The following is a 115,547-nucleotide window of genomic DNA, read 5'->3' as shown; positions in this document are numbered from 1 at the left end:
GTTCAGTCATCTGTCGGCAAAAGTGCGGATCTGATCACTGGTGAGAGTGCCTTCCCTTTGTTTTTTAGTTTTCTCATTAAAATCCCAATGAAATTTACAGAGCCACGTACACCGAGTCTGTCTTTCCTCTGTGTGTCTCCATGTTTCCTGCAGATACTGCCAACAGGCCTCCTGAACTGGCTGGACAGAATCTGCTACGGCACTGAGGATTTCATGGTGATTTAGATATCCTGAGGTTTAATAGACAACTATACTTTGACCTGAGTGATGTTTTTATTTGTTTGTTGTGCATACAATATGTAGGGTGTTTTCAAGAGCTTATTTTCTGGAATATTGAAATTTACGCCTATGAGTTTAGCATCAGTTGCACAAAAATGATGGTGTAAATACCTACAAGCTACATATGAAAAGTAGAAAATCAAACAAATACTGTTGTAGAAATACTACACCTACACTAACTCGTGTTTGAATACATGAGAAACTTTTTTTATCACCTAAGGAAAAATACTGCTAGATTTGAAGTGACAGCTGGTCAATTTCTCAGACAGAAATGAATTATTAATGATACTCATGAGTATGGCTGGAGACGGTGACGTGTCCATCATATAATGAATGCTCATGATCTTTTTCCACACCAGTATGGATGCAGTGTGCATTATGGGGACCATGGGGCCTTTTAGAATGCACTAATGGCTTCAAAATAGTATGAGGGATGAAGACAGAAAAGTAAGACATAATGTCCTATTTGGTTGAATGTGCAGTTTGCAAGATGCACATAGTTTTCAGACATCTGTGGAGACACTTCAAATTCAAGCTCCCACATAAGCCCTGTATGATCAAACACATACACATAATACTGTACCACTCAATTATACTGAAATCATTTAGTCAGCAAAACATCAAACATGAGCTCATATGTGGTTGACCTGTATAATTTATAAAGTACAGACATCATCAAAATGTCAGGCTTGTCTTTTTAAAGAATTAACCAACACTTTTCTGTTGCTACTGGAACATTAATCTAACAACATATTTAAGTTAATACGATGTATAGGCCACATGAATAAAGATGTATCTGAACATGAATCGAAATTAATAAATAAAACACAACCATGACGTTGCAATATTTTATACACACAGGCCAACAAGCAATTTGTTTAGCTCGTGGGACTTGTTGTTATAATCCCTAAGAATAATCAGCACCTACCTGCTGTTTGTATCTGATAATAATAATAATTTTTCAAAAAATTGCAAAGTTGCATTCTGCAAATCATCATGACAGAATGTACAAAGCACATAATGAGAAACAGACTTGACAGCTAATAGCACTGATGAACTGTTCTTCCCTTTAGCCTGCACACATTAATATTACAAATAATGTAAATTTCTTATTAATCCATACTGTACCTAACTTATTGATTTTTAAGTCACTCTTTAGCTTCATGCTACTAAACTTCCATAGCTTTCAGTTCACTGTTATTAATTAGAAAACTCTAATATAAACTGAATTATTATTAATATTATTATTAAGATGACCAATGATATCTGACTGTAGGAGAGTGGCATAGATTCCTCTACTTACCCTCATTGGACAAGTTGACCTCCTCTAATTGGCTGGTAGAACTCGCTTTCTGATTGGATCGTCAGTGAGCAGTGTGCTGATTGGTTAGTCAGCTCAGGTGTGAAAACAGGGTCAAAATCTTGTCAAAATTCCTGCTTGTATTTAGTAGCTTGTAACTTAAGTGTTGCACATAAAGGTAGGACATTTGTATGTCAGGCTCTGATGTAACTTTAGGGGAGAATGGGGTAACATGAGCCACTTTTAACATTTGGTGATTTTACTGCAAAGAAATGTGTATTTGCTTCAAACAGTAGTTAGAGTACACACCTCAGGTTGTTGTGTACCCATAGAAATTAAAAGAGACCATTTTGAGTGTAAATAATGCCATCAAGTTGACAACAGTGAAAGCTCACACTGTAAATTAGAACACATTGTCTGTTGAAGGGAGTGGAGTGGGGTGGTGGCCCTTTCTGAAGAGCTCAAACCAGTCGTGAAAGCTGTTCTTGCTTGCTCACTCAAATGCAAGGCCTCAGCATGTTAAGGCAGTTAATCCATGCAACTGGCCTGCAGGTTTCTCGATGTGGCTGTCAAGTTCAAACTCCATGTTATCATCAAAAATCTGATGAGCTTTTGCTAGGCTGGCTTAACCTGTTCTGGAAACTTCTCCTTTCTCTTCAGTGTCTATTCTGTCTGCCTTGTGGTCCTTTGTCACAGAGCGAGTGGGCCTTCCCTCTGACACCTCCCTTGCTTCTCTTTTTACATTATCCAAAGAAGCTGAGCCTCTATTTCTCTCTATTTATGGCTCAGATCCATAGTTATGCCAAGTTTATGACTTAAATTAACATGCAATAATGTCCAAAATTATATATTTGACTTCAAATACAAGACTGACAACTTTAGTGATACTTTTTTGGCTCTGCTTTCCTTCCCACTCTCTCCGTGTTTGAGTCCAAGATGGATGTAAACTATGCTTCCCTAATTTGTGGTCACCTAAATACGGGGGGGGGGGTTACGGTCTCACTGGCTCTCCTTACCCTGCTCTCCTCTACTGTCACACACAAAGATAGAAAATTTCTGTGTCCATCTCTTACACTTGAAAACATGTTGGAAACATTCCTGCACATTAATTACCCATGTACAAAATATTTCTGCAGCTACAAAGCTACACAACCCTTTCTTTTCTTTTCTTTTCTTTCTTTTTTTTTACACATGCAAATTGTATCTCTGTATACAAACTTTTTCAGATATGCACAATCTTTCTACAGCCATACAACTTTATTACACGTTCACAAATTGTATGAATTTTTTTCACATGCACACAAAAGGTGGTGAAACTGCAGTCTGTGGAGGCATTTGTGAATGTTATTTCACAAGCTTAAAAAAAAATATTCATGCCTTAATTTACATCTATATTTGTCTCCTTCTCTCCTGCCACGTGTGTGTTTCGTGCTGTAACCACAGCAGGTGCCAGCGCCGTGGAAGTGAGAGGCGGAGCAGGCGAGGCGGCGATTACTCATCCAAAATAAAAGCGCCACCTCCGCCAGGCGTGTTGACAAAAGCCTCCTTGAAAATTTACAAGAAACTTGTGTCGACTGTTTCCATGAAGCTGCTCTCGTCTCACCGGGGGCGACAGGCTGCTAATGCCCCACTGGGCGTTTCTGCTGATCGCTCCTCTGACAAAGGGAATAGTCGCGCAAGAACGGCTCGAACGAGGGCTCAAAGTCCAGGATTGTAATTTCTATTTTTCAGCTGCCATGCTGTATGGATGGTAAAGTGCTTGGATTTGGCAGCATGCTGGCGTTTGTTGTCTTCGCGATGTGGTCAGGGTGGCTTTCAGCTGCCGTGGAAAGCGCAAAGATAAGTTGTCAGGTGAGTTGGAGACTGTCATTATACTGATCGGACAGGTGTGAAAGTAAAGAGAATGAACAACAAAAGAGAAATCTTCTCATAGTGTCACAAAAACCTTATAATATTGCGACTCCTTACGTGGCATGTAATCTAATAAGGCCCATGCCTTTTGATATTCCTGGATGGGCTTACAGTTTTGTGTGATATTTGCATAACATCTGATAAATTGCCAGCTGTGATAGGATAGGATAGGTATTTTAAGTACTTTCTTGTAGTCCAAAAAAAAAAAAAGCCGAAATATGTAAAACATTGAATGGCAGCCTTTAACAAAAAAAAAAAAAAAAAAAATGTGGTCTGTGTCTAAGGAAGAAAATGAAGTTTGCAATTTCTTTTAATTATTGTCTTTTTCTTCCACTCAATGTAGATGAGACAACAAAGTGGTAAGTTTTAATTTGGTATTATATTGCCAGATTTATATGTTGCTCTTAAATAACAGCAGTTATTAAAGTTAACAGTGTGATCAGCCAGTAGGCTCTAAACTGTAAGGAGGCTATTAAGTATGGACAGTGTCACATTAGTCCATCATTATGTCAGTGAATAAAATAGATTGGTCTACTAATGGTGCTCTCTGTTTGGCCAGATTACATCGGGAGGCGTTGCCCTCTGAAACTGTCTGCTGAGCCCTTCTCTAAATGTGTCTCCGTGCATGTTTGGATGGGAAATGATGGTATGGAGTCAAGACAAAAATTGCTCTGCCTATGCTTTTATCTTGAATGCATGTAACCCTCCTCCCATTTCAAAGCCATCACTGTTGTCTGTCTGACAAACGCTGAGTTGCACGTGCCACGCTGCTCTCTTCTAGATCTAAAGAGCAGACCGAAGATTAAAGTCCTCTCAACAGAAGGCACAGTTTGGCTTACCGTCAAAAAGTCAGGAAAAGCATCAAAGGTTGGGCCCACGCTTTTTTTTTTTTTTTTTTTTTTTTTTTGCATTTTCCTATGCTCTGTGATGATGAACAATGTGAATTTAGAGCCTTAATGTTGATGAGGGGAATTCCTCTGTCATCATCTCTCCCCCCAACTCTCTGTCTTAGTCGATCGTGGTAACTCAAAGGAACATCACTGTCAACTGCCCTAGACACAACAGCTCTAAGATGGTGAGGTTCACTCTGTAGATTATGATTCTCGGATCTCACGATGCTGCTGCTGTTGATGGCCATTTATTTATTCATTTACTTCTCTATTTTCGCAGTGGGAGCTGATATACGATTGTGTTGGCGCTGAAGCCCAAAGCATTGTATCTGTGTCTTTCAGCACAAATTCAGCAAACTGCACTTCCAGTTACTCCGTGCCAGGTAGGAGATTTTGGGGTTTCTGTCATGAGTAGTTATGTCTCACCACATTGATCTCATGTCTCCACTCTGCCGCCCGATAATGTCTTTTATCTGCCAGCCTTGTAAATTGGTCATACCCACAGACCAAACAACGTGCAGGCAGCATTGTGTTTGTATGTGATTCACCCTATGTGTGTAATATGCAAAACAAGATTTAACCTCTGAGATTAGATACTGTCCTCATGGCCTGTTGCTGTGTTTGTGTGACTTAGATCCAGCGCCCAAATTTAGTCTGTCATTGGATCAGCAGTCAAAATCAATCAATGTGACCCTGCAACCCGCTGAAAGAGTCCCAGTGTACACCAGACTGTGTTACCGCAAGAATCCAAAAGACTGCCTCATGGGTCAGTTGCCTTCAACACGAATTACTGTAAGTATTTGGGTGGGGTGGAAGGTGAAGCAGGTCAGTGTGCACATTATGCACTGACAAAATTAAAGGATTTTAAAAATTTTTTTTTTTTTGTGTTCCTCCAGATTGATCCTTCTCAGTCTTGGTCAGCTGTTCTTGACGTCCCTTACCTGCTGCCCTGTCTCTGCGTGCAGGTAAATCTCTGCTCAGATGTTGCCACAGTTCAGCACAGTCAGTCATAACAGATCAGTGTGTCAGATTGTTTTTCGTGGGCTGCCTGCCTTGACATGTCTTGTCCGTGTGCAGGTGTATTACACTGGCGGAGATACCCTTCGTGCTACAGAGTGCCCATTGAAAAATAAATCCCTCGGGGGTGAGTCCGACGAATGATTCATGTCTTATCTCAGACAGTTCAACTGAAAAATTCTGTGGTGGTTGTCCATCATCGGCTGGGTTGAGTCTTGCTCTCAGTGTTGCAAAGCATCTTGCTCATGCTACTTCTTTGACGTTACACTTGAGCTTCAAACGTTTGCTAACACAGGTCAGATCAGGGTCATAATCAGTGATGCAGTGTTATAAACAACGGTTTACCGTGACCTCAAGTTTGCTTATCATAAGGCAGACATCCACCACTGTAAGCTATCAATAACACTATATTCAGGAAAGCATCCATTAAAAATCACTGATACTTTTCCCATTCAAAGAAAAAATAATGTCATCCTAAATGATCAGTTTCATACACTTTACTCTAATATAAACTCTGATTTATGTGAGTCAAGTGAATTTAGGTGGGTTCACCCTCCACCACATCCCTGGATAATACAAAGTAAAGCATGTTTGTTTGTTGTTTTTTAATATTGTAAACCTTACTGTCTGTATTGCTGTGATATTTCAGTAAATGTCAGAGACGTGTGGAACGCCAGCAGTGTCACGCTGTACGAGTCGAGCGTGACCTGGAGCTCTCCCTGCCATGCCAGCTATCTGAGGCCCTCTGCCTCCCTCTGCTGGAGACAAAACGAACACCTCTGCACACCCGTCTCCAACTCGACTCTACAGGAAGTGGACGACACACAGTACCTGGTGAGTTGTGGCAGGACTGGCAGTTGTGGTGGACGTGATGATGACAGCGATGAACTTTTTCAAAAACACGTTTTTCTCCTCAACAGAGATATAATATATCTGCCGTGGACAAACACCTGCAGATGTGTGTACAGGTAAGAACTTGTCAGGTGTGTGTGTGTGTGTGTGTGTGTGTGTGTGTGTGTGTGTGTGTGTGTGTGTGTGTTCATTCAGTTGCCTACTGACTGTTGCCATATGTCCATCTTGATGTCATCTTTGCAGTTCTCTCTAGAAGGCAGCCGTAATATCCACTGCCTCTTCAAGTCTGGTGAGTCTAATAAAGAACATCATTTAAAATCTGTCAAAATGCTGTTTTTTTTTTCTCTTTTTTTGTTTATAAAGTCTGACCCCCTCACTGTCCTTCCCTCTTCTAACACCTAACAGATATGTCTTCATGGGAGGCACACATTGGACCTGGTAGGCAGAGCCTGCTTGTGTATCTCACCTCTTCTGTCCCAGCCAAGTTCTCAGCTCAGCTTTGTATCCTGAGCGAAACAGGATGTACATCTAAAGGGCTTGCTCATTCAGTAAGAATGGTAAGCGTGTGTGTGTGTGTGTGTGTGTGTGTGTGTGTGTGTGTGTGTGTGTGTGTGTGTGTATGTGTGTGTGCAGGGTTTCCGCGGGTCATTAAAAAGCATTTAAAGTCATTGAATAGATTTTGCAAAAATGAAGGCCTTAAACAGCATTAAAAAACATTAAATTCGATGTCCAGAGGCATTAAAAAATTAAATTGGCTATTGTTTACAGCCGGTGCACGAAGTCACAACACTGGATGCTTGGAATGCAACGTGCTGTGAGCGTGCTCATGCTGTGGCGAAAGAGCGAGGGAATATTCGCAAATGTCGGAAAAATGGGAAAATGCAAGTTTCAGCAGAAGTGGTTGGAGGAGGAACTATTCAGAACCTGGTTAAAGCCCGTTGACAGTAAACCCAGAGAGGCATTTTGCCGCGTGTGCAAAAAGATCTTGAAACTTTGCACAGTGGGTGTCAATGCGGTGAAATCACACAAGCTGTCAGATAGTCTCAAGTCGGCGATTAAAGGCAGGCAGCAGTTAACTGTGCCGAATTTCTTTGCCGCAACGCAACTTCTGTCGCCACCACAACTGCAGCTGCTGTAGCTACCGCCACACCTGCTGCTACCGCCACACCTGCTGCTACCACCACAGTGACCGCCTCCAGCAGAGCCGCGACAGGGGGGAAGACCAGCGACCTGCGAGCAGTATTTGGCTTTTTAGTTCCGTTAGCGCTGAACTTCATGCAAACAAGTTACAGCCTTTTCAGGTTCGAGTTAGTTTTTCACATCATTCGTCAGGCTGGTTTTGTTATTTTTGAAATGTGCAAATAAATTCTGATACTGTAAACCGCCTCATGAGCCATTTCTAATTCACTATAGAGTGACTGCAGTTGGACATGGGCATTAAATTTGTTTAAAGTGGCATTAAAAAGGGCATTAAAAAGCATTAAATTAGATTTGCTGATACCTGTAGAAACCCTGGTGTGTGTGTGTGAGAGGGGAGGAATGGGCAGATGTGTTAATCTGCTTCAGTGCAACAGTATGTGACTGCTGTCATATTTTACAGGAAGGGGATGCTGTAGAGACACAGATAAATGTGCCTGGTCTTTTTCCTGCTGAGAAGCTGTGTGTGCAGGTAAAGTGCAGACCACACCTGTATGCAGATCTGACGCGTGTCTTTCTTGAGATGGTGCCTTTCTGTGTCTCTCCTCTCAGTTTTATACTGTGGTTTTCTGCAGGTGTGGCAGTCAGATCCTCCTCGGCTCGGAAAAAGAATTATGTGCCTTGACTGTGAGTTTAATCAAGATACACAAACTCCCACACATTCCCATATGTTCTCACTTGAACACTTAAGTACACATCATTTGTGTACTCATACACACACATACACCTACCATAAAAATGATGGTAAATACTCCTAAACCCTTTCTGGTTTTCTACAGGCACACACAGGAGATACGGTATGCTTGCTGTGGCAGTCTTGGTATTTGTGGTTATTGTGGCTTTGCTGGTAATCCTCATACACCGCCTGGCCAAGAACGGAGCAGCCGGTCAGTTCAGTTGTCTCTTCAACCTACTTGACATCTCGACATCTCATTTAAAATGGATGTTATCTGCACTTGTCTCTTGGTCTACCTCTGTTACTAATAATTATACTGTTATCTAATTTGATTTGACTGGCTTCTGTTGTGATCAGTTCAGTAAAGTAGTAGTAAATTATCCTTTTTCCTCTCTTTTCTTTCCTGGCCCATCCTCCCATATTTCCAGGTTGGCTGTCAATCCAGAGACCAGTGTTATTGGTGTGCTCTTCAGAGGCGTCTGCACATTTGTCTGCTGTGTTCTCGTTGGCCTCCATTCTGCAGGGGGAGCTGTGTGCACCAGTGCGCATGGCTCTTTGGGACCAGAGCTCACAAAAGCAGGCCAGGGCCGGCACTGGAGTGGCAGATCTTGGCCCTCTTCCTTGGTTGTACGGCCAATGGGAGGAAGTGCATAAGGCCCAAGGAAAGGTGCTAATCATTTGGAGTCCCGATGCCAATAAATCCTATGAGAAGTGGAGAGTGGAAAGGGCAAAAAGTGATGGGAATAAGAGAAGAAAAGAAGACGGCAGAACAGAGATGAGACATGAAAAAACAGGAGTAGATAGAGAACACGACTGGAAAGTAAAAGAAAGAAGACTAAAAAAATGTAGAAAAGACAAAGCTGCTGTGAAAGAAGAGTTTGTTAAGTTATTTAATAATAATGAGCAGGACTTCCAGAAGGATCCCTCTTCAGTGACGGGGCCAGTGTTCATTGCTGCCCTGGCTCGCCTACTGGGGGCACTGCAGGAGTGCAAAGATCATGGAGCGGCCTTTGTCTACTTCCAGGGCCTTGGCCACAGCAGAGACATCCCAAAGGACTTCAGAGGCGTCCCTCGATATGGTTTACCACAGGATTTCAGGGCTTTGATACTGGGACTGGGGGGAATGGGGACAAAAAGTGATCAGTTTAGGTGGCACTGCTCTGCCAGACTCCTGTCCAAATTGCTGTCACTATGGCTTGCACAGCGACTGGCCCACAGGTTAAGAGCGCTGCTGACACAGACAGAGACGCGAGAAAAGAAAACACAAGGGCTGAGGCTGAAGTCATCACAGGAAATGATGTCAGGACACAGCGGGCTCAAGTTGCCACCATCAGTGACAATGACAAGGCCAGGAACTCTGCACGAGCAAGAGCCTCTGCACAGGTCGCCATGGAAAGGAGAAGCGTTTGAAGCTCAGGTTTCACTTATCTGATGGGGACAGACTTTTGTCCTTGTAACACGATGCGTGGAACATGGGAGCTGCTGTTACACTGTGAGCACCTCACAACCGCTCACTCAATGAGGACTGTTCATCTCTCCGCACCACGTTGTGTAAATGCCACCACCTGCTTTGCCTGTTATGAAAAGGTAAATAGTCGGTTGTGTCTCCAGCACATGGCCTTTAACAGAGTCTCTTTATGTTGTGTTCTAATAACTAAGGCCATACTGAACCACCTGCCTTATCTCTGTAATATGCTAACTGCTATGAAAAGCTGGTTGCAAATTAAACACAGCACTTTACTTCATGTGTACCCACAATGTATAAATATGTTATCACCACCCAGGTGTACTGAGGTGCAGAGGGGTGACAGCCGTTATGCTGAAACTCACTTTTTAAAAAAAGGTGAGGGCCCTGTGCAAAAGGTTTTTTCAAAGGTGCTGGTTGTTGCCGAACAAGATCAGACTAATAGACAGATTTAAAAAAAGCATTGTTATTGTTATTTAATTCCATGCAGCCTTGTACTATATAAGAATAAAAATTGACTATAGTCTACTAAAAGACTTGCAGTTGATACAAGAGTATAGTTCTACCTATTAGTCCATTTACAATTTGAGTAGCATTTTTGTAAATACCTGCTTTAAACTAAAGCTTTTTGGGATTTACAGTATTAGTATGAAGAATGAGAACAAAGTGACTTGAATTCACAAATGTGATCTGCCATAAAGTGTTTGACTTTCTGGCAGCTGGGCAGCGTGCCAGTATGGAGTATTTGTAATTCCTTTTCATTCACCCTCAGCCTGTTAGGTTGGACTTTGAACAAGTACCGAAAATTCTCTTTAGTCAGTTTCATAGGTTTAAGCCATCAAATATGGAAGTATGGCAGCTCCATTATTCTGACACACACAACCTCATGTATGAAAAATAAATCCAGTGGAAACTACAACTGACTGACATGTTTTTCGTTAGAATCATCCATTGTAATGAACAGAAATCAGAAGATGGATTTTTCATCTGCCACGTAATGGTCGGTAACATCTAATGCCAATGTAATACACATACTGATAGAAGTTTTAGTTCTCTATGTTCCTACTCCATACCACAATTATTATTCAAATGCTTGAACAGCAGTTACCTCAAAAATCTCAGAGCATTAGAGATAGAAAGCCTCTGCTGTGGCACTTTCCCAATGAAATTTCAGTGCGGGAACATGACTGGGAAATAAGGAAGTACCCAGCAATAAGTTATCCTTTAACTTTATATGTTGTTTTGTTGGAAATAAGTTATCCTTTAACTTATTTGTGTTATCCTTGTTATCGTCAACATTTTCAATGAATATGCATTTGTTGCAGAGTATGACATTTTATGTACATATATGTATACATATTTTATATATATGCACATTATGGATTTTCATATGTCAAATAAATCAAAATACTTGTACTAACTATATGCAAAACAACCTCAAACTGTAAAGACAGACATCATTTACAACGGTCAGATGTGTAAGGTACTTGAACCAAGATTTGTTCGTCAGTCAAACAACAATAAATCCATTGCCCCAAAAATATTCATTTATGTGTCACGGAAGTGTTTACAGACTTTACTAACATCATGTCCTCACTTACTGTGTTTGTATCTGCATACAATTGATATTACAAACTCTTGTACATATGTAAATTGAAAATTATGAAAAAAAATGTCTTTAATTATTCAAAGGACTTCTGACAAAAAGAAAGGAAGCAACAACACTGCTGGTTTGTCAGCATTCATATCCTGTGGCTCATGATGTGCTTTGTGGCTTACAATTTGTCATAGCAGTTTCATAAAGTGAGTAACCATCATCCGTTAATGCTGAGTGGACTCGTGTTGATTGACAAGCCCCCTGAGCAGGAACTAAATACCAGGATTACATATCTTGCAGAACCAGTTGCTGTGCCAACAGTTCAGGTTCATCACTCAGTGTTTATAATAGAGGTTTTGATGTCTTTTAATTATCACCATTTGGAGGTTATTGTTTACCAAAGTGAGTAGGTGCACTGTGTAGCCTACTGTAAACAGTTTGGCTGTGTGAATACCTATTGGCAAGGCAAACTATCATCCACACATCCTGTTAGTGAGAGGGTTTAACCGTGAAACCAAAGGTAGGCCTAATCTGGATATGATTAACATTCATGTCATGATATTGCCTTTATACGTCGCAACAACTAAATCATGATGGACGCTCCCAAGTAGATTTTATCACAGACTGGATATCACTTTTATAAGCCGATTTGCAGTGGTTTGAATTATTCTCTACCAAAATATGACACCGCAGTACATTTGTGAGTACTGACCTGCCTTACCTGCCAGGTGAGGTGGAGGTAGTGCTCAGGTGAAGCCCGCCCCCTCTCCAACCTGTCAGTCACTGTTAAGGATGTGTGGAGCGAAACCGCATGCTGACAGCGTGTCATTACGGCAGGGCTTAACGTACGGAACAAACTCTGCGCTCATGGTGTTGTTTTTTCCCGGAGAAAACAAGAATGCCACGCTGTGGTGCTGGTTGGCACAAGGGTTAGCCTAACTGGATTGTCTGATTTGATTTCGGGTGAGGGGAGACGTTCCCATGGGATCCGCGCGCAGGAGAGCGGCTTCCTGTGTCAGGCGCAAAGGTCCTCTCCTGGGACCGGCCCTCACGGTCCCTCGGGCGCCACGGGTCCCTTGCTTCTTGCTGTCACTGCTGCACCTGTGGCTGTTCTCGTCGGCAAGGACACTTGAGATGATCGAGCAACCACCTCAACTCACCTGCAGCGAGGTAACCTGTCACCTTAGTTATCCTCGATAGGTTTGTCCTTGAAAAGTAGAGCCATGCCTGTAATACTTTAAAGGTGCTATATAAAGTAATTACCGGTTAATAATAATAATAATAATAATAATAATAATAATAATGATAATGATAAAGTCATTACCAGTTTAAACCAGTTCTCTCTCTCTCTCTCTCTCTCTCTCTCTCTCTCTCTCTCTCTCTCTCTCTCTCTCTCTCTCTCTCTCTCTCTCTCTCCATATATATATAGATATATAGATATAGATAGATAGATAGATAGATAGATAGATGGATAGATAGTGGTGGCTTATAGCATGTCCCTGGAGGTCAGAAGTGGCTATCATGGCTTAGTTGTTTGTTTCAGTCCTAAATCCTTAGGGATAATATTACAGTGATTTTGGATTAGGACTGTGTGTCTTATATGTCTCATTTTACCCTTCAAAATCATTGAGAGTCATTATAGGATCCCTTTCAGATAGTTAAGATATACAGACAAATGGCTGAAATAAATAAATAAACTTAGAAATAAAATGTTGAGTCTTAGTTTGTGGTAGGATTGTTGGTGCTCTGTCCACATCAGGGAGCGGGGCAGCTTTCTGGACTGTTTGAGCAGCAGTAAAGCGATAAACTGGCCAGTAAATGCAAATAAAATATTTTAGATTATTCGAGAGAGGGAGAGAGAGAGAGGGAGAGTGAGAGAGAGAGATCAGAGTTTAATGTTCATTACTAATTTACTATTGAGCCTAGTATAACTAACTAACTGCACTGCTCCATTTCACAGGCTGTTGTGCCTTGACCTTTCTAGATAGCTCCCTACAGATTTTGTCTTAACATTCAGCCTATAATTCCTAAATCCACTGTCAGCATCTGTTCAAGAGAAATGTTTTGATATGTGAGAGAGGATTTTGCTGACTCATATTGTTCATCCTCATTCTTTCTCAATTCAGGGTTTGACTGACTGCCATGTGAGCTCAGGTGAGGTGGAATGATACACGAAGACAGCACTTCAGGTCATTCGTAACTTCACCATTAACTGAATGTTGCATCAGTTGTGTCGTTTTGTCTAAAGCTTGAATATTCCTGTCTGCTCAGCCTATTTGGATGATGCTGTGCCGCTGGATCCGGAGGATACGGTGGATGTTGGACGTGTGGAGCTGAAAGTGTATCTGTGCTGCTCAGACAGACAAGATTGTGAACTATGCCTACAAATAAACATCACAGTGCGAGGTAGCAGACATTATTGCTGGACACAGGTTCAGTTTATTTATATAGTCATCCTACTGTCATGGCATTATCCTAACTGTAGTGTATCCCAACTGAAGCCAGCCATTATTGTTAAAAGGATGTCAGTGTTGTTTTGTCTTTGTAGAAGTCAAATGATTTTGCAAGTATACATTTCCTGCATTCTTATCACAGTTGCTTGGACTTGTTTAACTTGTTCTTGACTGATCGGTCAGTCATTGTTGGTGGTTGTTTGTTATTGCAGAAGTTGATAATGAGCCAGAAATGTCTGAGGAGTCTGGTAATCATGGCGATGAGGATGACCTCTCCAATAAGAAACAACTGGTAGACGGCAGCGGTCTGAATGTGCTACCCGAATCAGGTATAATCAGAGGTATAATGCTATTATCGGCTTCAAAGTGAAAAGCCATGTCAATGTACACACGAAACACAGAGTCATACACATTTTATTCTGCGGATTCCTGTCTCATACTTATCACTCTCTCTGTGCTATAGCCGTGGTCAAAGTGTGTCACAGCTCCCCAGGTGCCGTTGAATATTGCAGAACTCTGTGGTTTAGACCGAGATACTCTGTGCAGGAGCAACATCCCATTCCTGAGGTAGTTTTGCATTTCCTGCTTCGATTGAAAAGAGGGAATAGTGCATGTAAAATCAGTTTTTGTTGTTAAGTAATCAAGCGTCCCTCTGAGAGCAGCCCTCTTTTGGTCCTTGAACTGCTAGATGACACTGTGATATTCAGATTTAAGGTCTACAACTATGTATATGTTTTTTGCAGATGAGGCTGGTGTTGACAGAGAAAGCGCATTTCGGCAGTCCTGTTAAAGTCCACGTCTACGCACATACCCAGACAACCCATGACATTACAATCCCATCTTTACAAGAAGGTGAGATGTACTGTAATCACAGCAGAGAGTGAAATTTGCTCAACTAATTTTACAGAATGTTAACTTTTATCTCCTTCTTCCAGTTTGCTCCCTAAACCTAGACGATAGCATAAAGGAGTGTGATGGTAAGTTTTTAAATTTGGAACTTACATGGAATCTTTGACTTGATATACAGGACATTAGATTAAACATGTACTGTAATAGTTAAATGGGCTCTCCCAGACCACACGGCTACATATTATCCATCTAGTCCAGTATTTACAACATTTTTACAGTGCCTGTAAAAATGATGTTCCTTTCAAAGTGATGTAGTTTTTAAATGGTAACTGGTTGATGTGAACTCATCTCAGCTCCCAGACTTCGAGCTGTGACTGATCATGAGAAAGGCATAGTCCATGTTCAGCTGGACAGCACTAAAACCAGCCAAGAGGTGCTCATGTGCCAGCTGGTTTGGAATGAGATGCCTGGAAAAGTTCTCCAATGGGTCAGTCAATGCTAAACCAACCAAACAACCTTTATGTATTCAAACAGTCTATACTGTTAGTCCAAATCAATATTTTGTGTGTTTAATATTGTCTTTTTTTTTCCTTTTTTAGCGAAGGGGTCAGAGAGAGATGATATTTTCATTAAATTCTGTTGCACCATGCATGTGCTTCCAGGTAGCTGCCTCTTGTTTAGATGTTGACTGAAATTGATAAGAGATAGTCAACCTGCATGAACACTAGTGGAGATTTTAAAGAGCCTTTAATATGTGCAGGTATGGTGGGCAGGAAAGGCGCTTCGCAGAGAATCCTGTCCCTTTAAAAACCAACAAGGTAACGGCAGTTCAATTTCTTTCAGATGTACATCAGGATCAAGTTGTAGAGGAAATATTACAGCACTGCAGATAACAGATATATTTCTTCCTTCTCAGAAATTCTTGAAAGAATGCAGCACAATGTGTCTGTGTCTATGGAGGAGGTTCAGATGAGGGAGGGCGACATGGCGCTCAGCTGGACTGTGAATGCCCCCTGCAGGCTGGAGGCAGAAGTGTGGCTGTGCAAGAAAGACTCTGCAAGAGGCCACTGTGAGGAGGTGACGGGCTCCAGACAGAGGATGCACAACTATGCACATGCTGGCTGGAGAACCACAGGCAATGGCCACTGGGTAAAATAACATGGAAACACTTTTTTTGACCCTAGCTTTCATTTACAAATCAGATCACATCCAATCTGATACAAAATTATATTTATATTCCTCTACCTCTCGTCTTAGCTCTCTGAATAGCAGAATGGCTTGATGCACATCAGTAAATTACACAAGATGACCCTTGCAGAGATTTTTTTGTGCCTTCTCTCGTCTGTCAGCATGATATTGAAATAAACTAGCATTCACTGGGTCTCCAACGTCTGTGCAACATACTCTTTTATGTATTCTAAATTATACTGATTTAATAATACAAAATAGGCTGTGGCACCAAAGTTATCCCAGGATCTCAATTATATGTAGAATGTGAACAGTCCAAGACTATCAGAATCAGCATGTGAATCTTGTTTTAAAGGTGAGGTTTCACTTTCGTGCTGATCATTATTTATTTATTTATTTATTTATTTATTTGTTTTCTCATTCAGAAAAAGGGAGAGTTTGTCAATGTGTCATCACACCCTTCAATTTGTGTTCAGGTAACTTCTCTCTTTTGCCGCTAAAATACGATATATAACTTTTTAAATACAATTAGAAACATTTTTTCAGTGCTTCCCATAATACATATATGGACTCATTAACTCCTTGATTCAAATTGTAGATAAAGGTTCATGGAACAACTTCATACCTGGAGCCCCATTGTCCATTTGCAAGTAGGTCTGTTAATTATTATCCCGACTGATAAATTGCTTATCGTATTTCCTTCCTTTAAGCAGGTTAAATTGATAACTCTTAAGCTTGTGCCACTTAGGCTGCTGAATAAAGGTTCCCACAGTTGCGTAATGGCTGCATTGTCACCATTCAGTGTAGACTTGGCATTATTATAATAGTAGACACAGTGGAACATTTCTTGACATTTTATATATTTAAACACATTTGAAGCTTGTTTCCTGCAATAACCATATCATATTAGGTAGCTGAAGTTGCTTTATGAAATATGATACATTGTTCATATAACATCCTCTGTAATGTATATTTTGCCTCTTCTCCAGCACCTCGATGGAGATGGAGCCTGCCACTCCTTATCGGCTTACTATTATTCTGTCTGGCCATTCTAGCTGCCTATTTTGTACAGGGGGTCATGAAAGGTCAGCTATCTATTTATAGGCATTTAATATCTATATGTAAGCCATTAAATATGTATCTCCTCAGCCAAATATCTTAATGTGTACCCTGTTTTCTATGTAGGCTACATGTGGAGATGGCTGAAGGAAGATGATATAAAAGGTTTGAGAAAATATAAAATCAATTGAATTCTTTGTATTTGCTAGATTGCATAACTTCTTGAAGCTGTTACTCATACTTTTTCATACATTCATTGATACAATTAATCATTCATTCGTTCATACATAGATTTACATGATACCTACATGTTATGGTGCTGACATTGTCAGTTCGTATATGTTTATGCAGTATGACTATCCCCTTCTTGTCTCACTCTCTCTCAGGAGCCGTGGGCGGTGGACACGTGGTGTTGCTGTGCCCACCAGATGGAGACGAGGCTCTGCCCGGACTGCTGTGTCGCCTTGGCTCGTCCCTCCAGGCTCTGGGTTTCAGCGTGTCACTGGACCTGTGGAGCAAGGCTGAGCTCAGCATGCTGGGCCCCGTGCCCTGGCTCCACTCACGGCTGGACCGGCTGCAAAGGCACGGGGGCAAAGTGGTCTTAGTCCTAACCCAAGCCGCCTGGGCAAAGGCTGAGGAGTGGGGCACAAAAAGAGACATGTCCAGGGAGAGGAGCAGGAACGTGGAGGGGAAAGAGGAGCCGGATAAAAACCTCAGTGCCTCTGCTACCTCTGTAGATGTTTTTAGCGCTTCACTGAGCTGCATCCTGGCAGACTACTTACAGGGCCGTGCTGGGGAACGTTTTGTCTTGGTGCAATTTGAATCTCTGCCACCTGAGCCTCCAGGCTGCTGCCGCCCAATGCCAGAGCTTTTCCGCGGCCTTCATCTATTCAGTCTGCCTTCACAGAGTCTGGGTTTTCTGACTGAACTGGCTGCAAGACGGCAGACCACCACTGCTTCAGCGAGACGAAAGAGGGCAGGGGGGCTCAGGGTGGCGTCCCGAGCACTAGCACGAGGTCTGTCAGGATTTACAACAGGATCTACTGTGTTACACCTTGCAGGGATATCCCAGGACTGTGTTGGGGCAGGAGAAGAGGACTCATGGGAAACGGTGCCCTTGCAGCCATGTCTTACCACGCCACCCTCCAGCCCTGATGCCTGCCCCAAAGTCAGTGGAGTGGAGTGGGTCTAAGCAAGAGAGCATGAAAGGATGACCAAGTTGCACCTTTGGCATTCTGAGATGGGCAGCTAATACCTAATGACTTGAAAGAAATGAACACTCTCTTACAGTTTCACAGGTTTTACTACTGTCTATTATTCATTGATATACACAAAAGCGATTCACTCTGAATCCAGTTCGTGCAGGCTTTTACATTGTTTACATTGTTTTACACTGTTCTAGCACACAGTGTCAGGAAGGTCTTTACTGTGATATGAAGCAGAAGCACATGCACCTCGGTGAAAAACTCTATTCAGGCACATTGGAGAAATATTGACATACATTCTATGTTACATTTTTGTTATTTTGTGTCATAGAATAAGAAAAATAATCCCACACGCTGAATCTTGCAGGACATGCACTTTAAAAAAAATCCATGACACTTTGGCACAAACAACCTTCATCAGAGGTTGTTCAAATTCCATTGTGACACCCCAAAGTTACCGAAAATGCCCCTCCCTGATAAACCCCATTAATTGGTAAAGGGAGGGAGAGTCTCACAAAGGCATTGTCAAACATTATCTGTACAAACAATAAATAGAAAAACACTATTATTTGCACAAAACACGTGTAGGAATGCACATATGTTTTGTGCTGTTTACATCATATCTACAATATTGTGTTGGGAGACTAACTCTTTTTCTCAGCTTTTCCATAAACCTTTGTGTGTATGGTTGACATATTTGCTTTGGTGTTGACATTTTGCAGATATACATATGTTACTAATGGAAGCACTTAGAAGCAACAGAAAAAATCCTTTTTCTGCAGATGATTATATTAAATAAGTGTTGGGACATGGTGCTTCCTTTTATACAGTGTTTGTCTTTATCTGTTTACTTGTAATGTGTTCAAATAAAGAATGTGTCATGAATCAACAGTGGCAAAGTTTTCATTCAGTACATTAAATAAATAAATAAATAACTACACAAGTATCTGCAAAGCAAAATGTTAACATTTATCAAATAATGGTATATATATATATATATATATATATATAATGGGAATTTCCCAGTTTGGGATCAATAAAGTATACCTATCTATCTATCTATCTATCTATCTATCTATCTATCTATCTATCTATCTATCTATCTATCTAAACTGCAAAGACTTCTGTTGAGCTGAAATGTTGCATGAGAAAAATTCAATCAGCTGCATCTTTCAAAAAAAAAAAAAAAAAAAAAAATCACTGAACACTCATTATTTCTTCAGTACCACCACAACTCACTCAGAAATCAGCCCTGGCTGTGTCAAATGAACTTTTCTTCTCTTTAAGCCATTTCTCCTCTACATCTTCTGCTCCACATCATCCACACCTTTTTGTCTCATTTCTTCTCCCTTAGTTTCTGCTTTCAGTTCAGGTGTTTTATTTCTGATCTCTCTAAGTGCTCTGCTACTTTATATATTCAAATGATCAAGAACTTCAGAGTGTAGCAGTCAAGAGTAGGGGCTATCACTGCAATAATTTAAATTAGTCTGCATAAATATCAGGGCGAATGTCAGGAGAGGTGTCAGAAAAGAGAGAGAGAAGAAAGTAAGAAAGAAAAAAATCTTACTGAATGGTAATGGTAATCAGGGTCCTATAGTGAAAACAGTGGTTTGCCGCTGTATCACGTGGATCAATGAAGTATTGTACAGCAGCTTCAGCGTTTCTCCTCTGTCCCGGTGACGTCATTGGATGTGCTGAAGCCCAGCTGTGTGAAGCTCGGCGGTGATTGGCTGACAGGCTAAATCCCAGCGGGTTTGGGCGGTGCCTATCCTGCTGCGGCTCAGCTGCGAGGAAAAACAGGGAGAAGCCACTAGAAGCTGCCCATTCATTTTAGCCCGAGACGCTAGCTAACTTTCTCTGCTATTGAATGAGGAGACGCATTGGTTAGCTGGCGGGCCATCGCTGTGGTGTGGCTTGTCCTCTAAAAATGGCACGTTTGAAGCATTAGAGCCGGGTGTCCTCAAACGTGTAGTCTTGTTCACACTGTGTGGACCAACGAGGAGTCAGACAGTCATCAGCGGTGCCGCGGACTGAGGTAGGACCAGAGAGCCAGCTGCATCAGGACGGCTAACATCACATCAGTAAACTGCCAGAAATATCATTATACACTGTTTCTTAGTTAAATAGACTTTAGTCGAGCTCAAGACAGTTGAGCCGACTATGGTGGGCTACCTTAGCCCAGGCTAGTATCTACCTACTGACCTTAGCCTGCAGCTTGATGGCTAATTTAGCTTGATGCTGAGGCTAGCTAATGTTGAAACCAGAGCATCCTCACCAGCCGCAGCCATTGAGAGCAGAAAATTAGCAGCTCATCCAGTTGGTTAGTCATTAATTTTTCCTCAGGTAACGTTAGATGTGTTATCTGTGCAAATCATCCTGGTTATAAATTACTTTTGATTTTAGATAGGATGCAGCTTGACGTTTGCATTTTTGTTTATGCATGGATGTAAGTTAGTGAAATAACTTAGCGCACACACATGCCGGCATAAGTATTTTTTGACATAAATTCATGTAACTGCATCATAGTAATTATGAGTTTAAGATGGAGGGGATATCATAGGGGAGATGATAAATTCATGCTAAATTCATGCTTCTTAAAGTATACTTGATTTTGTTGCTACTGGTGCTGATGATGATCACTGACTGGTCATCACCGATTACATGCTGTTTCATTGTGTGTGTGTGTGTGTGTGTGTGTGTGTGTTGAATAGTGAGCCATGTGGTGGGCCTGGCCTTTCCTGCCTGCCTTGGTGCTCCTCTCAGAGCTCTCTGTGGTGAGAGTACAGACAGCGCCCTGCCAGACCTGCCAGAAACTCACCGACAGTTTCATCAAGGTAAAGCACTGAACTCAATATATCCTCTGTCCACCATTGTGTTTTTTGAGCCATTTTGTTTGATAACGAGCCTGAACTTAAGTACCTCTGGCTTTCCAGGGCTTGGAGAGAACAGCCAATAAGAATTTTGGGGGTGGTAACACTGCCTGGGAGGAGGAGAAGCTGGCTAAATATGCCCGCAGGTACGAGTGGCCTCTTTGTATACTAGAATTGCAGGATTTTACACTATGAGCCTTTACATTATGCTCATAGTTCACAAAGCCCATTACCTATTCAGTTAACTCATACTTTGATGTGAATGAATGAATTTGAATAGTACCATGCAGTATTCAAGAGCCAAGAACAGTGTAATGCTAAACAGCAGAAAATAAACAAAGCAAGAAGTATTTTTGTTGAGGTGGAGACAGAATGTGAAGTGTTTGCACAAATGTTGTTTTGATATGAAATCTGAGAGGGACTATGGATTGATCTGTCAATCTGTCACGCACGTTATCTCTGGCTTCACAGATCAGATTTTGATGATGCTTGGTGCAATGATGCATCTTAGCACCACATTTTCAAAATAGCAGTGATTGGCTAAACAGGGTTGGCTCTACAGGGGTACTAGTCGTAGCCTATCTGCCAGACTCCTACACCACAATTTTGGATGGAATGACAGTCAGTGCACATATGCTGCCATCCTTGCTATATACTGGATATATATATATATATATATATATATATATACTAGATATGTAGTAGATATGCCTTCCTATCATTAAAGTGTGCCATCTTGGATTCACATCTTTTGGAGTCCCTTGGCAAAAACAGATTTACCTGTAAGGTTTGTTTTATAAGGCTTAAAGGTTCACTGCATCATTTGAACATTTAGCCAATATGGGCTGCCATAAGTACCAAAAACATGGCTTCCAGATAATGCAAATGACCCTGCACAATGCATTTGTGTTGTCACGTAACAAACATTTCAAAGCTGTATGACCTCAGAACAGAATAATTGTATTGCAAAATCGATGTAAGTCAAAATTGTTCTGGATTTCTTTGGTCCTCCCTTCTCACTTATATAACGTGTTGTAATGTGTGAATGGTTTAATAAATAAGATAGTTTCAAAAGATACACTCCTTCCCAGTTTTCCAGTCCCATACAAATAGACTTATTCATAAGTTGTTGGCCCAGAAGGGGATTGGATCATTCAGGGGAGATTGTATTTCTGCTGTTGTTTCACGGTTGTCTCGAGATCTCTAACTGTTAGCCTTTCGTTTCAGTGAAACCCGGCTTCTAGAGATTGTGGAATCTGCATGTGAAAAAACAGATTTTGATTGTAACCGACTATTGGAGCAGATAGAAGACCAAGTGGAGACATGGTGGTTCCACAGGTAAATGCATGTCAAATCTTTAGTCACAGAGAAAGTCCGTGTCTATCGGTAACATGAACAATCTAATCTGATATAGTTGTAAATTTATGGCATGACAAAATTTAGGAATATCCACTCTCCATATCAAATTAAGTATTCATTTATGTATTAACTCTAAATCAAAGAAGATATATGTCATCAGTCATTCAGGCAGTAGTCATCAGGCAGTTTTGTTTAAATCCTTGCTTTATTTGTGATATTGTGACAGTATTGGCCGCGGCTGTCTGTGTAATTACATTGTGCTCTGTTTGATCATTATGGCTGTAATTTGTTATCTTCTCAGACATCACTGACATAATTAACCTGCTGTGTGTGTGTGTCCTGAAGGCAGCAGGAGGCTCCAGATCTGTTTGAATGGCTGTGTATAGAGGAGCTGAGACTCTGCTGTCCACCAGGACGCTTTGGACCTGACTGCAAAGGTTTGGAATACATTTAGCTGCATAACACACAGCGATGTGTAAATTACAGTGTACATAATATTTGTTAGAAGCATTTTATCATGTTTTTCTGATGTGAAGAATAATACTGTATTTACAAAGATGCACAAAATTGGTAATGGTAATTATGATTCTAACCAGTGCTGAGCCTTAGGTGGGTTCAAGTTCAAATTTGGTACACACATAAAGCGGCATGAATTATTGTTCCCCAGGGTCAGTGCAAAGGCAGAACATTATTTAATGTTAAAATATACAAATATATACTACTAATTGGGTGTCTGTGTATTGCAGAGTGTCCATCTGGCCCAGGTGGGGTGTGTGGAGGTCTGGGCCGCTGTGAGGGGGAAGGGACTCGACTAGGAGATGGAGAGTGTGTGTGTGACCCGGGATACTCAGGCCAGCTGTGCCAGAGCTGCGCTGATGGCTACTACAGAGAAAAGAGCTCCAATCACAGTGCAGGAGCATGTGCGGGTAGCTCAACCATTTACAGTTTCAGCTCTTTACCTGTAGAATTCTGTTTGTCTGTTCGCAGGCCCTGAGGCCATGTAAACTTGACTTCTCTCTTCTGCCTTTCTCTCTCGTCATTTGTAGCTTGTTACCACTCATGTAAAAAATGCTCAGGGCCACAGGACTACAAATGCTTGGACTGCAAACCAGGCTGGCTCCTCCATGACAACAAGTGTGTGGGTGAGTCTGGCTTTAGATATCATGTTTCAGTAGTTTTATTTCTGTGGTCTGGACAGTTGTTGAACTCCCCTTATATGTCTCTTTCAGACATTGATGAGTGTGGCACAGAGCTGGCCCGTTGCCCCTCAAACACCTACTGTCACAACATAGAAGGATCATACGAATGCAGAGGTAAGCTGTCTTGTAAGTTATTGGTGTATGATAGTGGACACTCTAATCTATCTATCTAATAAAAGCATGCTGGCACTCTCACCTCAGCTGTTGGGACCAAAAATGATTGATTAGTGGCAGGTTTTCTCATGGCAATGGCAACCCATTACGGCTGTAATTTTATTAAAATTATATTTTAAAAGTAAATGTCAAGGGTTCTCTGTAGAAAGGGTGCAACACCTGGTCGACCTAATAAACTCTTTGTTACAGTATGTGAAGAGAAAAACAATACTTTCCATGAAATGACTAATTCATAGAGTTGTCATTGTGATGCTTATTTGTACTCTAATCGTGCTGACCTTTTTCCTTTGTCTGTGTGCAGGCTGTGACCAGGCATGTGTGGGCTGCATGGGTAGCGGTCCTGCTCGCTGTAAGAAGTGTGCCCGTGGCTACAGACTGAGGGGAGCCAAGTGTCTTGGTAAGGAAATCTTAATTATACTCATTTATACTGTAATTCTATGCTTTATTATCTATATACCTAGCCCTACGTTTTCCCAAACCACGCTTCTTTTACACAGATATAGATGAATGTAATGAACGCGCCATAGCATGCCCAGGGCTGAATGAGGCCTGTATCAACGAGGAGGGCTCTTTTCACTGTGACTGTGCCGATGGCTTCATCCGAAGAGACAGCATCTGTGTGGAGAACAAGCCCCCCAGTAAGTAGTTAAGTGTACATGCAAATATCCAAATAACTGACAGCTTTTCAGACCTGTTGGCAGACCTTCTTCTCTCCACCTCCTCAGCTGGTCCAGAGAAGGGTCTGTTTGATGACATGACGGACGACGAGGTCCTCGTACTCCAGCAGATGTTCTTCGGTGTTGTGATCTGTGCTCTAGCAACACTCGCTGCCAAGGGGGACATGGTCTTCACTGCCATCTTCATTGGCGGTGTGGCCGCTATGGCTGGCTACTGGCTGACGGAGAAGGGAGACTACATGCTGGATGGATTCCTGAAGGGACGCTAGCCAATCAGGGACAAAGGATTTGGGAGAGGAACTTGGAATACAAACCACTAAGGGTTTGTTAGGCTCCCATGGGGAAGGAAACTATCCCTGCAGTGCTAGCCTTTCAGGGATCTGTTAGTTTGGAGTTGGGGAATTACATGAAGGAACTCGGGCTTCTTTTTGTTTATGAATGGGATAATGCAGGAAAATATGAAAACTTGAAACACAAAGTCAGAGTGAAACTGTAGAAGAGAACTGAGCTGTTTAGCCAGGAGTCTTGAAGAGGAACTGATGACACTCTACTGCACTGGAACTGAAATTAATCCAATACCTCAACTTTGTTGGGGACAAGGGTGAAATGAATAAGGCCACTACTGATTGTTACTATTTATTATGCATTTATATGTTTCATCTGGCCAAGATGTTGCTTAAGAAATGATGTCCTCTCTTCCACACAATCAAAACCTCTTGTCATTATGTCTTTTTTGTCATTTATCTCAATGCTGTAATGCGGAGGCTTTCTCATGGAATATATGGTGGATAAATGAGATGGATTGTGACTGGGTCAGGGAACTAAAACACTTAAGCTTGCTGCTATAGGTTTGGGATAGGATGAGGGAACGCAATGTCCTCCCTTCACCCTGGAGGAAAGCTCCTTGAAACTCTGGGATATATCCATTATGAACCACAGGTCACTTAAGTCCACAGTACATGTATGACTTTTTACCTGCTTACTTACTGAATGATTCTTTTTCATATGAATGCATGAGAAAAGAATCTGCAATGAAAGATACTGTACCATGTGTAATAATTTATTGTCTGATTGGCATGGAAGATTGAATTTTACTGCTGCCGTATCACCTCTTTTATTTTAAAACTTTAAGATTAGGAAACCACCAACATTACTGTCATCACCAGGTGTCTGAGAGTTAATGAGTTTGTGTGGGGATGCGTTTAGATCACTGAATGATGCAAGACATTTTATTTTGCCTTTAATTTTTAAAGCCATATTTTGGGGGAAAATATTGTGATATAACTTTTTGCTCTTGTTCTTTTTCTTTGTACATTCTGTCACGCATTTGCAAAGCTTTTTTAACTATTTAATGGTAGTTCTAGGAGTAATGGTAGCATCTTGATAAAAAGCCATTGAAGTATCATTTCATATCTGTCCATCTAGTTTTGTCTTGTTTTCATGGTTTGCAAACTGTGTTCACAGAATCATTATTTGGGTATCTATTTGCTTTCCTTTGCAATAAAAGCGACAGTCACCCATCATGTTTTCATTAGAATTTTTTTTTTTTTTTTTTGATTTTGTTGAGCTTCCTTAATCTGCACTTTAAATAGAACATATGACAAAACAAAGGTTCTAGTTTGTGAAATTATTACATGTTTGTAATAAACTGTACAGCATGCAGAGATTTTAACTAAAGGTTAATTTGAGGAATTTCAGTCCCAACTTTATTAGAAAATGACAGCAGAGAAGCAGTGTGCAAGGCTATCAAATGTCTAGACTAAGATAACAACAGTATACTGACTAAATGAGGAAATACATTTTTGTGGCATCCAGTGTACCTGAGCTCAATTGCTAAATTATGCAGCTCAGACAATGCTTATAAACTTTATTTTTGGTAGAAATTACGAGGTGAATCATCTGCTATTCTGATCCATTTTCAAGTGGAAACAGTCCGTGAGGCCTGAGCCTGTGGTTTGACTCTGAACACTGATATTCAGCCTATTTCAGTGTTCCACTCCAGTTAATGGGGTTGAGGCGGAGCAGCTCTCTCTCCTTTAGTGCCTCCTGGGAGCGAGTTAGTGCTCTGTCCCTCCAGCTCTGCTCCATTAGCTGCACACACAACACACACAGAGGAGAGACAACTGAAAACCTCAAATTCACCCAGCTCTTATTGTAACACAAGAAGAGCCAGCTTGTTTAAGAATCAGTTTCAGCACACTTAGTAGATAGTTTGCAAACAAAAGCAATGAGCAGTAGGTACCGTGTGTACCTTTTTATTCTCATCCCTGTACAGTGTCATTGCTCTGCTGTGCTGGATCCTTTGCTCTCTTTCACTTGATAGAGCAAGGCGGTCCACTTCCCGTAAATGCTCTGCCTCCCTCACTTGACTGGCCAGCTGCAGCCTCAGTGCAACACATTTCTCCTCTATCTGTCTCTTTAGCTGTTCACGCATCTCCTTCCTACAAGTATTTTTCATCAACAAAAGATGGTAAGTTGGTTTGTAGAGATTCAGTGCAAGGTGGAATTAGATTAACAGGATGCACATGCACAATTAGGACAGGTTTGCCAGATAAAAAGGAATATAATTTATCAGTGAAGTATAGGGCCGTCCTTTACCTATATTCCTCCCTTTCACTGCTGGTCCCATAGAGAGGTTTTCGCCACACTTGATGATACCTGACAGATAAACAGAACACAGGTCACTGGCTTTGGACACACATCTGCTAAGTAATGATATGCATCAGTGCTTCCCTTTGAAATGTTGCTTTCACTCAGGAAATCCTCTACAGCAGGTCTTACTAATCAGACACTCCCACCTGTAATGCTCTCTCCTCTGCATGATCAGTGTCCTCTGATGGTTGTGGTGGTGAACAGCGGGTGTTTCTAGACGGACGGTGCGTTTACACACCGGAGGTGGATGTAAAGGGTTCAGTCTGGGGATAATCTAAAGACCAGAGACAGTAATTTAAGTTGTTTTTTTTTTTTTTTTTTTGACATATCAAGGAAAAGGTGACCTAAATGTAAGATAGGAGCTCACTGAGAATCTCTGCTCACCTGAATGTCTGTAAGGGACTGGGTAGAGCTTGAGATGGTTGGCAATGCCAGGGGTGATGCCACCAGCATGCAGCCACTCTGGTGGACAGGGGGTGTGACATAAGGAACTGACACTGGTGTGGAAACCACAGAGATGACAGCTGTAGCAATGAAAGGATAAAAATAAATAAATAAATAAATGATCCCATGCACATTGTGACTGCTGAACAATTTACACAATAATATTAAAAAGTGGAAAAACAAAGCTGTTCCCTTACGTAGTTTCATTGTGTTGTCCAGGCTGTCTCCTCTGCACACCCACCAGTGGAGTTAAGAGATTCCTCTAAACCCTAATTCCTCATGCACAGTTGAATTTTCTTCTTAAAGCAGCAGTTCAATCCTCATAAATCTTAATACAGCTGTAAAACAGATCAGTCTATATATATGGAAATGGCAAAATACTTTTTTCTCACAGCTAGTTAGACATTAAACTGCCAGATGCCTGTTGACTCAACTGAGTGTTTTGCATTGGCAACGGTTGTCCTGGGAATCATGTTACCCCCCATTAAGAAAGCAGGTGCATGGAGTGTAAAGTCATGCACCAGTGCACTCAAAAAGACAGTTTATTAGCATGGAACAAAGGACTAATGGGACAGCGTCAGAAGATATCTTTGGATTTCACAAGACAAAAGGAAGACAAGAGACAGACAGGAAGACAAAGAGAGCCAGCCAGACAGTAAACTGACTAAATAATGGACTGGGGAATCATTTAACCAATTAAACATAAAAAACATTTTATTAACCATAGAAAAAAACATTTTACAAAGCAAGGCAAACACTGTACTTCTGAAGAGCATTGCATAATTTTAAGGAGATGCAGGTTAATGTAGTTCATTGATATGCAACTATTAGGTAACTGTGACAGCTGTGTGACAGAGCTGATTATCTTGTCAGCACAACAACTAATACTTCTCGCAGTTCCTCATACTGTGCGATGACTCAGATTCCCAGTCTGTCATGGTTCTCCCACAGCCATGCATGGTATTTGTTTAACTTGTGATCTTGAGGAGTCACCTGTGATGAATAAACACAAAGGAACACAATCATTTGCATTCATGAACACTCTATAACACACCTTGTTGCCTCACAGTTGCAATGATACTGACCTGTCTCCACTCTCCCAGGCAGAAGATCCTATAGGAGTCATTGCCATACTTCCCAATACCATGCAGCTCTATGGGGTAGCGCCACTGCTTAGTCAGGTATTCATCTGCACCAGATAAAAAGGGGCTTTGAGTTTTTTTTTTCTGACAACTGTTGCTTCATATGTACGGATATGCCTGCAAAAACCATGCGAATCTACAGTGACAATAATGACAAACACTGCAGTTACTGTACATAAATGGTCTGCATGCACACAGTAACCCATCATGCACAGCAGACACGCGAGCATATTTACCTGAGAAGCGGATGATTATTTTGGCTCTGATCTCAAACAGGCCTAGAGGCTTCAGTAGTTCAGACATGGGCTTCCAGTCGGCCTGCCGGGTCAGCTCTGCAGACGGGTAAGTCTCAAAAAACTGCCACAGCACAGGGATGGCCATTTTACCTTGAGTACGGAGTGAAAAAAGTGATTTATGGACAGATCACAAGCAGTGTGTGTGTGTGTGTGTGTGTGTGTGTGTTTATGTTGGATCTTACCACTAGTCTTGTTCAGGAAGATGGTAGCCACCAGGAGCTTCCAGGGGTCGTGGAAAAGAGTTTCCTGCACCAGGTTGAAGGGTGATCGGGGGGGTGTCCACTTCTTAAATACCTTTCTCCTGGGTGGGCTAAGATCTGTACATAGGTAGTGGATGAGTCTTAGTAAATCTCTCACACACACACACACACGCATACAAATCAGCAAAATAATATGTCTCATATCCAAACTTGTAAGCCTTATCTTTGTCTCTTGTATCAATTAATCATACCATCTCTCTGGGATTTCCCACTGAAATAAGGGCTCGTCTTCCTTTTATCTTCCAAAAATTTGGACTCTGTACAGGCAGGAAACATAAACATATGCATAAATAGCATATCCAGCCAAAAATATCAAGAGTCACTGTTTAGAGAAGCTGTCAGACTGTGTGGATCAACATACTATTCTGGGAATCTCTCGTGGGTGAACAGCGCCCACAAGTGATGTCAGGTGATAACAGCTCCTCTTCCACGTCCCGCTGACTCTCAGCACCTGCCCCCGATTCAGAATTAGGCTTTTTCTCACCTTCTCCCTCTGACATTTTCTCATCATGAGCTTGTTTGTCCTCATCATCATCCTTGCTGTCAGCGGCAGGTTCGACGGTGAGAGTTGGGAGTGGGGGCTGTGAGCCTGGCTGCACATCCTGCTGAGCAGTAAAGGGTTTGTCTGGCCCAGCGGACGAGGCCAGTCTTAGCAGCTTTTCCCTGAGCAGACCCCCGCTCTGAGAACAGTTCTGCAGCCTAGCATCATCCACAGTGGGTGAAGGCTGAGTCTGTAACAGGGAGCACTTCACAGTCTGATCAACTGTGTCACCGCACCCATCTAACACCTGAGTGATCTCTTCCTTTTTGATGTCAGTAATGAAATAGTTACTATTTTCTGTGCACTTTACACTTTCCTCCTTGGCATCACTTCTGATCAAAGGAGATGCATCACAAGGCTGTTTGGTTGAGACACCACTTTGATGTGTAGCTCTAGTTTTGCACTTGCTGACTGCAGAGGGAGAGGCTCTTTTAGTTTTATTTGGGGGTGGGTGTAAGATCTCTGCTCCATCTTCAATTACCTCCTTCTGCCTATCGACTTGTTCTTTCTTTCTTCTCGCCTGTTTCCCACTGGGAGGGAGTGGTAGTGGATCTGTGATGTTGCCACTCCTAGGTGTGGTAAAATCAAATAGGTCTATGTCCAAGTCGCCATCTCCATCTTTTAGAAGGAAAGCTTTCAGAGATGCTCTGGACCGGAACGTCTGCCCCTGAGGACTGAAACAGAAGTGTGATCTGTTATCATGTGTTATCGATCTAAATGCATCTGCACTTAGCCTTGTGAGTTATGACCGCATGCAGAAATGACCGGCAGAAAAAACAGAGTCACCTTGTAATGTAGATGTCTATTTTGCCTGCTGTCTTGCCAGATCTCCGCTGCCTTGCTACTCTCGTCCAGCCGGGAGGCATTCTGGAGGTGGGGCACGACTCACCCTTGTCCTTGTGACTTTGGTTATTTATACATTCTCTATCTCCATTCATCTCCAGCTGAGTATAACAGGTGGACAGATCTATACTGAGCTATGTGTTGTTGTTGTTGTTGTTGACCCTGGTGGTAACAGCAGTGGAGGCCGTGGTGAAGCTGACTGCCATGGGCTGACAGTCCAGGCCTTGACTTCCAGAGACCATTCACTTTACCTAGAATCTAATCCATAAAAAAGAAGAAAATAGAATCAATAGATTTACTATCGCTCTGTTGCTCAGTATTACATGTAGGCAAGTGTCACGTTATAACCATGTTCTATAGCAGATGTAGTCTAGCATTATAGAGTAAAGTGGAAAAATGTAAATACTGTGTAATGCTATAATCCTGATTCAAACACCAGTGTTCGCCAACCTCTAACTTACCGCCTTCCTTTCACAGAGGGTGTGACGTTAGTCTAAACGTCTTAATGTTGTGGAGTCTGCGGAGTATATACCCTCTTCTTATTCTCTGATCTCTCCATCCGGACCAGAGGAGGTCGAGGGCTGCACAGGCACACACGCAGCAAAATACAGGAAGTAGTAAACCGGAGTCTGCGCAGTAGCAACGAATCAGGAAAACGGTCCCTGGTATGAAAAAGATACTTACAACCTGTTGAAAACAAGCCATCAATCACATTTGCTGTTAAACGGCGAAAATGAGAGCCGTCCCGGCATGGATAGACAAAATTCGCGATCGGGACAAAGTCGAGCAATGGTAAGAGTCCAAATTTAGCGTTTTGCAACTTAAGCCTGGTGCTGGGACGTGGTTAGCAACGGCGGTTGCTATGTAAACTAGTGTTAGCCACCTAGCTAACATTAGCTATTCGTACGTTAAAAAAATACAGCTGACACTCACATATAGCAGAAATACTACAGTTTATTTATATTTCGTATAGGTAACATATAAAAATATGTCTTCTATCAATAGACTGGCGTGACAACTCAGTGTGTTTTATTTTTAAATACAATGTAGGTCGTAGCTAATGTTTGCTAGCTGCCTGTGTAGGATGTAATGGTAGATGATGCACGTCTTGCTCGCAGGGTTTAACTAAAACACTTGCATTTGGGATTTAGTTGGCTTCTTATCTGTCAATCCCAAGATTAAAGACTATTTATAAAACATTAAATAGTGGTAGTAAATTTACTAGTAAATCTAAGGCACATTTTCCTTGTCTTTACGAAGAACTGAACCGTACAGTGTCATGTTTGACTGTCATTACTTTCTCCTTCTCTCTTCCAGTATTTATGACCTCGCCTTCAAGCCAGACGGCAGCCAGCTCATTGTTGCTGCGGGATTTCGTGTATTGGTAAGACTGACTGGTGTGCTTTAGTTTGCCATGGCACAAATCTGAGAATCCGTGACATTATGTATCAATACATTTTTTTTTTTTTTTTCAGGTTTATGACACATCAGATGGAACTCTTATTCAGCCACTGAAGGGACACAAAGACACGGTGTACTGTGTGGCCTATGCCAAAGATGGTACTGAAGTGACTGTCCATTTGCACACTATGCATTCGCTTGCATGAAGCAGAACTTCTGTCTTACACTGTACTGTATCCTGATGCAGGTAAAAGATTTGCCTCAGGGTCGGCAGACAAAAGCATCATCATATGGACGTCTAAACTGGAGGGCATCTTAAAATACACGTACGTATCATTACACCTCACTAAGGCATTACAGTGTATATTGCTCTATGCGATTTATTGTAACATCACTCTTTTTTCTGTGTGTATCTGCAGTCATAGTGATTCTATCCAGTGCATTGCCTACAACCCTGTCACTCACCAACTTGCCTCCTGCTCCTCTGGGGATTTTGGTGAGTGCACTGTGGGCTTTGGGTGGGGCTGTGCTTAATTTTCTATGCAATAAATGCAGTCAGGTATTTTATAGAAGAAAAGAAGAAAAGATCTACCCATGGCTGCAAAACATCTGTATATTTTTTCTTATATTTTTAGGTCTTTGGTCCCCGGAGCAAAAATCTGTGTCCAAACATAAAGTGAGCAGCAAGATAACATGTTGTGGGTGAGTAAAGCATAGAGCTGTATTTATTTGCAGTGGAACCTTTTCATGGGACACATTTATGATGAAAGGTTTCATTTGATTGCAGGTGGACAAATGATGGCCAGTACCTGGCCCTTGGTATGATGAATGGAGTTGTGAGCATCCGGAACAAAAATGGGGAGGAGAAGGTCAAGATAGAACGTCCAGGAGGATCCGCCTCTCCTATCTGGTCCATTGCCTGGAACCCCTCTAAGTTAGTCTTTCTTAACTACAACACAGTAAGCCTGTAGAGACCAGTTACAGCGGTATCACATCAGTGCCCAATTTTTAAGTAAGCTTGTCACCCTCTGTATCAGTCACCTGAGATTTCAGCTATATGTGTGATAGGGAGAGTCCAGCTCATTGTGGGAGTATAGCTCAGACAGCGCCAACAGGTGGCAGTGTTTAACCAGGTAGATCCTTACAGGGACCAATGGAAGTGGATGGGTTCCTGTGAGGAGGAGGATGATGAGGCTGTGGGTGACAGTTTCGAGTTGGAGCTGTTGTGCCAGCTGTCTTACGCCCCCTACAGCAACAGTTGGACAGAACCACCAAGCGGGCAGAAGAAGATTGCATGGGGGATAGATAGAGGAGGAAATGAGTGTGAAGAGGATTCAGCAAATTCATCACTTGAGGAAATGTTTTCAGAGTCAGACTACTTAAACCAGTTCAGGTGAGGGCCGTTGGAGGGGTAAAGACGGTAGGGGCGAAAGCCACTTGGAAGATGCACCATATTTAACCTTAGGCAGCTCAGTGTACTATGACAGAAACTGTTTTGCTCAAGGACACTACAGCTGTACCTGTCAACATGGTGGCTTGAACACGGGCTGTCTGCTTTTAGCACAGCCTCCCTACTCGCTACACCACACTGCTTATCCCCAGCCAATGTTCGTTAAAGCCGATACTGTTACCCAAACAACCAATGGCTGTCAGAATGGTGACAGGAGCACTTCCACTGGAAAGTCAAATTTGCTGTATTGTCCTAGGGATGAGCACAATGACATTCTGGCTGTGGCAGACTGGGGTCAGAAGTTGTCCTTCTATCAGCTCAGTGGAAAGCAGGTGAGTATCACAAATCTATGCATTAACAACACTGAACTGCTTTGTGTTAGACAGCACTCTGAAGTGTGCACAATAAGATGACTTGCCAATGTACACATATCCTGAGTCCCAGTAATTTACCACATCTCCAGTATGTGCCCACAAAACAAACAACAAATCACAAGTGTGCCTCTGCCACCACAAACTGCTTAAAGGGGCATGTTGATGACACATGCTGATGACCACAACAAGGTAATCCTGATGCTTTCTATGGGGAATGGCAGTTAGCTAATAGTGTTCGGAAACCTTATCAGCCTATGTGCTATCATTTGCTCACTTAACTTTAGCAACAAGAAACAAGAACTCTAAACTCTCTGTGTAAAATACAAGGTATTTATAACACTTTACTGTCTTTGAAGCTCATATTTCCTGCTGTAATCAGGCTGTCAGGGTGTATTGAAACCATAACAGTGCATTGGAAGTGATCCTGCTCCGCTCCTAGTAATGGTCCCCCCACTGTCTGTGCTTCCCCCTAATTCCCTTTGGGCAGTTCCGTAATTATAGACAAATATGCACCGTTCATTACTCTGCCATAAAGCCTTAGGCTCTTGCATTGTCACAGGCCTATTTATCTATTTAAGTGAACATGTTGTTTTGATTACAACACCAGGAATAGTTCACAATAAAAAGAAAAGAACTTGTCCAATTGGGTATTTCAGTGTGGAGTTATGGATTGTCAGGCTGTTCTTTTCCAGGGTGAGGAGAAACAGATGCACAGAGTTGGGGAATTGATATGACGTTGTGCAAATGGACTTTGAGTGCTAGTACAATAGAGGCTATTTAGAAGAGACAAACTGTTTCTTTTTTTCCCCTTTTCTTTTGGTCAGACACTGAAAGGGACGGTTCAGCATGTTGACTTTGATGTGTGTCAGCCCAGACAGTGGAAAGTGTTGGCCCAGACCCCAGTCTATAAATATGAGAAGTACTTGTTTTGATGTCCACTTCTCCCTTTGTTTGTCTCAGATTGGAAAAGACAGGACTCTCACCTATGACCCTTGCTGTGTCAGCTACTTCTCCAAGGGCGAGTATATAGTCATGGGCGGCTCCGACAAACAAGCCTCCCTGTACACAAAAGACGGGGTGCGGCTTGGCACCATCGGAGACCAGAGCTCCTGGGTTTGGTCTTGCCGAGTGAAGCCTGACTCTAATTATGTGGTGGGTCTACATCTTGCGAAACCATATATCCAGTTGTGCTATCAGTGCCATAAGTAAGAGTGTGTGTCAGAGTGAACGAAAGAGGCAGAATGTCACGTAAAATGCCAGTGAAAAGCTCATGCTTGCCATTTAAAGGGATAAGTATGCATTTGATCCATTTTCTTGATCTGATAAAAGAGCACCTCCTTAGCTACACAGATACACAAGTCATTATATCTTACAATAACACCTCTGCATCTTTGTCTTTCACTATATTTAACTGAAAGTGATGAGGCATACAAGCGAGAATTGGCTGCTGGCAGATTCTCTGACTCTATTGTGTAGGTGCTCTAACAACGGGAACATTTTGCCACTCTCACAGTCTTTTCTTAGAGGTGTTAATAGGATGTACTGCTGCATTGTTATCTCTCCTCAAGGTGTTGGGCTGCCAGGATGGGACCATCGCCTGCTACCAACTTATCTTCAGTACGGTTCATGGCCTCTACAAAGATCGCTATGCTTACCGAGACAGTATGACCGATGTCATTGTCCAGCACCTCATCACTGAGCAAAAAGGTGCACCTTCTTTTTCATAACAGGGTAATGAGTCTTCAGTCAAAACAGGCAGTGAACAAATATAGGAGACATGATGGAAATCTTCTCTGATACTACCCAAAATATACATTATGTGTTCGTTTAAGCCACACACTCAAGTGAGGATTTTTGCAGGTATACATTTTCAGTATGAAGGGTTTCTTTTCTAGAATACTGAAAGCCTTTATCCATTTTGGAGTGAAATCAGTCAGTTAATCAAATAATCATCAATTCATATTCTAAATGTACAAATGATTCTTTCCTTGAAAATTTTAATAATTTTGTAAGAAAATCTCAAAATATTACTTTAACAGGGACCAATTCTATGTAGTACTTTCATATCAGCAGTCACTCCATCCTCTCCAAGTGTTCCATTTCTGAGACAGTGAAGCGCGACAGGACAATTATGAGAGAATTATGAGTGCATAGTTGAGATTTGAACTGTACAGCTGTGAGCTGGTTGGCGTAGCAGGACACACTGGCCAAAATACTTTGGTTTTACTGACCCTTTTCCCATGACAACTCCCTCCCTCCGCCCCCCTCTTTCCCTAGTGAGGATCAAGTGCCGGGAGCTGGTGAAGAAGATCGCCATCTACAGGAACCGTCTTGCAATCCAGCTGCCTGAGAAGATCCTGATCTACGAGCTGTACTCAGATGACTCCTCAGACATGCACTACCGCATCAAGGAGAAAATCTGTAGGAAGTTGGAATGCAACTTGCTGGTGGTCTGCTCTCAACATATCATCTTGTGTCAGGTCAGCCTGAGGAGCGATAGAGTGCCCTTGTCATTTTACAAAGTGGAGTGTTTAAGGAATCCAAAATATTTTTATAGCGCTTGATGATTGCTGCTTTCGGAGGCTTATTGCTTGTTGCGTCTTTCCTTAAATATTCTGTAATGAACAGCTTTTCTTAAGTCACTCTCCTCGGGCTAAATTCCACTGACCTAAAGCAACATTCATGTTGTATGTAAATTACACTAATGCACTGTTGACAGATTGGGCAAGAGCTCATAGAGACGTTTGGACACTATTAACATGATGGAGATGGAGTGAATCAGTGGTTAGTCATGCACTGCGAGTCCAAACACCCTGAAGAAAAAGATAGCAGTGTGGAATTGCTGGTTTCCCAGATGTTTCTGCCTAGTGTGTAAAAGGCTCCAGCTGTGCATGTGCTCTGCAGACTCTGCCTCTTCCCTTCTCAGCCCTCTTCAAACTGCATAAAGTGAGGCAGAGGAGTGAGAGGGAAGGACCGCAGTTTGTGGTACCATTGGGTGTCTCTGGGGGTTTCTCTGCTTCTTGTCTCTATGTGTTTGACAGAGGCTGGTGGGGAGGAGGAGCAGCCATAACACTGAGGTTATTTCCTTTTAAATCTGTCTGTGTGTGACAGAGGTGCTTCAGATCTCTCTCTAATAGGCATGCTCGTGTTTCATTCCTGAGACAGCTTTTAGACCATATAAATGGGCTGTGCTTGTATTAGCTGTGCGCGTCTGTGTCAAATCAAATCAGTGTTTATCCTTATAGCATTTCTTACTGATGTTGCACTACGCTCTGTGTATTTTAAAAGGAAAAGAGAACAATGTGGTAAGATTTGTGGGACATTTAAAAGTATGCAAGGGGACAGATTAACATTCTATCTCATGATAAACCTAGAATAATTTGGCCAAGGTCATACTGAATGAGTCTCTGCAAGGGCAAGTGAGTGTTTCATCTACCATATGTGATTGTGGTCACACCTTTTCTGCTCTGCTCCTGTGCAGGAGAAGAGGCTCCAGTGCCTGTCCTTCACTAGTGTCAGGGAAAAAGAATGGCTGATGGAGTCTCTGATTCGCTACATCAAAGTGATTGGCGGTCCACCAGGCAGAGAGGGCCTGCTGGTCGGGTTGAAGAATGGGGCTGTGAGTATTTTGAGAAGATTCATTCCTAAGTTAAATTACATTTCTAAACATACTCCCATTCCCATGCATTTGAATAGTCTAAGAATTTAAATAGAAATGATGATTATATTCGCACTCTGAAGGACAAGCAAACATCAATTTGCATGGGGGCAAGAGTGCATTTTGCATCTTTTCAGGTCACAGAATGCATTTGCAATAGCCTTTTGTATCTTTGTATCACTGCGTACTGCATATACTGTATTGTATTCTTTTCCAGTTGGACTATTTTCCAATTTAATCCTGCTTGTTTTTGTTTCCCTGCTGTAGATCCTGAAGATATTTGTCGACAACCCGTTTGCCATTACACTGCTGAAGCTGTCCACATCAGTGCGATGCCTGGACATGAGTGCCTCTCGCAATAAACTGGCTGTGGTGGATGAACACAACACTCTCCTGGTCTATGACATCACATCTAAGGAATTGCTTTTCCAGGTCAGCAGGCAATGGAGGGGAATAACAGTAGCACTGAAGGACCTCACATGACCTCACACTTGGTGGGCTTTAAATACTACATTCAAAACTACATTTCAGAGGTTCAGTGCAAACAAATGGAAACAATGCATGGAGAGTAATATGCGTCAAGTATAGGTGCATCATTTCTTTGCTCTTACTTGTGTTTTTCTTCCCTATCTGTCCTCCTTATTTACTCCTAGACTTTGTTTTCCCTCTAATGTTGTCTACCCTCTCTTCAGGAGCCTAATGCTAACAGCGTGGCCTGGAACACCCAGTGTGAGGACATGCTCTGTTTCTCTGGCAGTGGCTACCTCAACATCAAGGCTAGCGACTTCCCTGTGCACCAGCAAAAACTACAGGGCTTTGTGGTTGGCTACAACGGCTCTAAGATATTCTGTCTCCATGTCTACTCCATGTCTGCTGTGGAGGTGCCTCAGGTGGGTGTGATGTCAGCAGACTGGCCACCTAGAGGAAGTGATTATATTCCTGTTTTCAGAATGTAACATTGTTTTTGATGTTCAAGTTATTGCTCTGTCCAGTCTGCGCCCATGTACCAGTACCTGGAGAAGAGGATGTTTAAGGAGGCCTACCAGATCGCCTGTCTGGGTGTGACAGATAACGACTGGAGAGATCTGGCCTCAGAAGCCCTGGAGGGACTGGACTTTGACACAGCCAAGAAGGCCAGTTGGACATGCACGCATCCTTCTAGTTAGGATCACACACACATACACTCAGATATTTAGTGCCATTCTCTTGTCCATCACTAGATGGGGCAGCTTGATGCCAGTATTGTTTTCCTCTCTTTCAGTTCTCCAGAAAAACTGTAAAGTGTGACAAAACAATATAAAAGGAGAAGCCATTGTCTGAAGTTTTGCTTTTTTCCCCCACTTGTAGGCCTTTATTAGAGTGAGGGACCTGCGCTACCTGGAGCTCATCAACAGCATCGAGGTAAAACCTGCTCTGCAGAAAGGGGAAAACACTTTCCAAATGGAATAAAGCCAGGTTCAGCTTGTTATGTCTTGGAAAAAGAAGCACAGAGCCAAGAACTGTGACATGGATGAAACACATACTCACTGGCCAGAGCAGGCGCTGACATCATCAGAGGGAGATGGGGGGTGGGGGTATAAAGCCTGGTCCAATCACACGTATTACCCTCATTATGCATTTAATTGCTAGGCTTTCCTCTGGGCTGCACTTCAAACCCTAGTATAGGCAGGGAACCTGTATCTGAATGACCTTTTCTTATCCAAACCACACAAACTTAAACACGCACACACTCACAGGCTAAAGCATGCACTCATACAGTAAAGTTTCATAAGTGTTTTTTTTTTTTTTTTTTTTTTTTTTTTGTGAATGTGAATTTGGCTGATCCCTCGGGAATGTTTTTGCTCTGTTCCCTTTTGAAAAGGGGAAAAGTCCGTCTTTGATAAAGCATGCTATTTTAATGATATGAGTAGATACGGAAAGAAAGGATCATTGAATTCCATGAAAATAGCATTTGTTCTCTCATTGCTTAAAACTAATGGCATTACAGTTTAGAGGGGGGTGATTCAGCGGTGAGGCAGATTTCATCCAGCAAAGCAGTCATTTTTCTGTTCCTTGTGTGTTATGACTCCTTATGTGTGCATGCGCATATGACTGATTGTGTGCTTATGTGTGTGTGTGTGTGTGTGTGTGTGTTTGTGTTTATCTCCACCCTGCGTCTGTATTCGTGCTGAATGATTTGCAGGAGAGGAAGAAGCGGGGTGAGAACGACAATGAGCTGTTCCTGGCAGACGTCTATGCCTACCAGGGGAAATTCCACGAGGCAGCCAAGCTCTACAAACGCACCGGCCATGAATCCAGGGCCCTGAGCATGTACACCGACCTGCGCATGTTCGAATATGCCAAGGTGATTAAATCATCAATAGACACAACCTACCCAGACGACATACCTTTGCAACAATGCAGACACAAAGACCTGGAAAGCTTTGCATGTTTGAACAGTGCAGAGCATATGTTTTACTTCACCGTGTGCAGTTATGCCAAGTTGGGGCCCTGTGCTGTATGTTCAAACGGACCCCCTTCACAGTCTGTCTTTCATCTCCTCATATATCACTGGAATCTCTATATATATCATTTGATTAGGACACACATGCATATGCACACAGCCCATTTGCACACATACCTTTTTGGAGCATTCGGCTAACTTACACACACGGTTACAGTTGCAAATGGAGCAGTGAGAAAGAAAAAGATTGTCCACTATATGTTACTACTTTGATGAGGAGGTCAGTTGGAGTTGAGACAAACGGATGCTTAGCGTGTTTATGTGTGGGGTAGACTTTGATCATCAGCTATGCACAGCACTGGAGCAGATGACAACGCCATGAATCGTTTGTGTATATTTGGGTGTATATCAGATTGTATATGTGTTTGATGTGGCTGTTGTATATTTATGTGGCTGTGTGACCATCTGGCCGTACGGAACGTTTGTTTTAGGTAGATGGACACCGGAGGGGAAGGCTGCTGTTTGTGTGACTCTCTTTCCTCCCGTCTCAGCCTTGACCCAGATGGTTCTGTCTGTCTGGACCAGGGTTCCCTCCATTTCCACAGAACAGATGTTCTAATCTGGATGTATTAGCGTTATACCTGCAATATTAGTTGTGTCACCTAGCTTCCCCGCTTGTCATGAGTATTAGTGAGGATTTCTCAGTTATCCTTCAGCATGTTGCCGCTGAGTAAGCTGTTAACTTTGTGAGGCTGCCTCTGTCTCTCTCTGTGCAGGAGTTTGTAGGAGCTGCAGACCCTAAGAACTCTCGGATGCTGATGACCAAGCAGGCAGACTGGGCCAAGAGCAGCAAAGAGCCTCGTGCAGCGGCAGAGATGTACCTGTCTGCAGGAGAACACCTCAAAGCCATAGACATTATAGGAGAAAATGGCTGGGCAGACATGTAGGTTTCTGGATCCTAAGACACACTTAACTACCTCTTGTTTAATTTGCTATTTAATTGCCTTAGATTTGTGTGCATCAACATGTCATGGTTACACAGGCACAAACATCCTGAGTTCAAAAGGTCTCCATGTTACTGCTGGAGAAACTTTGGTTTTATATATTTGACAAGTACATGGTCACAAACACTGACTGAATTGTGAAGAATCTTTGGAATAACATAATTCTGTTGTTTTGCTTCAGACAATAACTAATCCTTATTGGAGATGCGACACAACAGTCGAGTGATCCTTCCAAACTTTCTTTAAAGATTATTTTCTGGCATTTCTGTTCTGTTGGAGAGTAGACAGGGACAGGGAAAATGTGCGGATATCATGCAACAGATTTCCTGGATGTAAAACCAGTACATCACAGATCCATGAGCTGTGCCTCCCCCAAATGAGGGTGAACGATCATCCCACGTCTGATTTGATTCACTTAAGTTAGAGTTGCCATCCCTGGTGCACACGTAGTAGCCGCAGACAACATAACTGTTCATATCAAGTGCACATATTTCTCACACAGAGCATGCCCCCGGAGTATTTAAAGGTGTCTTTGACATTACCTGCAAATATAGATCATCAGCTTTTGCTCGCACATGCACAGTGTGAGTCATATGAGTCATGGGAAAGTAGGGTGACCGTGTGCATTGTTGGAAAGCAGGCAGATGGATAAGCCTGTTTTCGATGGTCATATCAGAACTCCCTGCAGACTCCATCTGACCCAGCGCCTGCAAGCTGTCAATTGTAGCTTTGTGGCATGGGACACCAAAGCTGACAGCGGGCCAACACAAGTGATGGGAGTGATCATGGCCGGGGCCTGTTTGGCGTTATCAGACCCAGCTACTAACACTGACTGCGTGTCAGAGAGTGATGTCTTATTCTTTGTGACACAGTAGGGGAGGGGATTTTAATTGCCCCCCTTTGAGGGTTTATCTACACAGCCTCACAGAGACTCCCAAAACATCTCGCCTCTGTGTGAGCTCATTTCTCTCTCCTCTCATCCAGGCTGATCGACATAGCTCGGAAGTTGGACAAGGCAGAGCGTGAGCCCCTTGCAAAGTGTGCGCTCTACTTCAAGAAGCTGAAGCATCACGGTTATGCCTCAGAGACCTATTCCAAGATGGGAGACCTGCAGGCACTGGTGCAGCTGCACGTGGAAACCCGCCACTGGGACGAGGTCTGACACACTTACGCATGAGGGCACACCTGCAAAGCTCATCATGACAAATATAGAGTGCTCTTTGAAAAACACATAAATATAATGTGAACCGCATAGGACTGAGCTACTTAAACCACTGCGCTACTCAGAAAGCCGTATCATAAACCACATGATATTTTCATGGCTGTTATTCTAGCAGGAACCTCCAGGAAAGTATATTGTCGTGTTGAAAGTAGCCACAGCTGAGTGCAAACAATGAGACAATGAGTCTGCCTAATTTCCTTATACACTGACAAACCGAAACCATGCGTGCAACACCAGAACTAATCATCCGGCCTGAGATTTCTCTGAATCCATGCCCGCTCGATGATTAGAGTGTGAGAGGCACAAAACGCTCTAATGCACTGAAAGAGCATCAGCTTAAAGCTCTATTCTGTTTCCAATCAAATTCCTCCATCAGGGTGCCTCGTGCCGCACAGAGAAGAAGAAAATATTACATTTCCTTAATCCATCTGCAGTCTTTAATCGAGTTAAAGGCGTTACTGAGATGCACACTGGCAATTTGCACGCTGAAACCGAGAGAAAGCCAAAAACAGAACATCAAATCATGATCACATGCCTCTGCTGTGGTGTCTGAGGAGGTCTTCCTGGATATTTATTCGATCCATAGAGAGAAAAAGAAACGAGGGAACGGGGGGAGGGCGGCTGAGGTCTGCTGGAGTATTGTTATGCTTTATGTCCTTCACTGGGGGAGGTGGACACCAAGAGAGGGCAGAGTTACAGTGTGGACCATATGGATGCTATTCCCTGCACCCACTCTTTCTCAAACTGAAGCAGCCTTTCTACTGAGCTTGGCCTGGCTTGACTCAGAGGCTTTGGACAGGACACACACGCATACACACACATACACACTTACTTTTACATTATGGTATGATTGGTGTGTGTTTCTTGGCTGAAGTTTTGCCAGAGGACATTTAGGTTAATCAGTCACCATGACAAGCAAATACGTATCCATAGCGCACTGTAACAGCACTCTACACCCTGCCATTCATACAGCTCCAGTTGTCATGTAATTGAGTGTGAAATCAACTTAGCTCATACACTTTTCTTTGTTCCCCACTCATTAATAACACTGTAGTGATGTTTGGACTAGAAATAATGTGTGTCCCACTCAATAATGTGTGGTAAAACCTGAGGTCCTAATCAACTGCAGTTCAGCCGCAATTACCCAGGGCGGCATGTCTGTAGGACACATGATACAGCTCTCCATATATTACAGTCTGTAGCGCTCATGAATTCTTATGTCAAGTGGTCACATCTATTTAATCTTGTTATGTGTTGGATATTTTCCCCAACCCTCTATATATATATTTTTTTTTCTCTGTCTTGTTCATCTGTCTATTTCGCAGGCCTTCTCCCTGGTGGAAAAGCACCCCCAGTTCAAAAATGATGTTTATGTACCCTATGCCCAATGGCTGGCAGAAAATGACCGCTTTGAGGAGGCACAAAAAGGTGAGTTTGCTTTGCCAAGAGCACTTTGCTCTGTAACCTTGGGCCAGCCTACAAAGAATGCTCACATGCCGACCCTGATATGTTCTCTTTTTCTCTTTTAAAATGTTTGTTTTCAGGACTATTTCTTTGAAAACCAAAGTCTGGAGTGACAGACAGTGCTTACATATGGAAACGATAAAGTCTGGCCAGCTCTGGACCCAGACATTTTTCACTGCTTCCTCTTGATTCTCTTTATCCACTGTAAAACATGATCCTCTTTGCTCGAGCAGGGCTGAGCAGCGTAACTGAATGACATGCATGCATGCCTCTAATCACCACTACTACAAGCGGCTCTGATGATGATTACAAACTGTAACCATAGTTATAATCAGCTCATAGATTTATAATTATGATCTCAGCAGGCATATTTCCTCTTCTGCATAATCTCTCTCTGCCTGTCTCACTGTAGAGGCTAAACGGGGCTGATTGTATTGGAGCTTGTCTATGGTCATGCATTGTGCTGATTGTGTGTATTCCAGTCAAGCAATATGCAATATTGTGTTACTAGTGATTGTAATTGAGTATGAGCTCCTGGTATGTCTCCTGACCACAGCACTGGTGCGCCTCAGTAATGCTGTGGGCTTTAGCAACAGTCACCTTGATGCCAGGATAAATGGCTAAATACCATAGTTGTGGGGGCCCAAACTGCAGCTCAGAGTTGGTCCCAAAATAGATTTCCTGACCTCTGGAAGGGCTTAGTAAGGGTTTCCAATGCTTCCACCACAAAATATTCTGTATTTGTTTTTTATTTTATCTCTTATTTTAGTGAAAACATGTTGTAAGAATGTCTATTTTTTTTTTAGTGTTTCACACTCCCTCTCCCTATCTACAGTATTAGCACTTTTCTGGCTGTGTATGAAATCATAAACAACAGCAAAAGTCTAGATGGGTGTTCCTCTTTCAAAATATTATCAAACGGGGGATTGTGGCCTAAAATGTACATCTGTTTCAAGAGCCTTAACACAAAAATGTTGGGGAACCCCTGCCATAGCCTATATTCTTCATCGTTAGGTTGCATATTGCTTGCTCCTTCCTTACACTAACCAGTAACAGCTGAATGTGGTTTTTATCCAGCCAAGTGGACTGATAAATATTTGCCACTAATATGCTCTGACCCCCCCGTGGCGGTTAGGGCAGGGTTAGAGCCTGGGGTCGCCTCCCTGAAGCTGCTTCTAATTACCCATTGATAGCAACATGAAGAATAGCGTGCATGTTTATTAGCGGATTGCTTTCGAAGTGCTTTGGTGTTTGATATTCAGGAGCAGTCTGCCTGTTCGGCTCACTGGGAGAGACTTATGTGTGTATTTATATGTGAAAAATGAGGGAAACTTTGCCCTGTATACTTTAAGTACAAATTGCTCCTGGCGTTTGGATAAGTTTGTGTGTGTGTGTGTGTGTGTGTGTTTGTGTGTTTGTGTATGTATTTGTCTATTTTTCTGAGTGCTTATGTGTGTATGTACAGTATGTATGCATATATTATAGGCTTGTCTATGCTTCTGTATACAACAACAAACAGCTCGGCTCCTATAGGGCTAAACCTAAGTGATCCTCTTCAGATTAATATCAATACAGACCCATGCAGTATGTGTGGCATCAACATTTTCATATAAAACAGTCTTTTTTCCTCTTGCCCTTGCCGGTAGACATAACAAATTAGTGACTCAGCCTATAATCTGTTGGTGTACGCTTTACATTTGCTGTTGTAATCACCTGGTCTCAGGAAGGTATATTATGTGAAAATCTTCTGGCACATAGAAGGTGATGCGTTTTATGTTTCTGGCAGCAGCGACGGTGCTTTGTTTTGACTTAAGAGAGGAATAACCAGTGATAGTCAACATGGCTTTAGAGACAAGTAAAGACTGGTGCTTACTGAAACAATGTGCCGCTCACTTATCATCAAAGATGGTGCCAAAAAAACAGGATCTCACAAATTACCTCTTTAAAAAAGGAATCAGAAACACAAAACATGTTTTTTTTTTGACAAGTAATCTGTTCCAGGACAAAAAATGAAGTAGGGGAATAGAAGTAGGTGAATGTCATTGGATGTTTTTTAGTGTCAGTCTTGTTCTGCTCAAACAGATTGATTGGATAAACACTCCTCCTCACCCCTCCTCCTCCCTCTCCACAGCTGCTCTCTCAGTCCAGTGCAATGCATTTTTCAACTTAGCAGCGTAGGCGGAGAGGGACAGAAACTCGCAACAGTACAATCATGCTTCCAATGCTGCATCGCCACATTACTAGCCAGTTTTCAAGTAAACATAATAAAAATCTATTGCTTTCTTCCAAAACCATAACTCCTCTTCTCTGCCAGCATTCCACAAGGCGGGACAAGAGACCAAAGCTGTGAAAGTACTGGAGCAGCTTACCCACAACGCAGTGGTGGAGAGCAGGTTCAACGACGCAGGGTACTATTACTGGATGCTGTCTATGCAGTGTCTGGATATCGCGAGGGGTGAGGCCTGCCATCACTACACTAAGACACAATCCACACCCAATGAATGCACAATATGTTTTTTTTATCTTTTACTGTTCAAAGCTAATGCGTTTTACCTCTGTTTGTGTGCTTGTTTAAGCTAGAGAGTGACGAACAGAAGCATGAGATGCTGAAAAAGTTTGAGCGTTTTCAGCGTCTGGCTGAGCTCTACCACGTCTACCACTCCATTCAGCGCTACACGGTGAGAACACGGCACTGTGCCAACCTAAATGGAGGCTCAGCGCAAAGGAGAAGTTAAAATATGCATAGAGGTTGTTACGTGAGGTGAGGGACAGAGAGGATTGAGACAACTGAGGGGTAGCAGGTTCAGACAGAGACTACTTAAGAAGTCCAAGTTATTAAGGAACTCCTATTAAAAATATTTAGCAAATTCCCCGCTGGAAAGTTGATGGAAAATCTCACATTCAAATGCCACAAGTCCTACAGCCTCCCATTAGTTAAACCCCAGGTCCGCAGTATCTCACCATGCAACCTCTATCACCTTGAGAGGCCCCTTGTTACCCTCTCACAAAGCTCACTTCCTGAAACCACACTGACCCCCGTCGTGGAGGTTGATTGATCATGATTACAACCTCGCCATGCTCTTCCCAAAGCCCCAGCACAAACCTGCTTTAAAACAAGCAAAGCCTGGTTATGAACACTATGTGGGTGACCTGGCCTGTGTCAGTGTCCTTAGTTTGTTGTTACAGTTTTCTTGCACTGCTGCAGTCACACCCCTGCAATAGAGAAGCATCAATGTGATCCTGACCAGAGCAGGAAGCCTCGATATCTCACTTTAACTCTCCCAGGCAAGCACTTTGGAGTTGAACCATCAACTTCTGGCATAAAGTGCTGTGTTCGTGATTGCGCTAGCAAAATTTATGCTCCTTTCCTTTTCACCCCACCAGTTTGAGTGGGTCTTGCATTGTGAGGTAGGATGAGGCACTGCAGAAGGCTGAGGCTGGTTTTAGACCTGCTGTTTTGAAGTCAGTGGAGGGAAAAGAGGGGGAGGGAGAGGAGGAGGAAAGATGGAGCAGCATAGAGATGTAAGGGGCTTTTAACAAATAATCTAAAATCAAAAAGTGTCCTATTAGAGATGCCTCTCCATTTGTTTTACCTCCTCTTGACCCTAACCTTTTCCATCATTACATTTTTGCTGCTTTCCTCTCCAGGATGAGCCCTTCAGTTCCCATGTGCCAGAGACGCTCTTCAACATCTGCAGGTTCCTCCTGAATAACCTCACCAAGGACATACCACTGGGCATTTCCAAAGTGTATCCTTCCACTTCAGAAAGCAGGCCATGCACTGAATAAGATATCTAGCCTGTATTTTTAGTAGCAAGCATTGTGCATCTTGTTACTCTCCGGTTAATGTCTAAAACAGACTTGCCAATCGTAAATCAAGCCTGCCAGAGTTGGTGGTGATAAAGTGGTGGAAAAGAGAAAGCAGTAAAGAGAAAAGGGAAGAGATGGCGCCAGGGCGGAAATGATGCTGCCACTGTGAGAAAGAAAAGGGGTGATGATGGGGAAGAGGAGAGATGCAGGAGATGATGCCAGGAAGAGGCACATTCTCAGTAACTTAAACAAATGCTCTGATTACAGAACTTTGTGTGCAACTATACATACACACATGCACACACACTTAAAATACACATTAATTAAAACAAACACATCAACCACCCACACAGAGAGAAATCCATATACTCATATGGAGCCAAGGCAGAGCTTGAGGAAGGAAATCCCAGCCTTTCAGGAGGAAATCAGGCTGAGCTGCTGGAATCCTCCTCGGCCAAACAGACTTGTTCCAAAAACTTTGAACTTGGATTTATGGACTCAGCCTGGCTGCCTTGGATTTGGTTGGAACAATACAGCACAATGTCACAAAAAAGCTAAACAACAAACACAATGGGAGGGCATGCATTTATCAACGGTCCCAACAGTGCAACACAACAGGGTGTGTGGGAGGAGTTGGAGAGTGGTAGAGTAGAGTAGAGTAGAGAGGAAAGGAGAGGAGTAGAGTTAAGTTTTAGGTGATGGAGCAGTGCCAGCTTACAGCTCTTGCAGCTGCAACTCATTGACCTGTCATTGCCACTCTCAGCGCTCCACTCTCCAACAATCTGCCTCCACATAAATACAAACAAGCAACAATTTCCTCATCTCAAACAGGAAAACAATCACACGTTTGTATAAGTATACACACAAGCCCACCATCAACCTAAACAGCGGCCAATGTATAACTACCAAGCTGTTTAAACTGAGTGCTGCTGGCTCAGCGTGACTGTGCAGGTCTGACGCAATGTCTTTTTCATCTCAACATCTTGAATTCTAAGGCCTGGTTCGCATCAAGGGAAATGACGGACTTGAGGCACTTAAATGTTACATTTACTATTATTTGTTTAATAATCTACAGACGTGACAAATTAAAGGAAAAACAACATGGAGTGGCTTAGTAAGATGTTGTGCCACCACACGCCGCCAGAACAGCTTCAGTATGCCTTGGCATAAATTCTACAAGTCTCTGGAACTATACTAAAGAGATGGAGCACCATGCTTCCAAAAAAAAAAAAAAAAAAAGCCCTCCCTTTGGTGTTTTGATGGTGGTGGTGGAGAGTGCTGTGTAACACTCTCAGTTCAAAATCCCCATTAGGTGTTCAACTGGATTGAGATCTGATGACTGCGAAGGCAATAGCTTGTGATTTACATCATTTTCATGCTTGTCAAATCATTCAGTGAGCTGCTGTGCCCTGTGGATTTCCACAGCATAACTGAGCCAGCAGACCCCCATCACTGTCGGGGTCAAGCATTCAGATCTGTAGTATTCTCTTGGTAGATGCCACACATGCAGTCGCCCATTTATCCAAAATATGGAGAAGGATGACTCATCTGACTACATCACTATTTTTCATGTTTTTGTACACCAGTGCCAATGGTATTGCATCACTGAACTTAAGTGCATTTGACTTTGTAAAATAAGGGTGTTTATGCACTCTATTCGTACTATAATACTCCTATGTCGTTGTCAACAGGCTATTCTACTGTCGGCCTGATCACGTCCTCCACTGACATTCTCAGTTACTGGAGGAAGATTTGTTTCTCTATCTTTCTTTACATGACGCACAAACGCACGAGCATCATGGTCATGTGCTTTCAACAGCAGTTTGTGACCATATTTACTGATCTAAAAGCAGATGTCCCTTTAGTCACTGTTCCTATTGAAAGATGAGCCAGTTGAGGAGTCTTTGCAACTGCGACAGCTCTGTTCTCCTTGACCTGATGAATAGTAACACCTTGTATGCCTTGGCCAAGCAGAGTCGAAAACTGGGTGCATTTAAGCTTGCCAGGTATTCCTATGAGAAGCTCCAGGACCTCCACATTCCGTCTCGCTTCCAAGAGTCCATTGAATTGGGCAGCCTCACCATCCGCTCCAAACCCTTCCATGACAGTGAGGTGTGTTTAAGACTCTGCCACCATATTATGTATGATGTGCATGCTGGTATGCTTAACCCATTGTAAGCCAGTGTTCATAAATTATCTTTGAATAGTAGCGATGTAGTCCCTGCTCCACTTTCTAGAATGCTCTGTATGTATTTACTGCAGGACCTTATTGAGGGCATGATGTGCTACCGATGCTCCACCCACAACCCCCTGCTGAACAACCAGGGGAGTGTGTGCATCAACTGCAAACAGCCTTTCATCTACTCCGCTTCATCATATGGTTTGTAACACACACACACACACACACACACACACATACATTGCGCAGTATTTGTCATTAAGCACTCTACTTATGTGTTATTAATGCAGCATATCTCCCTGTTTGTAGAGGTGCTTCCTCTGGTGCAGTTCTACCTCGATGGGGGCATCAGTGATGAGGAAGCTGTGTCACTTATTGACCTGGAGGTTCCTCACATGGGCAGCAAGGCCGCGTCCTGGCAGGATATGGGCGCTGGCGGTATCCTTTGGTGATCACTGATGTACAAACATGCTCACACTATCGAACAAGGTGCTCTGTGTGAATGTTTAATGTGTAGCTCCCTGCTCTTGGGAGTATGTATCCATGTCCTTATACACCGCACATCTCTTATAAATTAAGTGCATGACTTTCCCCCTGCCTTGAGACAGTTCTGAGAAGTTGTTTAGTCTGCGTTGGCCTTGATTCTGTGCTGGTGGGTAAGCTGTCAGAGCTAAGTCATCTTAGCTCTTGGAGCTAATAGGGTTAGAGAGGCTCTCCTGTCTCATCTTAATGACACTAACCCTCTGAGAGCCGTAGCCACAGCCCCAGTACAGGGATTAACCTGCATTAGCCGGCAGGCCCTCAAGGGCACTGAGGTCTGCTGTGTGCACACAGAGCAACACCATGACTGACAGGCACGACTGACTGGCATTTTTAACGCTCTCACTCTTAAAATAGCCTCTGAGGGATAAATGTATAACCTAGTAGGGTTTTTATTAAATGTATTATTACATGACACAAGTGAATGAAATAGCGAGCACAAGTGTGAAATGTATCCTTTGGCTGGCCTAGTTGTTCTTAATTAACCCTAATCAGAAGCACAGGCTTTGAAGATGGATGACGGTGTGGATGATCCAGAGGAGGACCCTTTCGTTGCCAAAATGAGCTTTGACGTAAGGATGGAAGGAGTACAAGGGCAGAGGAGATGAGCCAAACAATATTGCAGTTAAACCAGCCGGAGAAGCATAGGCTCCCTGTTTAAAACTGATGTGCTGATGTGTCCCTCTGTATGGTATGTGTGTCCCACAGCAGGGGGGCTCTGACTTTGTCCCAGTTAAGGTGAGTCGCTCGGCGCTGCGGTCCATGAGCAGGAGGGACGTCCTGATCAAGCGCTGGCCCAGGCCGCTCAAGTGGGAGTATTTCCGCTCCCTACTGCCTGATGTGAGCATCACCATGTGCCCCACCTGCTTCAAGGTACAACACACTTAGGAGACTCACAACCAGTAGAATCTGACATGAACCATATATGGATGATATATTTTTTCTCTCTTTCACTTTGTCTTTCTTGCTAACACGCCCACACAGTTTCTGCTTATTTGTTTTCTGACATCAAGTTTCTCATCGACTTATCATGGTTACAGATATCGTCTCTCCTCAGGTCTCGTTTTTAACTCTGAGCCGTACTTGTATTTCCTTATAGATGTTTCACAGTGAGGATTACGAACTTCTGCTGCTTCAGCATAATTGCTGTCCGTACTGTCGAAGACCCATCGATGAACCAAACTAATCCACTCTCAGCAAAAGCAGCTCTGAAAAACACTTCTGTTTTTGTTTCGTTCAGCCAATCCTCCCCGTCAGCGCTTTTTATTTATCCTGAAACTGAACTTCGGTCCTTTCATTTCTGTATGTTTATGTTATGTTTGCATTAGTATGTGATTGTGATATGGTCATCATCGTAACATAGCCACCTATTTATTGTCAAATTGATGTTCAGCTGGTGCAAGCTACATCTCCTCCACGGAGGGACTATTATCTTCCCAGAATGCCTAGAATGATTGAAGTGAACGTGTTAGTGTGTTGGTCATTACAGGCTGTAAGAAAAGCGCGTTGTCAGCCAATCAACCCGATCGGATTATTAAGATCAGATTACTGAGGGCTGTCACTGATTACATCATCACCTTAAAGGAAACATGGGTGCACTGTGTATGAAATACTTCTAGAAAAACAAATTTATAATAAAGAAAACACTATTTTAACCTAATAGAGTATACCAGGCATGTCCAAGCGAGTGCATTCCAGATGCTCATATACTGTAGTTTTATATTTTCTGATGACATGGTACATGTGTTGTATTATAAAATGTTAGTCATGAAAATGTATTTTTTAACTGTTAACAAGGAAAAACAAACTTTTTCAATAAAAGGTTTTGATATTTTTTATAGTGGGTTTTGCCTCTGTTTATGTTGAAATATGATGAGTATTTGTATTGCAGCTCTGATTACCGGTGTGTGTTGATCTCATTTTTAATGATGTTACGCTGGTAATTTCAGTAATATTAACTTCCTACTCTCTCACACTGCATCATTGGATTTGTATGAGAGTGAGAGAGTTTGTTATGTACAGTGTGCCCTCGTAAGTCTGATTACACTCAAGGGTATGGTTTTCCTCTATGATTTGAGTTCCACATTATGCAGTGGTTAGGGATTAGGTTTTCACAGATGCAAATAAGTTGGAACGCTTGGGAAATTTCATTTGCAGTTTGTCTGCTATAAACTGTTTAAATCCCCACCCTTTACTAAGCTTGACGTGTCAAACTGAGCAAGGCTGGCTTCCTCTTTGATACAGCAACATTCCTCCTCTTCAATGGACAGTTTTCATGATGCATTGATGTGCATTGCAGTCATGATGGTATTGGGATAGCCAAGGCTGAAACCCCTGCCCTTGAAAATTCTTTACTATTCATACATTGAGTTTTCCTCTCTAAGGCTGTGTGTGAGTAAGTGAGGGGCAGCGAGTGACCTAAATCCATCCACACGCCTCCCTAATCCTGCAGACCTGATAAAAGGTGCTGCAGCCACCTCAGGGGGCTGCGGAGCGCACCCTCCCACCACGAGATCTATCCATCCATCCATTCTCCCCTGTTTCCATTCCTACTGCACAGCGAGACTCCCCTTTTCCTTATTTGTATTTTTTTTTTCTTTCTTTTTGAGGAGAGGCAGCAATTTTTGTCCATTCTTGAGCTGAAAGCAGGAACAAAACCAAACAGGCAGACCGCCCAGCATCACTGCCAACAGCCATGAATGGCACAGAAGGCCCCAACTTCTACGTGCCCATGTCCAACAAGACTGGGGTGGTCCGCAGCCCTTTTGAGTACCCTCAGTACTACCTGGCTGAGCCATGGAAGTACTCTCTCCTAGCTGCTTACATGCTATTCCTCATCATTACTGCCTTCCCCATCAACTTCCTCACCCTTTATGTCACTGTCAAACACAAAAAACTGAGGACCCCTCTAAACTATATCCTGCTCAACCTGGCAGTGGCTGACCTCTTCATGGTCATGGGGGGTTTCACTGTCACCCTCTACACAGCCCTGCATGGATACTTCGTCTTGGGTGTCAGCGGCTGCAACACTGAGGGATTCTTTGCCACCTTAGGAGGTAAGAGGGGGAACGTCCAGGTATTGATATTCCACTAACTGGCTACTACATGTTTATGCTTTGTGATCATAGCAAATTGCTCTAAATATTTGTCCATTTTCTAGTCTTGGAAAAGTTTGGGAAAAATAGAGGAAGAGCTTCTTAGAGTCTTGAAATTCATGTCTCAAAATAAATGCATGTTTAGCATTCAGTTGACATACAAATGCTGTTTTTAAAATACACTGGCTTTGTTCTGTGTCTTAGGAGAGATTGCCCTCTGGTCTCTGGTGGTATTGGCTATTGAGCGCTACATTGTGATCTGTAAACCAATGAGCAATTTCCGCTTTGGGGAGAGACATGCTATCGCTGGAGTGGCATTCACATGGATCATGGCCCTGACCTGTGCTGTGCCCCCCTTGTTCGGATGGTCCCGGTACTGTGTTTCATTGTGTAGACTGTAAATCATAATAGCATACTTTAGGCTGCAGTGGCTGAAAAACGGTAACATATACATAGTACCGCACCTTAGAGAGTATGCTTTTTACTTGTAGTGCATTTATTCACAGTCAAATATGTATCAAATAATAGATGTGACTGTGTTTATAGAAACTCTGAAATTACAGTATTATCTATGTGGATGCAGGTACATCCCAGAGGGCATGCAGTGTTCCTGTGGGATTGACTACTACACTCCCAAGCCTGAGATCAACAACACCTCGTTCGTCATCTATATGTTTATCCTCCATTTCTGTATTCCCCTGTTCATCATCTTCTTCTGCTACAGCCGCCTGCTATGCACCGTGCGAGCGGTAAGAACAGATTCAATATTTATACTAATGATGTGATACCTACTGTATCCCCATAGAGAAACACTTTTTCCTCCACTTGCTTCCACAGGGAAGTCAGGGTCAGCTACAGAGCAGTGCCTCTGAAGCTGGTCGGGATTAAATGTCTTACTCAAGGACACTTGAAGGCAGACGCTTGCCCACACAGCAGCTTATGCCTAGGTCCTACAGTTGAAGGACAGTCTGACTTATCCCTATGTCATTATACTGCCCCCATTATTTGCCTACAGGGATTATATATGAACAATTACTGCAATAATCTCAAATCTTAGTGTGAAATGTGAAAGTGCAAATGTGTAGACCCCAGGCATGACAGTTTTTGATCAATCAAGCTATATCTGTCTGCTCTCAGGCCGCAGCCCAGCAGCAGGAGTCTGAGACCACCCAGCGAGCAGAGAGGGAAGTGACATGCATGGTAATTGTCATGGTGATCTCCTTCTTGGTGTGCTGGGTGCCCTATGCCAGTGTGGCTTGGTACATCTTTGCCAATCAGGGAACTGAGTTCGGACCAGTATTCATGACTGCGCCGGCCTTCTTTGCCAAGAGTTCCTCTCTGTACAACCCAGTCATCTATATTCTGCTAAACAGACAGGTACTTCAAGGAAATATGCTGGCAGTACAGTATCACTGTGTGAGGAAGAGAGAGAGAGATTAAATGTTTAAGTTGACTGTGATTCAAGTCCTGTCTTCTCTGTTATCTTCAGTTCAGGAACTGCATGCTAACCACGGTGTGCTGTGGAAAGAACCCGTTTGGAGAGGAGGAGACCACCAGTGCTGTTGCTGCCTCCAAAACTCAGACCTCCTCCGTCTCCTCCAGCCAGGTCGCCCCTGCTTGACCTACAACCCCTACTGCTCCTAACCCACCATCTGTCCCTGCGCACTTGGGGAACGACCACCACCAGGCAGCACCGCACTCAACTGGCCAATCCTCTTCACTTACAGTGCCTTCAGAAAGTATTCAGACCCCTTCACTCTTACCACACTTTATTGTTGTAGAGTTAATGTAAAATAGATGTTTTGCTTTTGCCATCAATTTACATGCAATACTACCTTGTAATGAAACAATTTTTTTTGCAATTTTTACAAATCTATTACAAGAAAAAAGACTCAGACCTCTTATTCAGAACCTTGTAGAAGCGCTTTTGGCAGTAATTACAATTTAATGTTTTTTGGCATGCTTCTATCAGTTTTGCTTATCTGAATTTGTCATTTTCTCCCCTTCTTTTTTGCAAATGCTATCAAACTCTGTAAGATTGAATGGAAAATATCAGTGAACTGCAATCTTCAGGTATTGCCACAGACTTTAAATAGGGCTCATATTAGGGCTTTGGCTGGGTCACTCAAGGACATTCAGAGAATTGTCCAAGCCTTTCCAGTGTTGCCTTGGCTGTGCGCCTCTGGTTGCTTTTGTGCTGGAAGGTGAAGTTTTGCCGCTGTCTGAGGTTATGCATATTTTGGAGCAGGTTGCTCTGCAAGGACCACTCTGTTTTTTTGTCTCAGTTCATTGTTGCCACAGTGTCTGATTAGTCTCCCTGTCCCTGCAGCTGAGACGCGTCACAGTAGCAGGATGGTCTCACCACAATGTCTCACCTAAGGGGTGGTATTAGCCAGGTGGTGAAAAGCACCTGATTTTTTTTTTTTTTTTTTTTTTTTTTTTTGCCATACATGACACAGCACTTGGCATTCGGGTCCAAGAGTTCAATTTTTGTCTCATCAGACAAGAGAATCTTTTTCCTCATACTTTCAGAGTCAGTCAAGTGCCATTTGGAAAACTCCAGGCAGGCTTTCATATGCCTTTTACTCAGGAGAGGCTTCCATCTAGCCACTCTGCCATAAAGACATGACTGATGGAGCACTGCAGAGATGGTTGTCCTTGCAGGTTCCCCCATCTGGGCACAGGAACTCTGCAGCTCTATTAGAGTGGCCACTGGGTTCTTGGTCACCTCTCTGACCAAAGCCCCTCTTGCCTGGTTTCTGGGTTTGGCCAGACAGCCAGCTGTACAAAGAGTCTCCGTGATGGAGCCCAATGTGCTCCTTTCAATGCTTTAGCAGTTTGTAATACCCTTCCTCAGATCTACACCACAACACAATCTTGGAGGTCTTTTAGAGTTCTTTGGACCTCTTGGCTTGGTTTTTGCTCTGACACACACTGTAAATAAGGAACCTTTTTGTTTTTCTAAATCATGTCCACTGGATCGAATTTGACACAGGTGGACTACAGTCTGGTTCTAGAAACATCTCAAGGATAGTCAAACAGGATGTGTCTGAGCTCATTTTGAGCGTCATAACAACGGGTCACAATACTAACATAAATGAGATAATTCAGTTTTCATTTTTGTAAGGAAAAATCTAAGACCACTGAAAATACAAAAACCCCGTTTTTATTATTCCTCACCTTTATTTATCCAGTCTACGTTTGCTGAGCGATTATGTGCTTTTCCACTTTCCAGTTGCTCAGTATAATCATTCACCATTCACCCCCCTCACCAGTCTTCACTTTCACTTTATCATTGTATCTACTGTGTTTAGAGTGATGGCAAAAAAACAAATTCAATCCATTATAAAGTAAGTCTGTCACACAACAAAGCATGGAAAAAATTGAAGGAGTCTGAATACTTTCTGAAGCCACTGTACCTCTGCATTGTCTGCACTACAGCAACATAACCACACCTGGCCGCTTCAGTGGGACTGACTTCATACAGACATACCCAAGAGCCAGAATCTGTGTATTTCTAATCCAGGTAACCATGGAAAGTGTTCAGCTGGGTGGTGTCTTGGTGGCTTTCCAGCTGAACACACTCCAACCTCCTGCCAACCGGAAACACTTAAAATCACACAGGTGAAAACTGCAATTCAACAAGCCACACCAAATGATATCATTCACATAAACTGTTGTTCGTGTAACTATACCTACACTCTCTCCCTCCAAAATACTGCATCTATTTTTTTGATTGAGTACTAGTTGAGATTAGTTTTGAATTTGTTTAGATGTTTCCCGTGTTAAGTCAATGGGCAGAACTGACTTCTGCTCTCTGTTTTGCCTCTTGTTTTTGTGATGATGACGCTGAGGTGGTTAGTTGACTTTCAGCAATGACTGAGACATGAGTGTAAACAGATGGACCTGCAACAAGCCTCTGCGGTGAGAAGCAACCTCCTGTGAGGGACTGTTTGGTCCTGTGTGTGTGTCTGGTTGATGTGTATGTTTTTTTTTTTTGAATGGATGTCTGAATGTTGGTGTGCATGCGTTAAAGAGATATGGAGATATTAATTGTGTTGACTGTATAAAGGCTAGGATTTTGTGGAAGTAAAGTTGTTCTGTGTCTTGCAATAAAAACAAAGCTAAATGTCTACAAGACTTTTCCCTTGCTTGCTTTTTTTCGTGAGAGCGTTTACAAGGGCCTCTGAGAAGTTCCAGATGCTAGTTTGTAAGCCTTTGGGTGGCAGGCCAGATCTTAATGGTTTTCAAATGTTTTTTAAAATGCGCTACATTAAAGCATTTTGGAAAAAAGTATTTTGAGAATTAGTGCAATAATCATGGTCATGATGGGACATACTAAAATTCTAAATACTGTAATTTATTTCACAAACTCTGACAAGTCATTTGGCATCACAAATACAGTCATGTCAGACAGTTCTCCTCAGATTATATTGAGCTCACATTTTTTTTTCATAAATTTAAATTTCCCTCTTGTAGATTGGTCATGATATTCATTCATTTACAAGCACACTGATCCACATTTCTATACTGATGCAGCTCTTCCCAGTGAACTACAATACATTTGATTCAATACATTTCAGCGGTTTTGCAGACATTACCTATAGAAAATTATTTCTATTCCTTTCTCCACTCCTCCTTAACCCATCATCAACCTGCAAAGCACATTGGGACATATAGTTCAAAGCACCAATGGGAGTGAGTCCCTCATCTTCGCCAAGCGCACCTGAGAACAATGCAGGCTTTAGGCTTTAGGGAGGAGTTTGTCATGGTCATTCTTACTCATCCTGATGGACAGGCCACTTGAAAGCATTATAACACATCTATAAATATTGCTATGGACATTATAATACAGTACAGTGCATCATTGGCTCGTTCCCTTAAGAAGGGGGTCAGTGCGTAGATTGCCACCAGGGCTTTAGGTCCCAGTAACTGTGAAGACATCCAGAGAAAGTCTCATCTCTGAGTTCCTACACCTACATAAGCTTCTGGCTAAAGCAAAGTTCAACCAGACAGGAATTCTGTATGTGTCACAAGAAATAGTGTGGGAAAATGTACTGGCATTCCCAGATGAGAGGAGGAAGTGCAGAACACCTCAGAAATATATTAAGTCTGACAGGCAGGCTCGAGTCCCTTGTCCTGCCACTTTCACACTTGTTCCAGTCTGTGGCTTTTCAGAACGGGAATAATAATGAGAGTTATGACGGGTAATTCCTTGAGGACGAACATTCCCAGGTAGCAAAGTAGGTGGGAGACAGGCAGCCGGCAGCAGGAGCAGAGATGACCAGTAGAAGAGATGTCGGCCAGCTCAGGCCTCACTGCAGCACTCGTAGATGTTGTCCTCCACAAGGGCAATGACCTGCTCGAACTTGTGGTGCAGCTGAGTGCGACGTGCAGTGGGGTTAGACTCCAGAGCATTCACCACCTGACAAAGAGAGATAGACAGAAGGGGGGAGAGAGAGAGAGAGAGAGAGAGAGAGAGAGAGGGAAAGAGAGAGCATAACACATATGACTTTCAGTGTCTGTTGAGCATTCATGCATCTAGGAGGGGGCGGAAATCAGCCACCTGCCTGGACATAGAAAGTGAACGACAGAGTGAAAGCGCAGAACAACAAGTGGAGTGCTTCAGCCTTCATGCATGCCTCCACAACCACAAAAGCCTTTCCTCTTCACATATTTACAAAACCCACATCTGCTCTGTTTTTCATGCCCAATAGTTGTCACCATGTCAGTGGGCTTTACAGGCTCTTAGCAGCAGTGTGTTACCAGGCAGAGCAAGCTAAGCTGGGGAGAGAGAATAGGCAATCAGAGCCCATTCACAGAGCTCTGTGAATCAGAGTCTAAGCCCCTGGCCTGTGCCAGTACAGTAGCATGACAGAGAAAAGCTAAATGGTATTATGATGAGGGCCCTCCATTAAAGCACAGTCACCGCTGACTAAACCTCTCCAGAGAACAGTCAGTGGCAAAGAAACACGGGGGAGGAGGGCGGGTGCTCCATGGGGGCTGAAGAGTGCTACTTCAGAATGAAATGGGAGATATGGAGCAGTAACTTTGTAGTGTCATTAAACAGATAGGGGTGGTGGATGGGATTCTGCATGGCAAAGTTGATGTGAGGGCAAACGGCATGTAGGTTGTTGTGTTGTGCAAGGTGCATAGGGGCTGGATGGAGGGGTCGTGAAACATACAGGAATCATCGCTATTGGGCAGATAGCTAACATCCAAATGGTCATGTTTAACTGAGCGAAAACACTTAGTGTAGAAGAAGAGGAAGCATCGTGACATGCAGACGTTTGTGGGGTGTTTTGCTACCAGTTGGCTGAGTGACAGCTTTTAGGGCTATGTAAAGTGCAATAAATTTCTCAACATGCATGTGATCTCATATGCTGATAAGGCCTGCGCCACACTCCGATTCCCATCTCTAACTGTGAAACTTTATACAGCATGTGGGGTTGAGCCAGGTGATAAGGCTGACGATAGGGCCAGTTCAAACATGAGAAACTTGACTTACTAATCCAAATGTGAGATCACAAAGAGAGAAAAATAAAGAGCAATTGTTACCTGGTTTCTGTATCTCTTGGCGTATTTGTAGATTTCTGTCAAGGCTAGGTTGGTGTTGAATTCATTCCTGTATTTCTGCAGGACAGAAAACAGAGCATTATGTTACAATAATTTCTAATAAAAAACAATAACGATAACCAGGAGGACTGGAAGACTAAAACTTTATACTTTATAAAACCCAGAAAACTAAACGAGAGCTATCTAAACCAATGATGATCACCCAGCCATGCTTCACACTCACCCGTGACTCCTCAGCCAGGTGAGCGTTCATCTCCTGCTCACTGAGAGGCGCCATCTCCTGTATCTGCTGGTAGTAGCACTGCACCCTCTTCTTATATTCAGGGATCTCCTTTGCATACAGCAATTTGTTTGTGGGGGAGTCCTGAAACAACACATAATTGCTTTAACCCCGATTAATGGGTGGAACTCAGTGAAATTAATCATTTTGTGCTGGAGTCCAAACGAATGCTGTGCATCTTCAGTCTTCGATGGAGAGCTTTGTGTGTTAGTGATTAGTGCAGTCTGCAAACCGGGGCTCAGGTCTTAATAAAGACCCGAGCGTGTGGTCAGTCCAGGTTCGGTCAAACTGTGGCTGGATGTTATTTCTTGATTTCTTGATGAGCCACCCTGAACTGAAACAATGGAGGGAGGGAACAGTTTCCTCTCCACACAATAGGACTCAAATAGGCCCGATCCCCACAGCCAGAGAGAACATTCCAGTCAAAACAATACTCCTACATACCTCCGCCACTCTCCAGAGTCACTTCAAGCTCTCCTACTGGTGCTTATTCAAGCAGAAAGGAAAGTAGTGAGGCTAAGAGGTTGTGGGCACATTCTGGGTTTAGTTGTGACTACTGTTGTGAGTGTGTGTATGCCTTTGTGTGCTCTGTATGTGTGTAAGCAGAGAGAGGGACACAGAAAGTAGGACAGGGAAAAAGAGGGGGTAAAAGAGATGGGCAGCCTCAGCTTTCAGCGTCAGCAAATGTGCTTACAGCGCACCTTAATATTTCTATGTGTCATGAGTTATTTGTGTCACTAAAAAGTGTGTGTGTGTGTGTGTATCTGTTTGTGTGTATGCGTGGGGGTGTATGCATCGAGGCACTAGGGGGATAAAACATTGCAGCCACTGTCACCCCTTCTGATAGGGAACCTCACTTCCTGTCCACAAGGTCACTTCCTGCTGTTCATCCATCTGCCTGGTAACCCCCTGTGACCCTGTGGCACTACATGCCTGTAGCTCGCCAGATAAGAGGGTTTCCGTGGAAACAGCAAGCGTTGCCTAGTTTCCTACCTCTCTCTCACCCCTACCGTGCTCTTGCTAATCCAGACCCCATACCCTTCACTGCCCTGACTCTGTCCTGAGACCATCACAGATGCACGTACACACAAACACACACACGCGCACACACACAAACAAACAAACAAACGCATATGCTCAAACATCAAGGCAAATACAGGGGTGCTTCGTGCCAATCTCCTTCACCTGCAGGTGAAATCACAGCTACTTCCTCGACCCTGGTGACTCTGCAGTCTGTGCTGGAGTACACACTCTAAGAGAGGCAAACGCAACCTGTTCCCGAGGAGGCTGCAGCCCTGTTCCAAGCAAAATGCAGGAAAAGGCCGAGTATGTCTGTGCATACGTGGGTGTGCGGTGTTTGTCTGCGTCTGGATCTGTCCTCATGTGTGTATGTGTGTGGGCCTGCGTGAATATTGCCGTGGTGAGTGCACTGGCTCTCCGGCAGTGACCGAGTATATAAATCAGAATGTTTTTCTGTGAAAGAAGAGCATTATTTGATGAGAGCTCGGCTCTCTCCAGGGAGGAAGCCAGTCGGAGAGACAGGAAGCAGAGCGTGCTCAGGGTCAGAGTGTCTGAGGGATGAGACGGTTTTGAGAGGAGCGAGGACATTGACATGCAAGCACACACACAGAGGCACAGATAGACAGACTGACACACACACACTCACACACACACACCCTCGCGCATACCACAAGAAAGATCCCTGGTGCTCATGACCTTGGATCAGCCGACTGGGCTGAAATAACATGAGGAGAGGTAGACAGAGCTGACAGACTGAAGGCTTATAGGGATGAGGGTTCACATGGGGGCTCAGGAGGTATGCAGGGTGGTGGTGAGGGAGTTGGGGGATCGGACAGGATTCAAATATCTGCCCCCTGACTATATCTACATCTACTTCTATATGTCTATATATACGTCTGTTTATCTAGCTACAAATGTTCTAAACATATGTGAGGCTACAGACGCAGAGACCTTTTGAAATAGGAGACAGAGCACTCCATCAGTTTACAATAGGAAAACTTGGGAAACGCTAATGATGGTAGCGTCCATGTAAAACATGCTATCAGCCAATCACACTGTCTGTTTTGCCTAGCTGCACACAACTTCATATTTACGACAGACTGTTTAAGTTGGTGGCTACAGTTCAACAATAATAACCCTGCAAGCCCAGACAAGCCGAGGAAAGACAAAACGGTTGGCCTGCCTGACACTGTCAAATCGATACAGGTAAAAATTTAATGCATGTGTTTTTAGAAGAATCTCTACGGCAAAACCATGGCAATGACAAAGCCAAATGTTTTGATCTGTATCTTTCTGTTTCTTGGGGCTGTGAATACTGCATGCCTATAAGCCTTGGTGGGTGAACACATTGTTTTTCTGTGGTACAAATGTTCTGTAGAGCAAATTTGACCACTCTGTGCTGTACATAATTTGATTGTGTCCCTAAATGTGAAATGCAAATGATAACAGAATGCCAGATATAGACAACTCCCCATTCAAAGAGGGGTCTGGGCTTGCTGGTTATGATGCTACTGCCCATGGGTGTTTCAAAGATGGTGCCCAAGAGCTCCATCTCCACCTTAAAGTCTCTGATAGATCAGCAGAGGATCAAAAGTCATTTACTGTATTGAATCTAATCTCTAGATAGACAGAGATTGATGGCCCTGCCTCACCTTGCCCAGCTGCAGATCAGAGATAGAGCAGGCGTCGATGAAGGCCTGGGCGATGACGGACAGACAGGCATCCATGTGGTCCGTCTTATCGATGTCAAACACGAACTGCGGGTTCTTCAGAATGTTGACCCAGAAACGCAGAGGTAAACTGCACGGCAGGGAAGATGAGTAGTTAGAGCTGCACGTTTAGCACGCTGAGGCGGGACAAAAAAAAAGAGTTTGACTTGGCATCTGTCGTCTACCTGTTGGTCTTCCAGATGTGCAGGGTGTCGGGGTCTGTGATGCCTCGTTTGTCAGCCTGCTCCTCCAGGAAGTCAAAGAAGTATTTAACAGCCAGAGGGGGGCGCTCCGGGGGGATGCTGAGGATGGCCTGAAACAGGTCATCCAAGAATTTCTGCAAGGTTCCCTGTAGAGAACCAAAAAAGAGAGCTTATATTGTGCAGAGACACAATCACATTAGATGTGGACTTGCTACATGATGCCTGAATTTAATACAGACCACAAAAAAGGGAATGACAGAAAGATGACTCTGTGGTTGAGTTTGCAAAAATTGGGATATAAAGATCTAACTGAGGTATGTTTGTAGTGCCGACAACATAAAGCGTCTCATCTTTCTTGTGTTAAAGGGGTTTAATGTGTGCTCACCTTGGTGGACAGCAGGCGTGTCAGGTAGATTTCAGGCAGGACCTTCTTGCGGTGACTGTGCCTGTGTGACTTCCTGGTCTCCATTAACTCATCATGAGGTAGGACCTGGGATACCAGAGGCCCAAGGTCAGCATACTGCACAAAGTGTCAAGCTATAAACCATCTCATGGGTAGCTAGGCGAACGCCCCTGGGTCTGTGGTGTCTGCATCTCAGTTTTCAGAGTGTAATCTTCTGCTGCATGCGTTAGACACATGATCCAGAAACCACATCAGGGTATTTTGGAGCGCTGAATAATATATGGAATTTAGGAAGTGCTCCGAGTTGGGAAATTCTCAGGATTTTCTCTGGTTGGTACAGAGGATCATGTATCTGACACGCTCATACAGGTCTAAATAGGGGTACGCGAAAGAAAAGAAACTCAAATTCCACCAACTCCTGTCAAGAAAGAACTACAAAGCTGTCCTGTAAAACTAACCATTCATCCAGCAAAATGTGTTCCAAGGAACTCATTATTCTAAAGTCAAAGGGCCCATATCTTGGGCTGACTTTTATAAAAGAGCTTAAGCGGCATTAGTGCTGTCATGTCCTCTCAGCAGCTTTCCTATTCACCTCCATTCACCCCCATTCTCTCTGTCGTCAAGCCTGCTCCAAGCTGACTAACACTGGCACACACAGGAAAAACTACAGTAATAACTCACAGACCAAGCGTGCACATACGAGTGTTTTGATCATCTCAATGAGGAGGTGTGTAACCTAAGAAACTCACCAAGTGAACATACTTCTCCGTGTCCAGGTCTTTGACTAAGGAGAAACAGAGACAAGAAAAAAAAAAAGCACATACAGCATGAAACAATGAGCAATCAGCAAGGTGGAGACCTGAGAGAATGAGAGGAGACAAGAGGAGGGAGGACAGAGGAGTGTGACAGATAGGAGAGAAGGGGGAAAAAAAGAGGCAGATTGACAGGAGAGCGAGAGAGATAGAGTATACGTGAGAGAGAAAGTGATTAAGGTGGACGGTGGGCCGGGAGGGGAGGGGAGCTGTCTGAGAGAATGAAAGAGAAAGATTACGAGTGAAAGGAGAGAGAAAAGAGGGAGATTAGGAGAGACAGACACAGAGTCTATGATTGGCTCTGGAGCCGATGTAATGAGATGGTAATGCCTGGCCAACGCTGGGAAAGAGCATGAAAAACCTTGCTAGTTTATATATAGATCTAAACACAAACACACACAGACGCCCTCTCTCAATCATACACATGCATGAACACATATGATGCATACATTCGTTTGCACAAACAAACACAAACGCACACCAATGGACATAAAGGCTTAGACAGAGGCAGACAAAATCATATACAAACACAGACAAGAATAAATAATAAACATAGGCAGGCACACACAGATATTGACAGAAAGATAGACAATGACACACACACACACACACACGCGCGCACACACAGAAAGAAAGGGCTCCAGCACAGTACAGCTGCATGGTGGCTGTGTTCTCATTACAGCAGCCTCTCTGCCAGTGATGCTTTTGCCCAGCGGGCCCCAGTCCAGACCCTCTCCAGTGATCACACACAGGCAGGACGGCGCTTTATATTAGCCAGGGAGTACCTCAGGCTCATTATACCCACTTGATGCTTTGAACTCGTAGCCAGGTTTGGCCCGTATTACCCTATTCTGGGTCCAGTATGAATGAGAGGGAGCGGCTTTGATGGACAGAGCCTGTCCAGAAGTGAGCTTTGGTCTGGTGCTGATTATATAAGGCAGACCGCAGACACAAATGGACAAACCCATTAAAGGCTGTATGTAAACTCATCTGTCAACAGGGAGAGCCCCCATTATATTCATAGCTGAGGCTCTACATGCGGTTAACTAAGGGGGTCTCAAACTTTTATGTGCTCTGGACCACCAAGTTGACTTTCATTCAAGCTGTGGCTGCCCTTATGAAGTGATTTCGCCCCGGGGACCATGATTTGAGATGGTGAAATATAAGATATTTTGGCTTTAATTTGTGGTAAGTATTCAGTTGTTTAGCTGTCGCAGCCTACTTGAACACTGACAAATAGATTCAAAGTGGTGAGATTAAAACATAATACAGAAGGAATACTCCAAAATTTTAGGCAAAATACCCTTTTTCTGACTTGACTGTTTTTTTTTTTTTTTTTGTGAGTTTTTGTAATTCCAAGACATGTTTTTCAAATACAAATGATGCATTGTGTACATAAGACCCCTATAAATTTCAAGTTTTATTGCAAACACAACATGCTACCCACTGGAACTGAACTACTGGACGTGCAGAGGTGAAAACGGTATTGAACATCTTGTCTCAGACTTGGAAAAAGGGTATTTTGCCCAAAACCTTGGAGTATTCCTTTAAAATAATCACTCACACATTTTTGCATTATAGCAATTTCTACTGTAATGAGACAGTAGTGTGCTTCTGTGCGACACAGGGTTGGCTATGTGTCATGATTGATTGGGTGTGAGTGCGCCCCTGTGTCCGCTGTGTGTTTTTTAGGGAGGGGACGGCGTGTACGTGCATGTGTGTGTGTGTGTGTTTATCTGAGTGTATCATGTTCTCATGATGGAGCGAGCATGTGCGGTTTCCTGCTATCGAGCAGGCCCCTGTATTTATCTAACCGCGGGCAAGTGTGTGTGACAAGGTGACAGGGTGTGTGTGTGAAGGTGACGAACCTCTCCCCAGGGTGTTCTCTCTCTTGTCTTTCATGCTCATGGCCAGCGAGGCACCCTCTGGGACCTGTGGGGAGAGGGAGGCGAGGGGAGGGGAGGGGAGGGAGAAAAGGGAGGGAGAGAAGAAGAGAGGACAGAGGGCACAGGGTCAAGGGTGAGCTGGAGAGCACCAGAACAGCATCATTAAGCATGCCCTCTTGGGGAGTGGGGTGTCGAGTGGTGTATGTGTGTGTAGTGCATGTGTGTGTGTGTGCGCGCCTCTAGAGTGGCAGCAAGTCTGCGGGAGACTGGCTGGGCTCATTAAAGTCAACCTGCAGTGAAATGGATTGAACAGCCTTGCCAGTGAACCCAGACTGTTTGTACACGCTGCAGCTTGCTGCTTTCACAGCTCCGTCCCCATGGCTCAGCACAAACTAAACAGAGCACTTAACAAGTACAGGTAACAGGTCAAAGGTCAAGGGTCACTGAATGTCTGTTTACTCATGCACAAATGAGCACCGACATAGACAAACACACATGCATATTAAGAGGCGCATTCCTACTGCCTTGGCATTTTGAGTTTTCCTCGTGTTATTTTGGTTATTTTCCCTCATGAGACACACACCACGCTGTTGTGCAAGAGAACTTCTACATTTTGTCCTCTGCTGTGCCTGAAACTGTTGGCAACGTCAGCATTGCTATTTAGGAACAAGGGGCGCAGCTGGGACACAGTTAGCTCCAAGCAATTATTCATGGTTCCTCTTCAGAATGATCCCTAATAATCTCTAATAAATGGGAATTAATCATTATTTTCATTAATCACCATTTCATGGTTAACAAAGACCTAATTGACAGAGCTGATTGACATTAGTTGAGGATTAAATTCCTTCACCGGTCATCGATTATTAATAAACCTTATAGCGTTTGTAATGATAAACGTATGTAAGTGTAAATAATGATTGACCAAGTATTACAAAAATCAGTTGCAACTTAAATTAATGTTCATTTATATATATAAAAAAAACACATATTAAGAATATAAAACCTTGCTAATAGTGACCCACATGTCTCTCCTATATTTAACATTTTTTGTTAATCATTTATAAACACTTAAGATTTAACAAAATAAATAGCTAAATTTATTAATACATAAATCAGTTTTAACAAGTGTGTAACTTTCAATAATGATTTACTGTCTTACCAATTAATCAAACAAGAAGCAAATTAGGTGTAACAATCCAAAACAATTAATAAAAATTGAATCATCATTAATCGACCAATTAGTTTAGGTTTTTTTTTTTATTATTTTATTTTAATTATTTTATTTTGTTAGAACTTAACAAATGAATGTTAAAACAACATTGAGATATGCAGCAGAGACTCTCATCTTGCATCAAGAGATATGCAGAGAGTAACCTCCCACCCCTGGACAGCCAGTGACACCATTTACAGGGAGTTCTCACCTTCCCCACTCATGCTGTACCTGTTACAATATCAGGGACACATGGGGACACCATGACAACACTCACCACAGAGGTCTCTCACACACACACGCACGCACACACACCTGGTAATGGAAGACTGTGTTCAGTTTTTTCCGGCCATCCTCCATCACTGATGAGTTATCCAGGTCCTGCAGAATCCTGCTGTTACTACCAGAGTCAAACCACTCTGGAGCAAAGAAGAAGAAGATGAGGAGGAGAGGAGAGGAGAGGAGAGGGATGTATCAGACAATTTCATCCTAAAATTTGAGAAGTATGTGTGAGACAGAGGGCAGCCTTGCTCTAACTCCCTGTGTCACAACCTGTGGATATATTCTTGGGCCATTAATCAAATCAGCACTGCAGGCTCCACAGCTCTTGAAAGCAATAACTCTTTGTGATTATTACTGTACACTCTCCTCAATGCATTCCGTCATTTATTATATTGCAGCCTCAGGTTAGTTTAGCCTCATAAGAGGAATTGACCTTTTGCAAAGGAGATTACTATATCTCTGCAGGTTGGAAATGGAAGGGATGAAAATGATCAGAGAAAATGTCCTCTTACCGAGGTCTACATCCTCTGCCCGCGGCCACTGGGAGAATGGCAGGTTTTTATAAAAGGCCTCTATGATCTTTTCCTTCACCTGGCAGATAGTGTCTGTATTCATGACCCTGACAGACAGCGAGTCCATGCCACAGCCTTGAAAGGACACGTTGATGTTCTGCAAAAATAAACAGTGAGCAATAAATGTCACACTCTGCACAAATGTGAATTTTAAATGTCAGTAAGACTTCGATGTTAACGAACTTTCTGTCAATCGGTGTAACTGAATGTGCGGCAAACGTTTCAGTGGAGTTTGACTTTGAGCTCTAAAAAGAAAGAGCTCAGTGGCCCCTCTCAGCCAACTGAGGATGAGACATATGAGTGTGTGTGTGTGTGAGGTATCGGACCTGTGGCTTGGCCTCGATGTTCTCCCGCAACAGCCACTCCTCATTGAGGGTGTAGCGGGCCTTCCCTGTGATGGCATCTATGGAGCCCTTGTTGATCTGCTGCTTGATGGCGCACAGCAGCAGGAAAAAAGGCTCACCCACTGTTTCCTGCAGAACATGGCACAGCAGCTGGTTCAACATTACACCACAACAATTCTGGAAACAAGCTGATTATCACCAGAAACAAGTGGGATTATCTCATCCTACTGGCAAACATATCACTTGTTTTAACAAAAAAAGATTTTAACACCTTTTTTTCAGCATGGTGTGCCAAGGTGCTATTTTACAGGAAGCCTATTTACTGAGGGAATCTGTTCATCATCACATCCTGTAAACACCCACCATCACTGGCCTACAAACCCACACAAACACACACCTACAAGCTTTTCCTTCTCATCCTCACCTTGAGGTAGCTGTACATGCAGATGGACATCCAGTTGGTCAGCATCTTCTCCACCACCGACTCGGTGCGGCGCAGCATCAGTTTGGGGTTTTTGGAGGCCGAAGCGTCGATCAGGTCCACCAGAAGGTCCTTCATGATGCTGGTGTAGTACTCTAGCTTACCATGGAGGGCGATAGTGAGCAGGGACGCCAGGCTACATCTGAGGGCCAAGGAAACAGATGAAGGGAGAAAAAAAAGACAGATGAACCCACAGACTTCTCCCAAAAACAAAAACAAGGAAATATGGTGGTGTGTGGTCAATAAAGATTTGAAAACAACTGCATTTACAGTAACAACAAGGCTTAGTTAGCCCGCCCCCTACCCCAACCACCTGTGACTGCAGAGCCAAATAAAGTCCTGATCTAATGCAGGGAGTGTCTGCCTGAGTAAGTCCAGAGGTGCAGGGGATTTCCACAACAAAGCCGCTTAATCCAGTAGAAAGATGCAACATCAGTCTGAGTGCTGACGCTGAGCTGGGACTGGGCTGTGGTCTTGCCTCTGGAATTTCTCTCTGGCATCAAAAAATCCTCCACAATGACTGGCTGGTTTTAAGATGCTCAGCTACTCTGATATACGACCAGGTGTCTGCAGTTTCACTCTGCTTTGAAGATGTACATTGGCACAACTGCTTTCCTGGACACAAACACTGAAGATGTGGTCATACTGTATCCATCAACTGCAGAGGCATCTGCCAATTTCGCATGGGAAAACTACAGGTTACTATGGTGTATAGTGTATAGGCTGGGTGATATACTGATATTATATCGATGACATGAGAATAAATATTAGCTGAGATTTTGGATCTTGTAATATCATGATATGACAAGCGATGCCTTTACAGTAAAGGGATCCAATTTTCTTAACTTGTTAGACTGATGAATATTGCCATATACTGTCATATTAGTTTGGAGACTATTCATAAAATATACTTAATATAAGTGGCTTTTGACAAAAGCTGCTGAAATCTGAAGAATATCTGTAATTGCAATGATTTTATGGCCTTTACATTGATCTCATTGTAAACTTTCTTGTTAACTGTCAAACATGTATGTGTATCTATGGTTGTAACAGTGTCAGCTAATGCAGTTACCTGTCCCGTACGGCAAAGTCCTTCTGCTGCTCCAAGGCATGGACGAATGTGACTAGGAAGTGCTTGTTGTTGAGAAGAGTGGAGAACAGCGTGATGCCCTCCTCCATATTGGGCCGTATTGTGTTGGAGGCCTGAAGAGACAGGGAGCAGAGGCAGACCGAGCTTAATACTTATTCTCTGTGTGAGTTCACCTAAAGTGCATTCCACCTGCTGAGGTCTCCCTAAGCTATTTCGCCCCTTCTTGTCTTGAGTGACCCATCTAGTGAGCGCTTTATCTTTCTATCACAGTTCTTCCCTCTTCCTCCCTCTTTGCCCGTCTCCCCGCTTCTCTCTATCTCCCGCTCCGGTCCCTGACTTTGTGTGATTGTCTCTAAATGTGCCGAGTCGACTTAATGAGTATGGCCTATCTATGGGTGCGACTAAGCAGCGGTGTGATGAAGTCTTCCCTCTGGACTGCAGCCATATGGTGTGGTTTGCAGCCTGACAGAAGGAGAACAGGGGTGTCCATTAAGATAAATGCCCGCCTGTGAGATTTATTTGCTGTGACCTGGAAAACACTTCCTGGGAAGACGATGAGGATCCAAGGCACTTCATCACCGCCAGACAGGCTCCCGCGGCTGCCGACCCAAAACTAGCACCACAATCGTTACTTTCTCTCCCTCTCTCTTTTCTTTTTCTGTCTCTAACACATACACACATGTACACACGCACATGCACGGCATACAGAAACAGAGGTGCGTGAAAGCGCCTGTCTCCCTCTCTGTGTGCTCTCACACACACATGCTCACACACACATCAAGCAGAGATGGATGTCCACATGGTTACGATGAAGAACATATTGTTCTGTTGTCCAGGAGACAGTGGGAAGTGTGTCAACAACCTGCCATCAGCATGGTGAGCTGGGTGGTGTTTGACAAGCTGAAAATTCTCTGTGTCACACTCGCTGGCAACCACTGAATCACATGCATTAGTATTCATGTGAACACACACGTATACACACACATAAAGGCACGGATGCATATGCAAACATGCACGTAAAGCGCGCACACACACACACACACACACATTTAACAAACACACGCAGCCAAAAAATGCGCAATATGCTTTTCTTTACTCTTCATCAACAACTGTGCAGTGAAACCTTAACAAGCCTCAGTGTGACCCAGTTGGGAGAACAAGGGAGTGAAAAAGGACCCATGTCAAGGCACTCCGGCTGGAGAAAGCCGAATGTCTTCTCAAACAACCTAATGGCTTAACCCTTTACCTGCCAGTCCTGTAGGAGCGGGTGGGTCTCTGGCAGTGCTCGAGGGCCAAGGGTGTCATTCTCATAAACAGGCTGGACCAGACTCTTCTCATAGTCTGAACACATCTGAAACACACACCGGGACTCAGGGTTAAACACACAGAGACTTATTATACAAAAGTCAAATCTTAGTCATAAAAATAGCGGGATAGATAGTAGGATAGGGGCCCAGACATAGCCGGCCTTGAGACTTTGGCAGTCGATTTTGCAAACTGGAACCAAAGCACTGGACTTCTTCAACAGGCTCTGAAAAGGCCCTGACTGACCATGAAAAGGAAACATGACACCGGGACATGGAACGTCATGAGAGTTAACGGTTTTAGAGGCGAATCGACGGGGAGCCAAGAGGGCAGCCTTTCAAGTCTCAGCCTTTCATTTCAAGACAGCTACATTTGGCTGGAGTTCGAACTGTGTCTTCCCAGTGTCTGTGTGCGCACTCCAAATGGAAAACACATACAAGTGAGGAAGAAACGTGTGTGTTTTGGTCAAGACTGAAGCTTTGGCCCGCGTGCGTGGGGCCGGGAGCCAGCAGGATAGTGTGTTTGGTGTCTCAGTGGGAAACTGTGGAGAGACGGCACTGAGGTAACGACAGTTGTATTTATGCTCCCTCCGCGCAGCTTTTCAACGCTCTCTCCCCTCACTTCCCTCACGACCAAAAACAGTGTCCACTACAAGAAAGCGGCACAACTATCATTGTGCAAGAGCATGTGTACTTGCAAAATAGCGTGGGTGTGCAAGCGGGTGAAGGAGCGTGTTTTGAGAAAGAAGGGAAAGTTTCCTTGTCTCAGTGCCCGCCATTGTTCTGTCTCCTTGAAAGCTCATGCCTGTGGTTGGAAGACAAAGCTCGCTGACTTGTGTCTGTATCAGTGGAAAAACACCTACCCACAGATAGACCCGCAGTCTACCTTGAGGGTGGATCACACATCAGAAAAATGCTTACCTATAGAGAATACATTAACTCTCCTCCGGAGTGCCAAAGCAAGCAACACTTCCCTAGACATCTTTGTTTAAAAGTTCCAAGGTGAATTTTCATACTGCACATTACTTACAGCAATAGAGCAAGTCACTTTAGGCTTGGCGAACCAGGACATACAGCGGGGGGAAAAAAAGGTTAAAACTCCATTGAGAAAAATAGCGCTGTCAATGTGCTGTTTTACGATCTGATAACTAAGATTAAGAGGCTTTCTCACCTTAGGGAAGAAAGTGCGCGTGACAAACTGTTTGTACTCCAGGAACGGGATGCCCTGGCTGCGGTTCAGCTCTTTGGTCAGGTCTGTCATGTCTGTCTGCAGCTCTGCAAAACCTGGAAGGACAAAACACACAGTGACTCCAAAAGCAGGGACATTTGGGACTTTTCGAAACCCCTGCTATGCTATTTCCACCTCCTCCAGCTACATCTGTTAAGCAATGTGGAGCAAAGGTCTGAAACTGTATTTACTGGCTTGCAAAATTAGCGACGCCTCTTATTCTATCCCGATCACATTCTTTCAAGAGGCTCTGGTATCTGTAAGTGCTCTGCAAGAGATGTTGGTTTCGACAGCAGACACAACTTTAGACGGGACACTTAAGAGGAGCAAAGTGTTCATTATATCATTAATCTCCGAGATCTAGTTTCATCTTCTGGGTGAATACACTAAACACTCAGCCCGATCCTCTGATCTCGTTCTTTCTCTGTCTCTCTCTCTCTCTTTGCCAGGCTCTTCAGTCCAGCACGGCATGCATGCAAATATTTACCAAACAAAAATCAGAGGAGCCAAATCCAATCTGAGAAACTCATCCAAACCATGTGTGCCGGCTGAGGTTTACATGGTGTGAGAGCCACAGAGGCCGTATCAGCATGTCCAAACACAGACTTGGATCTGCATGCTAACACTGGACTTCTTGTAGCCGCTTTATTGGATATGCTATGTTCTCAGAGTGGATAATGTTCTCCTCTAATGGGACACTGGAGATCTCTTTATGGAAAAGCTCTTCCTTTCACAGGATGAGGGACGTATTTGTGTTGAAAATGCCAATTACTGCGGACTGTGTTTGTGTGTGTGAGTTGGGAATATGGGCCATGAGGGATTTAGGACCAAATCATGCTTAATCACTCCTCCAAGTTATTCATCGTGCTTGTGCTCTTTTGAATGACTAGTCATTTCACACCATGAACTATTGAGAAGATGCAGCCGGGCCGAATACCAAAACCCCTCTCCGCCGCACCTTTGGACTCGGACAAATACCAAAAATCCTCCCATCCGCGTAACCTGGAATATGTCAATTTCCTGTCGTCTTTTACTCCCCTTCCACAGCTTTTACAATCTCTCTTCTACGCCTCGCTCCGTACACACTCACCCTGAACTCGGACCACAAATCTATCTGCGTCCTCTGACTAAATAACTTCTCCTCCTCTCCTCCTCTCCTCCCTCCCACGCTTTTTGCTCTCCTTAGACTCGTGGCCCTGACTCCTGCTCCTATCACTTCCTCCCTCCATTTCTCTTTCTCTATCCACCCCACCACCGGCTCCTCTTCCATCTCTGCCCCATAAATCTGGGTGCTCAGGCACGCAGTGGCCTTCACAGGGATTCGCTGTAATGTCCTCGACACATACACGTACACACACACACACACACACAGGGGCATAGACTTAAACACAAACACACAAGCCTCGCTCCTATACGGCAGACACAACAGAGACGATGTGACCAATGAGTGTGCCTGTGTGTGACTGATCACTTGTCAGACTCTGTGTTTTATGAGTCACGCTTACTAGGCACAAATCTGTCAACTGTTGTATCTCCCCCTCCCACCGTATTCTAGACACAAACACAATCACACACACACACAGAAACGCACACACATCCAGAAGAACACACATAAACACAAATAATTGCAGTCGATATTTCCGTCTTCCACCATGTTCTTTTTTTCCACAATCGGACAGTAAACATTAATCGAGATCTAAAGACAGCTCTGACAGTGGTGCTTGTAAGTGTGTGTGTGTGTGTGTGTGTGTGTATGGGTGTGTGCGTGAACACACCTTTACGGATCTCCTCTCTGATCTGCGACTCCATCTCCTCCATTTGTAGCAGAGTTTTTTGCCAGTAGCGCTCCGCCCTCCGGCTCTTTGTGCAGTACACTACAAGAGCTGAGAGAGATGAGAGGAAGTGAGGAAGAGAGAGAGAGAGAGAGAGAGTGAGAGAGGGGAAGACAAAGGCAGTTTATGTACCTTTGAATGCTTCCACTGTTATCACTGCCTGACAACATCTCATAAATCAAAATGCAACTCCGTTTAAAATGTAACACTGACCCAACTTCTAGGCGCAGGGAAAACATTCACTTGGTTAAAACCGACACACTGTCACCTAAAAATACTGGCACAGATGCACAGACAGCGCCCGCCATGCACCCATGCAGACACACACTCTCACACAAAGAGTTCAAAGTAACATATACACACAGAGAGAGTGAGGAACAGTGGGGCCTTTGTGCACCGAACACTGAGGAGGGTTCGAGTGGACAAGGGAAACTCTGACCCCCAGATTCCTTTTTATCTGTTTCACATCTGGAGCATCCGTCACTGGCAGCAGCCGGACATCCATCATCTACTGGCAGCCAGTGTGCGTGCGACTTACCCACAGTGCATAGCAGCAGCAGCACGCAGCACACAACAATGGATACGACGATGGCCAGCTCGCTGCCGCCCAGCTGCACCTTGGCAATGGTGTGACGGAAGTTCCCAACTTGTACCTAAACAGAGAGAGAGAGAGAGAGAGAGAGAGAGAGAGAGAGGGAGAGAGAAACATTCCCTGAGTATTCTTTGCACCAAAGTGCAGAAATGCATACGGTGCAACAAATACACACACTGAATCAGACAGTGACATACTGCAAATGTCACATGTTCCTTATGGGCACAGATGTACATACAGTGCACACACTCAGGCACAGACACACACACATGCTCACACGCATGCATGCACACATATTTTTAACATACACAGCGGATTTGAAAAATGGTCTCTCGCTGCAAAGGGGGAGTCACCCAGTTCAGAGTAACCCAGATGTGACAAGAAAAGGACTTTCACTTCTGCCTTCTGATTAGTCAGCACGGTCTCTATGGTCCTTCCCAACATCCTTTCCCTTTCCTTTCCCAATCCTAGCAAACTTCATAAAAAGAGCCCCAGATAAAGAGCCTCCAATCCTCAAATCCTTCTAACACTGGTTTTACTACGAGAGGAAAACTGGCTCACTGGTGTCTCCCTCTCTCTCTCTCTCTCTCTCTCTCTAGTTCAGGCATTTATTTATCCAGACCAATGAAAGAAGGCCTACTTCCAGAGACTGCAAGCAGCCAGGCCTGGTGTAATGGAGGGGAAAATGCCATTGTTCCATGTTCCTATTTCGCTTGGGGTACAAAAACACTGCTTTCCTCCTCCACTTCTGCAGTTCAAGCTCCACTTCAGAGCCAAGGAAAACATGGGCATGGCAAAAAATAGATCTGCCACCGAAAATATGTGAAGAAACACAAATGGCTGTTTTGATGCCCATAAGCTATTTATCTGCATAACATGTACGCACACTTATTCAAATACACCAACACCAAGGAAAATACACATGCTTGCCGTATTTATGAGCCCCTCTCTCATACGCACACAAATCATACGCGCCACTTATGTCGATGGGCGAGATAGACGAAAGCCACCCATTTGTGCTATGACATCTCTGGCCGCTGCCCTGCCTGTATGTCTTTTGCTAATTGCCTGTGTTTATTTTCAGACATCCTGAGAGGCAGACAGGGATGGGGGGAGTAGGAGGGTCTAGAGCAAGCCACAGATACACGAGGAAAGAAGGAGTTGAGAAATGAAAAGATGCTTTCCCTCTCACTCTGTTACAAAGTAGGAGAACGGTCCTTACGGCTCACTGACAGAACAAGCCAGACAGAGAGCCTTACATATGTTTCTCCTAAGCTATTTCAACCGACCACTCACAGTCCGGCTCAGATTTAAATATAGATGAGAGCTTTCCCTTTAATACAGCCCTATCAAAACAGGCCAGAGTGGGCAACAACAGATGGGAAACGTGGGTAGAGGAAAGAGAGAGTGGCTGGTTTTATCAAGACTGCACTGGGCTTGGCCGTGTCTTGATTAAGCGCTTTAGTTTTGATGGAGAGATCTTGGAGACAAAACAAAATCACAGCTGATGAAGGCAAGCGTCACTTCCTCAGCAGAGGCCTTTGGGTTTCTGCGCGCCGCCAGCCTGTGTGGGTTGATGTACAAGTGATAGGTGATTGTGTTGGTGATAGACAGTCTGATAAAGGATCAAAGAGATAAAGAGGAAGAGGTAAAACACTCAGAGCGCCTCACTGCTCCACTGTGGTTGTGGCACAGAGTGGCAACCCGCCCACCCCTGTACCCACGAACTGCTGATTCATGGTGGCATGCTCAGGGAGAGTACAAAGCATTCATAATGCATTGAGACGCGCGCACACACAAGTGACTGCACTGCAAAAAAAAAAAATCTCAAATCTTAACAACCATTTAGTGTCACAGTCAGTGTTAAAATCTGTCAGTGGGAGAAAAATCCAGTGCTTTCCAATGCTAATCAATTTGTCTCTAATTTCTAATTTGCTCATGAATTTTCTTGAACTAAGTGCCATTTTCATGACACTAGTGGGATTATATGCTTCATTCTGCCTTGTTTCAACATATTTATACTTGTTCCCAGAAAAATAATCCTGAAAAAAATGAAACTGCATTGGAAAGAAATAGGATTATCTCATCCAAGTAGCAGATTTCTTTCCACTTGTTTTAAGAAAAACAAGGTTTTAACACTCAATATAACACTAAATGACGTGTTATTATTTTTTTTTCGTAGTGTGTGTATGGACCTGTGCAGATCCAATCAGTTTGAACTAACATCACAGACTGGACTAAATGTCTGGCTTGTCACACAATGACTGAGCTCTGTATGACAGATGGATGATATCCTAATTATCAGGGTCCTTCCAGTAAAATTATCAACACCAGCAGGTAGTGAGTATGTGTCTAATGTGTGCCTGTGTGTGTGTGTGTGTGTCTAGATACTTACCGTGACAGGCAGCTCTCCCTCATTGGAGCTCAGCGGTTCGTTGATGGTACAGTGGAACAGCTGGTCGTTATGGAAGCTGATGTGACAGGGATAGGAGCCAATCATCACCGAGTATTCCTCCGGCACTAGCTCCAGATCGCTTGGCCCTTTCTGCGCCAGAACCAAACAAAAACAACTGTCTAACCGGGCAGTGTTAAGGGAATGGTGTGGCCTGGTTTGAACAGGCACAGATAACATTCATAAAGAAAGGCACAGCGGCCTTAGAAACACAAACACACATATACACACACACACACCGTCACATCCATCTACATTTAGATACACATACGCTGTGCACACACACAGACTCAGTGGGGAGCGGTGAGGCAGGCCTGTCATGCAGATGTCACAGTGAGGAGCCCGGGACAAAACTCATCCAGTTTGGGCTAGAGTTCAGCTTAAAGCAGCAAACATTCCCCCTGCTTCTCTCACACGGCCAGGGAAGTTTCTCCAAACAAACCCACTGACAGTCGTCCCTGCCTCTGCCCAAAATAACATTCTCAGGGCCTTTACAGGAGTTGGTTGGAATAAAAGCTGCGGGGCTCGCTCTATCACTCAAACTTTGTCCCGTGGCCATCGAAGCACCACCAAGCTCTGTTTTAGCAGCAAGTCAGCAGACACAGGCCTGTTAAGCCGCTATGAATCTATACTTAGCAACAATAACTATAATAAACTCATAATAAAAGACACATGTGAGGCTGTCGGACCAATCGGATAGGTCAGGTGGCATTAGTGTGACAGCGGACACGTCCAGCTATGAACTGTATGTTAACCAAATGTGTGTTTCAAAGGTCAGCGATATCAGTCTTCATGTGAGGATGACAAGTGAGGAAGTGTTTGTGCGTGTGTGCTGTGCGCGTGTGTTTATCCCCAGTGTGCTTCCTTTCTATGATTACACCCCGAGGGCTGTGTCCAGTCCCCGCTGCAGGATGCCACCCCCTGGGTCTCTGTCAACAAATGCTTCCTAATGCACACACTTGCACACACACACGCCCCCCCCACATACACACACGCACACACGTACACACAGACAGAGAAACAGACTCATATATAGTCACATACCTCATAAGGATATTGTGTAAGATAACCAGAATATACATTCAGTATGCCACTCACTTATAGGAAGAAAACAATCTTAAGGCCAAAACAGGATGAAAGCAAACAAAACCCACCCACATTCCAGCTCGGGACCTTAATATAGGATCTGGCTGAACAACAAGCTCCCATTAAACAAACACACATTCTCTCTCCGTCCCCACCCAGCCTTCACTCCCACCCCCCCTCAGGTCCACCACAAGTGGAATCCACCTTCCAAAAGAAAACAGGAAACAACAGTTGAGTCGCCCATGCAGACGGGCTGAGGCAGCGATTCCTGTAGGCGCCTCATCCTGACACACACACACACACACACACACACACACACACGAAGAGGAAGTTGTACCACGCTCAAAGCCCTATTTGAGCTACTTCCCTGTCTGTGTGTGTCTACCATGTGCATTTCATACAATATTACCAGCCAGTACCCGTTTAGTGTGACGAATCCATGCGGACAGGTGCTTAGATCAGCCAGAACACAGAAACATGGGACCTCCCACTGCGCTGGCTGACTGCACTGGCATTGCCCCCCCCCCAGCCCTCCCAGAACCCAACAGGTTCCAGAGGACAAAACCTTTGATGTGTTTTATGCGCCTCTGCTTTATGTGAATATGAATAGAGAAGCATTCAGTCATGTCCGCTATTCACAGAGGGGGTAGTGAGGTTTACAGCGGGGCCGCTTTTAGAGCTGACGAACAGACAACCTTTAGACAAGATCACCATTTGATCTAGGGGTTTCGGCTGATACGGGTTTATGATGGTCGATGCACTTTTTTGGGGGGGGTTTTGAAGCTGTTGGTAAGGAAATTTTTGTGTGGATATACACTATTTTTCAGTCTATCTATTTCCATGCCAAAGCCAAAGCCAAAGCCAAAAAAAAAAAAAAAAAAAAAACACATCTCCATATTCTAAAACTCATAAATAAGAATGCAAATGAGAATGAGAGTAAAAATTTGATCTACAGTTCTGTGAAATCCAATCAATGCTGGATTAGAACCAGTACAGTTTAAGTGTTCCCTATGGACAGCCAATGTGCTATTGATCAGTTATACAATAAATATATTATTAAAACAGGATCATATTCCCCATGTAGGAGAGGTAAGATACTGACTGGCATGTATCCAATCTTTAATAGAAGGTCAATATCTACTCAGCATATCAGCAAAGCAATACATCAGTGTATCCCTAATCTGATTGGAACTTCCTGCCTCTGGACACACGCATTAAAACAAACACATGGCCCCCCTCTCGTTGGACCAGCAGCCTCACTCACATTGATAATGAGCGTGAGAGGCTCTCCGGGGTGGTGTTTGATCAACTTCTCCTTGTTGGCGGTGAAGAACTGAGGGTCTTCCACGTAATCCAGCATGAAGTGGCCCGCCTGAGGCTCCCCATCCTCCTCCTCAGCCTCGGTGTCGTAGGAAGCGGGGTTCTCTCCCGTGTAGAGGACTCCGTTCAGGAAGAACTGCACCGAGGCCTGCTGGGATTGGCTGGAGGCCGGAGAGGGGCAGGTGATTGTGGCCGGGGAGAGCACTGTACAATCCTGGAGAGGCCACACAGAACAATATGTATCTCAGTTCATTTAGTAGATTTAGTAGACTTAACCCTTTGATGCATGAATTATGAAAGCCTGAGTCAAGATTTTTTTCTTATGTCTTTTTACTCTTCTTAGGGCATGAACATTTTTGTTAGTCTCCATACTTCTTTAAGGATGCAGGACTGGTATTACCAGTCCTGCATCATGTTCTACTAGTATTAATATGTTTTCAGCTACAAGAATTGACAGTCTCTGCATAAACCTCGATGTAGGGGAGCAACAGAGAGCATTCTAACTGCTGATATGCAATTCCGCCATAGAAACCACTGCATTTAGGAGAAAATGACTTTTAAACAGCTGTCCACTGTAGTGACCGCTATGCGGCAAAGGGTTAATACCCTGAATTGTTTTGCCTTTAGGGGCTACCCTGAATTACCATCAATGCATATTTTCACATTATAGAAGTAGCAATATACAATATTTTGTTTTGACCTGAACCATAATTCACTTTTTGATCTATATGCCTATATCTATCTATGTTTATCTGTCTATATACATTTACCACAATAAATTTATTCACCAGATCATTACCAGATTGAGTCTCTGTACAATAAGAAGTGTTCTGTGTTTACAGCTGCACCAAACCATGAACAAAAAAACACATATATCATCTATTTTTTACCCTGTTCCATTTTATTATCATTACAATGGAGCATTATTCCCACTGGTCTGATTATATGGTTGAAAGAGTCTTTTGAAGTGAAAAGGGAAAATTCAACCAGTTACTCACTATTTGTCCAACACCCAGCACATCCATGGTGATGCTCTGCACCAGATCAAAACCTTGGCCTGTCACTGTGATGGTCCTGCCACCACTGGGACACACACAGGGACACACACACATGCACACACACAGATAAAGCATGACATACTAGTCATTACAAAAACGTGGCCACACATAATATTGCACAAATGCTGTCATAAAACTAAACTATGCCAAAAAAACAGACTAGGAGAACAAGATACTTATGACACACTGTATAGGTCAAGATGGTGCAGTTTTGACATGCACAGCCAAGACATTTGACTGCACACCCTATTTAATAACATTCACAGCACCACCACAGCGAAAAGCAGCACACATGTCTGCCAAAGACATCCCGCTACCCTGTCACACACATGTCACACACATGCCGAGCTATTTAGAACACTACAGGCTTGGAGAAGACTCTGCACATCAGGAAGACATTACAGTAATGACTTATGTCACTGACTCTGGGGGGAGAGGCATCCAGCAAGAGTTGTCAAAAAAAATTTGGATTCAGCGTCTATGGTATGTGTGTGCGCGTGTGTGTCAGTCAACCTGAGGTAGCTCTTTTTAGGACTGATGAAGCTGATAGTGGGGTTCTTCTCGTAGGTATACGTGGTGCTCAGCTCCTCACTCTGACAGGGAATGTTTTCAAACTCCACGCACACCGCCACGGACTCAGTGTGAGCCTGCACGGCTGCAGGCATGGTACATTCAATGGTGTCAGCTACTTGCCTAAAAAAAAAAAAAAGAGGTAAATATTATCACAAAAGTGTACATCTCATGTGTTTTAGCAGCAAACACAGTCCGTAATAATTTCCGCTTAGAATCTAATAGATGTAGGTAGAATACTTCATATGAGAACTATCAAAACAACTTGGAATACACAAATAAAAATGCAAACTAGAACCATACAGGGTACTTTGGCTTGTCCCCATAGATGAACCCTTTTTTGGTTACCTTTCAGAAGGCAGCTTTTTTTTTTTTTTTTATAGAACTCAGCATAAAGGGTTATAGCTAGAACACTGTGTAAACCCAGAACAACCTGTGAGTGGTTATATGGAGAACCCTTTCATGATGCATGGTCTAACCCAGAACCCCCCTGGAGGGTATATCTGGAACCTATCTAAAACTGTCCCTGGTGGCTTTACTGAGAACTCTGTTATACCCCAAGGGTTTCACCTATGACCCACTCAAAAGGCTCTTGTGGAACTTTTCTTCACAAAAGTTTTTTTTTTTTTTTTAAATGCAAATATTTCTGAAGAATATATCTCTGCTTTTGGAACCCTTATTTCTTTCTTAGTGTATATTCCACTCTATTCAGGTATACAGCCGCAACAACCAACTCAAAATAAGCAGTACTCACGTTATGATGGTGCATTCCTGTGTGCCATTGACCTTGACTCTGACCTGGGAGCCAGTGTCCAGGTGCTCCCCCCTTATGATCACTCTGGTCCCTCCAGCACGAGAGCCCTTCCTGGGCTCCATGGACAGCAGCTTGGGGACCTGGAGGGAGTGCCACGAGTAAGACTTCAAATGTATCATGGGACGACTCAAACTGTGTTTTAGTCAGAAACATTCACGTCATGATTATTTATTAAAGATTTTTTTTTTTTTTTTTTTTTTTTTTTTGGCATTTTCTGCTTTATTTGACAGTCACAGTGGAAATAGACAGGAAAGGCAGGGGGGAGAGAGGGGATGACATGCAGCAAAGAACCTGAGGTCGGATTCAAACCCCGGTCACTGCGATCAGGACTGAGCCCTGGTACATGGTACGCGCTCTGGTGAGCCACTAGTGCGGCCCCATGGTTATTTATTAAGCCACATGTTTGATACAGTCTGCATACATTAATCTTAAAGATCTTAAAAAATAAAGTACATAATAAACATAATACCTATGAATTTGGAGTAATGGCTCTGTCAAAGAATTTGCCGCAACCAGTCAGACAGAGATCTCATATTAGAAAGGGCTTTGCTACTGCGTCAAACCAAATAATTCAAAATTGGTAATATGGATCCATGATGAATAGCTGGAGGCGTAGCTAAAGTCTGAAGTCAAATGTGGAGAAAATTCTGTTCTGGAGATGTGAATTTGCAGCTGTTGCAATGGTCAGAGGGTAACAACAGGGTGCTTGGAGCCAGGAATTTAAATGGGCCGCTCTGTCAAATGTTATTGGCATGCAGACAGATCAGCTGATGATCAGCTGATCCATCTGCCCTCTGAGGCACAGATGACTTCATGCTCCTGCCTGAATCTATGTTATCAGCTGCATTTTGTGCTTTCGGGTGCTCTCCTTGACACTGAATTGACAAATCAAAGCCATCCACACTCATCCACTGTGGTTCAAATACCTTTTCTTCTGAGATCGGCTGAGACAGCTGCTGACTATAAGAGTAAATTAGTAAAGAAAACTGTGAAGGCAGCCCACTCGGCAGTACATCATCGTTTTGCTGAAGCCAACTGGCCTTTGGGCCCCCGCGCGCAGGACAGCTACCCCAGGTTAGAAACAAAAATGTTCACACACACGTGAAAAACTGTGTGCATGTGTAGATCCATGTGCACACATACACACATACACAGGCTCCTGAGGCGAAGATGAATATCCCTGTCCAGCTCTGCAGCTACCACAGCATCAGCATTCCCGAGCCCTCCAAAGCCTCTATCCCCTCCATGAACCTCGCCTCCAGGGAAACCTCTTATCCTCACTGACAGGATTCACTTCCTTAGTTTGCGCGGCTGGAAAAGGCCTATTGTCTGTGTTTGTGTGAGCGTGTGTGTGTGCATGTGTACGTGTGTGTGTGTCGGAGTGGGTGTAAGGCGGCAGATGTTTCCGGCCCAAGGTTCGAGGAAGGAGGTGCAGTGGAGGCACATATCCTGTCTCCACTTGGATCTGAAGTGTTTTCCCTTTTCCCCTACCCTGTCTTTCTCCCTCATCTTCCCTTCAACACCCCGCGGTAAAACCTCTCTCACACTGAGCATCCCAGAGTTGAATGCGGCCGTGAGGGGTTCCCACAACAGCCCAGTGTGATGTTTGTTGTTTTGGATTTCGTTCATCCTCACACATCAAGACGGGCTCCAAGACAGTGGTGATTTCTCTGTGGGATGACTCACAGGCAGAGCTAGTCTCAGAAGCTGCTGAAACGATCAACTGTTCCAGCATTGAAATATGAAAAAAACTCTTTGTCCTTAAAAAACAAAAAAGAAACAAAGAGCTTACATGGGTATTTCCACCAGCTGAACACTCTTAATCCAATGGGAGATTGTGTGGGTCGAGGTCAATTAACACAATGCTGGCGAGCTTGCCTTCTTCCAGTAATGAATTCAGAGAAGGGGACATTCCAACAAGCGCCATATTTGTTTTTGCTGGCAGAAAGTTCAGAATGACAATGGTGCTTAGTTGCAGTTCTGATGAGCGTTTGAAGATTCCCACACAGTCAAATTCTTGAATATCATAAAACGCATCTGTTAACACTCAACTGACACACAGGGGGAAGGCTTTCCCACTAGGGGATGAGGAACAAGGATTGGAGAGAGCAAAGGAGAATGTGGAGGGGAGGGAGAGGCAGAGGAGAGGAAAGGAGGGGCAGAGGGGTAAGACGAATGGAGAGTACTCACTAAATATGAGAAGCGCTCCTTTGACGTCCCCATTCCATTCTGATCTACAACCACTTGGACGATTTCTGTCATGTCATATGCAGACCTCCCAGTCATGCACACCAGCCTGGGGAATAGGGAACACCACAGATGAACTTTCCTTATTAAGCTGGCTTGTCAAATCACAAATAACACTGATCAGTCTGTATTAACCAAATGGAAAACGCCCAGGAATACACTCGCATGTATTTGCAGTCCATAAATTTTGTGTTATGAACTAATTTCAAAACAAAACAAAAAAAAGGGGCTGGAAAAATAAAAGAAATATCAGGTGCTATGGGTGAAACAATAATATAAATATGAAGGAATAGCGAGCATCGTCCAAAAATAATAATGTGTCTTTATTGAGCAGTTATGATCAAAATCTTAGATATAGACAATATAAAGAGAGATCATTAATTTCGTAGGGTGTTGGTTATGAGCCTCTTTATCACAGCCACATACCATTTGCATATGGAATCCGATCATAAAGCCTTCACATATTAGAAGATGCAAAGTTCAAAGCTGCCCGGAGCAGATGTGCCTCACCACAGTGGAGATTAAGGAGCTGTGGAGGTTTGCTCTCTTACCTCCTGCTTGGGATTAATCCTTGTGTCATCAACAGTGCAGGCTCTACTGGGACGTCTCATATTAATGATACTGTGCCGTACTAAGGCATAGGGATCTATTGCTCTGAGACCTCGCAGGGATAATGGTACGTGGGTGCACAACCTTTATCACCTTACATGATCCCCTCCCAGCTTGCCATCCCTTTGATTTATTTAGTCAGGTGCCTCGTGCTATGACGGTTATAAATACTCGGCTGCAGAGGAGAGCTGACAATTGACAGAGGAATTGAGGGGAATTTACATATGCGGAGGAGACGTGTTTTACCCCAGAGACGGAGCAGAACATGTAAGATGAGAGTGGGTTGAGCTGGGTTGGGCTTGGCTAGATAGGGATAAGTTCGGGGAGCAGCTCTGTTTCACGTCTGGGTCTGTTCTTTCTAAAATATGTTTCTGGCTTAACTCTACTCCCAATTATTGGATTTTTGAACTGAAACCTAGAGATTATCATGTAACAAAATGAGCTACAAAGACCAAAGTACAATGAACATATCTCGAGGAGCAAGGACACAAGAGTATCAACACAGAGAAGCACTGATGATGAAGTGAGCCCTTAGCATGTTAACAATAGACAGCTCTGTATCTGTGTGGGAGGTGAGAGTGATGTTAATGCACTGTGATTCCAGTCAAAGGACAGGCTGCCCCAGACTCCCAGTAGGAGCAGACACACGGGCAGCCGAAGCCCGGACTGACCTCTGCTCCACATTCCAGCACTGCCCCTCTGCCGAGATATTATGGGTTTGATATTTTGGCTAGTATGGGACACGTCTCTGGTTATTTCCCTAAAGTGGATGATGAGGATAATCAACAATCAGACCGGTGTGAGTGCATCTGTGCGGATGTCAGAGTGTTTTACAAATGGACAGCCACTCAAGTCTCATGCGAAAATGATGGAGAGGCCAACTTAGAGGACTTGAGCCCAGGTATCCAGAGAAGTGCTCCAGTAAATGAGGTGGGCCTAGACCGACCGCGCCATTAATTAAAATGTTGACATAGTGGGACTGCAGCGCCATCTCTCCAGCGCTGCACGCTCTGTTATGGCACACAGCTGTGAACTTTAACCTCTCTGCACACGAGCGGACACCTGTCTCAACAGCCGTAGTTATGAGGTCACACGTGCAGGTGTGCGTCTGTGTGTGTATGTGTGTGCGCATGTCATTTCTTTAACTAGATTACTTCTTCAAAGGGCTTTACATGAAAAGTTTTTTTTTTGGATTAAGGTGACAATTACGCTAAGATTAAGGTTAAGGTAAGTTTTAAGTTAGGAAATGAATGTAGTCCCCACCAGGATAGACGTAGACCAGTGTGTGTTTGAGTATGTGTGCATGTCTGTTGCCAGACTCTCTGACATATTATGATTTGTCAGTGCCACTTGGAGCAATGAGGATATGCTTTGCTGTCATAACAACCAGGCTCAGGAGCCAATGAGGAATGACAACGCAAGATGAGATCACCCCAGGAGTGAAATGTGATTCGCTGTTTTTGACATGTGTTTTGGGGGAATGTGTCAGGGAGCTGCACTGACAGGTAAGACCTGCAGGTCACCCTTAAACTGGTCTGAATCTTAATACAGTGACTGGCTTCATTGGAGCAAGACCAGATAAACAGTTCAATTCAAGAAACATTACAGATATTGAATGGAAGTTGGGATGTAATTGTCGAGTTACTGACTTCCACCAAGCTCTGTGTGCGGGTGTCAAACCGGGGTCCTGCTGTCTCCATGGTGACAGTGTTATGGTCCCTGAGCTACAGAGGGATGGGGGATGAACTCATTTAAAAGGAGGAGTGTGCTGCATGATAATATTTGTGAAAATTAGCTTCATGAATACATGAAAACTGTACCTAGTTTCCAAACCGTGATGGTGAACGAATTCTATTCTCAAGACTGAGAGCAGTAAGAGGTGACTTCTACCACTGAGCTTTGATTACATGGAAAGTTCATGAGTTTCTTTAAACGTAGCTCATGTGGGATTTTTCTTATTGTTAAATAAATTCAGATCCATTGGTGGTGTAATGGCATATTTCCTTTCCCTGCCATTTTTGATACTTAACCTATCAGTCTATTTTCTGGAAGTTTGTTTGTAACCACGCTTGAGATCACAAGGTTTATAATGACATCACTTTTTTTTGCCAGGACTGCAATATGCCATTGGCAGAAGTAACATTTTCACATCCTCATTACACCTATTAATGGTGTAATATAAACCCAGAGGTAAAATCTTCAATTATCACTCAGACTCATGGGTTGCTGCACTCACTGTACAGAAACGGTGTAGTGCTCAGGCAGGATCGTGCATGGTACATCCCCGATGGAGACATCCACCGCCCCGGCCCTGCGGCCCAGGTTCCTGCCCTGTATCGTCAGCAGGGTGCCTCCTTCCACTGGACCACTCAGGGGGAAGATCTGAAAAAGACAAAGGAAAGTGAGAGCTAGTAAAATCTCTGAGCAAGTATAGTAAATTAGCATTCAGAACTACATTATATGTCTACCACTAATACCAGGGGAAGGTAAACATCACAGGGCCTGAATGGAGACGTGTCTGACGGTGACATGGAGGGTGGCTTAGAGAGAGAGATGAGGACAAGTGTCCTGTGTGAGTGTTCTTCAGCTGGAGACTCAGATCTTATTGAATAGAGACACGGTTTAAGCATATACACAAAAAGTAGCTAGACTCTCAACTGTGTCAGTCTGAGACTCTTCAGCCTCTAGTCCCCCACAGTAGATGCAAATAAAGAGCAGGCTGAGAGCCCCCTTCACATCCCACATGAGACTGAGAGGGAGAGAGGGGTGGAGAGGCGAGGTGGAGAGCAGAGCCGAGAGGTGGATGAGTGGGGAAGCAATTTAGGGAACTGAGTGTCGAGAGGAGAGCAAGTGCGGATGGGGGTAGTGAAAGAGAAAAGCTTCAACAGGGGAATTAATGCACAGTGCTATTCCCTTTCATCTGTTTCTCTGTGCGCGCTATGGCAAATTCCTCAGTATCATTTCTCCTGTTGTTCAGGAGCGCGCTCTCACGCATCATTTCTCAGCCCTTGCCTTTGTTCTCTTAACTTTTTCTTCAGGAGCCATGGAGAGCAAAGAGAGGGCCATCACCTCTCCGATGGCTGCAGAAACGCAGCTTTAAAGATAGCATCTCTGCTGCCCAGACAGAAGCAATCTACCATCAACTTCCCACTGTAGCGTGGCTAGCTTAGCAGCATGCATGCCTTTCTGATTGACCCCTGGCTGAGACGAGGTCACTGTGACCCCTCTGCGTTATTACCTTGGCTCCAGCTCGTGCTGGCTGCATCATGAACTGAGATTTTGAATGAAAACAGCACCTCTGTTTGGTCTAGGTGAGAGGACAAGGGGCGGGTCTGCATTTAGATAGCTAATTTAATGCCTGTAAGATTGACAGCGAAGATAAATAAACCATGTACTGTATTTCCAAGCTCAAGTGAGATGCGGTTAAGAAAAGTGAGAATATATATCTTTTAATATCATGTGAAAATAAACTGTTAGAGGCCAACCGGGGCTTACAGTATATCTGTGGGATCTAGACCACAGGAAATGATGCAAGCGCTTTCACTGGGTATATCAAGGTTTCGGATATTAAGCGTGACCGCCCTTCAACCACATACCCCATCCGTAAACACTACCTGTGACTAAAACACATTCCCGCATGCTCTCTCATAGACATACCAATTTGTTCTCACATACACACACAGACACACACAAACATACACACACAAGCACCCACCCAGGTACTCTGCAGAGCTCAGCAGTAAGCAGAGTTATTATCACTATGTGTCCTGTAGCACCTTGTGTGTCTCTGCAGTGTCATTGAGCAGTGACATTAACATTAGCTGGCATGCTGTTCATTTACACCTCTTACAAGTCTGTGAGGCTTGATTTACAGCACCGGTTCCCCAGAGGTTCCCTCAAGAGAGAGATCTGAAGGTGTGAATCTGTCTCTGAGAAACAACTTTAAAAAGCTCCACAAGGAATGCTGGAGCAATTAAATGCTGGAGCAATTAGCTGTCTTTGAGGCCCAAATCATTCTATATCCCGGTATTCAAACACAACAAATAAAATCAGATAAAACGTATGCGTAAATGTACAGTCTGGAGTAGATACATCGCCTATCTAACGCATCTATATGCTTGCTTTCTTCGGAAAATGAAGAAAGCAAGCATATAGATTTCTTTTCTTTGTTCGTTTTTTTTGGATCGGATCAGTTTGAGGTCACCGCTTTGATCTGCCCCTCCTCAGCCGGGTTCCTCTGCCTCACACTAATCATGAAGGACAAGAAGACAAAAACAGGAAAAAAAGGGCCCTCGCCACACTGTACCGTTCTCCACCCTTTCTCTAGCCAAACAGCTCCCAATCCTTTCGCTCAGACCTCCTCGTCTTCCTCTTGATCCTTCTGTTCTCTGTCATGAATAAACAATGTTTGGCAGTTCCTGTTTTGGATACTGAACTAACTCCAATCAATGTTTTTTTTTTTCCTTAAACAATGGACCAGACCACACGTAACATGAGAATAAAGGGCTTGCAGGGATAATAAATGCCCCCAATAAATGTAATCAATTAACGGTATCGAGCACATTTTTCACAATTAAGAAGTGTGTGACAAAGCTTGGGGAGCAATGGAAACCTCTCCCTCCCTGCTTGCTAAAAACCTCGCATTATCGACATTTCACCTTGTGATAAAGATTGTGAGCGACAAAGTAGAGCAAGAAAAAGCACGTTTCATCTGTCCAGCGAAGCTTCACTATGACGACATAACAATGAGCTGCTGTGGTTTGTGTATGTGTGTGTGTGTGTGTGTGTGTGTCTGTGTGTGTGTGTGAATGTTTGGTTGAGAACAGTTCCCTTCCGCTGTACGACTGAGCACTTGGACTGGGCCGAACTATAACTCTAACCCCTGTGGATGCTCTGGGAAAATATGGCTGCCAAAGCATTGCATCACACACCCTACAGAACCACAGCCCCAGTTTCCTTTCTGCAAAACCCTCTCCTGAGGCAGCCAGTGGAAGTGTGTGTGTGTGTATGTGAGTGAGTAAGAGAGAGAGAGGAAAAGAGAGAGAGAGCGAGAGAGAGAGAGAGAGAGACAGTTGCAACAGTCTGCCCACGCACAAGGCATTTCAACACAGCTAACTTCAGTCACGTAAGAAGTACACACAAGTTATACTCTCGCAGAGCATCCTGTTAGTCACAGTATGCTGACAGCTACAGAGAATAAGGGATAATCGTGAATACTTCAATATGGTCTATTTGTGTGACAGATTGTGGGTATACTGAAATGCGGTGTGTGTGTGTGTCTCTGTGCGAGTGTGTGTGTGTGTGTGTGCGTCAGCCTGCTTTGTTCTGCTTGCTTATTCTCCCGGGCCAGCCAGGTTTTATCTACAGGAAGTTCAGGCCCGACTGGGCCTCATGTGAGCCGTGCTTCCCATGACCGTTTACCGTTGCGGCGCAGTTACAACCGCTCAGTAGCGGTGGAGCGGGTTTGGAGGGCAAATCGCAACCTGGGTGCATTACAGTTCACCAAACACAGGAGTATGATCACCAGATGATCTCAATAAAGGGTTTCCCGACTGTAATCTTGACTACACTGACCATGTTGAGGAGACCGCAGTCAGGCATCCTGTGAAAATAAACACTCCTTAAATCCCTTGACCAAATGTGGTTTTGCTCTTACTGTGGTTGCAAATTCAATCCCCACCCCATCGATTCTCCTTGTTTTCTGCTCTTTTGTTTATCCAGCTACACAAAGAGTCCTATACATATATAATATATCCCTTATCCGCACAGTAACACACACACACACACACACACACACACACACACACACACACACACAGATATACTGAACAAAGGAGTTCCCATGGCCTCCTGAGTCACTGCATATCAGTGCAGTGGTGTCCCCAGAGGGCTGTGGTAAAGTGAGCGTCAATGTTATTCCAGATTGAACTGCTTTAATCGGAGCCCACTGAAACACGGCTCTGTCCCCAAACTAATTCGTCGGCAGCTGACACTGGACAGCCAGGGCACTGGCACAACGCACCATGTGAGTGACCTCATGATTCACCGTTTTATAGCTCATAAACAGAGGCTTGAGGCTGTAGGAGGGAGTGAAAACTGAAGGAGAATGAATGCAAGCGTTTGTGGATCTGTGATCTGTCGTCTTACTTTGTGGATCTCAGGATCAGGACATTGATCTCTGACTGGCTGGCAGTCATCCCTGGGCTTACAGCTGTTGTCGCACCAGGCGCAAAGGTGGCCCTGGTCCTCACGGCCCCAGCACTGCGAGCAGTCCCAGCTACCCACTCCACAGTGGTACACCTCCACTAGATGGCAAGGAGGAAGAGAGAGAGGCAATGGCAGTTGTTGTTATTGTAATCCAGCCACTGTTGAACAAAATTTGGCTAAATGTGGCTAAACTTGTGGTGCTATAAACTTGTAAGGTTCTTTTACAGATGATTTGAACCATATGGCCTGCATGCTCTACATAAAATCATAAGCATTTTCAGGATGATATATACACGGCTATAAAAATAAACCAGGAAAGAGAGTAAGAGAGCTAGTGGTGGAGGGGAGAACAAAGACAGCGAGAAGCAGATGATTACATTCATGTTCCAGTGCACCTCCCTGCGAGACGCCCCATCTGTATCTCTGCCTGAACGTGTGTCTATGTGTGTGCATCTGTGCTTGCATCTGTGTGTGTATTAAGCATACAGTATGTGCCCGTGTGTGTGTGTGTGTGTGTGCGTGTGTGATCATAAATTTTGATGACTCCGCATGCTATGAAGCATCAGTCATGTATGTTAACAACGCGGCGCGTCTGGCGGGGGGCCAGGGCTGTTGTTCACATGGCAGACACATGGTCTTTGAAATGTGCATCTGGGACCGGGACAGGCAAGGATGGGCTTGTAGCTTCACTGCAGAGGAGAGGCCGAATTCCAAAAACACTCTCACCACTTATCATAGCACTGTTGTCATGGAGCTAAAATTTTATTTGCGATGATACGTAAGGACGCAGTTTGTAACAATGGGTAGCGCTTTAAATGACAGCTCCCTATGCTCTATAATTATGGTGTAATTAGACAGTAGCATAATATGATATTATGGTAAATTATCACTTGTTGGCAAATTATATGTTGCTGCACAGAAACTACTAATATTGGAAGTAAGAGGCAGACTGGACACTGTGTTTCTCCCTTTAAGTGAGTCTTTATTATTCTTGTGGTGTAACCAAATCCAACAATTGCACCATGAAACATTCGTTCAGGCTCAGGTGTGGCATACTCGGAGCACCGGAGGCAACTGGGTCAAATTTGTCACGTTGTGCTACTGTCTAATTACATGGCAATTATAAGAGAGTTGTGCTAAACTCTAAAGCTTTGCAAATTACTATTCTATTTTTGTCTGTTTTTACATGTCTATATATTCACAGCTCACATCTCTTACCTGTCATGGGTTCAGGGCTGTCGATGTATTTTTCAGGGTATCCTCTCCTCCGTAGGCTGAGGTGGTAAACCTGACTCCTCTGTGTCGTATGCAGCTAAAGGGAAAAAAAAGGTCAGAGGCAACAGGATAACTTTGTGGTGGGAAACTCCAAGGTGTAGGTGCAAATGTGTGTATAGCTGCACTATACATAATCCTCTCTCCCTGAGCACTGACTCACCCATGTTGCCGCTCTAGATAATAATGGGTTCTTAGTTAAGTTAAAAACATGGATCTAAAATGACGGTGACAAAAACAACTTGAAGACAGGGTTAAAAGTGGTGATAATGAATGCACTGAACCAGTAAATGTGCAGTAATTGAGCTAGATCTTAACTTATCTTCATTCAGACTTGGCAAATTGACTGAGCAATTATTTATGCTAGGTTATTGTGTGTACTTACTGTCACTCCACTGCACTTCACTGTCGAGCTGTTCAACCATGTAGCTTCATATCGCTGCTCTTTTCCAAAGTCACACTCCAGCTCCTCTCCCTGTTAAGCAAAGCCACACATATTAAGCAATATACGTGAATTTAAACTATTATTAACAGGCCAGTAGTTATATTATGCGTGTTCCAGAATGGCATCATCTCCGGCATAAAATGCAAAATGATACTGGGAAAGCTAGAGAAAGACAGAAAGGCAGCAGAAAAGGTCTGGTAACCATTGACAACTCTGAAAGAGTAAGAATACCAGGGAAAATAAAATAACCCAAGATAATTGTCCCTGCCAGGAAAAGATGCAATGCATTCATAATTCATATTCATAAACATCTGGACTCTGTAGTCCCACACCTCAGCAAGTCATCTGGGAGTCAGAGTAATGAATATGAATTCAATCTTCATGAAATGAGTGCCCTGAGTCTGACTGTGCCAAATTATGAGGTGGGAAGACCACATAGACACTAAGATAGGTAAGAGCAATGGAGGATAAGTACTTTAAGTGGATAAAATCATGTGCCTGTGACTCTAGACAGCCAAAATGGGTCCACTTTGATCAGCCTTTCCAGGATTTCACTGTTTTTTCTGTGATCTTTGCAACCAGGGAAGCTTGATTTTTATGGCATATGGCATTTCTCCCCCACAACGTGCCTCCCTTTGCACACAATTTGCAACATTCCTAATTTTCGTTTGTAGTCTGAGAACTGATAAATATTGGACGACACATGTTTTGGTTTCAGTGTTTGTCACAGTTACATTGCAATAATTTATTCTAGAGAATATCCTGTGGTAATCATGTGGGAAAATGTCAAATTTCATCCCAAATTCCAGAACGCTCGGTGTCATGGTGAAGCTTTTTACCATGCAAGAGAGAGGCATATGACTGACAGCACATTTCCTGCTCTATTGAGTCATGGACAAGATGAAGACATTGTTCAAACCACTTGAGTTTGCATAAACTTTCAAAATGAAACCTCAGAGTGGTATGAATGGTTGATCACATCCAGGCTGACCTAAGCATGCGTATGTGTGAGTGTGTGTGTGAGCGTGTATGTCTGTGTGTGACTCAAAATGTCTGTCTCCATAGCAACACACCAGGAGAGTGTTTTAAAGGCCAGCCAGGGTTAGGCGTTCAACTGGCCACGCCTGGCAACCAGTCAGCACTGGAATTTTTAGGGGTTCCCAGCCGGCCCCTTATCACTGATTCAGGACCAGCTGACTCACACTGAGCGGATTAAGGACACAATTTGGGGCTAACAAACTGATCTGGAAGGAGCCGCTGATCATTAAAACGAGGAAAGCTGTTGACACGTGTGCTGCCTCTGACGGACTGCACGCTGCACGCCGTGCTGACCAAGACACAAGTCCGTCAGTCACAGTTAGACTCAAGAAGCCCAGACGGCTGACAGGTGAGCAACATAAGCACAAACATGCAGGCTCGTCCATCACCCTCGCACTTTCATCTCTTTTTGTCGAGAGATTACCAACTGCACCTCGGGTTTTATTAATCCACTGACCCAAATCAGCGCACACCAATATCCATCTGTATTTGACGCAGTTTGAAGCAAATAGACCATATGCTTCAGTTTAATTCCAATCAATTTCACATTGTGCAAATTGGACACTTTCCAAGTCCCGCTCCGCCGTGAAATCAAAGAGCTAAAGTGGCTTTAGTTTTACCTCGTTGATGTTGCTTATTGATAAGGTGAAGTCCTGGGTCATCCCTGATGGTGATGGAGGGACCTCCGTGGCGACCAGGCTGGGACAGGAAGCTGCATTCTGTGGTGGGGGTCGGGGAAGGAAGTGACACAGAGGAGTTAAAGAAAACAATGGTTCCCCCACACACATCCACATCCCAAAATACCTGTCCTGTTTATCTGGGGGAGGAGGAAATGAGCGGCTGAAGTCTGGCTCTGAGGGAAATAACAATAGCTTCAAATAGAGAGACGATGAGAGATTAGAAAAACAGACCCACCGGACACTATGATAGGCTCAATGGAGCAGGAAAACCAACCTCCTCATCTCTTTATGACCTACATAGCAAACAGCTAATAGAGTTTCCAATGCTCAAAAAACAACCTCAATTGATTTTAATCATTATGACTGACTTAAAAACACTATAATAATGGTCAGTTTTATTTATATATCACTTATCTTGAAGCAAATTCTACAAAGTGCTTTGAAAAGTGCACAAAAATAAGGAAGAGTAAAGATAACGTCTTTACTCTTCCTTATTCTTTAAGGAAAGAAAAGCTAGATGATAAAATGGTTTAAAAGAAGTCCTTTGTGCTCTATTATGTCTTTGTTTTGCGTATCTGGGGGATCTCAAACAGCACGCCTGACTTGAATTTATTGCATTTGTCTAGAGAATTGCTATGATGTCACTGCTAGTTTGCTTAAGCCGAGTGACAAAAAGAGCTCTATTTCTTTCTCAAGGAGTCTTGTGACCAGCGTAAAACACTTTGAAGAATGAAACACTTAAACACTACAAGGCCATCAGACCAGCAGTTGACCACAAGACTGTGAGTCATGTCCTCTTCCCCCAGCTGAGACCAGTGGTGTCAGAGGGGCCAGTGAGAAGCCCAGACCCTGAGGCAAAAAGTTCGCTGGGGGAGCAGCTCCTCACACAGGCCATGGGCCCTGGCCGGACATTAACAGCTCACTCTTGGCTCCCACTCCAAGGGGAACAGGAATAACAGGGTGTCTGACTTAATTACATGTTTGATGTTGTCGGGACTACGCACCAAGGAGGTGACTGATGGTGTCTGGGGGGCTATGATAGGTTTAATGAGGTTGTACTAGTTTGGGATTAATTTTGGTTGAACAGCATTGTCATGAGCTCATTTTCCTCTAGATGGTTTGTTTGTCTTTCAGAGTGGTTTACACTCGTTAACCTCATACAAGACCATCATCAAAACTTTAGGTGGACGGTGTTGTTATCTTTTTACTGCGGGCAACAAGTGGTCTAAGAATCCAGACATATTTTCCTACAAAAACAAGCACACAGTGCATCTATTCTTCTGCACGCTGGTTCCTATGGGTATATCAAACCCAACTGCCAGGAGGAGACACTTTAGAGGTCAGAGGGCCTTTAAAACGCTACATTACCCTGTTAGGAGTCTGTTAAATCACAACCCCCTGAGATTTTATAGACGGTTTCAAAATGTCTAAGTAGTTGAGACACTTGGAATCCCGTTCTGCATTACCACACAACTGCTCTTGCCTAACCCACATGTCTGGGCTGAGCTCATCATTATGAAGCAGTGACTGATGAAACCTTTTAATATGATGAGATTCCCTATAGGTGTGTGGCTGGTTGATGGATTAGAGGAATTACTCACCTCCAGCAGGTTGTGTTTTGACTCATCTTTGCTGGAAATACAAGTGTGGCTCTGCTGGTCCCAATAACACCTCCACCTGGTATTCAGGCAGCTCATGCATCTGACACAGATAGGAACACACACACACACACACACACATATAAACAACAGGAGTTGGACTACTAATTAAAATGATAAATATCCCCTGAGACAGTCAAGAGGTAAAGAACCACACACGCAGCCTTAGACTAAATCCCGCCAGAGTTTTCTCTCCTGGATTTCCCTCTCAGCTGAATGTATAAATATATAACAGCGAGCTCATGGTCCACTCTGCTTTATTTGGAGCTAAACAAAATAAAAAACTGAGAGCCTGAGTCACATTACAGACATCAAAGTTCAGCTTTAATAAAGGGAAGTAATGAATAGTCACAGTAGCAGACACTCTCATCCTGCATAGCTACAGCATAACCAGGTCAAACTGGGTCAGCTTTACAGAGACAGAACAAAGCGTTTGTCTGTAAACAGACAAACTAAGTGTGTATATGTGAGTGTGTGCACATGCATGTGATACTGTAGCATGTGTTTGTGTGTCTTTCCAGATTCACCACCCAAAGTGGAACACCTCCACTGAGTGTGTGTCACCGTCTTGCCTCCGGGAAGAGACAGATGTCCCACACTAGGAACCGTAACGCCTGCAGTGATACGCCACACTGAAGGGGTCTTTAGATTGGAGAGACAGGGTGGGGTTTGAGGGTGGGGGGTATAAGAAGGTGTGGAAACATAAAGGGGAGGATGAGTATGTGTGGGTGTGTGTGTGTGTGTGTGTGTGTGTGTGAGAGAGAGTGTGTGTGGGACGCTTAGAGGAGTGGGGGGTGGGGATCTGCGAGGTTTGATTAGAAGCAGACGCCCCCCTCAAGGCTCTTATCAGCTACAATTTCTCTGTTTTTCCGCTAAATCCCATTCTGTCCCACAACTACATGCGCTCATGAGCACATGCACGCTCACACACACACACACACACACACACATGGACACAGATAACAAACACATCTACAGCAACATGTTCACATGCTCACTCTCACTGGTTGACCTGACACCAACAGTCAATAGCCTGTAACCCTGCCTACCCCCAATGACCATGCACACACACACACTTACACACACACACACACACACACACACACACACACACACACACACTAAATACACAGACAAGCTTGCACTCTCAGGGCCTCTCAGTAGACACAGTGGTTAAACACACATTCTCAATCACGTCTCTGTCAAGGAGAAAGATGTTAGTAAGAAAAGACCAGTGTCAGAGTACAAGGGGGAGGGACAGAGAGGGACAAAGACAGACGAGGACAGACAGGAAAAAAAGAAAAGAGGAGTGCCAAAAAATAGGGTGAAAGGGAGACGGAGAGAAGACACAAGAGAGCAAGGGAAAAAAGCAAATAAGAGAGAGAAAGTGTGTGTGTGTGAGAGAGAGAAAGAGAGAGAGAGAGAGAGAGCAACAGAAAGAGACAGAGAGAAACAGAGGGCAGGTTAGGTGGCTGTCCTACTGGGCTGCTTGGTGAGAGTGGAATGCTATCGTCTGGTTGTCATTAACACTTTGCCTAGTGACCACTTAAAATGGGCCGTGGGAGAACTGTCTAAACACACACACACACACAAACACACACACACACACACACACACACACACACACACACACACACACACACACGCAATCTGAATCACACATAATCGCTGACACACACAAAAACCAGTGCAACACCCACACAAAACTGTCATAACATGCGCAAAGACCTCTTTCGTTTCAGCGTATGTGCGCAACAATGGAGGGACGGCTCTTTCACAAAGCACAAGACAAAAGAAGCTGCTATCGAGTTACATTCAAGAGAAGTAGCTCATGAGACTGGGTGTTCAGGGGTTATTAAAAAAACAGCTTGAAGTGATTAAAATCAGATAGAGTATAGCAGCTCCTCAGTTTGCAGCCTGACACTCTTCCTGTGAGAATGGCACTTAGCTCATTATCACCTTCAACAAAGCACCGTCTAATTTCACACTCCTGGACCTCACCGAGGACGAGACCGTGCGCACACACACACACTGAGCGTAGTCATGCGCGCATGTGTGCATGCAACTACAGTGTTCACACCTGCAGACCATTTTGAGACATGAACAAAAGGGACACACCCAGACGGTTTCAATCTCAGGGGATCAGTCAAACACACTCAGACGTATATACACACTGATGCCCGGCTAAGCCTAAGATCTGCCCATCAAATAAAGTGGATCCCCAGACATGGTCCAACATGCAGGAGGAAGCCAGCTGGATTGCCTCCAGAAGCAAGAAGGCCCTCTTTGTGACCGGGCTGCCTTCGGCCATACGAGCTGCAGTCATCCACAGGAACAAACATCAACATGACCAGTCAGATTTCATACAGATCCAATTTCTTTGGGCTTAACGTTTACAGAATATTAATCCCACATTTGATCCTGTGCTGAAAAACCTAGAGCAAGCAAAATATAATATAAGCCATCCTAGAGGACTTGTCGCCAGTGTTTACCCACTAAGGCCTAAATAGACAGCGGGAAAAAAAAAAAGAAAAAAGGAGAGAACGAGGTTAGGGACAGAGTGGAAAGCCCTCAGAGACTCACACAGAGAGCAGAGGCTTTGCTGTCCTTTCTGCTTCCAGCTACATGTGCATATCCAAATGCCACAGAGACTCTTGCTGACATTTGGCCAACATTTGAGTGATGCTATAGCTTGGCGTAGCTCTTTATCCAGAGAGAGCTCAGCAAATCATGTGAAGTCAACGCAGGAGAGAGTGGGGGTAAACGCACGCTGGGACGAAAGGGATCCAAAGGCTGCTGTTCCGCCAACTCCAAATGAATCAAGAGCTAGACATATGCAATTTACAGTAGTGATGATAGTTGTGTGACTCACGATGTTTTAGGGTGTATTGCTCCAGTCCTCTCGCAGTCATAGATGATGAAGCTCCCTGATACCACAGATGTGCCGTTTACTTTTATCGCCACAGGAACAGTAAGATGATCTGGGAAAACAAATGCATGTGTACACGGCTGCCTATTTCAAGCACTGGAGATGATATCACTGTCATAACACAAACTAGTCAGCGCAACAGCAAGATAACCCCAAGCTTGTGCTTTTACGGCATTATGAAATGCGAGAGGTGGAATTACATTTGCAGTAACACAGTGCAACATCTAATAAATCACATAACTGTACATGTATTATGTGGAGAGTTATGATGGCTGACAGTGGCACAGAGCCAAATGGATGCCTGTTTGCAGTCTTACCTCTGCCTGGGGGGATGGACGGGTAGTTTTCTCGAGGGAGTAGAGGACACGTCTGGATCTGTGCGGGACCATAGTCCAGGTGCACAGTAGCTGCTGTGGAAACACCCAATCCGTAGTCACACTCCACACGGGAGCCAGCCAGATCAGGAACACTGCCGTTTATCAGGATGCCCACATCCTACGAGAGAAATGGATGCGAGAAAGAATTAATGCAATGAACTACTTTTGAACTACAAATTCAGTTCCCTGCACGTATGTGTGCTTGAGGTAGAGGGCAAAATGCTGGCATTACTTCAAGTTTTTTCTCAGGAGTTCAGGCAGAGGAAAAGAGAAACTAATCTGCAACTAAGAAACAGATGGCACCGTGATACACACACGTCTAAATTTGGCTTAGTGATGAAGTATGACAGACATGTAATGAGAAACATCGCACCTCACTGACATGAATGAATTTCAGCAAATGAATTTCAGCAAAAAATATTTCAATGTGTGAGGAAAACGGGGGCAAGTGGGGAAAGCGTGTTAAAGTCGAGAGAGAGATGAGATATCGCAAGTTGACATATAACTCACAGACACTTGCTGAAGTGGCCGGCAACATGTGGTGACATGTCTTACAGAAATCTGTTCTATTGTCTGCTGGAATTGATCACTTCCTGGCTAAGGCCCTGACTTCCTGCTTCCTGCCTGCTGCTTCCTGTTTGGGGAGACAACCTTGAGTCCAGCTTCCTGTGGCTGTGATGATGCCTGTGGATTGACCAGCTGCTGAATCTATTACAGCCAAGCCAACCTGACCTACATACTGAGCAAATACCCCCAATTAATGACCTATCTATTACACTTCAGCCACTGATAATTATGAGCACTCATTCCAAGTCAAATATATTCTAAGTGTCAGAATTCTGCGCGCCTGAATATCACATTGCTATTGCTATTTTTAGCACGTGAAGACATGCATGTGTGAAGTGATGTGCAGTGGGAGAGCTTATTAAAAACAACAGCACAACACATCATTCTCCAAATGATGGGCCAGTGACAAGATGCATCATCCTCCCAGGTTTGATCAAAATTGGACTGGTCATGTCATAATTATGGCCTTTCAAAGTCTGAAATTTTCACCTTTAAGTAGAGTGCACCCATCAGGACAATTACCATGCGATGTAATTTCTTTAAATGCCAGAACACACAGCACCAACATGCATAATCATTTTTGTAAAAAAAAAATAAAAATAAATAATAATAATAATAATAGGACTAGCAGTGTCTTAAGATATCCCATTAGAGTTGAAAAATTTGACCTTTATCTGTAGTGACCTCAGTGTCATCTGTTTGGAAAACCGCATGTGTAGTGAGTTTCATGTCAGCTGGACCTGGGTCAGGGACAACAATAAGGTGAAGTGCACTAATGATACCTTAATGTCTGCTGAGAGGCTGATCTCTGGGGGGGTTAGGGTCATAGACGGACACTGTTGAGGCCCTTCAGCCATGCTGATCCAAGAGCGTGCCAGCGGCTCCGGAGCACACTCCCTCTGGATTGTGCATCTGTACAAAGGAAAGAGAGTAACAGCTTAGACCTCCAGTGAGTCATTATTACTTGGGTGCGGGCAAAATTACAGCACAAAGAGACTTGATTTCATATTAGGCTTTTTTTTTTCAGCACTGGACATGTCATGGCAAAAGAATATTGACGCTGGAAGCAACTCAAGAAACAAGTGTCCATTTATTTTCTATTACCAGAGAAACATCAGCTTGTTTCCTTGTTAGCCTGCACTGAAATGTTGGCTGCAGCTGAACTGTTAGGTGGGATTATCCATCAGCAGCCAATTATGCACCATATATGTTGGAATATATCCCACCTGAGAATGCATGAGCCTCTTATATAATTGCGAGTGCCAGCGCTACAGCTAGTAATCATCTCGCCAAAATCAGCCATTGGACAGTCGCACTGGGATGTGGCTGCTAGTGCTGTGAATACACAATAAAGCTTCCAGCATGATGAAAGACCAGTGCCATGCATAGCAGACAGTGCGACATAATGATTCTCTGAGGTCCTTTGTGAGAAGAGGAGAGGACATTCTTGGTGTTTCGTTTTTATCCCAGGACTTGACGAGTCCTCACCGTTGAGTTTCATGGTCTGCTTCCCACAGATTTATGAGGTGCTCTGGTCTCCTAATGTCACATTCAGAGTCAGGCTGTCAGTTTGTCTGGCTCAACACAAGAGGCTGCTTGACTCTAGGTCACACACATCGCCATGGCAACCCATCTCTTAAGCACTAAGATCAGGGGCCAGTTACCAATAATTGAATAAAGGAACTACCAGCCTGACGCTTAATCTGTGTGAATCAACAGTCCATGCGTGTGTGTGTGTGTGCGTGTGTGTGTGTACATGGACATGCATACGAGTGTATAGATTATATGTGTGCCTATCGGAGTATAACATATGTCAAGGACCGAACAAGCATGAGAGGGCATTCATCAAGGAGGGTGGCCTCATATTCTGACTTCTGTTTCACTAATAAACTTCAGTGGCCCCCTGGCACAGAGCTGCAGTTCACTTGCAGTGCAGAATGCAAGGGCAAAATGACCTCAGACTATGGAGAAACCAAAGAGGCCCCATTTAGCAACATCCTAACACACCACATAACGAGTTTGGCACATACACTTCCCTGTCACACGTTCACGGTTGCTTTAAAATAAAGTGTGTATTTGTGTGTGCCCGCCAGCATGTGTGTGCGAATGCATAACCCTAAGTGTGAGCGTGTGTGTCTGAAGAGAATGAATGTCCAGATTTTCAGTCCCATTGGCACTGAAGGACTGAGAGGGGCCATGAGGTCAGCGGCTGAACTAAGAATAGAACTGAGCGGCTCTGCAAGTCACACAAAAATCCCCCAGACACAAACAAACTCATAAACTCTGAGCAGTGTCTCAGAAAACTCGACCGTCACACTAGAATGGATTCAGAGAAAAGCAGTCTACTACTCTAAAAAATTTTTAAATGCGTGGGCACTTTTTAGAAAGTTTGGGACCCATCTTATAATATATTGGACCTGCGCTGTCATCATTAATACTACAAGGGTTTCTGAAATTGGCATAGCATTCCACTAGCCCACTTGTCATTCACCGGATAAGAGACGGTTTTTCACTATTTTATGAGCTTTTAATACAAGCATTCGCGTGTGACACCTAAAATCATATTTCCATGTGTGCTGTGAGGTTCATTTACATTTCATGTTGAAAGATGGAGTACAGCAGACGAGCTCTGTGATTTATGATGGAAGAACACATTTAGCTGGTCAAAACTCCAGATTTTATCTTTAAGCACTGAAGCCCACACAGATGCCACTTAAAAGAAAACTAAAGCAGCATCCAGGAAACACCATCTCATAATCTTGTAAAAAAAAAAAAAAAAAAAAAAAAAAAAAAAAAAAGACATGCGGTCTCAGATGAACATCAACAAGCAGCGTGTGATTCGCAAAAAAATTGTCAGTGGTTCGCAAATGATCACAAATCCACTTTTCTCCCTCGCACAACCCAGTGAGTCATGATGAGATATTTCTTACTTCCACTTTCATTTTTTAAATAGTTTCTTAAAATGCATTTATGTCTTATCTGTCAGTTCTTTCAAAGACCAATTTGCTCAAAAGGAGTGATGAAGAAAAACAAATCCAAGACACTTTTAGGAGGAAAAAAAAAGTAAATGCAGATGAATGCACATATGGCATACACACACACACCTATGCACACACTTCACACACTTGTTGGAATACGTCCAGCATGCTGACTTTTAAAGCCTTCCAAACAACTCCTTAAAATAAACAGAGTCAACATATGCAGCTAAAATATGACCTGAGAAAACTCACCACTCTCTAAGTGTCTGTGCATCAGAGGAGTGATAAGAGGGTAAGCCAGTAAGAGTGTTAAACATCATCCAGCATGAGAACATATGAGCCTCGAAACACGAACACACATACACACTAATACACACAAACATCACACTACCGCTGACAGTTGAGCGCGGGCAGATAAACCATGATTATTTTCCAAAAGCAAAGTCTACACATGATGCACGATTTGAGTCGAATGAAGATATTAAAATGCATTCTTGTGACGTGTGCCAGATTAAACCAACTCCAGCATGAAAAGAGCCTTCTTTTGATCAAGCACTAAGCTTTATCTCTGGTGGGGAAACTAGCCCTGTATTCAGACAACAATGCCGGCTCCAACACCAGAACAGACATGCTTTCATGCCCGCCGTACATGCAGACATGCCGAGAGACGTCAGACCCATGCATAAAATCAAATAGACACCCACAGAGTCAGTGGCAGCTTCTCAGATTGCGAGATACTAGTGGTCGCTTTATTTTTATTCTTTAAGTATTTGAGTGTGTGTGGCTGTATTATACAGGGAGGTGACAGAGAGGACCATCCACCCCCACACATCAACCCTGATCCCCGAGGCTTTAAGGCCACAGCGCCAGCCCTGCGGCCAGCATGACTGGCCAAAGACTGCACCAGACACACACACACAGACACACTCATGACATCAGCTCCCTGGACTCCAACAGCCCAACACACACACACACACATACATACACACATGCTCACACTTACACACTTTGACATTTCCTTGTCAAAAGAGCCAGTGTGCGCTCTCCCTCCCACCACCATCATCACAATCAACGCGCCTTTGTAGAAGGAAAGAGAAGAGGACAAGGGCATGGGGGGGAGGACTAGGGAGACAAAGAGAGAGAGACAGAGCGAGAGAGGTTGAGAGAAGGATAACTAAATTCTCAAAGCTACTGGAAAATACGTGGGGAGGGGAAGAGAGGAAGAAAGGAAAACGAAGACAGAGCGAGAATCACGAGGGTAAAAAAAAGGCAGCGAAGCGAGAAAGGGACTGGGATAAAGAGACGACAGATAGATAAATAAGGAGAGGAGACAGTGAAATGACAGACAGAGAGACAGTCTGACCACACACACACACACACACATACATACATACACAGAGCTCTCATCAGTTCCACTCACACAGCTCTCAATGGCCCTTGGCTATGCCAGAGCCACCAGAGCTGCAGCAGAGCTCGACACAAAATCTCTATCTTTTTCTGATCTGCTTTAATCACCAAGCAGCCAACCAGCTCACACGCACGCACCCAAACAATACAGAAAGAAACAACACCAGCAGCTCGACAACACACATATTTCACCGAATAAGAAAACAATCCTGGGAGCCAGTGAGCGCAGAGCCAGAGAGCCCAGTCCTGACAGAGCCACATTAATCACAGCGTACTCTCACTCGCTCACAGTGACACTTCAGCCAAGTCACTCCTCACTGGGCGCTCCCAGGCTGTCACTGCCTACCCAAACTGCCCGGGCACCCGGGGAACGCTCCAAACAATGATGCTACTCTCCAGTCTGAAGGGTAATAAAAAGTAAATCTGTTCTGCTCTGGACGCAACTTACAACCCAACAACGCAGCCGCTTCCCGCTCAAATATATTCAGCCGGGTGACATTTTGAAAATCGAGCCGTGAAAAGCAGGAAGCAAGCCTGAGCTCTTTATTGATTCAAATATTCAAATGATACCAGCAACAAGCAGAGGTCATTCTCTCACAGCGACAATCCGATGCTTTATTGCTTCAAAATCAATAAGCAGGCCGCTTATTCGCCCGCATAAACTTCTTCTTTTGAAAACCTTTTGATCATGCCCAGTTTTTGAATACAAACATCAGAGACAGTAGGCATTTCTGCCTCTTCTCAGCCCATAACGTTAGCCAGCATGTGGCATGTGTGTGACACTGAAGCATATGAGGGCTTGATTGAATTATGCATTTTGCTGTGAATAGGAGAGAGAGTGAGAGAGAGAGAGAGAGAGAGAGAGAGAGAGAGAGAGAGAGAGAGAGAGAGAGAGAGAGAGAGAGAGACAGATGGGGCAGAGGGGGAGGGAGAAAAAGAAACGGGGAGAGAGAGAGAGAAAGAGAGGAAGAGAGAGAGAGAGAGAGAGAGAGAGAGAGAGAGAGAGAGAGAGAGAGAGAGAGAGAGAGAGTGTTCTTTACCTGTTTTCCAGAGTACACCAGCCACAGTGGGCGTCACCTACTCCCAGGCAGTCACTGCAGCTCCTGTACTGGCCACACTCTGCCACTTTCACCCTCAACAGCTACACACCACAGGACAAAGATAACACACACACACACACACACACACACACACACACACACACACACACATAGACAAAGTTAAACACCCCTAAACAGACACAGTGCATTAAAACGATTACAGTTTCAAGGTCCATGCAGGACATTAATGGAGAAATACGTCCTGTATCGAACATATCAAAAATGCAATGCATCACAGGTGTCTGGCTAGCATTAGCTCTTGTCATTTTCATCATGCATGCAATAGTTGTCTGCGGCTGTGTCTCCAAAGGCCTTTATCTTATCACAGAACGTGTCAAACTGACAGTTGTGTGCTTCTGAGACAGGAAGCACAGTGATATATCCTTCCCCAGCCGACCAACAATCAGGCGCATTTGCTCGCACATTGTACAGTGTGAATGTTGGAGGTGCAACCACATCCTCTCAAACAGAACTGTTACAAAGCGTATTGGTCTGGAAATTCAGTATGAAAATGCATTGCATGGAGTTATCTTCACCACAAATATGTCATTGTTCAGCATGAATTGAGGTGAGGAAATTCATCGGATGTGAAATGAGATCTGTTGCAATGATATTTCTGGTCTGATTGCAGCTATTATCATTTCCCCCCATGCCTACATGAATAAAGCAGTGACAGTGGTAAGGAAAAACCAATGGTGGTCTTGAGACTGTTGCTGCGGTATAGCAAGATGCTTACATGATGGGAGGTCATGAGATAAAGGAAGTTCCTGTCGTTGGGGTCAAAGGTCATGATGTGGTGAACTGATTCGCTGGCCGGCAGCTTGATCGTCCACTGGCTGGCCAAGGTCATGTTCGCCAGGAGGGTCAGCTGAGGGGAGGAAAACAAAAGTATGAGGCAAAGCAGACGATGCAGGTAGCCTCACAACTTTTGTGCAGGTGCGGCACAATGCAGCAGAGGAGAAGTTATTTTTTTCAACATTTATTTATTTACATTTATATTTTTTATTGAAGCAGACTGAATGTGCATAGTGCTCCTTTTTGGCAGATCCATATAGTTCAACTCTACCAACATTGGGAGCAGCCCTCAAGGTGACAACCGCCCATTTATTGACTGATGAACACTGATATGCATCAGCAAGTTAAATAGATTAATTTTTGGAAACCTCAACTCCTCCTAACCTGACTGAGGTCACATAAGGTACCAAAGGAAAAAAAAAAGTTTTTTTTTGTTGTTTTTTACTGCACAAATATTAGCTGCCACACTTTTGGTAAAGTTAAGTTTTTATCATGAATGTCTCTCGCCTTCATATTCATATCTTTCTTATATATTAAACATTTTCAAACATATTTTAGCAGCCCATGTATTCAAGTAGTGTGCCTAATCTTGTTCCACTGAGCAGTGATTTATCCACACAGCCTTTCCTACAGCTCAAGATAATGAAGCGGGTGACATATTTTCACATGCACACAAACATGCACACACACACACACACACACACACACACACACACACACACACACTCACACACAGTACTGCATAGAAAAACAAACTCTGCTGACAGAGACTTCCTGTCATGCAGACAGTGAGAGACAGTCTTATTTCTGTGATTCGTCGGGGTTTCTCCTCAATAAAGACATCCTGCCATCATGAGGAACTGGCAAACTGACCAGCGCCTGGTGACAAGCACAAGCTTAGCCACTTCTCCATCCGTTGACCACACATACACATCCTTACACATACAACACACACACACACACACACACACACACATGCATACACAGTAGAAAATCATTACCACCCACTGAGATGTGCTGGTTACTGTTCAACCAGGGAAGACAGAGGATTAGTAAACCACTGGCTGAACCTGTGATGAAAGACAATATGTCAGCCTCCACATATCACTGTTTCCTTTCATAGCCCTTTCCCCCTACACACACACACACACACACACACACACACACAAACAGAAAAGCAAGTGTGCTTCCTTGGCTTGTCATCTCAGTGGACAATGCAGCTGTGCTGTGTCTTCACCCCACACCCAGGCGAATTAAGGCCAAACGCACACACACACACACACACACACACACAGACTAAGAGAGGGGTGAGTAAACAGCAGCCCACACACCTGGACAGAATAGGAGCAGAGAGGAGCAGTGAGGAGAGCGATGGCACAGTGCACTGCCAGGTCAAGCAACAAAACACCTGCTGTACTGATAGGTCGCTCTGACTCTCTATTCTCTGTCTGTCTGCCTGCACATGAAAGACTCTATTCAACCAAGGCGCACTCAGCTGCTGTTCACTCTGTCTGTGTGTATGTGTGTGTGTGTGTACCTGTGTGTGTAAAAGAGAGAGAGAGAGACAGACAGAGAAAGAGTGAAACACAGGGAGGTGGGGCAGGAATGAGGAGAGAATGAAAGAAAGAGACAGAGATAAAGTCTGTTTGTTTACAAAATGAATCAAAGGGCCCTTTATATGTGAGATGGTGTGAGAGAGGAGTAGCATGAGGGGACAATAAGTGATGAACTGAGAAGTGTGGGTGGACAGAGGGAGAAAAATTGGATGCAAGTGAGCGAGATAAAGCCAGACAGCGTGAGAGGGAGAAAATGGAAGTCGGCTCTAATAGGGAGGGAGGGACTTCATTAAGAAATGCATGTAATTACAAATTACTTCATTGAGGGGTCTCCCAAAGACAGTAAAAGAGGACTAACTTAATCTCAACGGCTGTTCCCCTGTGTTCAGCCTGAGCCAAACTCACAGTCAGAATCACATTACACACACTAACAGCACCATTAACCTCTGTAACAGCTCTCCCCCCAGGGCACACACACATGGGCAAAACCACACACACACACACACACACACACACACACACACAATGAAACACACCTTAGGCAAAAGCACATAAACCATGCTGACCAAAGTTGCAAAAATGCTACCTCAATAGCACTTATAAAGATGCACATAGTCACAAGGGTGACACAAATGCTGAGAGAGCGCACATATACGACATAATCACAGGGTGTGCAAGTCTTATGGGTAAACACGCGAAATGACAAAACCACGTTCACTGGCCTAGAGACATGGCCAAACACCTAAAAACACTGAACGAGCAAGTCAAATGTGCAATCAAGCTAGCAGACCAAACGGACCTGCATGCACGCACACATTTGGATACACACTTGCTTACACCACCAACCCGACCAATGTTGTGCATCTGGTATAAACCATCCAAAAACCAATTACTGCATGCTCAGCCCGGGCTCAAACAGCCCTCTCATCTAGAGGAGAAAACAAGGAGCTCTTTTAGGAGGCCCAAAAACAAAACACCCCGGAGCAGAATGGTTTTAATGTAGTAAAAGGTACCAGTCTAATGCAAAACAAAGGAGTCAGAGAGCTTTCAGAGTCAGTTTATGTTGTTCCCCCAGACAGCTGAGAAGTAGCTTGTGGCGCTGGCAGGCCGGCTGCTGCTTAGCAGACTCAGTGAGGGGTGACTAGGAATGTGGCTGAGACAGAATTAAGGTATGCCGTTAATTGGACGGGGAGGTTTTCATAGGTTGTACCCTCTGCAGATGTTCTAAAGCTGAGGCCATGGACCGTAGACAGAAACCACCAACACACGGCAAGACTGAATCATACATCATGAGCCGATCCTGTTAAACAGCTCTCTGGTGTTCTCTCAGACAATAACCAGGTCTGATGAACATGATTAGTACTACTTAGCTGACGTCAAAATGGACCAGGATGGGTCATGGGTGAATAGAGAGGGGGGGGTTGGCGGTGATGGTATGAACACCGGGTCCCTCTGCTGAGAACCTCCAGGATGAAAGCAGACATTCCAGCTTGTTCATAACGACAAGGAGTTTTTATTTCTTCAAGCCACCTTGATTCGGTTTACTGAGAGACTCAGCAGCCACATCAGAGCAGCACAAACTCTGGCAGAGTTGTAGTTTTTCCTTGCTTAAGGGTTCTATCACGTTGAAAATAGTAATTCCATTCAACGATAACCAATATGTACTGTAACTGTGTTTTGACTGGAGGTTATGCATAGTTTTAGAATAGTACCATGTATTGTTCAACCGCTGTCTGCTCATGTGTGTGTGGTTGTGTGTACATTGCGTGAGTCGCCTTGTGTTTGTGTGTCTCACCTTACGAAGTCGTCCATTGCTGGTTCCCAGAAAAACCACAGTGTGGTTGTGTATGTCGTCCACAGCGACTGAACTGAGGCCAGTGTACTCAAAGAGAGGTGTGGCCCTCAGGGGCCGCCGTAGGGCCAGAGGGTGCTGCAGGTGGGCAGCACCGCAGTCCAGCTGCTCTGGCTGCAACTAGAACACAGACGAAATGAAAAATATTAAGTCTGATCAGCCTTCACAATGCGAAGCAAACTTTCCAGATTAAAAACAGGATGGAACAGAACACAAACAGAAGGCATAAATAAAAGGAAAGAAACAGAACAGAGAAGAACTGAGGCATCACAATGCTTCAGTACGTGCTGCTCATCTTTCTACATCACTTCTTAAACACCATTAAGTCCACATCAATGAACAAGCATAACATGGGTTAACCATGCCAATGGCTATTATCATATCTCGCTGAAAACGGGAAAAGAGTTTACAAGGGTTTTCAGCGTTCGTAGGACTCTGCTTTTGTCAAATCCTCAGTGGAAAATGATAAAACATTAGTACCATGCTTGGATGAGCACCGGTGCCTATAGGGAATTCTCTGAGTATTTTAGAGCACACAGAGGCAAAAAGGAATTAAGCACAGTGGATATTTGTAGTCTTTTCCCACAGGCCTCTCTGCTCCCGGCCTCTTCTGTCTTATCATAAATTGTGTCTGGCTTTCCTTCAGTGCTGGCCTTCAGTCTACAAAAAGATCAGATTTCACCAGTCACAGCAAACTATGGTCTAAACTAAGGAAAGATTCGTTTTTTTCTGTGAAGGATATGCAGGTTGGACTACTGTATAAAAACACACATGACCACTTCAAACTGGAAGTGGGTGTCTATCTGAGTGAGACCTACGGGCCAATTGAGCTAGTATTCAGAAAACTTGTCATGGGAGGAGCAGCCCCGGGCCATGGCCGACAACACAGTCCCAGAGAGGGGGGCAACTTTATGACCTGACGGCACAGCCATCCCGAGACAGCCTCCCGCGACCTCCACACTGTCATTCAAACTCCCCACCAAAGAAAGGCTGGAATTTCACAGCATTACTTTGAAACTGTGCAAAGCATCAAATATCTGCCTTTATCATCAGACACCATCAATGTGGAGGGGAAACCGGGGGGCAATACAGTGCGTGTAATGCCTAAGCTTCCGCAGGGCAAAAAAATCAGTCTGGTATGCTTGCCAAAACCATGTGCTTCAAAGGGCAAAATTCATTTAATTGCCGGGATAGATTTTTTTATTTAATGTCTGGCGATGTGCTTATGACAAAGCAGCTATTTATACATCCCAAATTCATGGTTTAGTTGGTGGTACACATTACACTACAATCTTTGATAAAGAAACATGTCTTAAATTTCAGTGAAGAAGAAAGGAAGCTTTTGACCCCTCTCCATCTTCAGATTTGATAAGGGAGAAGAAGCTGCTGGAAATGAGAGAAATGTCTTCCTTCCCATAACCCTTAGTGTTATCATGACCCCAGAAGCTATCATGACCCCGACTCGTGACACGGGAGATTCCACTCCAAATCATGAGCTCAAGGCTGAGGAGGATTATTTCACATAAGCCTTGAGGAAACTGTCAAACACAGCAGTTGGAAGCAACAATTTTTCATCTCAGGCAGCCAATATTTTCTCATGTTAAACAACTGTGGAGGCTACAGGTCACATAAACTTAATAAGAGCAGCCTAGACTTTTTCACTCCACTTTAACCATTCTCAGCTAGGCTGCATACATTGCAAACGAATGAATTTTATGTAACAATTATTGGAAAAAAAAAAAAAAAAAAATTCTGTTGAAAGAAGTGAAAACATCTGCCATTGAGGTTATGGTTTCACTGTTTTTAGTGAAGTGAGAGTGACCTGCCTTCATCTGCTTGGTTGCAACATATTACCCATATCTAGACAATTTAAAAATAAATAAATAAATAAATAAAAATAAAAATAAAAATAAAAATAAAAATAAAAATAAAAATAAAAATAAAAATAAAATTCTCCAAGTAAAACTATTTTGGAAACAAGTGGACGTATCTCAGTCTACTGGCATATTTTGCACTTTAAAAAATTATTTAATAAGATTTGAAGACTAAATGTAAAACTCATGACTTGCTAAGACAATTCATTTTTTTGTAGTTTAGATGTACTTCAAAAAACTTCCTCTAACAGTACAAATCATAATGAAATTAGTAATTATAAAACTGGATTAAATAAAGATTATTAATTTGCTAATTATGTTAGGATACTGAGTTTTTGTTTTATGGTGGCTGATAAAAATGAGATGTTATAGGCTTTTTGAGTAAATATAACAACTCATATATATGCAGCCCCTTACCACCAGATTTCCCTTCTGAATGCAGGCTGCCCCGGAGCCCTGGATGACACTGTCCAGCACTTGTACATCACTGCTGGGGGAGTTGGAGCAGTTTCTGCGGCCCTGCCGGATCTCCTCCTCGATGTCAGCAAACCTGAAGGCGCACAGGGCAGATTTTCTGTCCCCCTTGGAAAACACTCCAAACAGGTAGGGCTCTGTTCTCTTGCCGTCTCCTGCGTGGATCTCTGCTGGGTACACGGACAGCAGCCGGTTGTAAATGTTCCCGTCAAATCCACACTGGAGAGGCATCTGGATGTAGGACTCAGTGAGCTTTCTGCTCTCCGGGCCCGAGGTGGATTTTCGAGGGCTCTCTGTATCCAGGCATATCCTGGCAAGGATGCTGTTGGGCTGGCTCTCCTTGTGTCCCATTTTTGCGTCATTGTTGATGGCGATGTAGGAGTAAGTCTTCTGTATGAACGCGTGCACGAAGTTCAGCTTATTTTTCGTTTTCACCTCCTGTTTGATTTTGAAAACATTATCCTCAGAGGGGTTGATATCATAGGTGAAAAGTCGGGATAAATCCTTAATGTTCAGGGAGCGGATGGCAATCTCCGGGGTGTTCTCAAAGCGCAGGTCCTCCTTGCTGTGGTTTTTGGGGAAAAACGGGGTCCCGGCACCTGTGTAAGTCGCCCCGACCAGGAGCCGGGTGTTGCCCCCGTGGCTCCTGAATATGAGCCCGACAGTGGACGCATTGGGGTGATTGGCAGCGATATTGAGCATGCTAGGGAATACCGTCTTCTCACCCTGAGGTGGGAACTCCACCGCTATCTCAGAAATGTTGTCCATCTTCCTGAGCTCACAGAAGCCTTGGTACACGGAACCGCACACCACCACGACCCCCTGCTCTCGGTCCAGCTCCAGGAGCTTGTTGTAGTTATCAGTGAGGGATTTGGGATGCTCACACGGAGCCTGGGGCAGCTGCGGCGCATGGCACAACAGGTTGTCCTCCACCGGCCCAGTTCTCTTCTCCACCTCGATGCTCAAGGTCCTGTTCAGCTGGTAGACGGTGTTGACAGTGGCCAGGTAGACCTTCCTGGAGACTTTATCGACCACGAAGTTATTGGTCTGATTTGGAGACGCGAACGCCTGTTGGATCTGTAGCGCGCTGGCACTCCGGCGCGTCTCCAAAGCCAGGACGCCGAGGAGCAGAACAGCTATCTCTATCGAAGGAGGCATTTTTCCTTCTGACCGGCTTCCGCGTGTTCTGTGCCGAGGGGTGCATTGAGTAAAGACAAAATTGTGTGTTTGTTCCTACTGCGACAATCCGAGAGGAAAGGCTGTTTCCTGCTTAACGCCTAAACCCAGAATGACGCGATAAGCGAGTCGTGCTTCCTTTACAGGCTGCCTCCTCTGCCCCTCTCTCTCTCTGCCCACTCTGCTGCTCACCAGCCCCGCTCCCGAATTATACTAGGCTACCAAATCTCACTGGCATTCTATAGATCTACAAATAGACTACTATAAAAATAACCGATTCGTTTAAGTTGGTTGGGTTGTTTTATTACGCGCAATTTCGGGGCATCTTCATGGACATGCAACTTGATGATTAAAAAAAAAAAAAAACTTGTTATAACTTAGGTTTCATCTGGCTTGTCTGGCTTATTCAGCTATGTTTTCTCTGGCTTATTCAAAAAGTAAGGCTCCCATCAATACACATAGTACACAACGCATTGAAAGTCAATTTATAAGACCTTAGAGGGGCGTCAAATCACCGAGTCCCTGCTTCACTATCATTTGCCATCACAAATCATCTGATGGAGGAATTACAGATGACTGGCAAGATGTTATAACTCGATGATAAATTAGGTCTCAGGACTTGTGATAAATTAGGTCAACAACTTCATTTAGTTTACACTGGTCCTGAATGCTCCCAGATATGATTTTTTTTGGATATGGTTTCCACGTGGACCTCTGGAATTTTTATTTTCTTTTTCATGGAATTCTACAAGATCAAATATAAACCAATTTAAATCAGTGTATAGCGAATGTCCATACATTGCTATATCCAGCTGGGATTACCACGGTCTCCTCTTTTTCTATTCAACATGGGGTACTTGATGAATCTCCGCCCCAGCGTGGTTCCGTTCATCTCAGGGTTAATGACAGGTCATCCTCCCACCTCCTGTGCTCCCTGGTCCCTGGGCTCTCAGATTAGTTCTGCAGATCCGGAGGGTTCCGTTTTGGGCACATACGGCACGGTAAGCACCGTGAAAGTGCTACCAGATGGGCACAACAGCACACCTTTCCGGTTTTTGACATTCACATCTATTCAACAGAGCTTTGCGCGCCTTGCCTCATAAATATTCAAGCACAACACATGCGCCCCTCTAAGAAATGCACGAACATGGTTCGAATTTCTGTCTCAGGATGAGTGTGCGTATATGTTAGCATCCCCTGAATAGAAATGAATGGTTTCTAGTAGGGAAATGACCTCAAACGTGTCAGTCTGGATGACTGCATAAATCTGCTTACAGAGGAGACAGATTGAGAAGTGTTATCTCTCCGAATACATGCAATAAAGCCGATGCTAAATCGTGTGCAATCGCTTGTGCCTATTTACTGTAGGTTCCTCTGGGGACAAAACTCTGGTTACGGCTCCCTCATCACCACTTGCCGCTGTTAGCTGGACTGATAAGTGCCCCCCGTGTTTACCTTGGCGCACAGCCATGCGCACCAAATCTGGCAGTGTGGAGGAGCAGGAAAGAGCTCCGATAAAGCGCGACATAATGACCCCCCCGCAACACACACATTGCACACACTACTATGACTGACCCACTACCAGGCTCATCTCTGTGCGTCCTTATGTTACTGTAGGGCGCGCGCGTGCTGTGTGTGTGTGTGTGTGTGAGAGAGAGAGAGAGAGAGAGAGAGAGAGAGCGAGCGTGAATGGGGGTGAAAGGTCTATCATGGCCTGTCCAGCATCAGATATCACTGGGGAGGTGTGTGAGTGCTACAGTTTGGTTACGGCCAGTCATACGTGAGGGAAGCTGTGAGTGAAAGAAAGACAGACAGGGAGGAATAGAAAATGATACAGAGTGAGAGAGAGAGAGAGAGAGAGAGAGAGAGAGAGAGAGAGTTGCGAAATGGAAGTGGTAGAGAGACGGGCCCTGACATGGATTGGGAAATTAGTTTGACACACGGTCTCCTCTGTGATTATAATGGAGACAGCGATTTCACTTTTGGCTTTGAGACTGTTGTTAAAGGGTCTTTTCACCCAGCCTGTTTCCTTCCTGATAGAGTGACACTTCCTTGCGTTCAGATCTCCACTCCCTACATAGCGGACCATCCACAATCACACAAACGCACACGCCCCATAAACGTCTGCTGCTATGGGTCGCAAGAGC

At 43.9% G+C, this 115,547-nt stretch overlaps 8 protein-coding genes across 10 annotated transcripts; 5 read left to right on the top strand and 3 right to left on the bottom strand.

The window, feature by feature from the left end:
• Positions 1-3,275: 3,275 nt before the first annotated feature.
• Positions 3,276-11,115, top strand: LOC115362755 (uncharacterized). The gene is made up of 17 exons (XM_030056822.1): positions 3,276-3,430; positions 3,834-3,849; positions 4,050-4,136; positions 4,272-4,357; positions 4,503-4,565; positions 4,661-4,763; positions 5,015-5,172; positions 5,277-5,345; positions 5,458-5,524; positions 6,047-6,231; positions 6,318-6,365; positions 6,493-6,538; positions 6,655-6,806; positions 7,850-7,918; positions 8,022-8,073; positions 8,226-8,333; positions 8,551-11,115. Exons 1-17 carry the CDS (start codon positions 3,323-3,325, stop codon positions 9,552-9,554), a joined length of 2,421 nt encoding a protein of 806 aa, XP_029912682.1. The 5' UTR covers positions 3,276-3,322; the 3' UTR covers positions 9,555-11,115.
• Positions 11,116-12,160: 1,045 nt separating this feature from the next.
• Positions 12,161-18,770, top strand: LOC115361490 (uncharacterized). Its single transcript, XM_030054868.1, has 16 exons — positions 12,161-12,354; positions 13,311-13,338; positions 13,456-13,590; positions 13,850-13,978; positions 14,101-14,204; positions 14,381-14,489; positions 14,573-14,614; positions 14,840-14,973; positions 15,086-15,148; positions 15,247-15,304; positions 15,403-15,635; positions 16,100-16,150; positions 16,273-16,324; positions 16,664-16,759; positions 16,860-16,898; positions 17,120-18,770. The coding sequence occupies exons 1-16, from the start codon at positions 12,166-12,168 to the stop codon at positions 17,923-17,925; spliced, it is 2,268 nt and encodes a 755-aa protein (XP_029910728.1). The 5' UTR covers positions 12,161-12,165; the 3' UTR covers positions 17,926-18,770.
• A 952-nt stretch (positions 18,771-19,722) lies between these two features.
• creld1b (CRELD disulfide isomerase 1b) lies at positions 19,723-25,761 on the top strand. The gene is made up of 11 exons (XM_030056226.1): positions 19,723-19,973; positions 20,650-20,772; positions 20,872-20,954; positions 22,036-22,146; positions 22,513-22,604; positions 22,914-23,093; positions 23,214-23,309; positions 23,397-23,480; positions 23,842-23,937; positions 24,038-24,178; positions 24,266-25,761. The coding sequence occupies exons 2-11, from the start codon at positions 20,656-20,658 to the stop codon at positions 24,484-24,486; spliced, it is 1,221 nt and encodes a 406-aa protein (XP_029912086.1). The 5' UTR covers positions 19,723-19,973; positions 20,650-20,655; the 3' UTR covers positions 24,487-25,761.
• Positions 25,762-26,099: 338 nt separating this feature from the next.
• Positions 26,100-27,886, bottom strand: LOC115362338 (uncharacterized protein D1044.6-like). Its single transcript, XM_030056228.1, has 6 exons — positions 27,511-27,886; positions 27,254-27,393; positions 27,016-27,143; positions 26,816-26,875; positions 26,469-26,658; positions 26,100-26,308 (listed from the first exon to the last, which is right to left on the bottom strand). Exons 1-6 carry the CDS (start codon positions 27,518-27,520, stop codon positions 26,198-26,200), a joined length of 639 nt encoding a protein of 212 aa, XP_029912088.1. The 5' UTR covers positions 27,521-27,886; the 3' UTR covers positions 26,100-26,197.
• Positions 27,887-28,000: 114 nt separating this feature from the next.
• Positions 28,001-31,000, bottom strand: mbd4 (methyl-CpG binding domain protein 4). Of its 2 annotated transcripts, none has more exons than XM_030056225.1 (8): positions 30,928-31,000; positions 30,339-30,653; positions 29,373-30,226; positions 29,203-29,268; positions 28,934-29,068; positions 28,692-28,841; positions 28,399-28,502; positions 28,001-28,306 (listed from the first exon to the last, which is right to left on the bottom strand). In XM_030056225.1, the coding sequence occupies exons 2-8, from the start codon at positions 30,488-30,490 to the stop codon at positions 28,232-28,234; spliced, it is 1,536 nt and encodes a 511-aa protein (XP_029912085.1). In that variant the 5' UTR covers positions 30,491-30,653; positions 30,928-31,000; the 3' UTR covers positions 28,001-28,231. The 2 variants fall into 2 exon arrangements, with proteins under 2 accessions (XP_029912085.1, XP_029912084.1); XM_030056224.1 differs by having other exon boundaries at positions 30,857-30,995.
• Positions 31,001-31,029: 29 nt separating this feature from the next.
• On the top strand, positions 31,030-51,778 carry ift122 (intraflagellar transport 122 homolog (Chlamydomonas)). Of its 2 annotated transcripts, XM_030056297.1 has the most exons (29): positions 31,030-31,187; positions 31,713-31,779; positions 31,871-31,955; positions 32,044-32,122; positions 32,216-32,292; positions 32,432-32,498; positions 32,584-32,730; positions 33,503-33,578; positions 34,581-34,772; positions 35,189-35,327; positions 35,898-36,100; positions 37,102-37,239; positions 37,546-37,710; positions 37,971-38,168; positions 38,271-38,411; positions 38,626-38,679; positions 39,461-39,622; positions 40,498-40,664; positions 41,710-41,881; positions 43,273-43,375; positions 45,726-45,866; positions 45,992-46,089; positions 47,060-47,160; positions 49,168-49,333; positions 49,484-49,601; positions 49,710-49,838; positions 50,436-50,512; positions 50,649-50,813; positions 51,040-51,778. In XM_030056297.1, exons 1-29 carry the CDS (start codon positions 31,129-31,131, stop codon positions 51,124-51,126), a joined length of 3,573 nt encoding a protein of 1,190 aa, XP_029912157.1. In that variant the 5' UTR covers positions 31,030-31,128; the 3' UTR covers positions 51,127-51,778. The 2 variants fall into 2 exon arrangements, with proteins under 2 accessions (XP_029912157.1, XP_029912156.1); XM_030056296.1 differs by lacking the exons at positions 31,030-31,187; positions 31,713-31,779; positions 31,871-31,955; positions 32,044-32,122 and having other exon boundaries at positions 32,199-32,292; positions 50,652-50,813.
• A 757-nt stretch (positions 51,779-52,535) lies between these two features.
• Positions 52,536-54,686, top strand: exorh (extra-ocular rhodopsin). Its single transcript, XM_030056298.1, has 5 exons — positions 52,536-52,996; positions 53,240-53,408; positions 53,619-53,784; positions 54,173-54,412; positions 54,525-54,686. Exons 1-5 carry the CDS (start codon positions 52,636-52,638, stop codon positions 54,654-54,656), a joined length of 1,068 nt encoding a protein of 355 aa, XP_029912158.1. The 5' UTR covers positions 52,536-52,635; the 3' UTR covers positions 54,657-54,686.
• A 2,688-nt stretch (positions 54,687-57,374) lies between these two features.
• On the bottom strand, positions 57,375-113,493 carry plxnd1 (plexin D1). The gene is made up of 36 exons (XM_030056125.1): positions 112,168-113,493; positions 109,820-109,996; positions 106,410-106,541; positions 105,614-105,714; positions 100,971-101,100; positions 99,562-99,739; positions 99,188-99,296; positions 96,259-96,358; positions 94,598-94,696; positions 92,880-92,969; positions 92,441-92,534; positions 91,163-91,320; positions 87,252-87,397; positions 84,350-84,455; positions 82,100-82,239; positions 81,289-81,468; positions 80,716-80,800; positions 79,662-79,931; positions 77,255-77,404; positions 74,806-74,920; positions 74,211-74,318; positions 72,379-72,491; positions 71,150-71,254; positions 69,886-70,016; positions 68,757-68,955; positions 68,315-68,461; positions 67,929-68,085; positions 67,450-67,553; positions 65,907-65,970; positions 63,976-64,010; positions 63,209-63,313; positions 62,806-62,969; positions 62,564-62,711; positions 59,835-59,975; positions 59,594-59,668; positions 57,375-58,460 (listed from the first exon to the last, which is right to left on the bottom strand). The coding sequence occupies exons 1-36, from the start codon at positions 113,380-113,382 to the stop codon at positions 58,344-58,346; spliced, it is 5,688 nt and encodes a 1,895-aa protein (XP_029911985.1). The 5' UTR covers positions 113,383-113,493; the 3' UTR covers positions 57,375-58,343.
• Positions 113,494-115,547: the final 2,054 nt, after the last annotated feature.

The sequence above is a fragment of the Myripristis murdjan genome, chromosome 7 (genome assembly GCF_902150065.1).
Source record: "Myripristis murdjan chromosome 7, fMyrMur1.1, whole genome shotgun sequence".
In the NCBI taxonomy this organism is placed as follows: Eukaryota; Metazoa; Chordata; class Actinopteri; order Holocentriformes; family Holocentridae; genus Myripristis; species Myripristis murdjan.
Note: the sequence above shows the minus strand (reverse complement) of the source record. Positions and strands in the feature narration are given on the sequence as shown.

What these genes read in the sequence shown, in the direction of transcription:
- LOC115362755 (XM_030056822.1), top strand. Translation starts at nt 3,323, where the DNA reads ATGGATGGTAAAGTGCTTGGATTTGGCAGCATGCTGGCGTTTGTTGTC. An exon ending in AGTCAGGAAAAGCATCAAAG is followed by an intron (nt 4,358 to 4,502) that starts GTTGGGCCCACG and finishes TCTCTGTCTTAG; the next exon opens with TCGATCGTGGTAACTCAAAG. An exon ending in TTGCTCATTCAGTAAGAATG is followed by an intron (nt 6,807 to 7,849) that starts GTAAGCGTGTGT and finishes CATATTTTACAG; the next exon opens with GAAGGGGATGCTGTAGAGAC.
- LOC115361490 (XM_030054868.1), top strand. Translation starts at nt 12,166, where the DNA reads ATGGGATCCGCGCGCAGGAGAGCGGCTTCCTGTGTCAGGCGCAAAGGT. An exon ending in CACCATGCATGTGCTTCCAG is followed by an intron (nt 15,149 to 15,246) that starts GTAGCTGCCTCT and finishes TAATATGTGCAG; the next exon opens with GTATGGTGGGCAGGAAAGGC. An exon ending in ACCCTTCAATTTGTGTTCAG is followed by an intron (nt 16,151 to 16,272) that starts GTAACTTCTCTC and finishes TTCAAATTGTAG; the next exon opens with ATAAAGGTTCATGGAACAAC.
- creld1b (XM_030056226.1), top strand. Translation starts at nt 20,656, where the DNA reads ATGTGGTGGGCCTGGCCTTTCCTGCCTGCCTTGGTGCTCCTCTCAGAG. An exon ending in TCACCGACAGTTTCATCAAG is followed by an intron (nt 20,773 to 20,871) that starts GTAAAGCACTGA and finishes CTGGCTTTCCAG; the next exon opens with GGCTTGGAGAGAACAGCCAA. An exon ending in GAGACATGGTGGTTCCACAG is followed by an intron (nt 22,147 to 22,512) that starts GTAAATGCATGT and finishes TGTGTCCTGAAG; the next exon opens with GCAGCAGGAGGCTCCAGATC.
- LOC115362338 (XM_030056228.1), bottom strand. An exon ending in CAGAGGAGAGAGCATTACAG is followed by an intron (nt 26,876 to 27,015) that starts GTGGGAGTGTCT and finishes TTTATCTGTCAG; the next exon opens with GTATCATCAAGTGTGGCGAA. An exon ending in ACAGGGATGAGAATAAAAAG is followed by an intron (nt 26,309 to 26,468) that starts GTACACACGGTA and finishes TTGTGTGTGCAG; the next exon opens with CTAATGGAGCAGAGCTGGAG.
- mbd4 (XM_030056225.1), bottom strand. Translation starts at nt 30,490, where the DNA reads ATGAATGGAGATAGAGAATGTATAAATAACCAAAGTCACAAGGACAAG. An exon ending in CACGAGAGATTCCCAGAATA is followed by an intron (nt 29,269 to 29,372) that starts GTATGTTGATCC and finishes CTGCCTGTACAG; the next exon opens with AGTCCAAATTTTTGGAAGAT. An exon ending in TGGGAAATCCCAGAGAGATG is followed by an intron (nt 29,069 to 29,202) that starts GTATGATTAATT and finishes ACCTATGTACAG; the next exon opens with ATCTTAGCCCACCCAGGAGA.
- ift122 (XM_030056297.1), top strand. Translation starts at nt 31,129, where the DNA reads ATGAGAGCCGTCCCGGCATGGATAGACAAAATTCGCGATCGGGACAAA. An exon ending in ATCAGCTCAGTGGAAAGCAG is followed by an intron (nt 33,579 to 34,580) that starts GTGAGTATCACA and finishes TGTTTGTCTCAG; the next exon opens with ATTGGAAAAGACAGGACTCT. An exon ending in TGTGCCCCACCTGCTTCAAG is followed by an intron (nt 50,814 to 51,039) that starts GTACAACACACT and finishes ATTTCCTTATAG; the next exon opens with ATGTTTCACAGTGAGGATTA.
- exorh (XM_030056298.1), top strand. Translation starts at nt 52,636, where the DNA reads ATGAATGGCACAGAAGGCCCCAACTTCTACGTGCCCATGTCCAACAAG. An exon ending in TGCTATGCACCGTGCGAGCG is followed by an intron (nt 53,785 to 54,172) that starts GTAAGAACAGAT and finishes GTCTGCTCTCAG; the next exon opens with GCCGCAGCCCAGCAGCAGGA. An exon ending in ATATTCTGCTAAACAGACAG is followed by an intron (nt 54,413 to 54,524) that starts GTACTTCAAGGA and finishes TGTTATCTTCAG; the next exon opens with TTCAGGAACTGCATGCTAAC.
- plxnd1 (XM_030056125.1), bottom strand. Translation starts at nt 113,382, where the DNA reads ATGCCTCCTTCGATAGAGATAGCTGTTCTGCTCCTCGGCGTCCTGGCT. An exon ending in GCAATACACCCTAAAACATC is followed by an intron (nt 96,359 to 99,187) that starts GTGAGTCACACA and finishes TATCTGTGTCAG; the next exon opens with ATGCATGAGCTGCCTGAATA. An exon ending in CCAAGAGATACAGAAACCAG is followed by an intron (nt 58,461 to 59,593) that starts GTAACAATTGCT and finishes TCTCTTTGTCAG; the next exon opens with GTGGTGAATGCTCTGGAGTC.